Below are 113,254 nucleotides of genomic sequence, written 5' to 3'. Positions count from 1 at the left end.
TTTTAAAAGGGAAGAGTTCTGTAATGCTATCAATCACATTTCTCCCGTGGGAGACAGGACTGCAGCCAATATATTTATGGCATGTATATTACCCAGTTGTTTTTGCTTAGTTTTACAATAATTAATTCTAAATCTGCAAGGATTCTTGTGAATACAGTCTACCTTTCTTAACACTAAATACTTCTACTGTATGTGTAGTGATTATGCATTGAAACACCTGATTGAAGACACCTAATGCTTTTTCTCCTGTGAAAAAAACCTATTATAACCTATAATTTCTAATATGACTCAACCCTGGGGTGAGAAGACTTGATTTTCAAATTGTTTTTTTAAATGCTCAGTTCTCTGTTTTCATTATTTAGGTATAAATTGATTAAAGGTTCTTATACTGTATATAATCTTGAATCAGTGCATAATTTACACAGTGCACAAGTTTCTGTTTTCAAATTTCTTTAAGAATATAAATTTGTCAGAGCTCTTTGGTGGAAAACAGGGACAAATTCAGGGTTTTATTTTATCTGCTCAATAGCTACAGTATATGGCGTCTGTAACTGCATTCCAAAACAACAGGACCAATTTAAAACTGGATATTTACTGTTACCCTCCCTCTAATAATTATTTTTGAACTAGGAATTACTGTATAACAAAATGAAGACCCAATTCAGGTTCAAGGGGAAAAGTGTGAAAGAACAATACAAGGAATACAGTAAGAGTCCAATGTCTTCCTTTTACACAACAGTGCAACTCAAATGTGTAAATAAGAGCTGTTTGGGGCTATAGGACATGCAATATAGTGATAAAAAACATAAAATGGCCATTTTGCTAAAATAACGTCTACATAATACATGAGTTAAGGGAACTCATGGGGATGGGGAAACAGGTTATTATTAAGGCTGGTACATAACCAGATTGTGATGCCAAGGCATAACTGAATTCTTTAAACAACAAATGGTAAAGGTTCAATCTGCTAAGGAATTAACACTGCCTTTTAAATACTGTACATGCAAAGGTGGATATAAACACAACATTAACTGCTGTGCTCATTGTTAAATCCCCAGGAAGGGGTGTCTGTAGCAGCAGATAGTAGTTATCAAAGGGTCAAAAGCAAAAAGATCTTCCTGCAGTTTGTAAACAGTATAGAATTCCCTTTTGAGTGATAAAGTTCCATCATAGGCAACCCAGAGACTGAAAGAAATCTGGCATGCTTGTTTATCCTAATGTTACTCAGCACATTTGTCTTTAAAGATAAGAAGGACAGGGTTAAGTTGAGCTCAGTCCTTGCTGGCCAGCAAAAGAAACGTTCTGTTGAGCGTCAAATATGTTTTATTTGACTCAGACAAGTGCCAGTGTGCCAGTGGAGATGCTGGATGATGTACACTGATTATCAATATTTACTCTAGGTAGAATTAAGGCAGGTTTTAGGCACATTCCTCTGATCAGACGATATAAGCAGCAAAGGAGAGGGCTACACTAATAGCATTGCAGTTAACATACCAAATACAGTACAAAGAAGTACTGGATGTTTTTTAAATGAATTGGGGAACAATGGTGGATCTGGTCCAGAATGGTCCAGAAAGATTAACACACACATTTGCCACACCTGTGTTTTGAGAAAGATTGGACTTGAAGAAGAAAAAGATTCTGAAGGTGAAAAAACAGCATCTTGAATGACACACAGCACAATTATTATTTTTTTAACAAATTCTGTTCAGAATTTTCCTTTGGAGACTGCGCAATCTGTTCTAATAAAAATGTCCCGAATAAAGGAGAGCATTCCACCTATTGATGAATGTTAGGAACAAATTGTTATACAGTTCCAGTGGATCTTGAATATTGATCTCAACAACTTCTTTTACCCTTTGTGTAGAAGTGCCTACTGTCATAATATCGTTATATTAGGTGATGCTCATATTCCTTTATGATTTTTTTATGGATTTATGACTAATTGTTGCTGACTTGTTATTGTTTTGGAGGATTTTGAACACATCAGTCAGCTCCTCCTGAAGCCTTTCTTTCCTGTAATGTTTAGTTCATATCCCTCAACACTGGAACTAGGTCATTTTCACTGTTACCAAGGCCTGTTTCCCTGGAGCCAGTTGTTCAGACTTAATGCATTTTTTACATATGTTACCGCTTGCTGTGAAAGCTACTTCAGTGCTGCTGCTTGTGTGTCTTGGGAGTTCTAATGGAACTCCCAATCTCATTTTACGAAGTCTTACTTCAAGTTTACTCTAATGGTGCTTTCCATCCAGAGCAAAACCACTGCCATATAATTCAGCCTGGTGTGGTTTTATTGTTACTTTTAATTCTGGACTTACCAAAAAGTTCTCTGAGAATCCTTGCTTATTTTCAGGGTTTACCACTCAATGCAGTAGTCTAGTGGTATCTCAGGAAACATCTTTAAATGTTTTGGTATTTCTTCTAAGTCTATTCACTATGAACACCTATTAATGTAATCAATTCCACATGCCTCTCCAAATTCAACAGTCAAAGGTCTTTAGATATTTGGATGAGTTGATCAGTAATAAGTATACATATGCTGTATTCATAATACAGTACAATAATTTTCCTTTCACTGTTTGAATTAATAGTTTTCATCCTAATAGCTGGAAGATACATCATATGGACCTAACACTGCTCAATATCCAGCAATGCACAATTCACTACCTAGGCTTACTTGCAGAGACCTGTGTAATAGAAAAGCCACTGAACTTTCTGAACTGGTTGGTTTAACTACACACCAAAGTTTAAATTTAATCCTTTTGAAATATTATTAAAAATAACCCTTTGGTTTTTATTTAAAAACATTTTTAAAGAAAATATTTAACTTTTGGACTGGACAGAACTCCACTCCGTTAGCGAAATTGAGTGAAACTATTGTCAAGCTGATATTGAAGGCAAAGCTGCACAGAAAGAGTTGTTGGATCAATTGGATCAAAATCACAAAGCCAGAACTGGGATCTTCCAATAAAAAATTGGCTGAGAATATTGAAGCAATAAGACAAACAAATACAGATAACAGCAAGTGAGTGCCCTCTTTAGCTATTTGTCTTGACTTCTTGTCACAGTTTTCTGAGAAACTGTCCTTGGAAGGTGAGACTTGCTGATGTTTTGTCATGGTGTATTTTGAGTCACCTGTGACCCTTCATCTGGGTCAAGGCAAAGAAACCAAGGACCTGAGAATTGGTGAGGTATAGTGTTTAGCACATGGTACTGTATGCTTCATTTCCTTGACTTTCTTTGCTGTTTAGATGTCCACGTCATTAAATCAATACCTTCCCTCCAATACTGTGCAGATATATGATTTATGCCACATATTGATGCAATATTGTAAAGCTCTGTTAAAATATACTCTTGGTACAAAAGTGTATAAACATTATTTAGAAAAAAAAATCAAAAAGATGTACGTATTATTTGAATCCCTGAAAAAGTCTGTATAGCAAAATCAAGTGTGCACTGAATGGCACCCACACAGAATGTGAACACTGTAGTTTGTTTTTATTTTTAAATATTCAAAAATGACAGTACTTCTGTAGAATCTTTTAAAGCCTGTCGAATACCGCAGCAGGGTTTTGCTCATGTGTGTAATATCTGGAAATTAAAGTCAGGTTACCTTCAGTTCTGTCTTTGAATAATTTAAACTATTATTTGCCCATTTTGATGGGGAGCACATCATTTGAAAGAACAATTAAATATATCCAATTTTCCAAATATTTGTGAGAAATCAGAGGTTATAAAAATTTCGCTTTGGATGAATTCATGTAGATTAGTCTCTTTTCTCATCTGCTAGTGGACTTTTACTAAAATTAGGGTGTTCACAGTGTGTCTTTTCAAGGGACTAATGAGTCGTGCTTAAGGAGGAGCTAGACCTGAAACTGAAGCTATAACTGAAAATGTGGAACAATGTGGAAATAAGAGTTGCATCAAAGGTCTAGTAAACAAGCCACATACCATATGAGTGAATTCTGGTGTATTCAAGTGTATATTAGCTACTAGAAACCAAACAACGACTGAGTGGGCTCCTCTAATTTGCAGCCTATTTTATTTTTATCCAAGGGGTTCAGTCCAGAATGCTGTAAATGGTAACGCAGAATGCTGAGCCAGCACTGTCACTTTGTATTTTCACAAAGGCATGTAAACACAGAAAAAGTACCTTTGTAAACCTAAATGGTAAGTTCTATAATAGTATTACTATTTTCAAAGTATACCTTAGCAATGGAAACCTGTTCTGCATGCTCCAAGCACTTCTAAATTATGAAATATTTTATAAAGATTTAAGAATTTAGTTAAGGTGTTAAGTCTAAGAGCGTAAACCAGTGCAGGGCTGAATTTTAAGATCAACCCCAAATTCAGTAGTTCTTTCTGTGTGGTATGGTACAGTCAGTTAGTTTGGTATAACTTAGCTAATTGAGGGAACAGCAGGCTAACCATATGGATGATCCTGACAGAATCCCCCTCACTCCCCTCTCTTTGTGAGGAATAAGATGGGGATCTGCTGGATGAGGGTGAAGATGAAGTGGCAGGAATGGTGGAGTGAGAATGGCTCAAGGGGAACATTCATGAGATGATAAAGTATCTCATGTACTGTATACAGTATATACAGGTAAGAGAGTGGAAGCTATACAGATTAGGATCTGACCTAATCTCCTGAATTACTGTTAGAAACTCTGTATTCTGTGTGTGACTCTATACATGCTTTAAAGTGTCTTCTACCACTTTGAGATAAGAACATAAAACAAATTCTTCTTAAATAATTTCTAGAAGAGCAATTTTAACTACTGCTTTAAAAGAGCTCTCTCTGCTACAAACACTGTCATGTGGGCCACATTTCTCTCTGTACTTCATACATTAGATTTCACTTGCTTTTCATAAAATTCAGACTATTGACAGAAATTGCCTAATTGCTTTTTGGCCTTGCCATTTTCATCAACAGTTGTTCTGAAATATTAAAGGTGTCCTCATTCATTGCATGACCATGAATGAAAGACAAATTAAATTTAAAAGTGATGTTGGAGAGAAAGCACGGTAACAAATATTTGAGTTTTTAGAATAAGATACAGTGATCATAAGATGGTAGAATAAATGACAACTTTGGTGACTACACTTATCTGAGTAAAACTGCAGTTTTATTGCATTATGAATAAAATGCAAGTGTCAGAGTAGCTTCTACATGGTGCCACAAATTATTTTAAATTCTATACCATTGCCATTGCATTTAGTCTGCAGGTTCAATACCTTTACAAAATGGCATTTCACATGGAACACTCAAGCAAATTCACAAATGCCGTCTCCACACCAACATTGCCTCCCATATTGTCCAGGAGCTTCCAGAAGAACAAACATTTTTTTAAATGAACAAGTAATAGGTTTATTCCATGCTGAAAAAAAGAAGAAAGAGAACACAACGTTTCGGCCGTGGAGCCTTCTTCTCCACGGCCGAAACGTTGTGTTCTCTTTCTTCTTTTTTGCAGCATGGAATAAACCTATTACTTGTTCCTTTGCAGCCTACGCATGCTGACGCAGCTAACCACCTGAACAATTTTTTTTTAAATGTCTGGCACATCTTTGTTTCTGAATCTTTCTGCATTTGAACAAGATCAAATTTTGCCAGGTACTGTGACAGAATTTACATTTGTTTTTTTTCTAGATATTTTGGCATTGTCAAGAGATGCAATGTTAGTACAGAGATATCAGTGAGAAGTGAGACCACAGTAGCATACTTTAATCTAGCTCTGGATTATCTTCACTGCACAGTGATTGTGTTTCAAGACCAGGCAAAATCTCGAAAATTCTGGGGCTGCTTGAAACTGTCTCCTCTGTTTTCACACACGGTGGCTTCTGAAAGGACACTGGTACAGTACTTCCATCACCAAAAAATGAACCAATGAAAATCTCTCAGTGGTTATTACAATACATTTCATTCTTTAGTATCAAGCCAAAAATGGTCCTAGTGCAGACTGTGCAAGAAATGGATAAGACCACAACAAAGGTGGACTTATTGTGTTTACATTTGTAAATGTGTAAAATAGAAGTTGTTACATAAATTGAAACTGAGTGCTAAACTATATTGTCTGCACTTTTCTTATATTCACCAATGTACTTTGAATCCATTTTCTCAATCTTTATTTTTTGATGAAGTACAAATGGTCTTTACTAACATCAAATATAACAGCTACAATTACAATGCTGTTCAAGATAAAATGATTTAAATATTAAATCTCAAAAACCTTTAGCAATTATTTTCTGAAATTCAATTATGAAACTGTATTTCAACACAGTCTATTTTACTTCATTCTCCGAGCAAATCACAATAAACTTTATAAAGTTTACAAATCACAATAAACTTTAAGATCCATTGAATGGATCTTCAATTGGAAAACCACAAACGTGACACACATTCTATCTGCAGTGCCCAGTGACACAGATATGTGTTTAATAATAATTATAATAATTCATTGCATTTTATATAGTGCTTTTCATCCTAAAGGACCCCAAAACAATTCACTTACAGTATATTGCCCAGAGTGGAATTTAGCTAGCACACTGTGGTTACTATATATAGGCTCCTTAATGACCAGGTAGTCAGAACCTTGGTTTAACATCAAACAGAGGACAGCACCTCCTACATCAGTGTCCCTGATCTCTATACTGGAGCATTGTGTTCTTCGAAATTCTGGTCCAGAGTGAAGAGCGCCACCTATAGTTCCAGCAACATTACTTATAGCAACCTGATTTTCTATGAGGGTCTCCCATTGAGTTACTCTCTAGACTTGCTTAGCATATCAGACTATCCTTCAGATCAGATGTTAAACTGGGGTGCTACTGTAACTGCTTTGTCAATAAAAATCCCATGGCACTGTTCATAGCAGTAGGGATGTTAAACCTAGTGTCCTGGCTATGTTCCACCCTGGGTTTGGACAATCTGGCTAATGTAAAGTTTGTCCTAAATTCAGGTGGTGAAGAAATTTGTCACTTCTCTACCTGACCTACAGTGTGGTATGACTGCTGGCACATAATGGTCACTGGGCATCAATGGGGTAGGTGCTGCACTTCATTGGTGGATGAAGTGAATGCTTCCTTATATGATAATATGGGATGTGCAATGTACATATACATTTAATACATGCATATAGATTCAATTAAACAATTAAATAATTATTATAGAAATGGAATTACCAGTTTATATGCCTTTTTAGGTATGGAGGAATGAAAAGCAGACTTTGTTACACCACAAAGGTCCATTGCACGGAGGTCCATTTGACCCACATGTGCAGTAGTTTGTTCAATGTAGATTTAGATACCCTAGAGAGTAGGGCATTACAGTAATCAATACAAGAGAAAACAAAAGTGTTAACCAGCTTTTGAGCTACAGTATGCCTAGAATTTGGCAGTCAGAATCCTGACCAGGTAGATCTACTACAAGTGATCACATCAACCCTATCCTAGAGTCCTTGCACTGACTTCCAATTTCAAAATTCTCATGCTCTCCTACTGTATAAGGCTTTACAGTACATGGCTTGGCATCTCAGTACCCATCTGAGTTACTATCATCTTATTCCCCACCTCGCAACCTTAATTAGTCTAATTCTGGTCTCCTTTTGTCCCCCAAGCTAGTCTCAACTCTATGGGTGACAAGTACGTCTCCTGCTATGTCCTAATGCTCTAGAATTCCATCCCTAAGGATATCAGAGGATATCAGATCTCTTTCCTGAGGTCTTTCAACTTAGACTCAAAACTTTCTCTTTAAAAGTGCATTTATTTAACTGGACCTTGGTCTGCTCTTTTGCTTTCCTGCTGTATTCCAAACCCCAATCTGCTATCTCCTCTGAGAAGCCACTTTAAAGGAGCTGTATGAAATAGAAAAGAATAATAATAATATTATCATCATCATCATCAACTTTCATTTCACTGCATGCGATCTGGGTTGGCAGTAGTTTTCAGACCCAATGTTTAATGACCTAATCTTCTTGTGTATAGAATTGCACAGCTCCTTTCTGTTACGCCACGCCCCTGGAGGAATTGGCATTCCACCTCACATTCCAGCACTGTTCCCAATTAGCCTTTTCCCCAGCCTATTTAATGCTGCCTCACACTGTTCCCGGTGCTCAGTATTAGGGTTTTCCTGGCTAGAGCTGCTCCCAGTCTCATTGTTGTTTACTACTTGGTTTTTGGCTTCCTGATCCTGGTTTGTTCCCCGTCTACGTCTCCTGCCTTTGGTTTTGGTACTTTTCCTCTCGTTCTGGTTTTGACTGTTGGCTTCCTCATGGTTTACGGCTCCGCCTCTGGTTATTTGTACTTTTGCACCAGCTACTTTACCTACGGCTTTCGGACCTCAGATTGTTCTTTCGACTACGCCTTTTTGGAGTTTGCCTGAGTTTTCTGCATAGGGTCCTCACTACTAATTTGTAACACTTTCTGTTTTTCATCATATAGTGCACATGAAACACATTGCACACTTTATACAAAGTTTAAGGTTAAAAACTCTGAAAGAAATAATTAAAATAGCTTGATTCATCTTTTTTTCCTATATATTTTTTTATTTATTGTGACTTTTCATGATCGGTTCATTTGTGTTTTGAGTTAACACATCAATACTTCACCCAGTCTTAGTAGTGTTCTTGTTAATGTTAAGACAAAAATCACAATCAGTTGGTTGGTATGTATTTTTTTTTCTTTCTTGTTGTGAAGTATACTTTAACTACTACACTTCATTATAGGTAGAACACAGTTTATTTTCAAGAAATTGCTGTTATAGATGAACAGGAAATAAATGTTGTTACTGTTTCTCAAAATATTTGTGGGGCCCATCATTTTTCTTGAGGTGATTTTGCTGTGCTATTTTAAGAAAACTGGTTTCTTAGTTGTTGGCCTGGCTAGGTTAGTAATACACTCCATTCACAGAAGTGCCAAGCCGTTTAATATCCAACTTGACAGTTAGAGGCAAGAGGAAAAGTCCCAAGCCACATTTTTAACATTAAAAAAAATTATCTTCTACATTATATAGGATGTACAGTATGCATATTGGAACAGCTTGTCATTTATCATAAGGTGGTGCCTTTTCTTTTTCCAGGACAATTTTTGCTATAGATTGTGCCTTTCTTTCTGGGACTGATGTTTCCCTGTCACGTTGAAACAAAATCTCACTACAGTATATTATTACAACAAACTGTTTGGTTTTCCTAATTCACATACTGTACAAACCCATGTACAAACAGAAAATTCTTCACAAAGATTTTGCGTGGACTGTTTGCAAAGCACAATGCTTTAATACATTATAAATGCTTTTAGAAAATATACAGTATAATGAATACAGACAGTGGACAAAATGAATTGCCAGCAAATGTTGAATATCATCAATACAGATTAGTCTTCTAAGGACTTTATTCAGTAACTGACCTACTTTTTTAGGTTTTGCATTCAAAATGATTTCTGGAAATTCTCTTGTCAGGCACTGCTCAAGAACTCATTCTCAGTTTCCTTCTTATTACATGAATAAAGTGTGAATTTGAAGGCATAAACATCAAACTATAATAGAAACTATCAGAAATGTTCACTCAAGGCCACTCAAGAGTTTTGTTGTTGTTTAATATTTAATTTACTGTTCAGAGCCATTAAGAAAAGTAATGGCCAAGATGCCACATTTGCAGTCTCAGGAATGCACCATATTTGATCATTTCTGGTCAATATCTTACTACAGACTACTGAGGTACCTGTGATGCTGCTGAAGAATAACAGGTATGAAAAAAATCAAACCTGCTTTCAGCTACTTAACTAACCTTGAGTAGCTTGGTTTTGTGAGACAGCAAAACGACAGTCTGTTATTTCAAATAAAAGAACAGTACACACAAATAGCTGCAGTCTGAACCATGCAGAAAAACATGTCTTATTCTTTCTTACCTACTTTCTCACCTGCTGATAAGCTTGTTGTTTGTCAGCTAGCACTATGCCAAGTCAGGAAACAGCTTTTGACTGAAATAAAGTGAATGGAACATTCCTAATTATATTTTTCTACTAACATGAACTTACCTTACAAATCTTTACAGTGATGTTTGATCTTAATTTAGGCCTATGAAGAAGAGATGACATCTCCATTTCATAATAAGAATCTACTTATTTTTTAAATCTACTGTATTTTTTAAAATAGGAAAGTGGAACTGAAATCTCATATATATTTCCTAGAACTGTAGTTATGGAAAATAGTCCTAAAAGTGCATATGCTGAATTTTATACGTTAGGAGTTTATTATTACTAAAAAGAGATTGGGGGGGGGGGTCTGTGAGTTACCTAATAAAAGTGCCCTATGTTTTTAAGGCCAATTTTTGATATGCTGACAGATTGTATTGCATATGCAGTGTACATTGTATGTATTGTACGTTATAATCAAACTTCCTTATAGACTAAAGGGAAATTTAATATTAGAGAAAGGCACTTTGATCTTTTTGAACACACAATTGTCTGCATTCATTTGAGCCATTATGGGTCTGTGCAAACATCAAAAACCTCCAGGCAATGTATTACAATATGACAAGCAGGTTAAGCCAAATGTTGACTAAAGCACTCCATAATCCTTTCAGTACACTTAATTCACTGGTGTTGTTATTCCTAGTGACTGGTACTTTGTAAAGAAAGTACAGTTTTTGCATGAAAGGAGACAACTAAAATATAATGAAATCATTAACGGAGATGAAAGTAAGTAGATTGGCTAATCTGATTAATCAACTCATTAGTACATTAATGGTACAAAGAAATTCAACAAGACTCTTCTTGAACTCTCCAATCATTCATAGTGACAATTAAAAAACCTGACACTTTTTTGATTGTTATTGACCAGTGCATAGCCTTCAGTAAAAGCAAATAGAAGGCATGTGTACATTTTTTTGGAATCCTTTTCCTTTAAATCTTTTGCAGATGGTTAATGAAGATACAAAAAATAAGGGTCATACAGTATGCCTGCCCTATGGAATACGCTCAAATATAATTGCAGTGTACTGTACATGTCAAACATGCCGATGAGAAAGACTTAAAATATGCAAATATTTCAGTGTCCAGAATTGCATTTTTTTTTTTATAAATCACAATTGCACATGTACTGCTACTCAGAAACATCACTAAACTTCATATGAATGAATGCCCACATAAAACTGCTGGAATGGCACAGAGACAATGGCATGAAATGAGTGGAATGAGATTAAATGTCCTTTTGACATCTGTGAGCACTTTGACAGTAGTTTTCCACCCAGATACGCCCACATTTGTAAATCTTTCAAATCATAGAATAAATTATTCTGCGAACATGTCTCAGTGGATTTTATGAGAAGCACAGTAATGTAAGCCTCATGAAAACATGTCTATTAATGCTTAAATGACATTTTCAAAGTCAGTATAAAATCCATTTTAACTTACAAAAATGAAAATAAATAGAACAAAATCAGTAACAGAGCCACACCGGTATTATATGTGTATAGAACTGTTTAGTTTGCAAAAAAAGAGAAAATTGTCATGTTGTGGAAGTTTGTGTGTTTTCGTTATTTGTATGAGAGAGAGGTTAAAGAGAAAAAAGTTTTGGTTTACTGGTTTACTTTACTTTAAGTGGCACAAGACTGTAAAAAGCTTATAATGCTAATTATAAGAATGCATTTTATTCTGGAAATTCCATATAAAAGACTTTTCATCCATGGATTTGGGATTTTTAGGAGATTGTTCAGAAGTCTTCAGGAAAAAATGGAGAAACCTTGAATCTACTGTAACTTAGGGAATTTGTTGCAAAAGGTCATTGATGATCTGGTAACCTGTAGTCTCTTTCATTAATATAATTAATAATAGTATTGTTTTATACTGTATATAGATAGGTCTCTTTTTTTCTTTAAAATTGTTCCTTTTGCCGGAACCTGATGAAAATCAGCCATTTTCCAGGAAATGGGTATTAATATGTCTGAGTGATTTATAATGTCCTAATTATTTCACAGAGACGGTTTGATGAAATGAATATACAATACAGAAAAATAAAAATATTGTATATTGTGGCGCCCTCGCCTGGCGTTGTGGCCAAAGAGCACCCGGCTCAAGCGCACGGCGAAGAGCAGGACAGGAATAGAAGCCAGGACGGGGACTAGGGGAGTCACTGGCCAGTGCCGCTGACCATCCAGAATGGCTGTACACTGTGTTAAATAGTTATCCCCAGTTTTGCACCCCTTTAATACCTGTACTCACTTACCACCCTATACCCACGTACCTGTACCCGAAATGACCCTAATGTGTTGTACCCTGCTTTGTCTTGTCTTACTTCTTTTGTGGCTGTTGCTGTGATGGACTTACGTCCAACTAATAAAGCACCTAGTTCTTGTCTCCATCCTCACCGAACCCATCATGCTACAATATGAAATGAGTTTATGATGACTGTTAAATTACAACGTTTCAACAAGAAATAATTAATTGTTAATTTTTTCAGTTCTCATATCAATACCCAATGGTTGCATGGTTGCCATAGTAGCCAAAAAAAACTGAAAAATTTTACAAAATCTACAAGTATTTTCACTTTTATATATTAAACAGCAGGGGCCCTAAAAAAATACAATAGATTTGCCTCTTAAGACATATTTGATTGTAATCAGGTACACAGTAGAAACATAGGATTGCAAATTAGACAAATTATACATATGTACATTCATGCTTTATGGTCTTTGAGCTTTTTAGTGAACAGGGTGGGTTGTCTTTACATATTGAACATCTTTATATATATTTCCTGCTTGGAACCAGCTCCTCCAGGAGGCTATTTTATTCTTAGTGCACAGGGCAGTGAACAATCTTCTGGTAGTGTACTAATCATTTCAGTTCAGTGAGAGCAGGTGACTGCAGGCCTCCCTACCCTGCCCAGGTCCAGACAGCAGTTACTCTGTGTACACGTATCCAACACTGGGTCTTCCATACTAGCATTTTTTCCTTTCCTGTTTTAGGTCCTGGGCCACAACATACAAATATTTGCACCTTCATTAAGTTCACAGTTGTATTCCTACAAAAAAAAAATCACAGTGAATCAGCATTATGCCAAATACATCTGTCACTCTATTCATTTAAAAGCCCAATTTGAACATTTATTTTTGTATTATTTGCTCTGTTTCTTTCTATCTTCTATCTTTTCTTACTTTTATTTTTTTCAAAAACGTGCAGCAAGCATTTCATGAGTTTGGCCCCCTGTTGAGTTTTTAATGATTCACTTGCTGTTTTCTGTAAACAAGTCTCCAGCAGACTCTTCTCAACAGTGACTGAGAAGATTTAGAACACTTCAACAGAACGATAACTATTCTGCAGAGAGGATGTAACATGAACTAAACATAATCTCTCCTTTAATATTGCCAACTTTTACTATCAAAATATTTATTTTACTGACTGAAATTTATTTGTTCTAGCTTTTTGAATCCTAGCTGTACTGTTTACAGAAGGTTAAGACTTTAAAAATAATTAGTAAATAAATGAAAGGGAGCATTTTTCATCATGTTAAAATATAAGTCAGAACTCCGAGCTCCTGCTTCCTCTTGTAGTCAAATCTACTACAGCATTGTGTTCTTCTGAACTGCTCCCTGAAGGGTTGAATACTGTATACTGTATATTACTGTATATATTGCTGAGAAAATGTTTGAGAACCCCCAGGTTGGTCTGTATTATTGTGTGCTTTTTAACATAACTAGATCTTCACTGAAGGTTTAATAAAAGATTGAAATAACCTGAGTACATATATAAAACAAAGACATATATTTAGATTTATTTAAAGTGTTTTCAGACTAAGAAAAGGATCCAGATGTATTGTATATTGTATATCCTCGTGTGAATAAGTATGTAAATTATAACATTCAGTTACTGGTTGCACCTAATTCAGAAGCAATGCCTGTAACCGTACTTAAGGTGCAGACTTTGACTGGACCAATCCAGAATGCAAAATTTCTTCTTATTCTTCTTGTAAATCATTGTCTTGGTGATAGACAGCATTAGGAAATATCTAGTTGAATTTATTGTTGCTCAAGGAAGTACCACCAATTATAACTGAATGTAAGTGCTCACACACTCTTTCACTGTTGGATCATTGTGTTGAATAATCCAAATATGTTTTTGTTTTGTGTTTAATCAGTTTGCCTTTTTAAAACTTGCATGAATATCCTCAAATCTAATATATACAAGAATATGAACCAACCTAAGTAGTTCACAGACTTTTCTCACCACTGTAGGAGATGCACAGTGGGGACTCTTATTTACAAGAAACTGCTCAATCCCATTTGTGAGTTTGTGGCACACTGCAGGCATCAAGCTGTGAAGGATAAATAAATCAGTAGGGTCATGGGTTGGCACAGTTAGACACATGATACAAACTTATAAGGTCTTATTAAAATGGAAGAATATTGATGACAAGTATTTCAGTATTCAAATTTCATTCCTGCTATGACCTTGAAAACTGATGTCGAAGACAAATGCTGCCACACAGATTCTCTTTTCATTGGTCTTATCTTTGAATGGTTTACTAATTACACGAGTGGCAACCCGCCTGATCTCCTCTGCCAATATGTTCTACCATGTTGTTTTTAATTTCACAGACAAAACACAAAAGAATGATACAGTTATATTCCTTGATAACAAATACAACAACAGCCACGAATATCAAGGCTAGGTTTCTGCACTTCAGTTTACAGTTCAGCTTACTTCAGCTTAAAGTTGACACTGTATGTTATGTTTTTTTTTTGGCCAAACCAAATGCTATGTAAAATAATCAATATTTTAACCTGTTCCAAAATTATGTGGTAAACCTATTAATCCAAACCCTCTCACTGCTCTGTTTGGTATTGTTCTGTAAGGAAATATAAAAAAATAATCTCTATTGGCTTTCTGTTTGACCATCACAGTTTTTTTTTCATGATCTAAAACCGTAGAATTTTGTGCACAAAGGATGGGGGGGATTATATATCAGTTATCAAAAAGCTGCTCATTCCTGTTGAGAATTATGGCAAAAATAACTTATTTTAGAATTAGTTGGTCTTCACCATAGTCATACAATGGTCTCCAGACACATGCACACAGGGACAAGTCCTATACAGGCACACACACATGTCCTACAATGGAAGATACAGACTCTATTTTTTTTTAAAAAACAATTTTTCTCTCATACAGTATACTGTATGTGCAGTATACAAATCTATACTGTACATACAAACACAAAGCAAGTGGCCTAAAACCAGATCTATGTCTACTGCTGAAAATAATATTTGAGATTTTTTATGAATATCCGTTAAAAGAAATAGCTAATTACTGTTCAAAATCTGACAATTAACAAAACAAATACTTTATTATATTGTTTCTTCATATAAGAAGTTAGTTTAAACTAAAATTTTCTTTGTCTAGGTGATATTTTAACATAACTATTTCTAAATACAGTGCATCCACATTGATTCCGAGGAGTGTTAGGGTGTTTTTTAGAAGATCAGCACTACTGTACGAAGCCTTCCTCATGACTACAAATGAAAGGATGAAGGTTTGGTTTAAATCAACAAATGTGCATGTGTGGTCTAAAGTGACACATAGCTGAGACAAAAAATGAATGGTGTGCACACAGCAAATAGTGTTTCCAGCTGCAAAGCAGATATTGGCAACATCAGAACTTAATCTCAAAACATCCAAAGTATATTGAGAATGTACAGTATTACTCTACTGACATTGACAATTTCCTCTCTGTGTCAATAGTGTTTTACTAAAATTGTAATGAATACTACATTACATAAGCAAAATACTTTCAAACATTCCCATAGGAAACGGATAACGTTACTAAATGTATCTTAAAGTTCCAATAAAAGTGCCAATAATAGGCTGATACAGAATTAATTTTGTTCACGTTTTTAATCTCTGATAATTCCCTTTGCTACATGTTTCTCTACCTACTGTATACTGCACCTTGACATTTATATAAAACCTTTCATCAAATCAATAGCAAAATGTGCTCTAGAACAGGGGTCTGCAATTCCATCCTGAGGAGCCACAATATTTTTTGGTTTGACATTCTGTCCGCTTTAAAAAACTGGATCAAATAGTGTCTTAATTAGGGGGAGTTAACATGCATTCCAGATCTCTGCTCATTGAACATTGAAGGCTGCCTCTAAAACCGTGGATCTCCAGAACCAGGGCTTCAGACACTTGCTCTAGAGTGAAATTGCCATTAATATTTTCTCTGTTTTTTTAACACCACTAGAGGTTCCCCTTTCCCTTTCTTGTAGGTTTGCTTCTCAAATGGCCAGTGGAATATACAGGGAGTTTGCTTTACAGGGTTGTGCCGAAGTTTAGAGGAAATTAATCCCAACTGTTTACGCCAATTACCAAATCCAGTTCAACCCAGGCATGTTTGCCTTGATATAAGAGCTGATTTGGAACTCTGCCATTTCCTGGAATAGATTTAAAGCTGTTGAAAAAGGAGATAAAGAGGAAGAAAGAAAAAAACTTTCCAGTACTAGACATAAACATCTTAAATGTAACATTCACGAATGCCTTCTACACCTTCTACACCAAGACAGGATAAGAAGGGAGTCCTAGAACCCCTTGGAAACAGCAGTGCAAAGTGAATTATCTTTTCTCAAGCAAGTAACTTCAACTTGTTTTTCACACAACACAAAAACAAAAAGTTTATGGGAAAGCAAAATATGAGGCTTTAGTTCAGTAGCAATCACAGTCATACACAATTAAAACCACATTTTTACTTAAAATGACTCACACGTTGTTTTAATTAATGTTGTTTGGATACAGTGCATAATCCTTGGCTAGATATCTAATTTAATAACCAGTTAAGGCCATCAAGACTGGATGTTTTAAACACTATGTAATCAATGCTTTAGTCTTACGGTTCTGGAATGCCTTGGCTATTTTGACCATCCACCACATTTCCTGAATGTAGCTTTGAAAACAAACAAGTAAATACCAAATGCAAAGCCTTCGTTTAACATGAAATGGAGCTTTACTCTGTGCATTAAACAAATCAAAGCAAAGAACTACGCATGTCTTTGTGTGGAAATTCTGTAAACAGAATATGGGTATCAAAATAGGAAAAAACAATAATGACCTTAAACTGAACATTATTTATGTTAATGTGCTCCATCTGGGGCCTTGGCAACAAGATTGATGAAACTGTCATGGTGCAGGCAGTGGTTTAAAAAATACTAATCTGGATTTAATTATAAATTGTGTCTCAAAATGCGAAAGCTTGATTAGGTCTTAAACTCTTTGTTTGCAGAGTTTGGATTTTACTGTGTCGGTAACACATTTGAAGAAAAATGGTAGCTGATAAATGAGCCAAGGCTTAACAATGTGCCTGAAACTGCTTTCCATTACACCATAAGAAAAATGTAACTCTTGTTGAAATTAATGGATTAAATACAGTCCTGTCCTCCTTTTAAAAACAGAATTTCATCTGGAGTTTTAGACATACTGTTTTTCTGTACTACACACATAATCTGGCTTACAATACATTTAGTTAATAAAAACAGAAAGAATGCCTCCAAATGTATTTTTTACAAAGTAAAGTATGTTCTACAGAGCATGTGGTGGAGTTCCAAAAATACAGTATCTAACTACATAATGCTACAATTGTTTAAGCAATATGTTTAAGTATATATTTTTTTCTTTTCACTTTTAAAATCCTGGCAAGTTTTGAAAGATATAAAGTGTAATTACATTGAAATAATGGCTTCTGTCCTGGGCAGCATGCTTGTGTACTTGAGGAAGAAGTATCTTACTTCACTTCCTGTCACTTGACAATCACCTTTCTATACACCTTGATGTGATAGAAGCTCTTGTTAATTGTAACTTCTCTGGCTGCAAATTACATCAGGCAAACAGCAACCTGCTGAACATGAGCCAATTACCTGACTTCTTGAAGGAGCACTGCTCTTCTGTAGTACACAGTTACAGTTACAGTCTTGCCCTTTTAAAGGGTCCAAGGTTATTATCTCCATGAAAAGAGGTAGAAAGAGTGGCAGCAAGAGTCTTCTTGAAGAAATCTTTGAGTGGCTGCTGCTCAGACAGCTTGAGCCCTGAATGCTATGATCCTCTTTCCAGGCCACCCACCTTCAGGAACCTTTCACTTGCTCCATCTCCCATTGACCATGCTGAAAAATAACTATGCTACCCCTTTGGTAGCCTTCCTTGCAACTTTACTGGATAAAGTCAGAGACAGTGGATGATAGTCCTTCTTGTCACTCTAAATGGGCCAGTTTTGCAGGTCTACCTTCGTAGATCCAGCTTCAAGTGTACATGTTGTCACTGGCATTAGGAAGATAAAGACCAAAAAATCCCACCATGTGGCAATTATGGATTTGACACATGAAATGAAATCATTTTTGGCTCTTGATCTACTGTGAAGCTTCATTCTTACAAGAATATTATTCATATTTATGGTGTGTAAAAAGCACATTTAACTGTAAAAAAAGTACATTGTTAGCTACCATTGTCATATTATTAGTACACCTTGTCACCAGGGAGACACAACAATTTCTCTCCTGAGGAGATTTATGATCCTGAATGCTAAAAGTGGGGATCTTGTGGATTGCCTGTTTTACAAGGGTATAGCATGCCATGCTATTCTGCTCTTCATCCACAACAATACTATAAAGCTATTCTATTCTTGCAGAGCCCTTCCAGTGGGTTAAACAAATATAACAATAAACATTCTGTTGTTTTGTTCCAGTTCTTTAAATAATATTCATGTATGTTTTTGTCCATTATATTGACACGTTTGTAAGCGTAGAGCTAATAAAGTGCAATGGTGTCACTTTCAAGATGTTAGATATCCATTAATCTTGCCCTAGCCCAATAAGACAACCAGGGAGTACTGGGAATCTGGGACACTACACCCCCAGCCATTCACTTACTTTGCCCATAAGTCCATATGACTTTGGCCAATGGGGATTCATCTAATGGAGGGCACTCGGTGCCCTAGTGTCACAGCCAGGGGAGAGACCAGACAGCACATTTGAGTAGGGGCCCATTCAGCTGTCAGCTGCCACAGGCTATAGCCCACCTAAAGAATAAAACTCTTTGTAAGTCTTTAAGGAGAGTGCGCCTAGGAAATCAAATCTTTCCTTTGACAAAGAGGGAAGAAAAGCCTCCTCTTTCAGAAGGAACAACAGAGAATGCTTGCATCTGCCAGGAGCATAACTTAATGTGAGAGCAGTACCATAGCAAGGCAGGTGACTTGTAAAGTAGCAAGCAAAGTAGTACCAAAGTAGCAAGGTAGGCTGGGCAAAAGCAGGTAGAGGCTTCTGTGACCAATCCAAACAGTGTAGACACCTTGGAAGTTCTCAGAATGTGCCATGGAAGATGTCACAATGCCTCACCATTCAAATGAAAAGCTTGTCACATATAAACATTGTGTTGAAAAGTAGAAAAAAGAATATAAAAAGCATTGTTCTCTAGCACATTAACAACAACCTCTCGACCTAGGCTCAGAGTGGAGGGTCCTGATAGGCACTAATGTGCACAGATTTACAGATCAGTGTTGTATGGTTGATATTTTATTGTTGACTTAAACATTCACTAGTCTTTTTCATAAGTAAGCCCAGAGTTTTCCATTGTGTATTTATAGTTTATACATGTACAACCCACATGCTAAATCCTGCACTTGTCTACATTAAGCTTAATCTCCCAGGATTTTTTAACCATTACTGTTGCTTCTTCAAAGAACTCTAACAAGTTGGTCATCATTTTGACTCATCTGTAGGATCTTATTTTTATATAGGTGATCAACTAGGTTAGTTCTAATAATTGTTTCCATAATCGTACATGTAATAGAAGTCAGATTCATTAGTCTGTAATTACTTTCTTCAATTATGTTACAGTCTTCTGGTTGGGCACTACATAAGTGTGCCAAAACCATCTGGCAGTAAATTCAGGGAAGAGAACAAAAAGAATGTTTACTCGTTCAGCTGTATCCAGTAACAGTAGAGAAAAAAATAGACAGAAATGACAGACAGACATGGACAATAAATTTAGACAATAGATGTTATAATACAGCAAAGACAGGACATTGTGCAAACAGTGCAGTACATTAAATTGCAGGTGCTAATTTGAGCTGTTTATGATGGGGGAAGAAATTGTTTTTGAATCTATTAGTCAGTGTTCTGATACTACGATACCTCCTACCAGAACCCAGGGGAGAAAACAGATCGTGGCCAGGGTGAATTGGGTCCCGAAGTAGCTTGAGCCTGGTTGTGGCAGTGGTTGAGATGTATCCGGTCAATGAAGGGTAGCTCGGTCCCTATGATTTTCTGCATGGACCTTACAACCTTCTGTATGGCTTTTCTGTCCTGTACTGTGGCTCCCCATTCCACACTGTAATACCACTGGTCAGAACACTCTCAATGGTATTACTGTAAAAATTGCTCTGTGTTGTCTTGCTCATCTCCCTCTTCCTTAACTGTCTCAGGACGTGAAGGTGCTGGTGGGCTTTAGTGAGGATGGCAGCAATGTTCTCTGACAAGCTCAGCCACTCAGTGATCTGGAGGCCGAGGAACCTGAACGTGCTGACAGTTTCGACTGGAGCCCAGTGAATGATGATGGGTGTATGACGTCCACCGTGCCTCCTGAAGTCCACAATAATCTCTTTTGGTTTGCTGATGTTAAGTGTGAGGTTGTTGTTGTGACACCACTCCAACAGCTCTGCTACCTTGCTCCTGTAGGTGGTTTCGTCATTGTTGCTGATAAGACCGATTACTGTGCTGTCATCAGCTAACTTGATGAGGTTGCTGTTAAACCTAGCCACACAGTCATGAGTAAATAGAGAATACAGCCGTGGGCTCAGGCAGCAGCCCTGGGGGGCCCCTGTGTTGAGGATCAGAGGGGATGAGGTCTTGTTTCCAATCCTCACCACTTGGAGTCTGCCTGTCAGGAAGTCCAGGACCCAGTTGCAGATGGATTTGCTGAGGCCCAGAACCCTGAGTTTGACCACCAGCCTGCCTGGCACAATTATGTTGAAGCCTGAGCTGAAGTCAATAAATAACACCCTGGCATAGGTGTTCTCTTGTCCAGGTGCTCAAGAGTAGTGTGAAGGGCCAGTGAGACAGCATCGTCCACTGACCTATTATTCCTATAAGCAAACTGCAGGGGGTCCAGGGAGTCCGGGACAATACTGTTGATGTGTCCCATTACCATTTCTCCATGTACTTGATGACTACTGAGGTGAGTGCCACCGGGCTGCAGTCATTCAGACATGACACCTTGGTTGCTTTAGGCAGTGGCACAATAGTAGTCCTCCTGAAGCACAGTGGGACAGTAGACAGGGATAGTGACATGTTAAATATTACAGTGAAGACAGGGGCCAGCTGTGCTCCATATGCCTTTCAAACACGGGAGGGGATGCCATCAGGGCTGGCTGCCTTGCGTGGCTTCACTTTTCGGAAAGCTCTCTGTACTTCCTGTTCAGACAGCTGCAGCACAAATTCCATAGTCTCACTGGGCATTTTGTGTGAAGGGTCCGTGTTATGAGCGTCAAACCTCACATAGAAGTTCTTTAGTTGGTCAGGCAGTGAATCATCAGCTGTTGTTATAACACTTATTTGTCCTTTGTAATTAGTGATATAGTCCTAAGAACATTAACTGAAGTGATATGGTATAAGAAAAAATCTTTACAAAAGAACAAACTGCATTTTCTCCTGGAAATTTCTTGTTAGCAGTTTTAAGAATATTGGTCTATTATCACACAAGATATGTAACAGCACACAGGCAAAGTTACATTCAATATCAAAGAGTAAGATTAATTGCTACACAATGGGCCTCTTAAATTGCCTAATGTCTATTTTGAAAAGAGAAGAAAGAAAACACAACGTTTCGGCTGTGAAGCCACGTCACGGTGACACCTGAAGAAGGTTCCACGGCCGAAACATTGTGTTTTTTTTCTTCTCTTTTCAGCATGGAATAAATCTATTACTTGCTCCTTTGCAGCCTATGCATCCTAACGCAGCCACCCACCTGAACTATAATGTCTATTTTTATCTGTTCTTGCAATTCATTGTTCTCCTTTTCTGTAACTTGATCCTGTTGGTTTTTTAAAATCATTTTACAATGAGGTCAGTGATGGAGGTGTTCTAGCCTTTAGCTCAATCAAGGGAGTGCAGTAAATTTCTTTTGTGATGTGATGGTACTGTAGGTGCTGTTGTTTTGATGGATTTTTGAAAATTATTTTCTTTTACCACCTGGGACTTTCTCTCAGTCTGTTTTTTTGTGTTCTTTCTGTGCTGACCACAATGGACACTTCCCTAAATGTTGGCTTTGCCAACTCTGCAATTCCTTGGAACATTTTGAATTCCTTTAGTTACTTCTCCAGTGCATTAACTTTTTCAAGTAGGATCTGGATTTTTTTTGCAGCTGCTACAGATGAAGTCTGGCTGTTGGAGTACCTCCAGGATACTCCACATCATATACAGTATATTAAAAAGATCACTGGTTGTAGGACCACTTTCTTTTTAAAGTATTAAAAGTAATGTACATGTATTTGTATACTTGAAAATAGTTTGTTTTTTTTAAACAGTAAAAACCTGTGCTCCTTCTGCTACACTTTGACCTACAAATTAGTTCTAAAGGATGTCAATCTTTCTGGTGTGCAAACATACTTTCCCAACAGCATTAAAGCACTTCAGTTGTATTTAATTCTGTTCTAATTCCAATTTTTTTTTATTTGCAAACATATCAAATTATTGGCTGTTATTTGGCAAATTGTTTCTTACTCCAGTAGATAAATGTATTCACCTGACTTGAGTGATATACTCTATAAATTATTATCTTTAGATCTGTAGTGATCTCATTAATTTCTCTAAGTTATTTACAGTACATACAGTACAGTATAATGCTAAGTAATACAACAGTGCTGTACCTCTTGTTGAAATAAAGCATCACTCCTACATTATATTACATTTGGCTACAGTGCAGAGCAAGTGTTTTTGAATCCTTTCGTTTAATTCAAACTGATCTTTTCTTAAATAATAAAATTGGTTTATATTGAATAAATTCAACATTTCTGAGACAGATTGTTTTTGAAGTGGGAAAAAGTGAATAATTAAGAATCTGTATATATGAATTAATGCATAAAAACACCAACTTTAGGTAAGTCAGTTCCTTTTCAGGCCATAAAGGCTCATGGGGGGAACCCCAAGGGCCACCATTTTTCTTGACCATCTGACACTGGACATGGAGGTGATGTGGTCAGCTCTGGTTGGCTTATTACCACCAGAAGGATTAACCCCTGGTACTCATTTGGAAAGCAAGCTGAGTGGACCTTTGAACTGCCTGCAAGGAATTAGAGCGAACTACATCACTTGCTCCTACCTGGGACTGAACCTGGGACTTTCTGCTGAGGAGCTCAATGCCCTTGCCATTTGAGCTACCACAGCTCCAAAAAAAACCCAACCAAAACAGCTAGTTTAATTAATGGGTTAATTAGAATCAGGAGGTTAAATCATCCTGTAACAAGAAAAGATGGACGAGTTTGGGTAGCCTGGTACTAGAGTATATAAATGTAAAAAACTTTGGTGAACTTGGTGTTCAGTAAACAGGCTAGTGGAAATGTGTCATGTCAAAAAGGAATTTCAGAGTATATCAAAAAAGGATTAGCTCATGCTCATTGGTCTAGAGAGGGCTTCAAGACCTTTTCTAAACATATGGTGCTCCATTCATCCACTAGCAGAGAGGTGGAAAATATTCAAGACCAAGGTAATGCAACTATGACCAGTCAAGATTTCTCCAGAAGCAACATGGAAAATAAATTAGGAAATCACATGGAAGCCCAGAATAATGTCTAAGGATCTCAAGGTCTCTGTCTTCTGCAGCTCACTGTATATCAGTTAATGTCTGGCTTTCATGAGAGGACAGCCAGGAAGAAACCATTGCTCTCTATAAAGAACATTGTTGCCTGTCTCAAGATTGCCAAAGAACACCTGGACACAAGACTGGAAAGACAAGTCAAAAGTTGAACCTTTTGGTCAGAATGATAAAACGTTTGGAGATGAAAATTAAAAATTTCCTTTGTACAGAAGAACCACATCCTGACCATCAAGCATGGTCATGATGGTATTATGAATTGAAGCTGTTTGCAGCCTTAGTACCTAGATGGCTTGCCGTTACTAATGTAACCATGAATTCAGCATACTAGAGTAAAATACCAGATCATTCTTAGCCTTAGTTAGCTGAAGCTGACCCAAAAGTGAGTCATGCAGTAAAAAAATTTAAACATACAATACAATGTTAGATGTCGGACCCTTTTTTTTTGTTATCGTCTGTTGGCAAAAAGCTTGTGGTTTTTGCACTGGTCACGGAATTCTGCTGTACTTTTTTGGGGAATTACAACTGTATATGAATGTTCTTTATACTACTAAGTGTTTACAGTCAATCTTATAGATTTATTTGCACATATCATTTCATAAAGTGTGTCATCATTTTGTTTTTGAACCTTGTGTTATTTTTATCTCTTTAGAAGAGAAGAAGAGTTGAGGAGCAACCATTGCAAAATATGTACCAAATTCCTGAAAGCAGATGTGTGACACTTAAAAGGGAACTGCAACGCTATTTTTACATTTTGTGGTTATAATGACTAAATAATGACTGGATTTCAAAGCACAATGAAGTATACCAAGTATTGTATATGGTAAGGTGTACAGTACATGTTACACATACAATCTCAAGTTACACACATGATCTCATGTTAGCACAATTATAATAAAATATCTACATTATGATTATCTGACTTTCAGTTTTAAGCAGTAGAATCTGTTCCAGGGCACACTTGTTCTTATTTGTGATGATGTACAGTATAAGCGGAAAGTAAATTTGTGCACATTTTGCAGCATTGCACTTTGTCAGGAACACTAAACCCACAGCTTGTAGGTACTGTTAGTACACAGTGTAACAGATTTTTCATACAGTGAAATTATCCTTGCCGTCTCGTAATTAAGAGCTAGTTTGCTATCTTGAAATTACAAGATTTCTTTTTCTTTGGTGGCAGCAATGCACTTTCATAGTTTTCTCAACCTCACCCAACAGGAGTAAGAGACATGACTGTATTTTGAGATTCCTGATTTTGGGGGAAGGTTTCACTTATTTTTGTGTATTTAGGGCAAGTTAGCAGAAAGTTAATCTCAACAAAGTGCCTTGCTTTTTACTGAAACCCATCCTCCATCTCCTATGATATCTCTTAGGTGCAGAAGAGAAATTTAGATTCTCAGCTGAGATCGTATAGTATTAAACAATCTGACATTGGCTGACTTTCCTATTTTCTTTAGTCTTTATTTTAGAGAAACTCTGTGGCCATTCTTAACTTTTTGAAATCCCCAAGATTAAAATCACAGCTGTCATATCCACAGTTCATGTGTATTTTACTACCCACCCACTTTCTTATAAGGTGGGATTTAAACATTTGTTTTCTGTGAACAATGGCCAAGTAACATTTTACTGGAAAAGAAAAGTCAAAGAGCCTTTTAGGTCATGAATAAAAAATTTCATGATTAATATTGTTACAGGCTGAGGTAGATGACTAGGGAGATCTGTACACAAGGGGTAATACCTAACTGCGTCAACATTTCCACTTCCTACAGCTTCCCTCTGCTTTACCTTTGTTAAGTAAATTCTGGTTAAATAAAATGGTTTCAACAAACCAGAAAGACATCATATAAGATCAGATCAAGACAGGTAAGAGGGAGGAGAAAAAGAAGACCACAGTAAAGAAAAGACGACAAAGACGAGTAAAGAAAGACCACGAGAGAGAGAGGAGACAGGAGGGGAACTTGAAACTTGTACTATGGGAGAGTTTCTTGTTCTATATCTTTAGTATTTGAACCTTGCTAAAGAAAGCTTGCTATTTTGTGTTTTTAGGTAACTTGGATTTCCTGAGTGGAGAATACCTTGGTTTAAAACGTCCTTTCCTCCCCGGTAGGTGCATTTTTATACTAGGAGATAGGCTCCCCATTTATTTTGTTCCAGGTTTTCAAAGAGAGATTTAACTGCAGGCTGTATTGGCCTCTGTAGGTATTATTTAAGAGTCGAATGCTTGGTAGCAGTCTTGTTTTTTGGGTGGTCTAGACGTAGGTCTCTGAAACACCTAGTCTATACATCCTGTTTAAATAGAGAAATGTGTGTGTTGTATGTTTATGTTGTGTGCAGTGTGGTGTGTGTCACTGTCATTGTAATTAAAATATTTGTTTTACTGAGTATGCCTGAATAATTACTCTTTTCACCACAGCAGACCCAGAGAACACAGAATTCACATCACTAACCATACCAACTGCTCGGATATATTCTTGGAGAAATCCTTACAAGTTGGGGGTTATGATTATTTATTTTACTTATTGACTAATCCCCTTGATCAATTCCTGCTTATTCTCCATTTATGTAATCTCCCAGGCCAGTCCCTCTCCCCTTCATCTCAGTGGTGCTTGATACAGAGAGGCCATTCCATTTGGTTCACAATTAAGGTGTTTTTCTAGCTGACACATCAACCACCCTAACAAATGGTCATCTCTGGAGCCTCAAAGTCTGGGAGATTCTGGGAGAGTCTTATTCAAAGTTGTTTACAACAGAGTGCAGAGTGGTCAAAGTGCATTGTTACTCATCCTCAGCCAATCAGGAACTGGTAGAGTAGGTTAACCCCACGTGGGTCTCTGATGCCCATGAAACTTTCAACCAATGAATGACCGGTAGGTCCTCCAGGTAAAACAGGCAGCGCAGAGCCTCTCAGAGCGCCTCCTGGACATTCTCAGACTCAGAGCACCTCCTGAACATCCTCAGACTCAGCCCAGACCACCACGTAAAGGCCAGTGTGTCCGAGTGCCAGGACTTTCCTTTGTTCTAAGAGTCGAGAACGAAGGTTGCCAGCGCGTAACCAAAGGATCCACCCGAGGTTAGCATCAGCAGCAAGCCTCGTGAACAGGTCTGAACTGTGGACAACTGAATCAGTATTCAGAACTAGCGCTTCATCAGGAACGAACTGGTCTTCTTTCTGACCTGCTGGGACCCGCAGTCACTTTTCTCCTGTGCACAAACTCTTGCTAGTTTCCGCCAACACTAATTAGCCGGTCTTCAGAGAGCATCAGCAGTGCATCTCCACAGGAATCTCTCTCACCACGTCGCATGCCGCAACAGCACTGCCTGGCACAGAGCCAGAGAGCGCCAATTGGACAGCAACAAGCCTGTCACTGCTTCTTTGTGTCTGCAGGAGATCTGGATCCACACAGATTGGATGAGTATTCAACATTCTGCATTACCGCTCGAGAATTCAATTGTTACCTCAACCTGAGTTGATATAAGTTTAATTCCTATGAGTGATGTACTTGCTTTTGAGTATCTAGAGTAGAAATTGTAACCAAGTTCATTTACGAAACGGTCTAAATGAATGATATACTGAATGTATGTCCCTCTTGGTATTGGTAACTCTTCGTGATTGAACATATACTGTACCTGTTGTATTCTGCTAACCCTCACGATAAGATCTGTTATGTTTATATGCATATTTTATGTATTAATAAATGTATTTTCGTGTATTAGTACCCGTGTGTGTGCGTTGTTTGAGTTATCCCGCAAGGTTGATTCTAATAGCCATCAGAAGAATCGTTTTGTGACTTACTGCGACAATTAATAATTGTCCCAGTAAATGCACAAACCCCTACATTTACTGGTGCCTCGTGAGAGGATGCCTACAGATTGATATCAATTTAATTCATATAAGTAATGTATTTACCTATGAGTATCTAATGTAGAATCTGTATTAATGAGACTGATTAACGAGATAGTATAACCGAATGGTATACTAAACGCAAGTCCTCACACCTGAAGAAGGCTCCACAGCTGAAACGTTGTGTTTTCTTTCTTCTCTTTTCAGCGTGGAATAAACCTATTACTTGTCCTTTACTAAATGCAAATTCCTTGTCTTGTATCTCTTTGTTATTGTGATGTATTTCGTATCTTGGTAACCCTCACAATACGTTCTGCTGTCTGTATCCAGGCAGACTGTCATATGTTTTTATATGCACAATGTTATGTATTAATACATGTATTTTGCGTATTTGAACCCGTGTGGGTATTGCTGATTACTGTGACGATTGAATCCTAATAGCCAAAGAACCACCGTGTGAATTACTGTTACAATTTGTAAATTGTCCCAGTAAATTCACAAAACTCTTACAACAGTAAAAGGTAAATCTTCTTTAAAAAGAACACCTGTCATTATCACTGTTTATCCAAAATAATCAAAAGGTTTGGTTGGAACTTTGGAGAAATATACAATTCTGTAATAAATATCACCCTGCTTGAGGTTATAACATCCACATAACTACTGCTCTACAGTCACAAAAGTAGGTATTTAAAACTCAAAAATGAAATCAAGAACAGAAAATATATCAAGTCCTGGTCAACCAATAGAAATAATAAATTAATTGGTCTCTAATTTCCTAAGTGGTGAGTCATGGAGGGAAATGTAGCTGCCGATATTACCCTTTCTTTGATCCACTTCCTAACTGGAGCCAGTTTAACTCCTGGAAGTCATGGTCAGCCGACTCTATGTGATCCATGGGCCCCTCTAGGTGCTTAGGGTTTAATTTGAAGGAAAAAGGGCAAAGAAAAGGAAAGAATCCAGTTTGTGATAACATGAACTTGACCATGCCATTTCCAGCCTCCTTTACTGGGAAAGCTCTGATCTTGTCAGGGTGTTTAATGGTCCCAAAGGGGCCACTGTCATGCAGTTTCTACGGTACCTATGGTTGTTTAAATTAAAATCTATATAGCTATGGCCTGTCTTAATGCCTGTGCCTTGACACAGTGAGTTTGGTTTGCTTGAAGCAAGCTTAAAGTTTAATTGTAAAGAATATGATCTGCATTTATAAACTTTGTTGTTGCTGCCTCTTTTTATATTAGAAAGAAACAGCTCAGTTATAAAATAGCACAGTTTACAGAAAGATCATTCAAGAGGTTGTACAATATTTTCTTTTTCAGTTATATAATATTACAAGTCTGTTTCTCCCTTTTCAAAATCAGAATACATTTAATGCAGAATAAACATTTTGCAAATGCAACCCTTTATCCTTTACCCTTTGTAATTTCACAATATTTGTTACATTCCTTTAACTAAATCAATTTCAATTAACTACCATGCACCAGTGGAAAGATTTTTTTTAAAGTTGGGGATGTCTGTTCAACCTTATAGTGGATTTACACATAATGGAACCAAGCGAGCAGTACTAAAGCAAAATATATTCCTCTAGAAATATGATGCTGCTCTGAGAGATATTTATCATCTTTAAAGGATTATTTTCAAAACAATATAAACAAGAAATAAAAAAATGGAGGCCTCCACAAAAGTTGGAAGCGGCGCCCACACAGGCAGCAGCCCAGCAAGCCCTCTCAAATAGATCTTTTTATTGTTGTTTTTTTTATTGTTACTGTTCTTAGTTCTCAGTTTCTCTCTCCCCAGTGTACATAACTTACGACCAACAAACACTTTTAGACATCAGACATCATACCCAGTTGCGTCCTCAGAGCCTGCGCTAATCAACTGGCAGGTGTATTCACAGACATTTTCAACATGTCCCTGGCCCAAGCTGTAATCCCCACCTGCTTCAAGACAACCACCATCATCCCAATACTAAAGAAAACCACAGTGACATGCCTTAATGACTACCACCTGGTGGCACTAACCCCTGTTATTATGAAGTGCTTCGAGACGCTGGTCATGGGGCACATTAAGGACACCATTCCAGAAAACACTGGACCCATACCAATACACCTACCGGCCCAACAGATCCACAGATGACACAATCTCTATTGCCACACACAATGCCCTTTCCCATCTGGGAACACAGACGCAAGACTACCACTCATTGACTTCAGCTCAGCTTTTACCATCATTCCAGCGAAACTAGTCAAAAACTCATTGCACTAGGTCTTGACATCACCCTCTGCAGCTGGATTCTGGACCTCCTGACAGGCAGACCCCAGACTGTCAGGCTTGTAAACCACACCTCCAGCGCACTAACTGAACACTGGGTCCCCCAGGTTTGTGTGCTTAGTCCAGTGCTCTACTCCCTCTACACCCATGACTGTAAGGCCAAATATAACACCAACTCTGTCATCAAGTTTGCAGATGACACCACAGTTGCAGATCTGATCACAAACAATGATGAGAGGCCCTACAGGACAAAGGTCAATCTCCTTACAATGTGGTGTGAGGACAACGACCTCACCCTCAACGTCAGCAAAACCAAGGAGCTGATTTTTGATTTCAGAAAACTGCAAAATGGTCATGCTCCTATCCACATCAATGGGAATGGGAAGTGGAAAGGGTCAGTAACTTGAAATTCCTTGGCGTCCATATCACTGAGGACCTCACATGGTTTTTCAACACTGCTTGTCTGATTAAGAAAGCACAACAGCGCCTGTACGTCCTAAGATGGTTGAAGAAGGCTAAGATATCTCCCCAGATCCTCAGTAACCTTTACAGATGCACTTCAGAAAGCATACTGACAGGTAAGTATTTATGACCGCAAAGCCCTACAGCGGGTGATGGAAACTGCCCATTCCATCACTGGGGTTGCTCTCCCTTCCATCCAGGACATTTATGACAGACGGTGCTTGAGGAAAGATCTAAGCATCATCAAAGACCCCACACACCCCAGCTACAGATGTTTGACCCTCTACCATATGGAAAACAGTACTGAGCATTCAGGCCAAGACTACCAGACTCGGAGACAGTTTTTACTCCCGCACTATCAAACTATTAAACTCCCAGCCTCTCTCACCTACAATCTGAACCCTTACGGTGCCTTCTCTCTTTATCAAAACTCAAAAGCACACTGAAATCTACCTTTACCTCACATGTCAAGACTTTTACTCTCCATAATTTTGTATTCTTTTTCTTCATTCTGTTGACATATGATTTTGCACAACTGTTGTTGTTTTGCACATTGCCTGTTGTCTCTGTCTTCTTTTCTTGCACAATTGTATTATTGTTTGTACTACTTACTATGTGAGAGCTAGCTAAATAGCATTTTGTTATACCATATACCTGTGTATGAAAATAATGACAATAAACTTAATAAAAAATTAAAGTAAAAGAAAAATAAAAGTATGAATATTACATAATGATACGTTAACATCAATTCTACTTATATTTTTGACTCCAAATCTGGGGTTTTTCAATTGTACTATACCATAATCTATCCCAAGAAGGTTATTTGTATTGAATGTTACATTTTCCACTTTTCCATACATCATTGGTAGAATGATATACTGTAGGGCAAAATGGCAACCTTTCATTGTCGAACCATTTTTTTTGGTTTCTATTAAACTAGGTGGCTCAGTGTCTGAAGTAAAGGGCTTCTTTAATCCCTGTCTCTACAAGTGTAATTACAGTACTTAACCTCTTTGTGCCTAAGTCATAGGGGGTTAAATATAAGACTGAGATCGTATTTTTCATAGACTAAGCATCACTAATGTTATTAAGCATCACTAAATTAGATTAATATAGAAACTAAATTAGGATTTTAATAAGGATGTCAATATAGATATTTATTTTAAAAAAGGTAATCTGTTTATACAGTATCTGCACATTGTATACTGTTCAATACAGAAAAAAAATGTTTTAAGAATACAGTGGGTATAGAAAGTCACCACCCCATTTCAAAATGTTCACCTTTTGTTGCCCTAAATTACAAAAAGAAATAAAATAAGACTTTTTACAGTTTTATTTACAAATTAAATAAATTACATTTACATTTAATTTGTAAAATTAAATGTACAAGCTTGCAACATCAAAGTGAAAAAAGAAAACAAAATTTCTGAAAAAAAAGTAGAATAACTAGGTTGGATAAGAGAACACCCCCCTTAGTGAATACTTGGTGGAAGCACTTTTTTGCTTAAATTACAGCCTTGAGACTGTTTGGATACAGCTCTACCAACTTTGCACACCTAGAGGGAGGTATTTTTCCTCCTTACAGAATTGTTCAAGCTCAGTCAAACGGCGTGGTGACCATTGATGGACTGCCCTCTTCAAGTCATTCCAAAGATGTTCGATGGGATTTAGGTCAGGGCTCTGACTAGGCCACTCAAGGACATTCACCTTCCTGTCCTTCTGCCACTGTACAGTTGCTTTGGTGGTATGCTTTGGGTCATTGTGCATCTTCCCATTTTCTATATTACAGTAATATGAACCTAATATAGGTTCATATTACAGTGAACCATCTTCCCATTGGTTATACCTGTGCAATTTTACAATTTTACAATTGTCACTTATCCAAATAACGTATTTTACTGTTGTGATATTAATTTATTTTCAGAATGTTTTAGAATTTTATTTTCACTTGGCTATTGTGGGTTACTGTGTGTAAATAAAAATGGAACACGCCTAATTTAATGTGTTTTTATTTTCAGAGTGTCATACAACAAAAGGTACACATTTTCAAAGGGGGTGGTGACTTTCTATACCCACTGTATAAAACTTCAAGAAGTTATATTTGATAATGGCATATTAAAATAGTGTTAATTTTAGAAATGACTAAGCATACGTGGAATATAAATATAAAAATGTAAAGCCATTTATAGCAAAGATTTGGAATTGTGGATATGCAACTGGAAAGTTATGGCATCAAATCCCAAGTGGGGCCCCGCTGTTATACCCTTGAGCAATGTCACTCAGATTTCTTCAGTAAAATATTCAGAGGTATAAATACTATATAACATACATAAGTTACTTTGGATAAAGGCATTGTCCAAATTGAAGAATAACAATGAATTAAACTTTACGGCTTGGCCGTTTTTGTTTGTGTCACAAAGCATCTTTCAGGACCCTATGCAGACAGCACAATCCGGAAGGGAGTGAGAAAACAGGGGAAAAAAAGACTAGGATAGGGGCTGGAAGAATAACAGGGGGCGTGTCCAAGGTGCGCTGGTGTTCGGGGGGGGGGGTTTCCAGGGCAAACAAGTCCAAGGGAGTCCATTAAAGTATTCTGGGAAAGCCAATGTCCAAAGCCGGGTGATCCATCCTGACACAGACAAACGAAGTCAAAAGCCAGAGCAGGATCCAGCGAAGATTCGGGGGAAATAAAAGGGGGTAACGGGACCAGGCGCTCCAGGTCCCAGACCCAGATGGTCAGGACGCCATTGTGAAGCCAATCCTATGGAGTCACTCCTGGACTCGCGGGTAGGCAGGCTTCTGGGCGTCCATCTTCCAAAGCTGAGCCCAGATTAGCAGGAACGTCTGTCTTTTATAGGACGGGGGCAGGAACCGGAGGCTGGTGCAGGAGATAAAGAATAAACAAGGAAGGGCTGGAACGTCCTTAAGAGGAGGGGTTTACGATCGTGACAGTTTGTACTGATACTTTTATAAATACACAACTTAAAACTAATCCTTGAGTAGTAATACAATAATAACAATGCTAGTAATTGTTCATTTGGATTTTTCCTTTTGTTGTAAAGTGTAGCAAAGCAAAATATAAACTTAGACCAATTACTACATGGCTTTTGGATATATTCCTTTGTAAAACATACACGCTACTATATAACATTATATATACAGTACATACAATGTTTTATATACAGTATAATGTTAATACTGTACATTCTTTATATAATTTATACCTTCCAAGGTGAATAAAATCATGTTTCACTACAGGAAAATACTTAATACTAAAATACCTTTTATAAAGTATAGTGGTGATACACATCCATTGTAGGACAAATAGGGATTTGCATCATCTTCTTCACTGCCAAAATCTAGTCAATATTCTCACAAACAGAAAACAAGCAGTAGGAAAAGTATAACTCATCAATTACAATCACCTACACAAACAGCCAATGACTGTGCAAAAATACCATTCAAAACAGTAATTCTAAACTATATTATAAATGATATGTTAAAGAGCAGGATTGTTGTACGGGCAGCCAATCACTGGCTATGTTTATAACCAAATGTGTGACATAAATTACAGTACAACGTACTGTATAATAGCTTCCAAATCTGTAATTTTAATGAAGTATTCATAATATCATTGCAAGCTGTTAAAATAATTGCAAAAATAATTTATCAGCTGTTTTTGTGCACAAATAAATCCCAGTGTGCAAAGAGCGAACAGAACTGGAGCACACACCCTAGGCCAGAGGCCAACAAGCAAACAATTCAACACTACATAAAAAGTAAAACCTCCTTTTGAGGATCTTATTAATTGTCTGTTTTCGCTTTGATCAGATATCCTATTGTGTCCTGGCAGGTGTCTTAATGTCCACGCTTTTCCACCTGCCAGATTGATCACACCATGGAGAACTAATTGGCTCCTGAGAGGTTTTTACCTAGTTTTTCACTTTTAGAAAATGCTGGCCAAAAATTCATAGGAGGAAGCCTAGGGAACAAAGTTTCAGGATGTATTTCATGAAAACATTTGCAAACTTAGGGTTTTTTTTATAAGTCTTGTTTTATCTCCGAGGAGTTTGGCATTTTAATTCAGTTTAAGCCTGGGGACAAATCTGTTTTAAAGCACAGTCCAATACGACAATAAAAACAAGGAAGACTAATACTACCAACAGAGAAGACAATAGTGTAAAATAGTGTGACAGGAGATAAGAGAGTTGCTTTACATTGTCTGAGAGAGATATTGCAGATATTGGGATGAAAGATTTCCTGAGTCTGTTACTTTTATACTTTGGGACACAGAGTTGTCTCCCAGATGGGAGTAGTGTAAATTAACAATGGAGGGAGTTAATTTTCCTATACTCCACTGTACACTCCACTCCACATGTATCCCGGCATCTTTTTAACCTGAGAGCAGGCTGTCCTGCAGACTAGGATGTAATGCATGCATGGATCTCTGTGTTCCAAAGAGTAGAAAAGAGTAGAAAATACAGTGAACCAACTGCTCTTCTAAAGTCTAGACGGAACCTCAACTTCACGTGCTTTAAGCATTATTATCATTATTTCAACAGCGAATAAGAACAATCTCCTTCCCGATTTCTGGAACAAATGTAACACATGTGGCTAGACCACAGACTTGTACTACCATTCGTGGCTCAATTCCAATCAAAATAATTCCAACAAGCATCATACACAACTAAGGACTGAGCTGTTGATGTGGAGATCTAAAATAAAAGGGTCAGTGTACAGTCAGTTACTCATATTCATAAAACATTCACAACTTCTTTTAAACAACACACAGAAGCTTTAAAATGTTACAAAAACTCTAAAACAACTTCAAGAATGCCTTTTAAAAAATTATAAATTAGTATCAAGTTGACTATTTTCAGGGCTAGATTTTCCATGGTGGAAAACAATGGTCCAAGTGCCCATCTAATTAATATAATTTACTGTGAAAATGGCAGCCTGCCTAGAGTTTAAACATAATGAAATAAAAAGAGTCTAAAGATAGCTTTTCTTCTTTTATTCTGAGATTTTTTTCTTGTTATTAAAATGTTTCTTGATTATACCTGTACCTGCTTATCGTTTCATTGAACTTCTGTCCGTTCATCTGCTTTATCCAAAACAGGATTGCAGGAGAACTGGAGCCTATCCCAGCAAGCTAAAGGCACAAGACAGGGCACACCCTGGAGGAGACACAAGACTATCACAGGCAGGGCAGGCCCTTGGGTTAGGAAAGCTCAGCAACTGCCTAGGGCCCCGAGGCCACCAGGGGCCCCCCTCAATGTACAACAAAACATATGTTTTTAATTGACACATTCAAATATGAGTCAGAAATTCCTTCCAGTAGCTCTTTCAGTTGCTGCTGTGCTAATCTAGGCTGTTAAAGTTTGTTATAAATTATGATACTATTAGTTGTGAATGTCTTGGTTTATTTCACTGTCGATATATAGTAGTAAATGACTCTCATGATCCCTGTAAGATTACAATATCAGTGTGGTTTCAAGAGCTGCTACACCAATGTTGTTCGTTTAATTTCAGAAAGTAGAAAATTATATAATGGAACACGTAATCAGTTTATTCCATGCTGAAAAGAGAAGAAAGAGCCTTCTGCAAGTGTGAGGCTTTGCAGGTGTGAGGTGGGTCACACCTGAAGAAGGCTCCACGGCCGAAACGTTGTGTTTTCTTTCTTCTCTTTTCAGCATGAAATAAACCTATTACTTGTTCCTTTGCAGCCTACGCATGCTGACGCAGCTACCCACCAGGAAAATTCTATAATGATCATTTAAAAAATATATATCTAATATTTAATGAAACAATGCAAGTGACCTTTTACTTGTTTGCAAATTATGTTGAAAAACAAAATCATGTAGTTGCAACTGGTAAATGTGCATTGTCCTCCAAAAGGAGCCGAGAAAAGGAAGCACAGAAAAAAAGAGCAGGATTAACGGTCTCGAAACAGAGGTACACCAAATCAAGTCACTGTAATAATGCATTTGTATTTCATTTGATTTTGAGTCTGTCAGATCCGTGTACTAAGCGAATGGTAGACAAGCCACATTTTCTATCTAGACACGTAAACTACTTAAAGTGTTTTACTAGAAGTTAACAGATTCACCTTTCACGATGTTACTTTCCATTTAAAAAACATGATATATTTTCAAAATGTGTGCTCCTTGTTCTTGTTTATAGTGTAAGTTATTTATTGTGTTTTCTTCAAAACTGGTTAAGAAAAGTTTTCTGCTTACAGTATGCAATTAGTTTAATTTTTGTAAATAGTAAAATAAGTTTGGGGTGGGAGCTGGAGGGGCCCCTTTCAAAGATCTTGCCTAAGGTCCCCAAAAAACTAGGGTCAGCCCTTGTCTCTGGAGACACCCAGACAAAGACACACACATTCACATCAGGGTCAGTTTTCCCAAAAGCCAGCTAACCTGCCAGTACTGTATGTCTTTGGAACAGTGGGAGGAAAACGAAGAACCCGAGGAAACCCACACAAATAGGGAGAGAACACACAAACTCCAGACAGATAGAACCAAAACATTGAACCCAGGACTCCAGTGCTGTGAGACAGCAATTCTAACCACTGTCACTGTGCTGCCCTTCTTTGAACTTAAAAATGCAAAAGCCAACATCTAATTATAACATCTGTTCAAAAAGGTCAGAATGACTATAGAAAGGGCCTTGTATAGTAACTTGAATTACCCCTGAAGTACAATACATCTGCACCAAAGTTACAAAGACTGATTGCAGATTGTGGAGGTGCAGAGTGTGCAAAGGAATAAGTAAAGGTTAATGCCACACTGAAAAGAAGAGGCAACATTTCTGACGAAGACTCAAAGGCGGAAATGAGGTTTCTTCATTTATCTATTAACTTTAACTGACAGCAGAATGCCTAGCTTTGCTTTAAGCTTTTTGGCTATGCAATCTGTCCCTGGTTAATTGTAGCATGACTTAATAATGTACATGATACCATCTAGCATGTTTATTAAAATACAGCTGTAACTGCACTAATGTATTATCCAGTACCATAACAGGAAGTCAGCATGAGTCACTGGCTGAGAGGAGCTAGCTGTCGGTAGTTATGCTCCCTCACACCTGAGAGCTGACCGCCTCCTTATTAAATGTGTTGGGTCTCTCCGGTAGGTGTACTGTAGGTAGTTGAGAGGACAAATATTTTCATGCTGGCTCTGACAACCCACTGTGCCTCCTGGTATGCTGTGTTTGCATACCCAACAAAAACACATGTGCGCTGAGTGTTTTCCAAGCCAGCCAGAGGTCCAAACCGCGGAATTGGAGAGCTAACAGCAGTGGACTGGCTGTACGAGTAAACAGACAATGAGTGAAAAGAGCCCGCTGAAACAGCCCAGGGAGTTCTTAAGCGGCTAAATAATTCAATCTTTGTTGTTGAGGTTTACACCGTTAAGGCTTTTTTTGCGAGCAGAATAGTAAAATGATTTTGTAGTTTTGCAGAGCTGTAAAAGAATGGTGAAAAAATATTGAATTACTGTTCTTTTAATTACGATCCAATCCCAGGTATTTCTCATTCAATTCCATTAAAGACTAAAGACATTGCAGGGTGTCAAATGAATTTTCGTTAGAAGGTTTTAAAAGGCTATCAGGTGAAATGTAATGCATCTCTTCCCTATGAATAGTTTTGTGATAAAAGAGATTTTTTTCCCTTTCACATGGATTTGGTTTGAGTAATAAAGATGAAGACATTTTGCAGCACAGAAGAAGAAATTTGCTAGATCGGGATTTGAGCATTAGATGTCCTATTGATTAGAACATCTCAGGTTTTTATTAAGACCCAGACATTGTGAGAGTGATGTAAGTGGTACTGTATGTATGAGAAATTGAACAAGACATGTATTAATTATACATCAAGACAGCCTACTCCATATTATTATATACATATGCAGGCCCACTGATCTATCAAAACAGTTATTCAAGATATGATTCACTAGCATGTCAGTAATTGTGTGTAATTGGACATACGTTTTACCTGAAAAATGACTTTGGTCTGGAGAAACTGTTGACTTGCAGCATTGGTGATGTGAACATGTCAAAACCTGTTTCAAAGCTTAGCCTTTTTTATTAATGGGGAGACAACTGTGTTGTGCCTCTCTATCAAAATTATAGGGTTTTCATTTTTTTCTTATTTTGTTTCTAAAATCAGAGAATAGATTTTTTTAACAAGAGACTTTTATCATAGTTATATCTTAACTGCTCATGATTACGAAAAAATTTTAGCAAACAAGAACACTGTTGTCAGGAAAGTTATTTAACAGTGGAGACATTACAAAATATCCATTGGGATTAGAAAGGCAATAGCTCACCAGGAAATGCAATCATGTTTGCAAAAACATTCAATTTCCTTTTGAGTCACTGCAAACCTTAAACTGACCCTGCATATGTACTCTTATCTAATTGAAATAGCTGATTGTATTTGATAGCAGCAAATTGGACACACTTATTTGTCCCTCCCGTATTTATGCATTTTGAAATACATGAAAATATTACATTAGACACTCAAACATTGCTCACACTGCTACATGTTCCCTGTAAATTCCATCGTTATAAACTCTATTCAGTTTTGCTTCTAAATGTATTACAATCTTTGAGGTACAGATCAATAGATTAAAAATTTGCTAATGAAATTTTACAAAATACAAAATCTTGGACTGCAGTGTTATTAAAATATGTTTATTGAAGAATGCTGAAATCACAATCATTGCATCTAATATTAACAGAATTGAAATTAAATAGAGAAAAACTAGTGATGTTCTTCCAAATATTTGAATGTATTTCTTTAGAAATACAGTAACCATATTCCACTGTTTTTCCAGATGTTCATTGGAATCCATTTTTGGTCTTGTACAATAATGGATTCCAATGAATTGTCAGTACAGCTGACAATTGTGCAATTTCATGCAATATCTCACGAGAGGCATATTTCTCAATACATGACAAATACTATTTTTTCTGAAAATTTTTGAAAGTTTTTACTGTGTACATATATAAAAGTCTGCATTGACCAAGTTCTACATAGGTATGAACCTGTACTGGTAAATCCCGTTTACCGATTCTAATGTGTTTTTGCTGAATCTGAGAACGTTGGCTTCATCAGCAGTGTTGTTGGCAGTGTGTCCATCTAGAGTCAGATGCTTGTATTTCATAACCACCTGAAATAGACTATACTCTGCAAATCTCTGGTATTATAGTAGATCAACATGTCTTCAAATAATACAAGAAACGAAGAGATACAGAGAATATTGTTTTAAGATTCACATGGAAGATCAACAAGACAAGGCACTTAAAATATCTGTGAACATGTTCTATTCATGTTGTAGGGATGTTGTACTGTATATACAATAGATTAAAATAACTCAAAGTACCGTGTGCTAATTATTAAGCTTTACACATAAAATACATGGAAGACTACTTACTACTTACTAACTACTTACTGCTTTTGGTAAGATTATTCAACTAATTTTTCACCAAAAGCAAAGGCCAGTATTATTTCTGGAAATTCTTCTAGTGAAGCTTCTAAATATCCTTGTGTCTTTTTGAGGGGCTGTAACATCAGCACATTCTGCACTATAATCACAGCCATGCTTTTGTTATCTTAATTTTCCATGTCTATGAAATAATAGTACAGTATGTCATATTTGCTCTCATATGGGCCTCCAGGCTCCTAGCTCTTTAGCTGGTCTCAGGGAAGACTGCATACTTTTATGTTTGTTGCTCTTCTCAGGATTTCACCCACCCAGATCTTTCTTTAACATGATTGTATATCTTCACTAATCCTCATTCACTAATTAGACACTGGAGCATTCACATGACTCACTCCGTGTCACCCAATCATTACTAACTATGTCACTTAGTCAGGGACGGCTCTGTCTTTATTAATCAATGCTTGGGTTCCTGCCACAGCAGCAGCCAGTTTGTTGTTCACTTGCATCACACACACTGGCCCCTCTCATCAAATCTGGATCATCCGGAAAACCCTGTGCCTTAGCTGTGTAGTCAAAATAGCAAAACCTACTGTACCATACAGCCCACCTGTCTAGTGCTTGTGATGTCACTCAGTATATAGTGGAGGGGAGTCCCCATTACCTGTAAAGTGCTTTGAGTGTGGTGTCCAAAAAAGCACTGTATAAGTGTATTATTTACAGATCTATTGTTCACTACATGCCATTTACGGTGTTATTTGCAAATCGCTCACATTCTGTTTTATAAGTACATGTGGCTTTGGACTCAGAGTAACTGAACTTTTTGTGCTACTGAAGTTTTAGAGTTTATGGTTTTCTATACTCAAAGATTTGGAGACAGCCTTACTTTGTAACAGAGCTCTTTCCCAGAATCCCTTTCTTTACTGGGCACAGCTCACAGTTCAAGAGGCACTGATGTCATTCATTTCCATAAACACAGCCGCTTAGTTCCCCATCTGAATTTAATTCCACCATCCACTGAAACACAGCCAATCCATTTCCTAGATTTACAGTGAGATGAGGTTGTTAAAGATGTATTATTTCCAGATGTTCTTTTGTTAAATCTAAAATAAAATAAAAAAAAAACGTCTAAGTGAGATCACTGGAAAAATGCAGCAAGCTTAACCAAAGCTGCTCTTCATTCAGTAGAACTTTGATAGAAATTAATCTGTGCTGGCTTTCTGGGAAAAATCTGCCAATTTCCCTCACATTTCCAGTGTAGCCCACATCGGCTCCTCTCTTTTGGCTATGAAATGTTAGTATTGTGAATAGTACAAATAATCATTTAAGATGGAATTTAATCTTTGACACATTTGTCTGCTTTCATCATTTGCACAGAGTTCTTATTCTGTTTATCACTTTCAGAATTCAGAAAGTTCACCACTAGTTTTGACCCTGTCCTGCTTATAGAGTTTATAAAGACAAATTAAAAGGCACTTGCTATTATTATTACTATTTTAAAACTTTCTTTACAAATGTGCTCTTATTCAAGATCTTCTTCTTATTTCAGTGTGACGTCTTATAGCCACTGAACTGCATGATACAGTACCTGGATTAATATAATATTTCTGTTAATAAAGAAAAAAGCAGCACAAACATCAAAGGAGCAAGAGATCTAAAAACACCTTTGTTACTGTTGTAAAAAAATAATGCTATTCCAACTATCAAGCACTGTTGATCATAATATTCTGTAATTTATATTGTAGCTGAAAACCACACCTTAGTGGCTCATCCACATTAAAGGTGCTCTCCATAGCTGAGCTCTATGATCAAGAGTTTAAACTTGGGTCACCAACTGACTGTGGCGTGGACTCTCCAAGCAGTGGTGGACAATTCGTTGAGAGCTGTTTAGGTAGGCTGGGGATTAGCCTCTCTTAAGCCTTTGTCACACTGCACTACTCTACACGACTTCTAGTCGGAGAGCATGTCAAATTTAATAACTGCAGTTGTTGAATCTCGTTGCCTTTTCTGTCCTAGAGGGTGTCAAATTATACGGCTAGAAATCGCAGGGGGTGACTAATTACACGATTCACTTAGGACTTTTCAATCACGGTTCCAAATCTAGTATTGCGCCGCGAAAATACTGTGAGGTCGCCTCATTTTGGCAGCCAATCAACGTGGAGCACAAGAGGAGCACCGCACAAAATAAACAAACAACAAACGCAAAACGACAAACATGAAACATCAAACACACATCTGTGGTCGCTCCAAAGTTCGACGGGCCTCTCCTCAATTTGCACAGTCCAAAACACTCCCTTTCCTTCTTTCCTTGCAGCCACATTGTACTTCCAGTTGAGCGCTCATTGGCCGTTGACTGTTGCAGACACAAGAGCCCACCCTAACAACTTGTGACACGCTATGAGAAAATCAAACCAGTTAAATTTTTTCGTAGTGAGTCGCAGAGAGTCTTAGGGGCTGTTAAGAGCACTATGACTGAGTTGCTGGGGGTGTCACACTACACAACTGCCAGAAACGGGTGCTGTGATTTTCTTACAGTTATGTAAATGAAGGCTACGACTGAAAATGCTAGGAAAAGTCGTGTAGTGTGCTGCCGGCTTTAACAGCACATTAAAACCTGTCTCCTGTGCAATTGCAGTCAGGAATGTGCCTCACCTCCAATTACCACATGAACATGTAATGTGCTAGCAGACAAATGGCTTAAATGTGGGCGGTGTGGAAGAGTCTGCCTACACCTCTTCATTCTCCTGTGTGTGGTAGTGGGGTTTGAAACTGTGTGAGCTGATATGCATACAAAGCACATCTTGCTATTCTAAGTGAAGCATTATTTCAAAATAAATTATTTTTTTAAATAAATGGTACTTTAAAACAAAACACAACTTATTTCCAAGGTTAGTTAAAACACTAGAAAACTAGTCATTTTTGCTGATCTTTTTTGCTGAGCTGGTTAGCAAGACTCTGTTCTACACGGTTGATACCCTGCAACCTTTAAGAAATGTCTGGTGGTCTCATGTTGTTTGTAACTATTGTTATTTTCTCAATATAGACAGCCTTCTGTTAAAAAAAAAACCTTTTGCTGACTTTTGATCTTGATTTTGTTCTTAAAAATCTTCATTTTTTCATAACAAATTTGATTTTGGACCAGTTAATTCAGTTATATTTAGTTTCATTCCAATATCAAGGGATTATGGTGATGTATTTCACATAGATAAAAATTAAAATGCTGTTGACATTGCAATCCTCATCTCAGCTCTGTACTGTCAGTGAGTCAGTGGATTGTCTAGATGGCACTGTTTCTCTTTCAGAAAACGGAGCACTGAGATGCAAGCACTCTTTTTCTGGCAAAGCTGGGGGTCACGCTGTTACTCTGGCATTTATTGCTGAAATTTTGCAGATGTTCACAAGCCTCCCCCATAGACGGCAGACACATATGGAAAAACAGGAGGTTATCATCAGCCATTTTATAAGACCTTCTAATCCTTTCTCTTTGTTGCTGCATCTTCTGTGCTTCAGACATTCCTTTGATTTCCTCTTACTTTGAAGATGTTGAACTGAGCAGTAATGTTGTGTTTTTGTAAAAAAAAAACTAATAAAAATAAAGACTGTATTTTTTCTTTGAAAAGACTGCATTGTGACAACATTTACACAGCTCTCTCTTGAAATGAATTTTCTTTATCAAAAGAGTCTGCTATAGTCTTTTAGTGCAACAAATGTTTTGGGCTGTGGCTTTTAAATTATTGTTCTGGAACTGAATCCTTTGTGTAACTGATGGCAGTACAATTTTATTTTTTATTTAACCTGTTTATGCAATTTACTGTAGATGTTAAGAAGAAACCCAGTGTTATATACTCACTGTTAGTTTGCAAGACTGTTGATTAAATTTAGAATATTTTTCCAGTTCTTTTCCATTTCCAAAAATAAAATGACAGTGAGTCACGGTGTACCCTGGGATTTCACAACATCTCTGAAAAGCCCCATATTTTACTTTGTGGATTTGCAAAAAAAGTGAAAGCTGTGTATCATTTACCCTGTATAGCCATTGGTGTTTGTGAATTTGCACTACATTTTGATTTTTTAAGAGGCATGATCAAATTGTTCTTTTTCTTTTGAAAAAACATTTACCAAAAGAAGTAAAAGAGGGTCCTTTTTGTCCTATTGTAGTTCAGGTGGGTTCAGCATGCTTAGGCTGCAAAGGAACAAGTAATAGATTTATTCCATGCTGAAAAGAGAAGAAAGAAAACACAATGTTTCGCTGCTTACACCCGAAGAAGGCTCGGCAGCCGAAACGTTGTGTTTTCTTTCTTCTCTTTTCAGCATGGAATAAACCGATTACTTGTTCCCTTCCACGTTCTATTGCGATTGAAACTGGTAAAAAGCTACTTTTACCATATGAAATATTTAACTGAAAGCCCAAGGGGTGGCTAGATGCTGTGCCACTAATTCACATTTCTAAATTCAAACATTTGCTTCACGGTTTAAAGAGATAAGCCGAACTTGGATAAGCAACAAACAAATTTACTCCTAACAACCTAAGATCATGGCAGATAGAAAAGAGGCTGTTATTAACACCAAATTAATTTAAATATATTAAGGTTTTAAATAACTAATTGCAAACCTTTTAACACTACCTGAAATTAACCTCAACTCTATCATAAGTGGTATTGATAATACACCTGAAAAAACAGTTTTAATTCTTAAAACAAATAATTCTTAATTTTGGGGGGACTATTCAGAACAGTGTAATGAGTAAGGATCTATATTACTTATACAAACATTTCATACACATTCTTAGAACTGCACAGGCAGAAGAGTGTTGGCTTTCCTGATGCTCATGACATTCACTTGTTCACTTGTTTCATGTGACACATCAACATGTTGTTAATATCAGAGATTTTTATATACAATGAGCTTATTACAATGAAATGCCTCTGGCAAGCTGTGATGGTGGCTTCATTGCTTATTGAGCTGTTTCAATTAGACGCTCAGAGGTACAGCATGCAAGATCAAGCATGACCAAACAACATATTCTACTCATGCACAGAAGAACAATTCAGTAATAAAATCTAGAATTTCACTAAAAGTACTTAATTGATTTAATAAATAGCCAGCAGTAACATTTCTGGTGTGTAATTATATGTATGGTTTGTAAATGCAATAGATTAGTAGCATTCAAGTAAAAAAGTGTTTTATACCTATTTTTTAAAGGGTTTTGATACAGTTTTGCAGAATTTCAGTAGCTAATATGGGTGGCCACAGTGAAAGAGACACCAAAAATGTTTCCTAATGTGACACGTGGTCAAATTATACGGGGATATTAGGAGTATGATTCCCTCTTGGAAACATTATTCTCACATAATTGCATTACAGGGACTGAAAACACTTGGTCTATAGTCTCATGTCTTACTTACTATCACTCATTATGTATACACTATTCTATGAACAACCTGTCTTTTGTTACTGCTTGTGTAACTAATTTGAGAAGTGTGGATGAGTATTACATAAAGGCAATATGTAGTAAGTGTAACATCAAATTCAGAAAACAAGAGATGTGCCTTCAGACCAAAGTAACGTATTCATTTTGCTATAATGGAGGTGGACCCTTGGATGATATTAGCAGCTTCAAAGGAGATATACAGCAATTGATTGTTTTGCAGTGGCACAAATTAAAAAAAATCCCTTGTAAAGAGATAATGAAGGCTGTCTCAGTAATGGCAACTGGACTAATGTCTGAACAATGGTATAGAGCTGCAGTGGTCATTCACCCAGATTGACCTTTGCTGTTGGAAATGGTACCATGATGGTAACATCCTCTGACCAGTAGCTCATACAAGAGGCAACATTGTGTATTCCAAAAGACAACAGACACCATTCTTAATCAAGGAAATATTTATAATCTTTTAAATGATATCTTTGTACTCCCTTTTCTTGCAAGTAATTCTGACACATATACATATAATCAAGAATAGGTCAATATGTTTATTTTAGGTTGATATGTTGATATGTAGATATGACTGGGAAAACCTACTACAAAATAGATTTTTCCCACTGTATTTCACGGAGATAAGGTTAGGGTCAACCATAAACTACTGCAATAAAAATGTATGTTTCCATGTTTTACTTTTTTTTACTGAGATAGAAAAGAAAAGGGCATATGAGGACAACACATTTCCTGATCAGGTATACAGTAGGTAAAATCATCCATGGAATATATGCACACTAAATCTCGCTCTCATTAAATTATTTTACAAAAAATAGTATAATGTTTCTTGGAACACATGGAAAACCATTCAGCCCAAAGACTAGCAGAAACATGGATATTCAGCAAATTTGTTTTGCTTCGCTACATTCAAGTTTTAACTTTGGTTTTCAGATCATTTAAAACTTGTTATATCAACCTTATTAAGTTTATACATTCAAATTGTGGAAAAATATGGTCAAATAAACAATATGGGTAATTTGTCCACATCTTTACTGCAGGAAAAAATGGGTAGAAAGTGTCAGACTTTGACATGTCATATGTTTGTACTCTTCATTGTTATTATATCAAAGAAGACAAAATTAGTTTCCTAAAATCAATATAAGAGGTGGGTAACTGGGCAATAATGCAAGAATAATACATTCTTACTTGCAATGTTTTTGTGTTCTGTTGAGATGTGTTCTATCCAAATGGACAACAGCACTTATCCACACTGAACCAGACTGACCAATTAATTCCTCAGAAGATTACTGGATCTCCACTTTCAATATAGCAGGGATGATCTTAGACTGTGTTTATTGACCAGTGATGACAACAATACAGTTGATTCCCTTTTAACTTTAAGGTTATTAATATTCTGATCTCTTTATGCATAACAATATTGGAAACAGGATTTTTTTTTTACTTTTGTGTTGTTAACATTACCATATAAAATCATGATTACTAGAGGAAATCATTAATGAACAGTAATTGCAAACTAAGAACATCAGAAATACATATTTTTGGTGATGTGAATGTTGATGTTAAAGGAAATAGTCTGTCACAAATTATTAAACATCATTCTTTTTTCTGCCTTCTGTGCTTCAGAACTAGAATCTGTGTGATTTCAGATTGTAGATTAAATCATATTCTATCTTCTGAATTTGTGTTGGCAGTTCCCATAGTTAAAGTATATGAGTTGCAAAACTGGTCTGATTTGTGTAGTGTGTTCAGTCACTCACATTAGTTTCAGACTGTTATTGCTTGTCTTTTTTTTAGTTATTGTAATAAATACTGGTGCTGCAACATGTTGAACAGTGTGTGGTTAATTGTAAAGGAATAATTACATGAATACATTTTAATTCATTTTTACATTAAGTGTACAAGTAATACATATGCTCATTAAGCATTCCATCTTAAATTCTGGTGGCATTATATCATAATACATAAAAAGAATGTTATATCGAGAGTGTAATCAATACTATTCTTATATTAAAACAATGTTAGCCTTCTGGTGAATTTGTGAGTTATTTTGAGTACCAATTTGTTCTGTTTAGTTCATTTTAACTATCTGTAAAATACACTATTTTGTAAAAAAAAAAGGATACGCTTTTATGTATGAGAAAGCTCATCCTGAATCCAACACTTGGAGAAGTTGACTTGTTCCTCCGCCCTCTGTAGTTTGAGAAGTTCACGATCAGACCTCCTCTCCTAAGTAGCGTCTTCTGTCTCCCTCTCCCTCTCCCTACTGCAAACGGAGAGGCTGAAACCGATGCTTATCCTTTTTTAGTTTTAAGTTTTTTTTTCAAAAAAATATTTAACCGTCTTGTAGGTTAATTCACCACCTACTTGCATGAGGACCACTGAAAAAAGATGACTTACTCGACATTTTTTCTAACTTTTTTGGGCTTTTGGGCAGGGTCGCTAACTCAAGAGGTCCTTCCCAAAACGTTTTATGGAGGTAAGAAAATCATTCTTACATTGTCACTGACTTTGTTCTGACGCCAAATTGATTTGAATTCAATTTGAAACCAAATTAAATTGATTAAGATATGGATTAGTTCAAGTTGTTTTTCTATGAATATGTGTTGTACTCTTTTGTTAAGTCTGTATTTTATTTAACCCTGGATTGTTGCTTGCCACAATTTTTAGCAATAACTATTTTAACAAAAAGGTAAAAAAGGTTAAACAAAGTCTGTGGAATCGTTAATAAAAGCAACGTTCGATAGACATGATAATTAAAACAATAACGTGTTTAATTTTTAACGATGAAGTTATTAAGTATTTGCAAAACTGCAAATAATATCTCAGTATAGGGAACAGGGGAAAACTTGATTAAATTAAAAATTAAATCAAATTAAAAAAAAATAAAAACTAAGAACGAAAACAATTATAAAAATATAAACAAGTATAATTTGCAGTGTGAAAAAAATATGTTTTAAAGGTTTGAAATTAGTATCTTGTTTTTCCTTATGGAAGTGATCGTTTTGCAAACCATACACAACTAAACAATCGGGTAATCGATAAGCTGTTTTTTAACTCTACTCAAAATAAAAGAATCATAGGACAGAAAAGGAAATGGTGGATCTGAGTGCAGATACAGTAATTGACAATTTAAAGTGGTAGTCGAGTATAAGGAAACGCCGAGTGCTCACTATGCGTAGATTTGTATTTAGAAACTTATTATAATTCCTAAAAAAACCTCAAAGATATGAGGTGTGGAAAAAAGGAGTACTAAATACCAAACTATTCCTGACGAAAGAATTAAGGAAACTTATAATGTTGAGGCCCACCTAATAATAATAATTGCCTCATTTATACGGCACCTTTAAAAATAGAGCACTTCACATGAAAAGTAAAATAAAAACACAGTTAACACAAACTACAACAGTAACATACATACAGTAGGAAATAACAAAATTGGCATATTGAAACACAAGGGATTAGAAATGTAGCAGAAGATGCAAGGAGCATCAGTTACATAAAAGCCTTTCCAAAGAAGGTTTTGAGTCTGGATTTAACTGTGCTCTGGGTAAGTGACTCTGTGAACTACAGAGATCTGGGGTATAATAAGAAGTCATCCATAGAATGTAAACAATGTTGGGGGACAAACCACAGACCAGAGTCTAATGAATGAAGATTGCGAGAAGAGGAGTTGGAAGATAAGAAGTCAGATACTGTAGGCATTGAGTTGCCATATAAAGTCTTATATTGTAGGTGAGCATGAGTCAACATGAAACCTGATAGGAAGCCAGTGCAGTGACACCAGGATAGGAGTAATGTGATCACTTTCACTCTACCTGGTCAGGATTCTGGCTGCCAAATTCTGTACATTTACATTTAGTGTAGATTTAAATACAGTACCCCAACAAGTAGAGCATTGCAGTAATATATTCTGAAAAACACAAATTGTGTTGACCAGCTTTTCTGCTACAGTCAGAGACTATACAGGACATGGTCTCGCAATATTTCTGAAATGGAAGAATACTGTTTTTACAATATTTTGCACACGTGGGTGAGAGGTCAAGCAAGGATCAAACATCACCACTGAATTCATTAGTTAAGATTGAAACTCATGTACAGTGCCATTCAGTGATAGGCTTAGTGCATAGGTGCCGAGAAGCATCAGAAGACTGTCAGTCTTGACCCAGTATAAAGGAAATTTTGAGTCATCCAGGATTTTATGTAAGAGATACAATTAGAGAGTAATAAACAAATACCTCAGTGTATTGTTGATTATGGACCTAGATTTGAGTACTATATCATCGATGTAGAAGTGATAATTCAAGACCATGTGATTTTAATTGCTAAATTGGGAACTTGTAAATGTTGAATAGTTAGGGGCCCAGTATCGAGCCCTGACACCAGACTTACTGTAGGAAACTCAGCATCACAACTGAAACTCCCAAAAGAAACAAAGTGGCAGCAATCAGTGAGGTGAGACTCGAACTATTTAAGAAAATGTCAGAGACTCCAAACAAGACGAGATGAGAAAGCAGGATGTCATGGTTAACAGTGTCAAAAGCAGCACTGATGTCAAGAAGAGTAAGGACAGAAAGAGAACCGGAATCACTTGCCATAAGATGGTTGTTCATAACTTCAACAAGGGTAGTTTCAGTGCCTTGAAATCATCTGTACCCAGATTGGAGGGGTTTGAAGAGGTTTTTTGCAATGAGATTGATGAATTCCTACAGCACATTATAAAATTTATGGAAGATAAGGTAGGTTTCATATAGGCTGATTTTCTTTTTAGATTGTCCAAAGCCATATTTGAAACCAATATTTGGCCATATTTGTAATGAGACAAGACATAAGTCAACCTGAGTTGCAGGACAAGCCTGATAATGACAAGATTCCCAATCAGGTTTTTCTGGAAATTTGTTTAAAGTCTTCTCTCAGGGGAGTTACTTCTAGGGAATTTACTTACAGGGTGTCGAAGCACCACGTTTCTTGGTGTACACATTACAGATGACCTCACTTGGTCCCTCAATCCCACCTGCCTAACCAAGAAAGCACAGCAGCTTCTCCATTTCCTGCGGCGACTGAGGAGGGCAAACCTTCCCCCGCCCATTGTTACCACTTTCTACAGAAGCACCATTGAGAGCCCCTTGACCAGCTGTATCACTATTTGGTTTGGAAATTGTAACTCTTCAGACCGCAAGACCCTGCAACGAATTGTGGAAACAGCTGAAAAGATCATTGGAGCCTCCCTCCCTTCCATTTAGATAGATAAGACTTTATTGATCCCTGAAGGGAAATTGAAATGTTACAGCAGCCCAGCCCAAGACGAGCACAAACAGACATCAGAATAGACTAAAAATTAAAATAAGTACAGCAATACAAAATAAAATAAACAGAGTTAGGTGTGTGCAAAATATGCTAATAGTCACTGTAAAACAATAAAATATGTGCTAAATGCGCATAGGTATATACAGATTGAAAGTACCACGCTATAAATAGTATATTAATGCAGTATCCAAAAAGTACATTAGTGCAACATGCTGTCCATACATGAGCAGATGAAGGGCTAACAGTCCTAGCCAAGGGCAGTGTTATACACCCTGACAGCCGCCGGGAGGAAGGACCTGTGGAAACGTTTGCTTGCACACCATAGCTAGAGCAGTCTGTTACTAAAAGTGCTCCTCTGTCTTATAACAGTCCCATGTAGTGGATGAGAGGCGTTGTTCATGATGGCTGTGAGCTTGGTCAGCAATCTTCTCTCTGCCACCACCTCCAGGGGGTCAAGGCTCAGCCCCAAAACAGAGCCAGCCTTCTTGATGAGTTTATTGAGTCTATTTACATCTCTTGCCATGATGCTGCTGCCCCAGCACACACCAGCGTAGAAGATGGCCGCTGCCACCACTGATTGGCAGTGACTATCTGATTTCTGTAACCTATCACAAACACTGATTACACAAGGCCTCCAGTATAGTAGATGACCCCTCCCACTCCTCCCATAAACTCTTTGCCCTCCTACCATCTGGGAAAAGATATCGGAGTGTACTGGCCAGCTCCACCAGACTCTGTAACAGCTTCTTCCCGCAGGCAGTCAGGCTTCTCAACATCCTGGAATCTACTTGCACCCACCCCAATTCCAGAAACAGGGTTTAAATCCCCCAGTGTGTTGTGTATATTGTATTATGTATTTGCCTTAGTAATTTGCACTATCTGCACTTTGCACTACTGTATCCTGTCTACAAAGTCTATGTCAGTGTCCCATCTGTATTTGCACCACGGACCAGGAGGAACGATATTTCTTTACACTGTATACTTATATATGGCTAGAAAGACAAATAAACGTGAACTTGAACTTGTCAGAATACTTCCATGTATTCACTGCCATGAGTGTACCAGTTCATGTTCATTGGGATTGGTATTGCTAGCCAGTCTGTCTGTCGTGTATTTTTGCATCTACAGAAAAGTTGTTGGATCTCTTAGGACCACCATTTAAACAAAGATCCAACCAGCAGTGACTGCAGATTTCAAAATGTAGAAAAAAGTTTTCCTTGTTTCTGTCAAGTCATGAAGATCCTTTTTAATACCATTAATCTATCACTGCCACAACTGGATCTTCAAGAGACAAGGGCTCATTTTGTAGATCATTTTATGACTCATCAGAGAAGGCAAAAAGGCTCCAGTGCTCTATATTCAGAGTTGTTTGTGCAGTGTGCCAGTCTTATTCTTTCTTTTGATTCTGTGGCTAGAAAGCAATGGAGATGTTGTTTTACATTGTACTGATCCCATGTCGGTGTATTCAGTTACTGATTGTTTCATTGAAACAGAGCATCAGGTTAGTATTCAAATGCTTTAAGGCATTTCAACAGAACACATCAAGAAATCTTCTGCATGGTCATTAGAAGCACCATTACTCTTGATGATGTCAAAGATCATATCAGTTCTTTGGATTTAGTGGTCTCTAAAACTGTACAGTTCACCGAAGTGAATGTGCTTGTTCACTTTTGGTTTCTTGAAATGACTCACTGTTTCCTCATTCTGCCATTCTCTTGAATTCTGTACTTTGCAGAAATTAGGCTAATTCTGCACAGATGCTATCTTTAAATTTTTGAGTTATTGGTTTCTATGCCAGCCTAACCTTTAAGCTATTTTGGTGTGTATATAAACAGTCTGAACACTAGATTGTCCATGTCCCACAAAGGAAATCAGGAGGTACAGTATTTTGCAAACATTAGTCTCTATTCATTATAATGTCTATACATAACTTCTAATTTTTAAAGACAAATAAAGCCTGAGCAGTGAATTGATCTTTTTTGGAACCATAAGCAAATTGTTTTATACAAGGTACATAAGATTTTTAAAAAGGGAGTTAATAAAAAATAGCTGAGGTCATAAGGCTCTGGTTTCTGGCACTGAATGTTCATTGTGCCATTTCTAAACCTCCAATATAGTGTCCAGTCAAAGATAGATAAATAGATAAAATCTGATGACTACAACATAAATTATAACTCCTTGATCCCGACCTGAAGTGGATTTCCATTGTCTAAAGAGACTGGGCCTAATGACCTACAGACAAGCTCAGATACAGTGGAACAATATTATGATGCTTTGTCAGAAGCAGCTAACCCTGCCCATCAGAGAAATCTAGAGAAATGTAATATAGGAATTCAATTAAAATACATCGAAATACACTGGAGTTTAATATCAGAATAAAATAAAATAAAATATTTTTAAAATGTATTTAATCTGCTTTTAAATGTATTTCCACCAAATGCCCTTCACATGTGGGAAAGACGTCTGTTTGTTAACAGTCGCCTTGTATGTCCTTACACTTCTGCCCCTACTATACACAATTCATGCTGCATCTGTAATAATAATGTTGACTGGTCCTTTGTCATTTTTGATACACCACTTGGACCTTGGTTCTAAAAGAAAAGATTTCATTTCACCTTTAGAGCATCAGTGTTTACATATCTGTCTTCAGAGACATACTGTAGTAGTGTACGATAGTATTATACCACATTGCTGCTGTTGTAAAGCCATTATCCTCATTTCTCAGAGCTTGGAGTGGGTCGAGGATAAATCAAAAGCGATGATATTGTAGCGGCCGTGTCTACAAGCCTGGACATTTTGGGCACTGAGTCTCTGGAGTGGATCCTGCTCTATGGCTTGTGGTCCCGCACAAGATGACAAAAGGGGTGAAGGGGTGCTTCTTTCAAGAAATAAAGGCATTGACTTTCATGGCAGGAGTTTTCACATCTGGCTCATTTACAGTATAAAGCCATCCCTCACATGCTCCTTGTTAAAAACTAAACTAAAGAGCTGAAGGGATATTTTAACAACAATTTTTCTGTTGCCAACCTAATCTAATGAGTTTTATGACAGCAGAGAAATTTAGACTTGCAAGTTGTCAAACATTTTGTATTACCCTATGTCTATATAAAGGTGCTATTGATTCTTTACTAAACCAATTAATCACTCCACACAGAATGCAAAGGATGCAAAGGTGGACCCAAATGCAGATGAGAATACTGGGAAGGAGTCAGGTGGCAAGACTTACAAAACATGGCAGTAGTCATAAGACAAGATGAAATAGGTAGAACATTACAATTCTAATACAACAAACAGGGAGGGTACTGAACTATAATGCGGTTATTCACATAAGATAAGACAAACCTTATGCTTGCAGGTATTGCTAGGCTTGGCTGGCTAAAACGTCGGCTTCAAGACCAGTCTTGAAGACTCAGTCTTGACTGACTGAGAACCCATTGAAACTGCTTGTTTCATTGTGGTATGATTCGGAAAGAGAATTCTTGAATAATAGATAATAACTGACTTCGTTTCTAGCTTTCACAATGAGGTAGTTATAAGCTGCTGAATAACATCAAAGAATAAAAAAACAAATTAAAAATAATACTAAAAATAACTACTCTTTTTGAAGAGTAGTAGTGACTGTGGTGTAGTGACTGCTCTTCCCTTTTCCAGAAATTATAGCACATTTCTCTACCTCTGTCATATGGAAAACATAACAGACTATGTAGGCTTTTACAGCACAAAATAATGAACATTTACATTTAGAAAACATTAACAAAATAAAACATTTTTACTGCAATATCACACGTTACACCTGTTATATCCCTGTTATAATTGCTGTAGACGTTTAAATGTTAAATTAAATCTATGATATACAGTATACCTGTTAAGATTGGTGGAGTGACCAAATTTCATGGGAGGTAGTGCATTTGTCATTCAATCAATCAAAGTGTGTGTTGTACAGCTCAACAATATTACCTTTTCATAATTCATTATTATTATGATAAAGGTCACTTTTCATATCTTGTGCATTCCTCAGCATTATTTAATACTGCTGGAAGTTTAGAATGGGTGTGAAAATGTGGTAGATGTCTAATTAAATTATTTTTTTAGTTCATCTTGAGGCCCATATCTTCATAATCATGTTGCACAATTAGTTTTTCTGATGTTCAGTTTTTCTGCTGGGGTGAACACCCTGTGTATGAATATATGATAAAAAATAGATCATGCTGAGAGTTAATTTATCAGAAACATTTCATACTGTATATGTACATTAGTGCATGTCTGCAGAGTAAACCACATTGAAGTGCTTTATTTTGCATTCTAGAAATCTAACAATTTTGTTTTCTCACTCAGACTGTCCTGTGGATCTTTACTTTGTACTGGATACATCTGAAAGTGTGGCCTTGAGGATCAAACCTCCAGAATACTATATCGACCAGATTACAAATTTCACTGTGTCTTTCATCGACCAGCTACAACAAAGGTATCTATTGAATAGTGTTTTTTATCTCGGAGTATTTATGTATGTAAAACAACATCTAAAACAAAACAGAATGCTGCTAAATATGAAACTGAAGCAATTGTGTGATTGCTAAGACCAATTTCAATGATTATAAAAAGAGGGCATGTTATACCTTCATCCATAACAGCTCATGTACTTGGATAGGCTGTTGTTCATTTTCCCAGGCTGCCTGTTCTGTGGCACACTGCCCCACATAAGCTCCGGCTCTGAGTGAAGCTAGATGATCAATTATTATTAAGGCTCATTAAGGTATCAATAGGGGAATGGAGATTGTTTGGGTCTTTGCAAGTACTCATTTTTAGTTTTGCATATTTTAAATTGGGTATATTGCATTTCATTTAAATTATTAGTAAAATAAAATATATGTATTTTTAATAATTATTGGGATTTTGTACGGCTTCCTTGAACTGATTTGTGTTTATATACCTTCTTCCAAAAACTTTCTCATCATCAGATTTATGAATTCCCATCAAAAATTTATATAGCTATTCAGGGGAAGATATATACTGTATGTTATGAAAGAGGCACACTAAATACTGTCACTTCAGGAATTTTGGGTTTGTTGGTATCATGTTTATCTGCCAAGGTCATAAAGCTCTTTTAAACACATTTTAAATGTATAACTTGCAGGTATTCCTCTTGCTAAATAAGGGGTTTATCAGATGAAATAGAATGTCAGGATGTTTGTGAATAATATTTTTAATCTACATTCAGTCACATGCTTATCATGTAGGGTGGCAAAGTTTTCCAGCCATTTCCTAATGGTCATATCATATTACCTTTGATTTTAATGCAATAGACATCTGTGCCTTTAGAATTATAGCTACTCTAAAAGGGCTGTGGCATACTAGATTGTATGAGAACTGCCCAGCTGTAGGGACTTTTGAAAAAATGTTCTACTGTATGCCTGTTAATGCTGATGTTGTGTTGCTGCCAGTTTCTACCGCTGTGATCGGAATCTGGTGTGGAATGCTGGAGCCTTACACTACAGCGATGTAATAGAAGTCATTCAAGGACTCAGCTCAATGCCGAGTGAAAAGGAGCAGCTGAAGAAAAATGTGAAGAACATCAAATACATCGGGAAGGGCACCCACACTGACTGCGCCATCAAGAGTGGTATTGAAGAGCTGCTTATTGGGTAAGTGGCTGACAAATGACTGTTATTCTATAACCAATTCCAGTTCCAACAAGTCTTTGTGTGGTGTTTGTTCAATGTGGCTTCAGAAACCCCAGCAATTAGAGTGTTACATTAGTCAATTCAGGAGAAGACAAATGTGTTGATCAGCTTTTTAGCAGCAGTTAGCGGTAACATAGGACATAGTCTGATGATATTTCTGAGGTGAAAGAAAGATGTTTTGACAATATGTTGCACATATGATTCATGCGTCAAACCTGAATCAAATATCACCCCCAGGTTTTTGAATTTTCACTGAAGCTCAAGTACAGTAGCATCCTCAGATATGGTTACAGCATTGGCTTTTCAAAGTTGATGGGGGGTTCTAATAAGCATGACTTCAGTCTTGTCGCAGTTTAGATTAAGGAAAGTTTGAGTCATCCATGTTTTATGTCAGAGATTCAATTAGAGAGAATAGAGCAGCCACATCAGTGTCAGGTTTGGTATGGATATAGATTTGAGTATCATCAGAAGAGAAATGATAATTTAGGCTATGCGGCCTTAAAAGTTGATCAAGGGGAAACATGTAAATGCTGAAAAGTAGGGTGCCCAGTACTGAACCCTGAGGAACACCAGTCTTAACAAGTCCAATTTCAGAGCTGAATCCGCCAAGAAAGACAAAGTGACAGCGATCAGTGAGGTAAGACTTGAACCATTTAAGAGCAGTCAGAGATTCCAAACACCGTCTCAAGATGAGTAAGTGATATATCATGGTTAACAGTGTCGAAAGCAGCACTGAGATCCAGAAGAATGAGGAACCAGAATTAAAAGCTATTAGAAAATTGTTAGTGACTTTGACCAGGGCAGTTTCTGTGCTGTGAAGTTGTCAGAAATCAGATTGGTGGGGTTTGAAAAGGTTATTTGCAAGGTGTTTATTTAACTGATGTGCAGTAACGCATTCTAGAATTTTTGCAAGAAAGGGTTAGGTTGATGAGGCGAAAATTGATAAGATTTTCTAGAGCTATGTTTGGCTTTTTCACACAGGGTTCATGGTAGCAGTTTTGAGGACCATTGGTACAACACAAGTGTTCAAGGATTCATTTATTATATTGAGTACAAGGGGGCAGAGAGTAGTAAAACAGGATTGAAATAAAGTGGTGGGGATGGGATCTAATAGGCAGGTGGTGGATTACATATGCAAAACCAATTTACTAATGGAGACAGAGTCAAGAAGATAGAAGTTGGAGAGAAGGAAACCAGTAAAGTTAGGCAAGCAGGGAGGATGTGACATGCATTGTGGAGAGAATGTAATGCCAGATGTTGTCGATCTCAGAGCTAAAGAAATCTAAAAATGTGTTGCAAAGTTGCAAGTAATGTAACTTAACAACAACGTTGCAAGTAATGTAATGTAATGTGGAAGGGCAGTTTGGAGGTGTTATAAACAGGTAATTCTAGATTGAAGAGAATAGTTAAGTGGTAAGAGACCTTGTTTGTGGGAAGAAAAATGAGAAACAATTGAGTCATTCTCAATAATTAAATCAGTTATTAATTATTAACACCTTTGTTGTGTGTTGGGCTAAGAACAAACTGGGTTAGATGAAAGCATTCCAACAGAGCTAAGAAATCCATAACTAAACTGGAAGACCGTGAGTCAATACTGTATGAATATTAAAGTCACCAGGAATAAGGATCCTCTTAAACCTAAGTATATTGGCAAACTCACCTAAAAAGGCTTCATTAGGTTTCGGGGGTCCATAGAGCATGGCGATGATAGTAGAGCGGGGAACGGAGACGGAGATTTCAAGAGAAGAGAGCAGAGGTACAGAGGTACAGTAACAGGACTTAAGCTGTACAGGAGATTGTAAATAACAATAATGCCCCCACCTCTACCCATGAAACCATGGAGGTCAAACAAGCCGTACCCTGGAGGGACTTGTTGGTTGAACAGGAGACCATTATTTTGAGAGGCAGGGATAGTCACTCCACAGGTGGACGAAGGAATGAAACAGCATACCGTGCTGCAGTGAATGTAATGTGTTGGTCGCAGGATCCCAATATTATGGCAGTAATCATATCTGGTTCTTTCGAGGAAATAATTAAGTTTCAGTTATCTTAGCTGCTGTGAGGAGTACCTTAGAAACATTTTGGTGGTGTTTTTTTTTGTCGCATAATGACGATGTTACAAAAACTTGGAAGGAAATGCTGAATCAGGGCAGTAGCAGGTGGTTAAAAAGTCCTCAGTTGGAAAAAAATAATAAAAAGTAGATAATAATAAAAGAATGAAAACTTGGGTGGATATATAAAAGTTTAAACCCAGTTGTTGCCCATGCTGCCTTTATTGAATTTGCCAGGGTACTTGCAGATCCATCATATTTTTAAGGGTTCTCCCAAGTGTTTACAAATACAGAGCACTTCAAAAAGGGAAATCAAGGGAATTTGTCTGAGACAGAACACTTGACCCCCCCCCCCGGAATAAATAATGAAAAGTGCTATACTTTTTTGACATTGGTGTCACCAGTATAGAGAAAATGTCTGTGATCCCAAAGATGCATAATGAATTGTGTAAGTGGTAACTCCATCTTTAGCCTGTATATGACCAAACTGACTTGGAAGCCAACTGCACAACATATAGGACAGATAATTAGACTGACTATGAATTGTGAAGAAGATTATTTCTAAATTATGCAATTGGTTATTATGGTCTTGTGAACTTTCAATGTCATCATTTGAAAAAACAAAAGGAAGGAAAGTACTTATTATATTAGATATATTATATCTTGTAGCTCAGAATAAAAAGAAAACCCAAAGAGATTAAAACTGATGTGTGATTGTACTTCATGATGGACTTTCCATATTTTAAAAACATGCAGTAGAGTCCACATGTATCCACTATGTAGCACAACAACAAGCACAGAATGTATGAGACACACAGATGTGCATACAAGCCTTGTCTGATATGTGAGGGCAAGCAACATCATACAGGGCCTGAAACAGACACAGATGCAGAGGCTAGATTGTTCGTGAACTTCATCAAGTTTTCTAAGGTTGATTTTATCGCTTGTGTTTAAATGGTGTATAAATTGAATATTGACAACATCAGTCCCCCTATACAAAAACACTTCTTTTGAAAGTGTTTTTATGATTTTTTAAACCATGGCTAGTATTGTGTCAGTCAGCACTTTATGGAAAGTACTGTCATTAACCTGAAGTTCCATATTAAAAGCTTTAAAGAAGGATCTCATACTGTATATTAAGCTGGTGTAAATTATTTAAACACATTGTCATGAGAAATAATATGTAAATAATTTGTAAGCTGTTCTATTACTTCCATCATGTGTAGTCCACCATTTTGGATTTGCTGCATTTTCACTATCCTATAGTACTTATCATTTCAGCTTTAATTCCATTCAATTAAACTGGATTTTTGGCAGAACCTTAAATAAATAAGAAGATTTCAACCAGTATTCTGTGAAACAACTTTCTAAGCTCACTCCTATGGAAATAATAATATTTGAGGGAGTTTATTTTAAATTTGACAGTAGACATTTGATGCAGCTGAACATTGTTAAATAGTTAGAACTGTACAGGTAACAGACATGTGTTGCCTACCAACTCATGGGAAGATTGAGAGTTGTCAATACAGTAATCCTTATTGTATGATCCTGTATGAAAAACTACTATACATAACAACTATACTTACTATATGTAAGGGTTCATTTAAGCGAGATGTGGTAATTCCTATGATTAAACAAGTGGATTTTGAGTCTTACGAGCTGGGCTCTCTCAAAGCATTTCCAAGATTCTTCTTTTCTCACATTTTCTCGAATGAGGAATTTACATTTTAATTTTTATTGTAATTTAACTTTGTTCTGACAAAGACTCATGTGTGTCAAGTGCATATATTACAGTATAGAACCTCATGTTTATACATTTGCTAATAACTGTAATGAAGTAAATACTGTATTGGATCATAAATGAGAAAGGGTGTTATTGTTTATGCATCTACTGTACTAGAGCTGGGCGATAATTTGATAATGATAATTATCGCGATATAATTTTCCTTGATATAATTTTAACAAAAGTGCGATAAATGTTCGATATATATGTTTATGCTTTCCGCATGATATGCGCATGCGCACAAAATACTGCGCGAGTATTTGTGCAGATTTAACTAACTAACAGATTTGTTTAATGTTTCTGCTGTTTGGCAAGTGTTTGTTGTGTTCTTAAAATAAAAAGTTGTTTAATTTACCAGTTAACTGTCTGGTTTCTTCAACTTTCACTCAGGAGAAAAAATCTGCCTTTAAACTTGAAAGAAATAATGATTTGACATTTATTGTGATAATTATCGATATCGACTGATATGAAAATTTTTATCGTGATAATGTTTTTGGCCATATCGCCCAGCCCTATACTGTACTAATGACTTTAAGCATGTTACTCAAATAATTAACCAGGAATGATATTGTTTTCATACTTAGATATCGTTCTGTATTAAAGTGAAGTTTGACTGTTTGAAGGAATATTTGTGAGTTCTGGATCCAGTCGAAGATTATAACACAGAAATATGGGAATTTAATGTCTGTTATCCAAGTTTTCACCTTATGAGCAGTTGTTGAGGAACAAATTAAGCTCGTATAAGAAGGGAATACTGTGCTTATTCTTTGCATCTCTGGGTTTCTACCACATTAAATCAGAGCCTAAAAGAAGTGTATTTGTGTGCCATGGGGCAGGGGGTCTCATCATCGAGAGAACAAGTACATGATTGTGGTGACTGATGGACATCCCCTTGAAGGCTACAAAGAGCCCTGTGGTGGCTTGGAAGAGGCTGCCAATGAAGCAAAACACCTCGGAATAAAAGTGTTTGCTGTGGCCATCTCACCTGATCACCTGGTATGTATTTCATATTGTATATTTGAGTGAAGTGGTGTGGAAAAAGTATAGAAGTACGAAAACATATCTGGTACAATCTATAACCATTATAATATTCCTTGAGACTGACAAAACTTGAGTAACCAAACAATTAACCAAAAGATAAAAAAATTAAATAACACTAATCAGTGAAGTTCAGTATACAGACTTCTTGCCATCTATTATTGTGTCAGTCTTCTACAACATACATATGAATAATTTGTAGAGGATGTTCTAAAGATTCTATTTTTAACCTGTCTTTGCTGAAGATATTGAATTTTTGTCTGTTGAAGTTGAAGTCTTATTTTTTTAGGTTCTAATGTATGCTTAAATTATTCATATATTGTTTAGAGTCATAGCTGAAATGTCAATATGGAAGCTCCTTGATTTCAGATTAAAATGTTTTTATTAACTATACAGGTATTATTCTTAAATACGTTTTTTTTCTTTCTGTAATGTTACTGGGTACAGCTGAACGAGTAAGCATTCCAATACACTTGTTGTATATGGCAAATAAAGAAATCTTTAATCTTTAATCTTCATAATGTTACTGAAAAAAAAACTTAGAACTTAAAAATACAATAAAAAATATTTTAATTTATCAAGAGCTTAAATAGGATGATAAAGTGACCTATTTACTACTATACAGACAGTTTAATTCTACCCATAAGTTATATAGCTTCACATTCAACACTCTTTATTTTTGTGCAGGAAACAAGGCTCAACATTATCGCAACTGACTACCACTACAGACGGAACTTCACTGCAGCAGGCCCCATAAGTTCCCCTTTACAGGATCAAAAAGATACAATTAAAACCATTATTGACACCATGGCAAGTATTGTTTTGTCCTTATCCCAAGCAACAGTATAGTTTTTCTGTTTAAAAAAAACATGATTCTCAGGTGTAGGCTCTGTACCACAAAGCAGAAAGCCAGAGGTTTTAAGGATTTACCTCAAATAGAAGTTGTTTCTGGCAATGTCTGAACACTTGTTTTTCACTGGGTATTTAACAATATCCTTTTTTTTTGCTCACTGAACATACAGCTCTTTGTGCTTAAATGTTACCTGGTTGTATGTTCATTCATGCTACATTATGAAAAAATGGTAGAATATTCTCATTGTATGTGCTTAGCAGATGGTCTTAAGAAGAGCACTATATAACAAGTACTGTAAATCATTTAATTTGCCACATTTCCCAACTACTGTATGAATCAGACGTTTTTTAATTTAAACCCTACTTTCTCATTTAAAGGATTCTTTTTGACACGCTGAATGAAAGCGTCATGTCAGTACTCCCTGGTTTCAAAGAGAAACAGATGAATGCAAGGATCCAAGGATCATATACAAGGCATGTGTAAGCATTAAATTGCTAATTATAATTTTGTCATGCTAATTTTTTTCTTTCTCTTGTTATTTTAGGTCAAGGAGTCAGAACAAGTGGTATGTCTTAACTTTCCTTTTTAACAATGTCCCTTACAATATTTGCTTTATTCATTGTTTTCCTAATGTGTTGTGTTTGCTTATCTCTTTGCAGTGCTGTTCCTTTGAGTGTCAGGTACGTTCTCTTACTTGGAAAAATTACTGGTCTTTTCTCTTAAGCTAGAAACTATATGAACTTTGTTTCCCTGCCCAAATATCACTGAGCAAATAGAAGTCAATCTTTAAATAATTTAGCATATGGGTGTCGGACTCAGGATAACACTGAGTTACTGCTGCAGTGTCATAGTGTATTTTGATTTTGTACTTGTGCCAGAAAAATACCTTGACCCATTGTAGCCCTGTCGGGTCTGTCATTCTGCTGGCAGTGACTAAATCACACCCTGTGTATAACAGTGCTCAGTGCACTGTGTTCTCCATCCACTTCTAGAGTAGATGGACATATCTTGGGATGGGCGAGTATGGAAAACTGCTCCACTAAGTACTGTCTTAAATGTAAGCAAAATCAAAGTATGCATATATAATGCATTAAATATTAATTTAATTTTGCAATTAAATTAACATGTTTTGTACTTTATCAATGTAATGAATCTTCTTATTAAATAGTCTTGCTTACCTTAAATGTGTATGTTTTTATTTTATGAGCATGTTATAAAAGTGACATCTTCAAGACAATGTTGGACTCTCCTGAGGACCTGGTCATTTTATGTACTGGAGCTCACTGTCAAGGGAGTGGCTCTATACAGTATATCCTTGCTAGATATATCCAGATATACTGTACATATCTGAGCTTGTCAGTGAGTAAGATCAATTCCCAGCAAGGTTTAGATACAGCATGCCTGTCATGTGTTGAATAGTCTAGTTGAGTAAGCAGGTAATAACACTTTATTGTATTTTGTTCTTAGCCACAAAGAGGCACTCCTGGAAATAAAGGGGACGAAGGATTTCAGGTGAGTGCTTAAACTACAAGAATATTTTTAGCAGAATGAGTGTTCTGCAATACCTTAAAAATCTTTCCATGTTCCCTGAATGCCCAAACCTATTAAAATATAACAAAAATGTTGTGTTTTATGGCAACCAACAATGTCCATATTGCTGAATTCTCTTTGATTCCTTGTTAAATTTGGAAAGTCATATTAGCTGTTGCTGAATTACTTCTTTATTGTCCTATGTTAATGGCCAGGAACGTTTGTGCTATGTAGACTTATCTCCTTGATTCAACAGATTTGGCCGATTTTATGGAATATCAATTATGCATAATCAATTTGCAATGATAGCATTTATGACTGATATTTCTATCCAAGGCATCTCGTAGTAAAAGATAATATTATAATATATCTAATTTAACATGATTTAATTATAAATTGATTGAAGAAATCTATAGTGCGTATAATCAGAACATCAGAAACCTAATGCTTAATGTCAGAGGCGACCAAGCCTGGAATGCAACATGATGAAGCACATTATACAGTTATACAGTTATGTAGTAAAGAAAATAAGTGCTCAGCCAAAGCTGATAAAAACAAGTTTACAGGTCATAGGGAAGATTTAACTTGTAGAAATGCAGTAGAAATGCATTTTATGTGAGTTGAGATAAACAGCAGATATACTGATGTGTCCTTCTTCACCAGGGTGAGTCAGGAAGGTCTGGACTACCTGGAGAGAAGGGAGACGTAGGCGAAGCGGTAAGTGACACTCCCGCCCTTTCTCTGTCTTTTCTGCTGTAAAGCACTGAGTGCCTGGGATGGCAGTATTCCCTTTGGAGAAAAGCAAGTGTTCCTGAGGAAATACAGTAGTGCCAGTAGTGCATTATACCCCAAAAGTGTGCCCTTCTGTTGGGGTGGGACAATTCCTCTGTCCACTTCTAGTGTAGATGGACATATTGTTGGAAAGAGTGTATGGAACACTGCTGCACTATATAACTGTTTTAAATGTTAGCTAAATAAAAGTATGCATGTACTGTATAATAATCTATTAAATATTAAATTAACACCTGAATGATGCAATCAAATTAAGTTTGTGTGCATTTTATACTCTACAAATGTAATGAAGAAATAAATAGAATAAATATAATCAAATAAATATACATGCTTATCTTAAATATTTATGTACCAAATGCCATAATGAAGCCCTCTTTTATACATTAATGTTATTGGTAGGCTTATGTTTAAATACTTATTTTGATGTGCTGAACAATCCAAAATGCAGGAGGTTTTCCAATTTTGAGTTATCTGCACTTTTTTAACTAATACCATAGACATGACCTACAATTGTGCAAACCACTCAACCAATTAGCAGGTAGTAAAGCCGTATTAAACAAAACAATAAGCATTTTATTTTAGAAGCTTGAAAGAATAAAGGACTGACCTTCATCCATGACTTTCATGGACATTATCATTTTTATTTGATTAATTAACCTTATGTGTGACATCAGGTCCATCTGTTGGTCACTGAGGAAGTATAAGCTGCAGAAGAGTGTAACAGATCTTATTGTATATAATGAGCGTATTACACATATACTGTCATAACTTACGCTGCTTTCTCAAGAGTATTGAAACTCCTCAAATTAGACCACAGGTCTTTAGACATACCACTAGCAGGGTTGCAGCACATTTGGATTTTGTAGATCAGGTGTTTATAGTAAAGCAGCATTTTGAACCTTTTTAATGACTGTGTAAGCTAAAAGAAGATATAACCTTCCTTGTCATTGCTGAATGAGCTAGTCCTAGGAAGGAAGTGGGCTTTCTAATTAAACAGTCTAGGGCCTGAATTCACGATTACATCAATTAACCAGCCAATTGCAAATTAACGATTTTCTGCTTGACAGGAGCTTGTCCTACAATGATAGTTTTTAATGTACATTAGATCGTTAAGTGGATTTTTGGATTTATTCCTAGATCAGGGCTATGATTCTTTTCTTTCTTGAATATAAGAAATGAATTGTGATCAGTTACATTTTTGCTATCACTTTGTCTCTCTATTTATTTACAGAAACAAACTAGGACAACCTAAGCCTTTATTTGCAGTAATCCATAGCTGTTCATTAAACTGGACCGGAGTAAAAATAATGTCACGTTTTATAAGAGCAGTAATACATTAATTAAATGTTGTTAATTGAATCTTAACAGGGAAGACCTGGTGATCCTGGACCAATTGGTTATCAAGGCATGAAGGTATGTTTTAATTCATTTTTCTATGATATATAGTAAAAGTAAAACTTTGTTTCCAATGCACAACAAAGACAAACAATAAGAAAAACAACAGAGCTTAGCATCCAAAAAGAGACACAACTGGACATACTGTACTATAAGGTGGTATTATGTAAAATAATAAATACTTTGAAAAATATTTTAAAATATCATCGAGAATATATTGTAAACAGAGAGACACAAAGTCATACTGTAACAACAATATGTTAATTTGGATATATTAAGAACTTCTGATTATTTCTTTTACAGGGAGACAGAGGTTCCCGTGGTGACAAGGTAAGTACTGTGCAAATATGTAAATGTCTGTGTTTCACAGTTTAAGGAAAACATTTAGATTACTTGGTTAGGCATAGAATAATAATACTATATGGTGCAAAAAATCACTGAAAACGTGATAATTATTTCTTCTGCCATTTCAGAAGTCTCAAAGCACATCTTTTACATCTTTCTATTTTGATACAAATAGCAAATGAGAACTTGGCATTAGAAAAAAGGTCCTTGTGGCACAGTGGTACTGAACTGTCTTCACTGTTTTTGCTTTTCTTCTCCAGGGAGAAAGGGGTCCCAAGGGCTACAAAGTAAGTAATGTGCATCTTTAGTCCTACTTACACATGTTGTTATGTCTTTTTTTTTCATTTACCTATTAAATGTCAATCAACACCCTCTCTTGTTTTGATTATTTAGGGTGACAAGGGGAGACATGGAATTGATGGAGTTGATGGCGGAAAGGTCAGTAATCTTATGAGTTTGTTTGCCCTGGCATCAGCTGACATGGTAAAAACGAATATACAGGAATGGCTTCTTAGCACAGAACTCTACTATCAATAGTTAATAATGTCTCTTTTAATTTCTTGCTGCTCAGTTTGTACTGCATATACAGTATGAGATGAAAAACAGCTTTTTGCAATGAAATGAGAAAGCAAACACAAACGCCTTAGTACAAGTTTTCACCCAATATTTTTTTAGAATAATTTTTATATTAAAATCTCAGAACATTACAGATGATCCCTGTTAGAAGTCTCCCTCTTGTACAGAGTTTCACACAAATCTTTCCCATGTTTAAGTCACCAGTTGTCCCAGGATATTTCCACTTTGGATTCCCATTTGCAATAGTTATAACTATTTAATAGTTATAATACAGTTAACAACAGTTAAAATCCTGAAATAGAGAGTAGGGCTAAGCATACTTTAAATCATGCAGAAGTAAAAATATCTCAGCACAGGAGTCGGAAATTGGAAAAAATGAACAACTGCCATCATTATGAATTGAAAGTTTTCAAAATCAAAACTCTGATCAGCTTAGCCCTCTTTTAGGAAAAAGCCAAAAGCTTGTACAATGACCTACAAAAGGAGCTGGGGAAATAAGACACTGCAATGAAAACGGCTTATGTAAGAAATTGTGTTAATGTTGTAAAGCTCTAAAGAGTTGATGTCAGCTGACGTTTTCTGAAGCCTTAACAAGTTATTGAGCATTAAAAGTGTCTATGTTTTTTACAACAAAAACTATGTAATAGTTATATTAATTATAGTGTTATAACACTTTCTTGTGTGTGTCATTGCTCATAAATATATAAATATAGCTTATATTATATAAAGGAAAATGATTTAAGGACATGGTAAATATGTGTACCTGTTCTTATGGAGAAATAATCTTAATGTCCCTAACCTCCGGTATTTACATGTATTCTTATGGGGGAGAATTCCCCATTGTACATTGTTTCACTTAAAGTCACTACTTTTCTAGTAACATATACCCTAACATATAACTATTGTCACGGGTTTCGTTGTTATTTATTGGCTTTTTGTTTTCATAATCATATACAAGAAAATGTTGCCTTTATGTTAGAGGACAACATATCCCATACCTCAATTTCCAAATATACTTTGTTTCTCAAAAAAGAGCCATAAGATGAAAATGTGTAAATAAAAACCTCAATTTACGTGTTAAACCTTCCGATTTTATCCAAAGGTCTTATTTCATGCCATTACAGAGCATTGAAAATCAAAGTAAGAACACTATTGTTTGTTTATGATAAATACCCTAGTCATCATTGTACTGTATTTAACAAGATATACGACAAGATAAAATGTGTGAGCATTCTATGGCAATTCCATTTGTAGAACACGTGTGAAAAAACTGGTTTAAAAATGCAAGCTGTGTTATAGCAAAAAATCATAAACCAGGTATGCAGAAATCGAGGGAAGGCTGTTTTATATTCCTAAAGAACTGATGAATGGTCGCAAAAGAGAGAAGTCCATAGGATGCAAATAGCTAATGGATAAGCATACAGTATCATCCATCTATTTTTAGAATCCTAGGAATCTACTTCAGCAGCATACAGTAGTCCTTCTGTAAGAAAGGTTCACTAAAAATGTTTATGTGAAGAAAATATATGGTATTTTTTGTTGGATTCCAGTTGGTTTCACTCAGAGATAAAGAAAGACAAATAACTGATATTGATTTATATTCAGCATGTGAGTTGTATCCATAGAATAAATATTTTAATACACATATCCATGGTGAATAAATATTTTTCTTTTCAGGGTGAGGCTGGATACCCCGGACTTCCTGGATGCAAAGGATCTCCAGGACCTGATGTACGTCAGTGTGTTTAAATACATACAAACATAAGAATGGTGACAGGAGGGCCACGTTGCCCATTTGGTAGTTAGCACCTAATTAATCTGAAGATCTCATCCAACCGTTTCTTCAAAGAAGCCAGGGTATTGACAGCATTGCTCAGTAACTTGTTCTACATTCTTTTGTGTCACACAGTACCACCTTTTCTCAGTTTTAAATGCACTTTGGTTTCCCATTTTGTCCCCTAGTTCATGCTTCACTCCTGATTCTAAAGAAATCCATATGGTTAACCTCATACTCTTCTCTGTTTGAGACATTCCTTCCAGTCTTGGAATGCATCTTGGACTGATTCCAGAGCAACAATATATTTCTGTAACATAGTTCACAATACACACAATTTTGCAATGCAATTTTGACATGATTTAACATAAACATATTGATTAACTGAAATGCTATGCTTTTAAATATACAATATATCCTAACTTTGTATTTGTACACAGTATTATGTTTCTCCGCATTGTATAGAACACGCAAATAATAAGTAGCCTCTTCAAGTTCAGTCTTGAATTTGATCTTTTTTTAAATTAGATACCTTTTTGAATTTTATCTGCTGCTTCTGCAACATTGGAGCCGTGGTAGCTCAGATGGCAAGGGCGTCTAGCTCCTGATTAGAAGGTCCCAGGTTTAATCCCAGGACGGGGCAAGCAATGTAGCTTGCTCTGATTCCTTCCAGATGGCTCCCAGGTCCACTCAGCCTGCTTTCCAAATAAGTACTGGGGATAAATCCTTCTGGGGGTAATAGGCCAGCTGGAGCATGATGCTAACCACATCACCTTCACCTCCACCTCCAGTGTCGGAAGGTCGAGAAAAATGGTGGCCTTTGCCCCCCACTCCCCCCATTGGCCTTTTGTGGCCTAAAAAGACCTACCTTCTGCAACATTTCAACAAATATAGGTACTGTTCTCGAACTTAACTACAGTACTTTACTATCTATGCCAAGATCATTAATATAAATTAGCAAGAACAGTGGTCCTAGAATTATTTTAGATGATCACCCCCTTTAGTTCTAAATATTGTGTTCCCAACATTTTGGGTAATAGAAATCTGGCTTATTGGTCTATTTTTACTTAGAACTGAACTATGTTCTTTGTCTGTTTCCTTGGTGGCAAAAAGGTGTTTGTTCTGGTTTCAGTTCTGTTTCCACTGTGCACAATAATTTCAAGATGCATTTGTGTGATACACTGAGGTTTGAATCCAGCTCACTGAGAAATGCTTTTGAACAATGTTGTAATCATTAACTGCTCTTTTTCCATATTAGCAGATTCTAGCTCTCACATTAGAAAATCTCTACTGCTAAAATCATAGCGTATCATGTCTGGCCTGGCTGATCTTTTTTCTTGGAAGCTTTATTCTCAGTCAGGCAAAGTCTATTTACGTGTGAGGATATGCATCCTAAATAGTAAATAATTGTTTTGCCACACACAGTTGTTGGAAATGTTATACTTTTACAAACAAGAAAACATGAGTTTGAAAAATTAGTGGAGTGCAAATGAAAACAAAGCAGAGAGTAACAAAGTTGACTTACTGCTTATATATACTGTTATGCCACAGGGAACACGGACTACAGATGGGCACTGTTGAAGGCAGTGTCCGGCGTATAGGCAGCCAGAGGCAATCAATCAATAAAACAGTGTTTGTAATTAAAGTTACCCATACCTGTACTTAAACATATGAGATATTTATATATTTGTACTAAAAGTAACTTAATTACTCAAAATTAATGTAAATAATAAAAAGCTAAAAAGATAAACTATCTTTCCACTTTGGGGAAAAAAAAGACAAAAAACAACATCTCAAAAACAAAGGAGTTCTTTCTCTGTTCAGGAGTGGCTGCTTTAAGTCAAGATATAAAGAAACAAGTCCAATAAATAGAGGATATCGGGATAGGCTCCAGCTCCACGGCAACCCTGAGCTAGATAAAACAGTTGGAAAATCGATGGATAAAAGGAAGAATAACAAAATATGTTTATAAATAGTTTTGGAGGCAGAGAAAGCTTCTTCTATACAAAACATTGTTTAATTTAATTTACTTTTTCAGTCCAGTACTAATGTTATGCTATTATAAAGAGAAACCATTTGAGGTTGTTTTGGGTGGACAAACATACAGTTAATATTGCTAGCATATGCTAGCATAAGTCCCTTCAAGGGACTAGTATCACAGATGAAATAGAGTCATTTGAAAACATTTTTCTTTTCCCAACTGCAGGGTGAGGTGGGAGATCCAGGACCTAAGGGAGATCCCGGGCCCTATGGCAGAAAAGGAGAAAAGGTGAGGATGATTCTGATTATGATCTCACCTTCATGTATTCTCCTTTTTAGTAATATGTTCTGTGCATGATAATCCCACTGAAAGAGATATCAGTATTGTGTTTCAATTTCAAAAGGATTTTTTGCTTTTAAGTTATCAAGTTAGGGTATATGATGATGCTCAGGAAAAGAGATTTAAAAACAAATATTACAATAAAGGAGACATTGACCAAATGCAAATCAAAACCCTCTATGTGAAACTTCTATTCTTTCTGTTAATGGAAGTATGCACTGTGACAGATGCAAAACATTTTGTGAGGGAACTTTAACTGAAAGAGAAAGACATAGTATGTTTCTCTTTAGTTTAGGTTTTTGGTTTACCTCTTGCTGCTCAATATCACTGCAGACAATGTTTATGTTAATGTTTGTTCCTTGTCCTGGTGACCGTACACCTATTCTTTCCCCTGCAGCTGTTTTATCCCTTGAGTCTTTAGTTTTTCTCCCTAGACAGATTCTTTCCTTGGGAAGCAACATGATTTATCTTGTGATATAATCAAAATCCAATGAGGAATATAACTTCGGTAATGGTTGTGCTGTCAATGTACAGTACAATTTTATTCTGAAAATGCACATACTGCTCCTTGATTTATACTAAAGACAGGAAAATTATTAAATTTAATCATTTGGAAGCGTCTCTTCATGGAATTTATACGTGTTATTGTATTGGTAATGTTGTGGCCATATTAATCTATTTTTCCTGGTTGGTTAGAAAAGAAAAAAAGCATACTACTTGCATGCACATGGCTGTATCCTATTATTTGCCTGAAGCCTTTGAAATGTCCTGCTGCATCTATACTGTATATAAAAATGGTATAGATTGCTTCAAAGCCAACAATGGTAGAGTTATTAATGCAAATAGTTTTGCAAAATATGCAAAAAGGATATGTACCTTAATGTGTACAGTTAATATTCAAGATAGGAAAAAATATGATTTACTAACATTTTTCCATGGGCTACAGTTTTCATTTATTTTCTAAACCTTTCCCCTGTCCATTTGCATCTATGGGCAGAATTTGGTTGAATTAGGTGTTTGTAGAAACAGTAGCTGTAAGTAATATCATGCTATTAGATGTGACTTTTCTAGTGACGTCACTTCCTGCATTCCACTGCAGTCCACTGGAGTGAGTGGCCAGACTGTTGTAATGGGGAGTCTGCCTGCTGCTTGTGTGGGCTGTAAACTCCAAAATACCTAACAAACTGAGGACACTGCACAGTCATGTTCACAGAGTTCAGTTTGATTCACATGCAGTTTGACATATAAAATAAATAAAATAAAAGAAGATGAGCTACTTTTTAGAGTTTAGATTGCATGACAGATCACTAGGAACTGACCGGGTTGTCAAACAGGATATAAATACTGTACTCACCAAACCAAATGTATCCTCCTATATAGGGTGAGCCTGGGAGAAACGGAACTAGGGGAAGACCTGGAAACAACGGTGCACCTGGAGTCAAGGTAAAAGGAAAGATGGCTACTAGTTTTGGAGTTTGCTACACCAAACATTTATTAAAGTATGAAGAATAAAATGGAATGAAGAAGAAATGTAGGATATTGTTTTCCAGTTCAACAGTAGTTTAAATGTGAAATACAACTGTGTTCATTATTATAAAACATAGTGTATAGAAGTGTAATATTCTGTTAAGACCCAGTAACACTACAAAAGCCTTGTACAGGCAAACAACCACTAAACTGTACATTACAGATATTTATAATACGTAGATTTTCTAGAATAAACTTCTACTCATAGAAGACATTGATTCTGTACTGTACTGCAATAGGTAAAAAATGTTAGCTTGACAGTTAAAGAACATTTAATGGGTTGGCAGGTTTAAATGGGTTGAAAATTTACTGTACTGTGTGCCCTACCACACAACACAGCTTACACTACCATACAACACTGAATTCTTCAAAAACAATTCAAGAGGAGAAGCAGGGGTTAGTAAAGTAGAGAAAAGAGCACCCGGACCGCACGGGGGAACCCAGTTGGCCGACTGGGTTGGCTGACTCGGCAGCCTCCGGGGCATGAAAACATGAACATGCCTGACTTGCGGAGAGTCGGTAGAGAAACGCTGCCTCACTACTGGGAGCTAGACCCTCAGGGGTAGGGAAGGAAGAGGAAGACTCCCCTGACTCGCTGAGTCGCTTTGAGAGGTGCTGCCTCACGACCAGGCGCTGCCCTCAGGGGATAGGAAGGAAGAGATAGCCCCTTGACTCGCTGAGAGTCGCATGAGCGGTGCTGCCTCAGAACTAGGAACGAATCCCTCAAGGGGGAAGAAAAAAAACCCCTGACTGGAGGAATCACTTTAAGAGGCGCTGCTCGAGGGGTTGAGAATGAAGAAAAAGCTGCTCAAGAAGAAAGTGAAAGAAGTCCCCTGACTTCTGGAGAGTCGCTTTGAGGCACTGCCTCGCTACTAGGATGAGCCCTTGGGGGACCGAGGGAACAATAATTAGTTAGTTAGAGTTCCCGAGAATAATGTGGCTGGGGGTCCCCTCTGGCTGACACTTGAGAACCCCAGAAAAGGTCAAGGTGGCGCTGTCATCCTGAGGCTGGGGAAGTGGCTTCACTTACCCCACAAAGATGGACCCCGGACCAACACTTTCCCTCCTAACACCCGTGAGGACTGACAAAGTGTGTGCCAATGCATAATTAAAACAAACAAGAGAAAAGAACAAGAAAGGAAGGTGAAGAGGCTATGTGTGAGCCTGACCGCACAGTGGAGAGGAAAAAAACCCTTTGTGTCAATTTAGGGGAAAACCTCTGGTGGCCCCGGCGGAACAGACACCCCCACTCCGGGCATACTAGCAATAGATAATGAGTAGCTGAAATGCCTTAGAGAGTGGTGTTGATGTAAAGGTGGACTGCAGAGTAGGACGACTGGCCCGTTGTTTAAATAAGTTGAATATCCGGGATAGCTTGGGCAGTGGAGATGGCAGCTCCAATTCTGAAGAAACGAGGAGTGTAAACTGAGAGTTGAGACCAGTGTTGGAGATTGAAAATCACAGCTGAGAAGAAAACATGTATCTGGGTACTGAAGTATCCACAACAAAGTGGATCAGGTTTGAAGAGCATAGAAAAAGTGAGAGGCTGTCAGGTCACTCAATTCTGGAAAACAGAATACAGACAAACTGGTAAATTGCAGCTCTTAGAATCTGTGGCAGTCAAACACATTGCATCCATAAAAGCATCCTTGAAGGGGTAAAATGGCCTTGTCTTGGCTAATAAGCGGAGAATGTTGGAGGAGATAGGCTTCCTGGAAGGAACACTTAGAGGTGCTGTCTCTGGATTCCAAGAAGTGCAAGATGGAGTGCTGGAATAGAAAGCAGTGAGGACATTAGAGAGACTGAAATGTGAGAGAGAACTTAATCCCAGAGGTAACATCCTGTTGCACTTGGAAAACAGCGAGAAGAGTGAGATTAAAATGGAAATAAAGGCAGCCGGTGGAATGGGGGAAAGGTAGAGCATGCAGTCCTGGCAGAAGAGTAGGCTGTGTGGGCAGATAGGGCTAAAGCATGTAGTAACATCCATTGAAGCTGGGTGGAGATTTGATTCTAGACGACAAAAGAAAACGGAACTCGGAACTTGAAGAGGAAAAAAGCTGAGATGGGTATGAGGATGAGGGATTTGGGTAACTGCGAACAGTAAATAGCATTGGTTGTAGCATTGGAAAGGCCAGGGAGGTGATCTTCGCTAGAGCTGAAGGAAATCCAGGTGAGACAGCGAAGGAAACTTGAAATTAGGGGAAGAGGATCTTCCTTTATCGGTAATGGAAGTAGTGGATTTGATATCAGAAATAAGATTGATCACTGGTCCTGAGGTATCACAGACATGGATGGCAGCAACAATAGGGTAGAACTCTAGAAGGGCTGGCGATTATACAAGGAGAGAGAGAAAACCACTGAACATTGAATATTACTGAAAGACTGACAAAAGCATTAGAGAAAAGGGGGAGGTCATGCAGAGTAGAACACCAATTCTTGTAGAAGAGATAAGCAGTTCTGAAGACGGAGTAGAGATCCACAGTCTCATATCCATCCAAGTGTCAGCTGATGTAGTAACGTGGACATTGAGAGACAACAGTTGTAGAAAGAGAGAAGATGGGAGAAAGATTTGGCTTGAGGTATAATGCGGATATCATAATTTTAATGTGCCGAATAGGATAGCAAATCATATTAGTGATAATTTCAAAATTCTATGAAAATAGAGGGAGGAAGGTGAGCTGCGAATTTAACCATATCTAAATGATAGGGCTTTTCTGCTGGAAAGCTTACATAAAACCAATACCAAAAGGGGTGGTCCAGAATGACGAAGAGGAGACTCTAGGAAGGAGCCACCGAGAAAACCTTTCGGAGATCAGCTTGAATAAAGGTGGCAATCATCTCAAGCTCAGGAGTATAGGAAGGAAGATTGGGATAAGAATAAGATGGAATTGAAAATGGGCCAGTAGAAACATTTTGAAGAACATCTAGAAGGTAGTTAACAAGAAGGGAGCGAAGATCCTGAAGAGCGCGTTTCAGGATGGGAATACAAATGGGTGTATTAACTTAGAAGAAAGAAGAGAATCATTTTGGAGCAACAGGACGGATCACTCTAGAGAGGGCAAGACCACTAGGTTATGAATATTTAAAAGGGGGCGTGCCTTAGAACAGGAAGAGTGGATAAATTACAAAAGAATGCAAATTAATCCCTCATTCATTTATTTCCTTTTTTTAAATTATATACTGGTAGCATGCCCAAAGGTGTTGGGTAGCCAGTTGGACCCCTAGAGGTTATTGTTCTCCTTACTAAGGAGTTTTTGGTTCTTCTCTTCCGTTATCTTCTGGTCTTCTGTTCTGTATTCACAAAATGTATGGTTACTTGCATTGTTAAGCGCCTTGGGGGTAACCTTGTTGTGAAAGGCGCTATATAAAAAATAAATTGATTGATTGAAATCGGTTCAAACTGAAAATTCAATTCGGCAAAATAAAAAAGCACTTTAACAAACAAAGATAAGCAGTAGAAGTCCACTAGGGGCACCAGAGAGGGTGGGAAGAACAGATGGCATCCCTGAAAATTGGAGAAATTCAAAATTAAATTGCCAAGAGTGAAACTTAAGAAGACGTGGATTCCACGATTTAGAGCAACTGGAGATCTCTAGATTCCACTACTAAGTAATTGCGATCAGAGATGAGAAAAACGTAATTGACATCTTCACCTTCAAGGATTTGGCGGCAAAAATGAGGGTGGCCTGAGAGCAGCTTAGAGTCTGAGGCTTTAGCTGTACTGAGGGTGGGGGTTAAAAAAAGAGACTGGAGATGGGTGGGGCTGAAAGAGGCAGAGCTGAATGAATGGAATTTTCAAGCCTGGACAGACGGGAGTTAATATCGGCTACAGAGCGAGAAAGTGGTTTGAGAGTTTGAGAAAGCTGCTGGGAAATCTGCAGAGAAAGAGAAACTGCTAGAGAGCTGGGTAGCTGTGGAGGAGGAGGAACTGGAGAGTTGAGAGAAGGTGGAGCAGCAGGTACTGCTGTAGAAAGAGAAGGATGGAGGACTGGGTGAGCTGGGAATCGCATAAAAGTAGAAAAAAGGGGCTAAACGGTGCGAGTGAGGAGGAATAGGAATACATCCGTCAAACAGTGATCTGAGGAGCCTTGGAAGAGGCCAGTCCTTGTAAAAGAGACGCGTTGGCGAATCCAAGGTGGTGCGGTGGTGTTTTGAACTACGTAATGCGGGAGGCTGGATAGGAGAGGCAGAAGCACCAGTGACGGGAGAGGAGGATTGGGTTGAAAATTAGAAGGTCGAGATGGCAAAACAGCGGAAAACAAACTGTGTGGAGAATCTTCAAGGTGGTGGAGGACAGAAAGGCAGTCTGGAGATAATGGAGAATTAGGCCTTCGAGCCATTATAGGTCTAGCGTTCAGAATTCAAGTAAGTTGAATTAAACTCTAGATGTGTGTGTTAGCAGAGTTAGGGTTTAAATAGGAAAGAGATAATTGAATGATAGAGGAAGGGGTGGAGCACCCCCCGCTTCTCCCCTAGAACCCCACCTATCAGTTTCCATCATATATTGGAAAGAGAATTGTCAAGTTTAAATTTGAATGCTTTAGAAAGCACACTTAATATATTAAATGTCTTCCTTCCTTGCTTCCTTGTTTAAACCTGATCCCCGGTATTTTGTTTTATTTAGGGTTTGCCAGGACCAAAAGGAAGTAATGGCGAGAAAGGAGAAAGAGGGGATGATGTAAGTTTTCTTTGTGGATGTGATCCATACCATAATTAGGTGCTCACACCTGAAGATGGCTCCACGGCCGAAACGTTGTGTTTTCTTTCTTCTCTTTTCAGCATGGAGAAACCTATTACTTTTTCCCTTGCAGCCTACACGTGCTGACACAGCTACCCACCTGAACTACTACATACCATAATTATTGTGAATAATTGTCGATTGTCAGAGTATGATATAGCAACTCTGCTTGTGTATATGTTTTTGTATGTTTTTAGATTCTTTGATAAGAACAGAAAAACAAATACAAAAGAGAGGTCATTCAGTCTCACCTTGTTACTTGTTACTTACTGTAGTAGTTAAAAGTAGCTTTTTGAAATAAGCCAGGGTATAAGCATTAACAACATGACTGAGTAGCTTCTTTCATATTCCCATAACTCATTGGATACAAAATCTGCGGATTTAGAATACTTGTAATATGTCCCTTGATAGCCAGATGTTAACAAAGAGAGAAAGTTTAAATGTATAATGAAAACATATACATCTTATCTCATATCTGAAGAATTCTAATTAATCTAACACGTGTTTCATGTATTTAGGGTGAACCTGGCCCAGATGGAGATGTTGGAGAAAAGGTAGAGTTCAATTTAAAAAATAGATAGTAAATAGTATCCCTCCTTAAGTCTATAAAGTCTCTCCTACATTTGGTTCATTCTCTTCCAATCAGAATGTAAAAGTATATTATTAATTCATTAGCATTTGTGAAACAAATGAAGTGTTTTAGATATTTGAAGTTACAAAGCATATTTAAAACTACAAAGCAGCATTTTCCTGTGAATCCAAAAAAAGCAGAATGGATCCTCTCAGTATAAGTGATGTTATTTTCCCCTAATTTGGCCTTATGCTCTTACATGTGAAATGTTTCAAGTGATGTACAGAGACCTCACTTGCTAGAATCATTGTTTCCATATTCACAGGGATTTAAGTAATGTGATGGTGTGATACTAAAACTCATTGTGAAATCTCATTTTGTCAGCACAGAGCTTTTGGGTTGTATGCTAAAATTTGGCTTTACTGAGAGAGAAACAACACTATGTGTCAGGCAACATACCAAAAGCCAGCTGTCATAACATGAATAACTTACTAGGGAGTAAGATTGATAGGAAAGATAAGGCTGTTTTTTTGTCTTGTAATCTGAGTCATGATTAATTCTCAGGGTGGCCGTGGGGAGAATGGACCACAGGGGCGTCCAGGAGTCAGGGGACCCAGAGGAGAGCCTGTGAGTTTGTCTTTTTCCTTTTCCATTATTTCAAGGAAAAATGAAACCCTCCTCAAAAATGAAATTATACTGTGCTCTCATAATGTTATTGCAGAAAATGGCAAATGGCCTAATTGAACTCATTACCCTATTTCAGCTCTGCAACACAGTTGTCAAATGGGATCTGCACTAGCAATGTGTGATTAAGTACTTTGTATGTACTTAGATTTTTAAATTCTTTATTGTTTTTTTATTTAAAAGCTTAAAATATAGAAGAATTCGCTATGAGTGTATGTGCATATTTTATGTGAAAAGGCACTATTTTTTCACAAATACTGACCCCAGAGGAACTTCACTTGTGTGGAAAGCTTGTGTAATGCCATCACTCACAAACCTAGGGTAGACCACCAATCTAATTTCATGAGTGCCCACCTTTTTTGGAGGGGGATACACTAACAATTACCATATCGTTATAAGTTGGTGGCACCTTCATCATATACAATCTGAGAACACCCCCCAAAACACTTGGTCTTTATAAAAGTGAGTGTGCAGTATATAATGTAGATAGAGCAACAACCTTTAAAATGGAAAGCACTGCCCAGACTCCCCAAATCTCCACATTTCCAAATGTATTCAATATATATGTCATACATGCCCATCAGTAATGAAAAACTATTTTTATATTTTGGGTGGATACCTATATTGTTTGCATTAGGTGAGTGTGTTTGAGCAATCAAAGAGATAGATGGTTTAGGAAAGGGTTATTGTTCCAAAATGCTAGTCATTGAAATCTCTACAATGAACTTCTTTTACTTCCTTGTATTACCTAGGGTGACAAAGGAAACCCAGGAGAACCAGGGCGTGAGGGACCAGTGGGAGTAAACGGAGACCCGGTAAGAGACTGCTATTACAAAACTAATTGACTATTGTAGGTACAACCCTTCTTCTTTAAACACTGCGCTTTAGCCTGTTAGAGTATAGTCCAATTATTCATTGAATAAGTGAGTGAAACAGGCTTCTGTGTGTCTGTGAGGAAGTTCTACCAAACCTGTTCAACAGTTCACAGCTAGGGTATTATTAATTAATTCTGTTGGATTTTGTTGTGTGGTGGTTTTTGAAATGGGAGATTTATTTGACAATACTTGCTTCATTCATTGCTTCTAAATGACTAACTTTACCGGAATTGTCAGGAATACCAGCATGTGTTTTGAGTAATCATTTATGTTTTGAAGTGAGCAATTACCAACAAAGTAGATTTTAATAAAATATGCTTGCATTCAAACTTATGCCCTTTCATGCGTTCAACTGAAAACAGTTAAAATGCTGCTGTCATTTACAGATGTAATAGTTTGTAACATAACATCACAACTTTATCACACACTGCAGATGTTTATGCTCAGAGTTTTTGGCACTCTTTTTAGTTGCCACTGAGAGGTTACTGAAAGATATTCAAGCATATCACATAATAAAACTGGAGGAAATGTAATGTTTTAAAGGCACAGGCTGTTAATAACAGCATATAATGCGCAGGTGAGATTTATCTTGTGGTATGGAGAATAATTTGTGTTACAAATATAAATACATTTTAAAAAATCTATATAAAAATAAAACAAATGATGTTAATAGGAAACAAATAGATCTTTTGGATCTCTCTATTTACTGTTCGTTAGCTTGCCAATAACAGACCTCTGTTTTTAGTTTTGTGTTTTTTAGAAAGTTACTGAGTATAGGTAAAGTGCCTTAAACTGGAGAATACTTCTAAATCATATCAATCATAGTCTTTTTACTACAGAGGAATGTGTATCACTTTGATCATAGCTGACTCTTTCTTTTGCATTACACTGTAGCTGATGTTTCATTTATTATGTACAGTATGTGTGATAGTTTATACATTTTAATAAAATGGTTTAACATGATTCAAAAGCTGAAGTGAAAGCTATCAATAGAGCAAAAAGGCTATTTAAAAGAAAATAAATTTGAAATGAAAATGTATTATTTTTCACTACACCAATGGAGAGGAATATAATACATATTCTGTCATCTGAGGAAAATAACAGGAAAACAGGAACCAGATTATGTGATAAGAAACTCACATATGGTTGTTATTCATATGATTCTGTTAACTCTCCTGTTAACCGTGATATAGAGATATAAGGAGATATAGGGACTTTGTGCTATAGCATTTAAATCTTGCTAGCAATTGTGTGATTAAATAAATGTTAACAGTCATTAATTAAAATTCACAACAGTTTCTCAAACAATGGGTTGTAAAGTCTGTGTGGAATAGTACTCACTGTAATTGGGTACACTTGGCCTAGTAGACAACTAGGTTCAACTTTATATGTGAAAACACTAATACAAAAGTCTCAATACAAAAGTACCAAATGTTTAGTAATGCTTTTACTGTAGGTATAAATTCCAACATTGATATCCGGACAGGAAGAAAAGAGAGAAAGGAACTGTAGCGATAACCCCCAAGCGTTATGACCTTTAAACAGAATTTTATCATCAGGTGTTATTCTTAAAAACATACAGTTCTCCCACTATGGTATTTTCTGGGTTTATTTTGTCTATGTAAGTTGAGAACTGTATTACTCCATTCTTACACACTCCCTCTAAAAAACACAACTCATTTTTTAACTTTAATTAAATTAACAGTGGACCTATACAGGTGATAAAATTCATTACTTAAAGTAAACATCTTAAGTTAGATGTTTATTTAGACAAGGTGAGTTTAAAAATAATCTTAGCACTAGTGTGTGTATATAATGTATCCATACATTGTTAGAACACCATTATTTCCTGTGAGACCAGTCACCTACCCCAAAAACAGACGGTGCAAGGTAGGACACTGATGTGTGTTTTAAATGTTAATTAATCTCCTTTACTACTGGATATATAAAATATAAACCAGTGCTAAATAGTCCACAGAAAGAACAGACAAAGGTAGACAGTGAAAACTAGAAAAACAGTTTGAATTGAGTATGGATTGAAAGAAAGTTTGTTTTTATTGATTAAGATTAGTTTGGCATTATAAAAACTGCTAAAAATTACACACAGGGCACGTTATGCATGGCATTTAGATATATGTGGGGGTCTCTGTGGTACTTTTTATTGGAGACTGTAGGCCTTGACAACTATAAGCATTCATTGACCATTCAGAGATCATTAATTCAGGTGAGCTACTGTATACAGTATACAGTAGCATTCAACCAACAGCTTCAACTGTCTGCTCCATCTTAGGATCCATAGCAACAATTAATGTTATGCAACTGAGGCAAAATAAATGTTTTGCATTTAAAAACAAACAGATAATAAAGGATAAAAATGTGCTCATAGTACTATTAGTAAAATACCTGTTTTATAAAGGAATATTTCCTTTCTGCTATAGGGTGAATCTGGTCGCCTAGGACCAAAAGGGTACAAGGGAGATGAGGGACCTGCAGGACCTGAGGTAAGTTATTAAAAAAAAACATTGCACAGCCCTCCTACATCCTCTTTAAATCGTGTGAACTGATTGGAATGAAAACACATCATATGTCATGGAAACAGGAACCAGAGACTTTTCTTCAAAGGCCTTCATTTCTACAACAAGGCCGTAGAACCTCTTTCACACACCATTTTGTCTTACTGTTCTGCTTGAATTTGGACAAATAAGTCCTTATTTTATTCAGCCCTATCCACTGGCTTGACTTCTTTGATGAAAATGTTGCCATTATAATGTCATTCCATATTTTGGATTTATAATACACTGTTGTTATTAATAATAATAATTAATAGAAATATTGTCTGCATTTGCCCAAATATTAAAATATTTAATATTTAATATTAAAATTTAATATTTAAAAATAAATCAAATCACATTCAAATAATACAAATTCTCATACTGATGTCAAGATATTTCCAAGAACAGCAGGGCTAAGTCAACTTGTTAAAGGTGTCTAAAAATGTTTTGCTTTTCAGTTCCAAGATTTTCCAAATTGTGATTTTTCTAGAAGTGAAACAGACTTCCAAATCACTTTATTTTTTTAGCTTAAGACGTATCTTAACCATTTTATTTCAGGGCTTGAAAGGAACAAGAGGTCCCAAAGGCACCCCTGGAGATCCTGGACTGATGGGACAAAGAGTAAGTATCAGATTAGGCCTCACACCAAAAGCCTGCCAGCTATGAACGGAAAAGAAAAAGAAAATCGAAAACTGAATTTTAAATTTAAAAATTAAATTTAAAATTGTAAAATAAAAATCAAAAGAATGACAGCTTGAAAAATTCACTTGTCCAAATTATTTAGTCTGCATGTTTTACAGACTTGATTAGTAATTATTTACAAAATTATAAGGTTGAGGAAGTCCAACACAGACAAAAATGTAGTTTGCAGAAACTACGTTTTACCTCTTTGAAGTACACAGGCCCATTTTTGAAAAGGTGTGTTTGACTGAAAAATTAAAGGCACTATAGTGCGGTATGGTGATGTAGTGGATAGCATTGCTCCCTTGTTCCAGACCTAGTGTGCTATCCACGTGGAGTTTGTATGGTCTTCCTTTGTTTGCTGTGTTTTCCTCTGGGTGCTCCAGTTTCCTTTCACAGTCCAAAAACATACTGGTAGGTTGATGGGCTTCTGGGAAAATTGACCTGGTGTGAATGTGTGTGTGTTTGTGTCTTTGTCTGTGTGTACCCTGCAATGGACTAGTGTCCGGTCCTGACTGTACCCTGCCTTGTGCCCGTTGCTTGCTGGGATAGGCTGTGGCTTCACACGACGCTGTATTGGATGAAGCAGTTAGGAAATGAATGGATGGATAAAGGCAATATGAAGTTTTAATTGTTGATACATTTGATGAACTGCTATGCCTTGCAAAGTATTCTGAACCATCTTATGGTGTCCTGTTTACAAAATTACAAAACGGTGCATATACTGTACACTTTTTAAATATAACCTTTTATTCAAAACCTAAATGCGCAAAGTAAATAAATCAAAGGTAAGTTACAATAAATGTCAGCCAAAATTAAAAGAAAAATCTGTAATGTTGTGAATCAGACCAGTTACAGTAATTCAGTATTCGAAGAAGCTCTGTAGCAAGTCTTTTTGGGTAAGTCTATACCAACTTTGTATACTGCATTTTTGCCCATTCTTCTTGGCTGGTTTTTTCAAGTTGCTTGGACAGCAGTTTTCAAGGTTTTCCACAGATCTTTCCACAGTCTCAGTCATGAGAAACAAAACTATAACTTAATGCTGCTGCCTCCATATTTGACAGTAGTTCTGGTGTTGACTGAAGGATACAGTATGCTGTTTTTTCTTCAGATGCAACGCTTTGCATACAAACCTCTTTTGTGAAGTGGCTGTGATAGAGTTCGCCCATTGACTTTTTCTCCTACTGTCTGTCAGCTGCTGAACTCTGTAGCTTTTTCAAATTCACCGTTGGTCTCACCATGGCATCCATAAACAATTTCCTCCTAGATTGCTCAATAGGCAGTCTAGATGTTCTCCACTTCTTAATGATCAAAATCACCACCTCAAAGACACACAAAGAGTCTTTGAATTTTTTATACCTTTCTTTTAGTCTGTGCCTTTCTACAGCTTCAATCCTGAATGTTTTTTGAAAGATCCTTGGTTTTCATGATTAAATCTCTGCTTAATATTTTCTACCCAATTGAGGTGTCATACAAAGACAGGTCTGTGCAGTACGTATATTCTGAAATCAAGTGAACCATTATTACTGAGAGGTACAGAGAGAGGCCACTTAACTACAGTAATTATTTGGTTTGTTAAGGTAATTTTATTAAAATAAATTAAATAAATAAATTAAAATCATTTAATTTAGGATCTCCACAGCAAAGATTTCTAATACTTATACAGTCTTGCATGACTTTTGCATTTTATCTTTCTATTTCGCTTAGAATGTGTGAAGTAGGTACTGTATATAACAAATATTAAGTAGGTTGCTGCGTCAGCATGTATAGGATGCAAAGGAACAAGTAATGGTTTATTCCATTTTGTTTCAAAGCTTGTGGAGCCTTTTTCAGGTTAAGAAGGTTCCACAGCCAAAACGTTGTGTTTCTTTTCTCCTCTTTTCAGCATGGAATAAACGTTTACTTGTTCCTTAACAAATATTAATAGCTACTTCTGGAGTGTCATGACTGTGAGTTTTAAAGTAATAAGATGTGAAAACCATGTAAGGGTCTGAATACTTTTTATGAACACAAGGCACTCTGTGTTGTTTATTGAGAAAACATCCATCCACTCATTTTCTAACCGTTTCATCCAATTCAAGGTTGCAGGAGCCTATCCAGTTAGGCAACAGCCACAAGGCATGATTCAATCTGGACAGAACACTGGACCATTGCAGGGCATACACAGGTCCGAAACTGAACCCAGGGCCCTAGAGGTGCAAAGCAGCAGTCATAACGACTTTGCCACCATGCCACCCTATTGAGAAAACATGTTTTTTTTATTCATGAACAACAACATTCACTCTTGAAGTATTTTTTTCACACAATTAACACGCTCTATGAAATAAAATAGTCTGGTTGTTTTTGAATGTGACTGAAATCAAATACTGCTTATCACTGGTTTATCTTAACAGGGTAGTCCACTCAGTGAATATGATTTAATTTTTAAGTTCAATGGGAAGAGAAACATGATACTTTCTTAACTTAAATAAGTTTAGATAAAACTAAATTTATCTGAGTTTTCTCATCTTAAGAGGCAAGAGCTGTGGAATATTAGGGTGGTTCTTCATCCTACCTCCTGGGTTTTAATGTATTTTTGTTTATTTTTCATGGAATTGTGTTCATAAAAATGTGTCCAACTGCAATTTTGACAGCAAAATGAATTTGGACTATAACAGCTCTTGTGGGAGTAAAGAATATGTGAGCATTATCTTGATTCTTGAAAATCTTTATACATTTTCATTAATGTTAGGGAGAAGATGGTTCCCCAGGCACTGGGACAGAAGGATTCCCTGGCTTCCAGGTAAAATTTTGTTTGCCTTGGGTTAAACGTGTTGCTTGATGATAGATTCTTGTTTGCTTGAGTCTTCTAGCTTCTTGCGTCATCTTAGTAGATGACGTTCACCTCTGAGTGTTAGATTTAGCATTTGACAAATTTGAAATTTTATGAAAGCCTGAGTATTTCCTATAAAAATCCTTAGAGAATAATAATTTAAATGAGCATTTTTTTCTCCTCAGGGTTATCCAGGACGTAGAGGAGATAAAGGATCAGAAGTAAGTCTTCAATTATGTTTTTCAAATACCATGATTCTAGTAGAAGAATGAATTTGTAAAGCCCTATCCATATTTACAATGCTGTGCAAAAGTCTTAGACATCTTCTGACTATTAGGTGTTAGAATGCTACTTTGCTACTTTTGTGCTATGAAACACTTCTGTTTTTAAGGAGTATATGAAATTTACTAAAATGTCTCCGTTAGCCTTAATTAAACTGAAACATAACTATCCTTAGTAAACAGTGCATGAACAGCCAATATGACATATTAACTTTCATTATTTGAGCTATTCCATCACATTTAACACATTCTACAAATCTACCAGTCAAGATTTTACTGTTATCTTAAAATAAATTGATTGAAATTTCAGAATAAATTGCTATACAATTTTGTTTCTTTGAAAAAAATTCTCATTTGCAGTGAGATTTATACAATTGTTGAATAGAAGACAACATAGTTAAAGAATGAGAAAATAAAAAGTAGCATATTACAATACAGTATAATGCTGACAATGCAAATTGTTTTAAAGTCTTGTTACAGCATTGTATGTTCAGATATAATAGTAGTATAAAGAAATCATAGACTCACAGATACAGTATAATTCTTCCAAAGTGAACCTTTTCATTTTTAGTTTGACTTGTCCTTGATCCTGACAAATATCCTCAACTAAACTAAAATTTTAAGGTGCTTTTGATAACATAATACAATTTTTTATGTCGTTTTATCTTTAATTGCAGATAAGGCCTTTAAAAAAGTAAATTGGACATTCGTATTTGACACATAGAAAAAAATGGTTTGAGGAAATCAATAATAACATTGGATAAAAATATTATACAGTTTACCTAAGGCTACAATATCTACCAATGGCATAATATCACAAAGCTTCACGCTATACAGAGAGATCAGACAAGCCTAATTTCTCCATCATTATTTGCATTATTTATTGAACCCTTGGCCACTGCAATAAACCAAAATGAAAATAATAATTGCTTACACTTATACAGCGGTTTTCTTGACACTCCACTCAAAGCGCTCTACAGGTAATGGGGACTCCCCTCCACCACCACCAATGTGTAGCAACACAGAGAGTCAGAACCTCAGTTTTACGCCTCATTCAAAAGGATGGCACCTTTTTACAGTAGTGTTCCTGTATCCTGTGTCACTATACTGGAGCATTAGAACCCACCCAGACTGCAGGGGGAGCACCCCCTACTGGCACCATTAACACCTCTTCCAGCAGCAACCTTAGTTTTTACCATGAGATCTCCCATCCAGGTACTGACCAGGCTCACACCTGCTTAGCTTCAGTGGGTTGCTGGTTAGTTGCAGGGTGATATGGTTGTTGGCAGATATAATTGCTGCAGGCACAATATTACCAGTATTAAAATAAATTATACAAAACATAAAATCAGCCTTAATGTACATGATGTATTACTGTACTTTCAAAACCCAACTAAAGCAGTGCCAGGTATCACTAAACTTATCAGTCGTTACTCAAGTATATCTAATTATTCTATCAATTGGAATAAACCTGTAATGTTACTCCTGTGTGGGAATGACTGAAATGCTACAGCTCAAAATCCCATGCTTTCAATTAAAGCAACATCACATAACTAGGCAAAAATATCTCCACCAACTTAGCTGTATTGTTTAAATTCAATTTCATCTCACTCTTGAAAACAATCAAAATGATTTAAACTGCTGGATGAATTTACCTCTTTCAATCACTGGAATTATTACCACAGTCAGGATGGCAATACTACCCAAAATTAATTACCTGTTCATAAGGATTACAATACAACTCACAGCCAATTGGTTTAACACACTCAGCTCTATCATAACAAAGTTTTATTGGAAAAGAATAAAGCTATCAACCCCACACAAACTAAGCTTATGGACGCCTTAAGGCCCTTGATTTCCTTCATTGCTGTCTGGCAACCCATATCCAACCAATTGGTTGCATTCCTACCAGGACAATAAAATATGGACAAAAAATAGACCAAGCTGAATGCAGGGAAGTATCCATCAGAGATTTACCATTTTAAGTAAAAATTGTTAACCACCACAACTGTTCAAAACTGGTACAACTCTTGACAGCCAGCTAGAGAATTAATATAAAAAGATCACAGATTTCATCATATCCCCTTATGAAAATTCACCAATATGTCTTCAGTCCATTGAAACAAAGGGGCATTATGCATTTGCAGCATTGTTCAGAAAATCACATTCTTTATTTTTCAAAAGTTGGTCCAGAGATACGGTACTGAGGGAAAACAATATCTAGAATTTTTTCAACTGAAAAATATGATCAAAGCAGAAATTGATATAGATAGCAACACACTCCAATCTCCTCCACTTATCGAAAAAAATTGTAATGAATTTAGAAACAATACTATCTAAACTGTATAAACTCCTCTCTAACATTAATTCAACTGTCTTTTTGAAAACATTCCTCTCTGCAATAAATCTGCAAAATACTTTTAATATAATTACCAATACTAATACACACAATGTACGGTAATTACTATCAGTAATGTTATTACATCCATCCCATCTGGCTTTGCCCAGAAGTTCAGCAGTTATCTTTTGAAATATAGCATCCCTCTATTCCCTTCTCTATCTTTGCTGGGCGATTTTTCGGCATTCTACTACCCAGACAAAAATGCTGCACCTATACTCTGCCCTAATCGTTGCTAAGAAAACAATATTTCTGTACTGGAAAAACAGAGACCAACTATCCATTTTGCAATGGTTAAATATATTAATAGAACATACTGTTTGTGATATATGTGCATGGAAAGAAACACACCCTACATAAAAATCAAACTGGAAAATTTGATTCTCTAAATCTGCTGGTGAACTAATGACTTCCATACCATAAGCATACACACTGAAACCACATACACATTATATACACATAAACACCATGATGTAAATCTTTATCCTGTTTATTCATTTCCATGTGGCCCTTGCTGTATACCTATCTCTTTGTCTCTCTAGCACCCCTAATTAATAAGTCATCTATTTCTCAATATCCTCTTTGTTACCTCCAGTTTGTCTGTAGGAAAGAGAAGAAAAGGAGCTATTTTATTCCAAAAGCCATCGGTGAGACATTATATACATTCTGTGAGAAAAGTTACAATGAATTAGCTAATTAGCTCATCTGCTGAATTGTTAGAAGGAAAAAATCAGCAATGTGAAAGTAAAGCCTCTTATTATATTTAATGGAAAACTAAATAAAGGGTAATATTTTTATACCCATTTTTGTATTTTCCCAGACCACACATCAGTCTAGACTACAGTCTAACTTTTTTTAGTTTTTACTCTCATTTAAGCATGAATGACTGGGAGAGTACTGACCTTAGATATGAAAAAAGAATAATGTAGAGAGAAGACCTATCCTCTAGTGGTTACTGTTTATCCAATTAAATCAGCCACTGGGTAGGAAGGCAGAAAAGTGCCCCAACAGCTTTCGTTGAAAACTTGTTAAGATAATCCTTTCCAAACTTAGCAGTCATCTTCCCTGAGAGAGTAAAACAAAATGGCTGTCTGAATTACAGTACTTTTTCTTAGAAAATCACAACATATTTATTTTGAAATACTTGATGGAATTACAAATTACAGGTCTCATTAATGGGGCAAGCTCTGAGAGATAAAAGTCAGTTGCAGATGTGGCTAGGAATCATCGCTTGGGCACTTACATTAAAAATTAAAGATATGTTATTTCTCTTTTAATCAGGGTGGATCCCTGACCCATTTCTTGATTGAATGTTTTGAAAAATAGTTTCAGTCTTATCTACACATCACAGAAATCATCAGACTTTTCCTTAAACCAGAAGGATCTACTGACCTATTTTTAAATATCTAACCACTGCTATTGAAAAACAGTTTAGGCAATCAAACTGGCCAACATGATCAAGATTACTATCTGACCTACTTTTTTTCACTTGAAAAAACAAGTAGGCATCATACCAGGGACAACAGAATTAAAAATATGAGAAAAGATTAAAGATCTTGTATCTTGAGATCTTGAGCTACTTTTTCTTCTCAGTTTTCAAACTGCTCCTCTTAAACTACAGACTTCACTACATAATTAACTCCAGGCTTCACAGGAAACTTCTGGGACATTATCCAAATGTGCAGAACTCAAGTCCTGGGGGCAATAGTCCAGCAGGTCTTTTATAGCTTCAACACCTAAATAAGTAGGAAAAGGTGGTACATTGAAAGTTAAACCAATAATTAAGTCAATTAGATAGAAAATGTAAGTTTATTTCACACCTATTATTCTTGTTTTTAGCCAAGCACACTGTTAGAGAGATTAGGTAGAAATACAACTACAGACACTACAGACATCATGGATAGGAATTTTGTACTGCGGTCCAAACTACACCAAGAAGGCCAACTACATTTTCTACTCAAATTTAAGTTTAAAAAATCTCTTGCTGAATAGAAGAAGATAGCCATCCTACCTGATCTTTTCCATTCTTGAATAAGTCAACCTGCATGCCTCTCTAAAACTCTAATGGTTTGAAAGAAATATAATTACATGTACATCTAGTTCCAGTTTTTAGTATATGAACAATTATTCATGTTAGGCTGCTTGATAAAACCTTCATTGCCTATTTATTATGAGGATATTTAAGCATTCCAAAGCCAAGAGGATTGTTCAGCTATTTCTAGAACTCAATAGGTCATCCGGAAATTGTTAAACCACAACTACTGTAAGTTCAAAGTATCAGATCAGACATCATTATTTGTTTATTTTTTCTCAGGGTCCAAAGGGCTACCCTGGACCAAAAGGAGATGAAGGAGAGCCAGGAGACCCCGGTGAAGATGTGAGTCATGAATTAAATTGTTCTTTAGTTTATTTTGCTTTAAATGACTCATGGTTGGGTTCTAAATACACTTATTCATAAAATCAAATTTTCCCACAAAGTTTAAATATTAGAAGTAAGCAAAATCTATTTTTGTTCACTGTTTTATGCACTGTATAAGGTAAGTGTCCATTAGTAATGCCATACTCTTAGCTCATGGAGTTGTGTATGTTGTGTTGCCATGGGAATAAGAGAAACTGGGTCACTGAAAGGAAGAGGAGGGCCTTGTCTCTTACACAAGGAATTTTGAGAATTTCCTTTTTCCTCCTTTTTACACAGCCTGCTCAAAGTTTGATTAGATAGGGTAGTTCAGACATCTTTCTATGCTACTATTTTCAGCTAATATTGTTTGTCACTGTTTGTACTATATCTTATGCAATAATATCCTAATTTAGAGTAATGATTTTGTACATTTCTGGTGAAAGAGTTTTTTTTTATCCTTAGTTAAAAATATCGACTTAAACGCTATAAAAACAAACAGAAAAAAGATCTCAATAATAAAAAGCTTTTCTGAGGCACTTTGATCTGAATCTGAAAAAAAGGCCGAAATTTAATTTTTATAAAATACTAAAAATGAATGCCAGACTTGGATTGCAACACAGCTTAGTATTTACTGTTCGTAATGCTTTGTGTTCAAGTTAACAGTTATTAGTATAATGAAGATATAAATTGTGAACTACTTTTTTGATTGATTTCATGATAGAAAATGTAAGTTTATTTTACACATATGATTGTAGTTTTAACCAAGGACACTCTCATTGTCTTTATTGTATTGTTTTGAAACAGTTTTACTGAATAATGTTACAGTACATACAACTAATTTCAGCAAAATGAAACTTTATATAAGCAATTGAAACTAGGGCACCATGAGGTATTATTTTTAAATAGGTTGTGTACTGGATTTAAAACCTTATAACTTATTCTCAATAAACATTGATTTACTCCATTGAAGTGTGATCAGCTTTACTTAATTGCTCGTTCAGTTTTCAAATAATAATGTTTAAACCAAGATTATAATTTATTACACTTTTGCTGTGAAATGCATTCAGCATTCAGCAGGCAGATGAAAAGTTCACTCTTGCTATTTTTTTATAATTCCAAAAGGCTTGTTTTGCGCCAATAGGCCCTGAAGCCTTTAATTGTTACCATATGTTTAATACCCATCAGTTTCTGATTTAAACAATGCTGCAGGGTTTTAAATGAAGAATATCCTGTGAAACAAATACAGTACCATATGTGAAAGAAAATCCCAGGTTTTACATTTGCTTTTAGAGTTTTCCTGTCTTTCCCCATTTTATATTCATGTTAGTGAAACGCACAATATGGAGTTATAGTCTTAAATAGAAGCAACCACAAGATGAAAATAAGATGCACGCAACATTCTAATCAATGTTGCACAATGCGATTTGTGCCTTATTCATTTGATTCCAAGTCATTCCCTGCAGCCTTGATATCTCATATGGCTTTGGAAAGCATTACAAATGTATTAGTGAGTGAAGGAGGTGTGTATAGTAATATAGCTATATTAGTAAATAAAAACAAATCAATCACATTGTAGGTTTAGATTTTGAAAGTTCAACTTATCCCTTTTTTACCACCAAAACCTTTGATAATTAATGCTATCTAAGAGTTTACTCATTAGAGCTTGTGGCCGGTAAGTTTATGGGCCTGAATCATGGGTAGAGCACTGCTATTGTACCCTTGAGGAAGATTTCACTCAAAATGTTCCTGTAAAACAACCTGATGTATAAATGGGTACAGTCAAGACCATCATTATAAATCAGAATTTAAATTTTTTCTTTGTCTGTTAGTCTGCTTAAATAGTTTAACTAAAAAAGTAATTTTTTATATTACATTTTCAAACAGAAGGAATGATGGATACAAAATTAGAATCTTTTGTCAACATGATGTTATTTCTCATTTAGATTCCTCCTAGATTCCTCAGTTTAATGCCTTGGCTGAGGAGAGGTCTAGATGGCATCAACTACTTATTCCCTGTGGCCTAGCATCAGTGTACAGATGAGCACTCTCAGAGTATGATATGAGACAGAAAGTAAAGAGCAACCTAAATGTAATTAGAAAACTTATGGATTGTTTTTGAAGAGTGGAAGTGAAGGGGAAGTGGCAGTGAAGATTTTAGTGAAGTTTAGAAATTGAGCAGTGCAGACATAATCGAGTTGAATACTGAAGTGCCTGATGATTAATAAAAGTTGAGAGTGAAGAGTTGATGAAACGATGTAGTGACTTATGTGAGTAGAGCCAAGTAAAGAACAGTGTAGAAGGAGAAGTATTGTGCTGTCTTCCCAAAGAGGGGAATATTGTAGAAGTCAAGATAGGCCACTTAAAACATAAAAAAACAATGTGACACCCCGGTAGTTTCAGGATTGTGATGACGTGTGGGATATCAGGACAAGGATGATTTTTTATGACATTCGAGGGAGCTGCTTTAGCATGCATAGGTGGCAAAGTTCCTACTGAAAGGTAAAGAAAAGAAACACTACCTTTCAGCTGTGGAGCCTTCTTCAGGTGTGATCACTTACATGATTTTTGATTATTTATAATTCTAATTTATACTACCAGCACTCTAACAGTCTAACAGACATGAAATAGTTGCTGACAGTTAAATTATATACTTTACAGTACAACCAACTTCCTGCTAGACTTCTCTCTGCAGTCATTGTTGTTGAATCTTACTGATAAATGGCGATATTCATTATTTAAATATGATTGTTATGTACCTGTCGTTTTGTGTCTGCTGCACACCTGTTACCAGTTTTTAAAGACAGAACATTTTTTAATACACAAAACATTCCCTTAGTTTCAATTCTGATGTGTGTACAAAGACGTGTAATGGTACATGATTTCATTAAATAATATGTTACTGTATTTTTGTTGCCTCTCAATATATTTTGGCCAATATGTACTGCATGTTCCATTATATACATAAACAGTGTGTATAGTTATAAAGTTTCAAGGACAACTAGTATCATCATGTCACACATCATGTCAGTTGTACTTGTGTATGAAAATTTGGTCCTGGGAGATCTGGCTCAGTCAGAATTTTACCTGTGTTCAGGAATTTAGTTCTGATTGGTGGACCATTTAGCAAACCAGAAAACAAGTTTACAATTTTAGAAAACTAAAGATTTTTTGGATAAAGAAATAAAATAGGATTTGATTAGCTTTGCAAACTTTCCTATTATTTGAATCACAGTATAGATCTGTGTGAGAAACATCTAGCTTAAGTAGTCTAATTATAAAAAACATGAACACTTTCTTTTATCCTATTCCTTTGGGGCAGTTTCTAGATGTTAGCTAACATACTGAAGAAATGCTTCATATGGTTTATATCCAGACACTGCTTTGATCTTTGTTTGGCAATGGCCGCAGTCATTTAACAGATGTTATGAAAGATTGTACACCCCCAGATTTTCAGTCTGAAGTCAACCATGGAGTCTCAAAAAGAGGCAAGATTGGAGCTTAAAGAGATACTTTAGATAAAAAAGGCATAGCACAGTTTCACACATTGGCTTGTAAATATCATAACTATAATATAAAGCTAAAGTATAATTTGCTTCTCTGATTTAAGACCTCAGTAGAAACAGAGAACTTGAAAAATGCACCAAGTAGAGAGAAAATCAGCAGCTGCTTAGCATGAGATAGAACACGCTGAATTTTAACAAGAAATTAGAAATATGGAAATTGTGTGCTATTAATTTTTTGTGCCTTCAAAGTTTGCATATACAGTGCCTTTCACAAAAAATTTGAGACCCTTGGTTTATAAAGGTTTTCACAATTTATTCCTATAAAGCTTGTAGTCATGACACTCTGAAGTAGCTATTCATATTTGTTCTATAAACAACCATGCAAAACAAGTAACAAAAAGATGTCAATAGATAATTAATGTGAAAGAAAATTGAAAAGTCACAATTGCTATCTATGTGCAATTATATTAGTTCTCATGATTTCAGAATAAAAACACTTGTATCTGTGACAGTCCAGGCTTTCAAAGCAAGTCAACGATAAAGTTATTGAAAAACATAGGTCAGAATAAGAAGAAACAGATACCTGCTTGTATCAAGATGGCTGCTAAACTGCTTATTTCTGTCAGTATATGATCTGTAACCCTCCATTCTATTTTGATTACACTTCATTAGAAACATGGATTTTTACTGCCAGTTTTTGAAATGAGGGGTCACACACACTCTCAGCAGCGGTATATTACTGTTCCACTCACATGTACTGTATGCCAAGGGTGGCCAGTAACTTGAAAATAAATTAAAATGGTTGTTCATTAGTGCTTGCCAGGGTTTAAGCAAAGTTATGGAACAGTGGAGCCTTTTCAGAGAAACGGTTCCCAAAGTACTAATGTCTTGCCTTTGGGAATGAATGGTACAATAAATTTCAAAACCTAAAACCTAACAATCAAAACAAATAGATGCCTAAATGTTAAAGCCTTCATCTTCTCCCTATTTTGTAGATGGTACATCAAGACAAAGTCAACAAGGTGTCCTTTTCAGCTTAGTCGGTGTCTTATTCATTTTTCTAGGAGAAAAAAAAATCAGAGGCTGCTGCAATGAAGGGTAAAAGTTTTGGCTGCCTTTCGCCTTACTAAATATCTTCAAAACCATAAAAATCTTATTTTATAAACATAATAATTTTTTACCCTTGAATAGAATCATTTTATTACAAAATGAATGCATTTTCCTTAACCCCAATTCAATTGTTTAGTCAAACTCTGACACTGATGAAACTGCTTATCTATGTGCAGAAATCCCCCCAAAAGAATCCCCAAAACACAGACACAGATTGCTAACATTTAGCTAAATGTTAGAGCCAGACCAAACGGTTTGGCTGCAGTTTTGCTGGAACCATGCAGAACTTGCGTGTACCTAAAGAAAATGTTAGGTCAGCTAGCAGTAGTTGCAGGACCAGCTACTCTAGCTTGGATTGGAATTCTGTGGTGGGCAGCAAAAGGCTCTGGGCGAACAAAAGAGCAGGCTGGTACTATAACGCTGATGAGAGCTTTTGCTTGCAAAATACAGCTTCATGAAGAGCAGAAAGCCTATACATGACCAATTGGACACCAGTTGAAAGGAAAGATAAACTGTGATGGCAGCCCTTCACTGCAGCTGCCTAGGCACAGATGAGGACAACATGGGGGTCAAGAAGGAAGCCTCCATAAAAAACATATGTAAGCTAGGGGTTTAGGTGAGGTGGGTTCGACTTTTGACCCAGAAACGGGCAAACAAGGGGAGGGAGGAGAACGAAGCTGGTTAGATCTTTACACAAGATACAAGAAGTAACTGTAATCTACAGTATTTTGAGTTTGTGATATTCTGATTTATAAGGTCATTTGCATAAATACCTGTTAAACAGCCATTCTTGCTCTATGAACTGATGTACACTGCTGTTACACAATATTCTAGCATATATGTAATTGTGCAGAAACAAACAGTTAAGGTTACATAAATTCATGAATGTAATAGATATTATTTAAATAACATTTGTTATTTAATTTAAATATAAAATTTAGTATTTAAAAAAATCACAAATAGTGGTCATTGAAACATCAGTGGTTTGAAAGAAAAATTCTGATATGTCCCCAGTACAAATGGAGATGCAGTATTTTGAAATGACTGTATACTGGGCAGCTGTTAGTCAATTGTGGAGCATCTGTGGTGCATGCATTTGGTTTTTGGTAGAAGCCTTGGGCTTAAGAGATAGTGAATTAAAGTAAACACTGTCTGCTGAAACTGTATTATTCAAATAAAAAGTCTCAGCAAACTGCAAAGGGTTTTGGCGATCTCTAAGCTTTTTTTGCACTTTGCAAAGTTCTCCTGAAAAAATGTGTCCTTGTCACTAGCTGCTATGAAAAATCAAATGAAATGTTCTGCAATCGATTAGTGACTGCCCATCTCATTGAAGCATTTTGCACTGTTGTATAAAACTATTGTACTTCACCATTTTTATTGGGGCTGCACTGTATCTGATATTACACTCAGAAAAATCAGAAGAACATTTTTTAATTCAAATTCATTAGATATCTACAATGCATTACATAGGATGAACTTGGTTTAAACAGCCAGCAGAATGTCCTGATTAAGGACACAGCACATGCACTCATACCAAGGAGCAAATAGGTTGGAGGGAGAACAGGCAGAAAATATAAACTCTGCAGAGACAGTCACATGTGAGCTAATTCTTGAAGCAGTTTTAACTAGTTTAAGGTTTTCCCCACATTGAATTAACCTGATCCACTCCACTTTCACAAAGGCAAACCCTGTTTTAAATTATCCATTTAAAGCTATTCCTGCTTAAACAATGTGAATAACTGTGCATTCGCATTGTACTTTAGAACACAAGCTTTGAATCCTTCATCCACACCAGCAAAACCAGCAAAGGAAAATGCATCTTAATCCAGTGATGATGAAATACGGCTCATTATGGAAAACCTGCCCACACTCAAGATCCAGTGTTTTTCTCATATCTGTGCTCGGGTTTGTAGTGCTAAGTAGAGTAACTGGATTTCAGGCAACTGTATTCCCAGTATCCAATTTTCCCATTAGATATAAATTACTTGACAAAAAAGAAAGTACAAACTCTTTTCATGTTTATTTTGGTTTCCTTCTATCATTTAGATGTTATAATTAGCATTAAGACAAAATCTAAATTATTTTAATATGTCTGTAAACCTAAAAAAACATCGCATTCACAACAGACTATACAATAAAGTAATTTTTTATACATTTGGGTAACTGAGTAATCTTGCTTTGTGAAATAGCCCCAGAGTGTTATACTTTATGTATTATATACTAAAGACACTAGACATGCTCCTTTATACTGATTAATTTGCACAAAGGGGAGTATGAACATATTTTTTGAAAATGCAACTTTACATGGAGCAATATTATTGCATACTATATATTTCAACATATATTAGTATATACTGTATATAGAATATTAGGGCAATATTATTTATGCAATAATTATTGCATTTAAATCTATTTTTTTTCTCTATGGTGCTAATAGGCTTCCATTGAGTCCCGCAGATCCAACCCTTATTTTGAGTACTACCTCTGAGATGAGAAGGCAAAAAACAAAAGACAAATATTTACAATAGTTTTGGATTTTGTGAATGACATTTACATGTATTAATTACATTTCTAAAATAATTAAATAATAGTTTTTTTAAGGGTTTATTTAAAACGGAAAAGTACCAAGGAAAGCATGTACTGTACTGTTATTCTTAATGTGGCACCAAATGAGCCAAATAATTGCATACCAAAAGCCACATTTTTCGAAGTCCCACACAGGTTGAAAAATTCTGTGAATATGAAAGATACCCATACTGTACATTAACTACAGTATTATCACTGTTTATGTACAGTGTTTTCATATACATGCAATTTTTTACACCATTGTTTTGCAAGCCATCATTAAAATAAAATTAACTGTTTCAGTGGTTCTTACCTCATAGTTCTGTTTAACACCAAATTGCAATATTAGCAATTTCAGATGTTTAGTATAGTTACTCCATGAAATTCCTTGTTTTCTGAGAATTTCTATAAAACCAGGCAAGTTAAGAAATTGATCAGTAATGTAGTCTCTGTTCATGGCATGTAATGCCTTTTTAGAAAAAAATACTGTACAGTATTGTACAGTACACAAACATACTCTACTATACTCTTCATTTTAAAACAGTAGCAAGTCTATGCATTTTTTATGTTTATATGACATATAAAATATGTTTTCCAGACTTATGAGTATTAGACTAAACAAAGTTGCTATTTCAGTAACAGCTAATGCAACACCAGTGCAACCCATTGATCTGTTTTGATCAGTGAAAGGCTGATTGCAGCACATTGGGCAAAACAGTGGTTTCTCACAGTTCACTTAACATGAGATTTCATACACATTCTAGGTGGCTGCATCGGTCTTTTTTTTCCTCTATAGAGTTAAGCAAGCCTATTAAACACTATCTTATAATTGGGAATCTAACATTAATAGTTCTTCATTTATTTTGGAAGGCCCACACATAAAGTGATACATTACACATTAGGCTGACTGATTGTTGTGCTGACTGAATTATGCAAAAACATTTAAATTGTATCCTACCATTATTTGGTATTTAATATTGGGAACTCGATCTATAAGTACAGTGGTCTAAAAGCTGATATAATCTTTTTCATTTTATCTTTCAGAATAATATCCCTGGACCTCCAGGTGCAAATGGACCAAAGGGCCACAGAGGACCCGAGGGGAATCCTGTAAGTAATCTGAGTATATCTGATATTCAGAGTTTCAATTGTCCTTTTCACATGAACTGCTATTGGCAGCACACACAAGAGATAACTTATAAAGAAACCAAGAAATGGAAGCAGGGATTCTGGAAATAAATGCACAATTGCCTCAATTTTTACACATCTAGAGACTTGAGATTAAATAGCTTTCCTAGAGGTTTCAGTCTTTCTGATGTCCTTTACATTGGCTCAATAAATACCCACTAAAAGAGTTCCTATTAATGCTATGTCTGGAGAATGATGTTACTCTTGCAGCTTCAAGTATCATGACACAATCTTCATGTCCTCAAGGGCATAGTCCTACACAAATGCCTAGTAACATCTTGAAAGTGAGTGTGGTAAATATATAGGTTTTAAACTATTATGCTGAACAATGAAAAGAAAAATTATAATTTACATTTTTAGAAAAAGTGATGTATAAGACAGTATTTTAATAAACCCTTCTTCTTGCTCTTTAAGAGTAAACTTGATGTGTTAAGCATTTTGACCACTCTGAATATTATAATAAGAATTGATTGAATTTTAAAAGATGAAATTGTGTAAATCCTATCGTCATGTCTTCCCAAATTCTATTTTAAAATAAAAATTATATGCAGACATCCCTCGTTTTATGCCCATAATTCATATCAAGAAACGTCTTTGTGATCTGAAAATTCCTAAACTGAAAATGAAACTACCATTACTTTACCTGTAAAAGCCTCTGACTGTATCCCAAGCTCCCCACAAAATGTTGCACAATAATTAGATACTTTATTGATCCTGTAAGGGAAATTGCAGTGCAACAGCAGCTTAACACATACAACATACCAACAATGTAACGAATGATACAATAATAATAATACAATACATACAATACAATCAGTACAGTGAGGAGTGAACTAAGAAGAGTTACTCACAGTCCAGAACACACAAAGAACAAACCAGAACAGTACACAAAAGTTGTATTGCACAATATAAATATAAATGTATTGCACAAGTCCCTGGCATATATTGCACAAAAACAGTTGTAAAGGGAAAAAGAAAAAGAACAGATGTAGCAGTTTACTGTTCAGTCCAGAAACAGGTCACTGTTAATGTTGCCTCTGCCCAGACGCAAAGTGGATGTGTTGTACAGTCTTATGGCAGAAGGCAAGAATGACCTCCTGTAGCGCCCCCTGTCGCACCGTGGATGGATCAGCCTATTCCTGAACGTGCTCTTCATTTCTACAAGCATGTCATAGAGGGGATGGGAGACGTTGTCCATGATGGCCTCTAGTTTGGACACCATTCTCCTCTCAACCACTACCTCCAGGGGGTCCAGACCAGACCCAATGACAGAGCTTGCTCTTCTGATGAGCTTGTTCAGCCTGTTAGAATCCACTGCTCTAATCCCAGATCCCCATCATACCACCGCGTAGAAAATGGTGCTCGCCACAACAGACTGATAGAACATATGTAGCATTTTACTACATACATTGAAGGACCCGAGACTCCTCAAGAAGTAAAGTCGGCTCTGACCCTTCTTGAAGATGGCCTCGATGTTCTTAGACCATTCCAGTCTATCGTCGATGTGCACTCCCAGGTACTTGTATGAGTCCACTATCTCCACGCCACTCCCATGGATGTAGACAGGAGTAGGTTTGACCCTTTTCCTCCTGAAATCTATCACCAGTTCCTTCGTCTTTGCTACATTCAATTGCAGGTGGTTCTCCCCACACCACTCCACAAAGCTGCTGACCAGTCCTCTGTACTCTTCCTCCCGCCCACCCTTGATACATCCCACAACTGCAGAGTCATCTGAGAACTTCTGCAGGTGGCACGACATTGAGTTGTATTTAAAGTCTGAAGTATAGAGGGTGAAGTGAAACGGAGAAAGAACTATTCCCTGAGGAGCCCCTGTGTTACTTACTACCTGTTCAGACACAAAGTTTTGAAGTCTCACAGACTGTGGTCTGCCTGTCAGATAGTCAGTGATCCATGAGATCGTGAAAGCACTGACTTGCATCTCCTCCAGTTTCTTCCTTAGAAGTAAAGGCTGGATAGTATTGAAGGCACTGGAGAAGTCGAAAAACATAATCCTTACAGTGTTGCCAGCCTTGTCCAGGTGTGAGTAGGCCCTTTGCAGCATGTAGATGATTGCATCCTCCACACTAACACTTGGCTGGTAGGCGAACTGTAGGGTGTCCATTGATGAACTGACCAGGGGTCTCAGGTGGGACAAGACCAACCTCTCCAGTGTCTTCATGACGTGAGAAGTCAGCGCAACTGGTCTGTGGTCATTGAGGACAGAGGGGCGCCCTTTCTTTGGTACCGGGATCAGGCATGATGTCTTCCAGAGCATAGGGACTCTCTCCAAGCGCAACTCAGGTTGAACAGTCGCTGGAGCACTCTGCTCAGCCGATCAGCACAAGCCCTCAGAACATCTGGTCCTGTGGCCTTACCCTGGTGCAGCCTCTTCAGCTCCCTCTTCACCTGGTCAGCCGTGACGGTCAGCCTGGCCTGGGGGATGGTGCTCATAGCGCTGTCAGTGCTGCAGGTGTTAATGGCAAAGGTGTTGGAGAGTGGCAGCGGTGGGGGATGGGGGGGTGAGTAGCTGTTGGGGGTTGTAGCTGTAGGCAGCCATGATTGTGAGGGGATGGAGGAGGTGTTGGGCTGTTGCAGCTGTGAAGGCTTAGGGAGCGTGTGGCTATGGGGGGATGGGTGCTGAGCCACAGAGTGCCCTGAATCAAACCTGTTAAAGAACTGCTTCAACTCGTTGGCCATCTCCAGGTTCCCCTCCGTTGCACCCCCAGCCTGTTTGAAGCCAGTGATCTCTCTCATGCTGCTCCATACGTCCCTCACCCTATTCCTTTGCAGCTTGTCCTCTACCTTCCTCCTGTAGGCGTCTTTGCTCTCTCTTAACTTCTGCTTTAGTTCCCTCTGTACACGCTTGACCCCTTCCTTGTCCCCCCTCCTAAAGGCTCTCTTCTTGTCGTTCAGAAGAGCCTTCAGGTCACTGGTGATCGCCTTCAAGTCGCTGGTGGTTATTGGGAAAGCAGTGTACGTCTTTGGTGGGGATGGTGTTGTCAACATAGAAGTTAATGTAGTCAGTGACACAGTCCACCATGCTGTCTATGTCGTCCCCATGTGGTTCGCACAGCACATCCCAGTCGATAGCCTCCAAAGCACCACGTAGATCCTCCATAGCCTCCTGAGACCATCTCCTCACAGTCCTCATTGTCGCAGGTTGGCGCTGGTCAATACGCTTGTATAGTGGTGTAAGCAGGACAAGGTTGTGATCTGATCTGCCAAAAGGGGGGATGGGCTGTGGAATTATATGCATCCTTAGCATTGGCATATAATAAGTCCAGTGTTTTGTTTTCTCTGGTCGGACACTTAACAAACTGGTGGAAAGTAGGCAAAGTGGTGGAAATAGAGACGTGATTAAAGTCCCCTGAAATAGCTATAAAAGCACTAGGGTGCTTTGTTTGTAGCCTGGCTGTGACTCTGTGTATTACGTCACATGCTGCCTCTGCGTTTGCCGTGGGCGGAATGTAAACAACAACAAAGATGGTGCATGTAAACTCCCGCGGCAGATAGTATGGACGCAGTCCAATGGCAACCAGTTCAGTGTCCGGGTTACAGAAGCGCTCCTTAACATGAATATGTCCAGGATTACACCATCTGTTATTGACAAGCACCGCGAGCCCCCCACCTTTCTTCTTACTGCTCTCGGTGTTTCCGTCCGCCCACACCGTCTGAAAGCCGGCGATGGTAACATTCGAGTCCGGAATAAGTTCCTGCAGCCACGTCTCGGAGAAACACATGATACTGCATTCTCTATAGTCCCTCTGACTCCTCACCAATGCTCCCAGCTCGTCCATCTTGTTCGCTAAGGACCTCACATTTCCCATAATGATCGAAGGAAGATAGGGTTTTCGGGTCGCACCAGCCCTACAGCCTTGGCTTTTCCTCCTCAGCTCCTCCGGAACTGATGGCTTCTCTCCAGTGAGTAGAGCAGGACGCGCTTTATCAACATAAACTTTTAATGTGTTAGAGCATGTTAAAATAAAGAGGACCATACAGTCAACCAAATTAATTTCATTCTAAGTAAGCTACACTTCACCTGATTTGTCTTTGCCGTTGTGTCATTTGTGTTTCTATTCTTTTTGAAATATTGAAAACTACTTTAATGTATTCTAGTCTCTATAGCAACATTCTCACTTGGCCTCTGTAATTATAATATCCATTTTTGTCATTTCTCAACACTTCATTATACTCTTTTAACTGGATCATTTTCAAAAGTGTTCTCATTCCATTCTACTTCTTTTGATTTTGGTCTCAAACATTCATATTCTATTTCCTGAAATTGAAAACTTTTGTTTTGGATTCTACCAAAAGGTTAAAATACACATACTGTACAAGTACAGTATACACCAGTTCCCTAATGGTGTGCTCAGCTCTGTCTTGGTTTATGTTGATTTTGTTCCATGCTAAAGTAATTTAAATGTTTTTTAGGGACCACCTGGCCCTCCTGGCCCTCCAGGTGCTGATGTAAGTATACCGCTTGTATAACTAATAATTTTCACTTAAAGTGCAAATCATACGCTTTTAGAAAATAAAAGATTGATAGATCTGCACAACATTACAGAAATTAGAACAAAAAGAGTGGAAACAAGAAACAATAACATGCACTGCAGTAATAGGGAGATTTTTGACAGTTTTACAAAATCAGGCTTCATTGATGGCATTAGCCAGCAGCCATATCACCCTGCAACTCACACCTGGCAACCCACTGAAGCTAAGCAGGTGTGAGCCTGGTCAGTACCTGGATGGGAGACCTCCTGGGAAAAACTAAGGTTGCTGCTGGAAGAGGTGTTAGTGAGGCCAGCAGGGGGTGCTCACCCTGCGGTCCAGGTGGGTCCTAATGCCCCAGTATAGTGAAGGGGACACTATACTGTAAATAAGCGCCGTCCTTTGGATGAGACGTAAAACCGAGGTCCTGACTCTCTGTGGTCATTAAAAATCCCAGGGTGTTTCTCGAAAAGAGTAGGGGTGTAACCCCAGCGTCCTGGCCAAATTTCCCTTGCCTCCTAATAATCCCCCTCTATGAATTGGCTACATTACTTTATTCTCCTCCCCCCCCCCCCCGACGGCAGGCGGAGCGACGCGCCGGTTGGAGTATTTCTCGGTCGCAGTTAATGGCAACGTCAGCTCAAAGATTTGGTTCAAACCACCAAATGGAGACTGGTGTGCCGACAAGCGGACCCTGCTGATGCGGGATTAACGCTAGGAAAGAGAGGCTTCATTAATGGCATTCACTGTATGCATTAATGTAAAATTAATTAGAATATAGAATACTCCCCCAAGTCTAACTAGTGAAGTCATTCAACACAGCTCCATCTTATGCTGCCGTGCGGCAGGCAGGTAGGATCTCAAAATGGTGGATGAAGTGAGTACCGGGATTTTTAAGTTACAGAAGATACAACACACAATGAGAAAGAAAAGGCATTAATTTTGATTCAGCGAAATGTGTAAGATTACTTTTTTTTTCCTAAACATATCTGAGTAAAATATACTTAGATGACCAGAGTTCATATATTTACTTTTATGAACATTGCCAAAAGTGAAAAGGACCTCAGTTTTTCCAAAGTACAGTATAGGACCACCTACATTGAAGTGTCTCCGAATACCATACTGAAGCATTAATTCAGAATTCCTGGTGCAGAATCTTCCAACTGCTGCTTAATGTTCCAGCAAGTCTTAACTTACCTCCTGAGGTCTTCACGGGAATATATACTGTACCTACTGAATCCAGGTTATGAATTCACAAAATAAAGATCAACTTCGATATTCTTCCATCATATCCTTTTGGATAACATATAAATCCAGTCTAAATATGTGGTAATGCCAATAAATGTTTAATGTGAGTTAAAATAATTACAGAATAGCAAATGTTCTTAATAAATAATTGGCATTTGTTCATTTAATGTTTTTCTTACTTAATAACTTTCTTTTATAGGAATGTGAAGTTTTGGATATCATCATGAAGATGTGCTGTGAGTCTTTATTTGTTTACCTCCTTATTTTGGGTTCTAATTTTACCCACTGTTTTCTTGCAAAAAAAAACTACTCACCTTATACTGTATGTGAGAGTGCCATTTTGTTTTCTTTTAATATAGAATGTATGAGTATTTCTCTTAATTCTCTTGAAATGACTGAAGGCATTTAAAGCTGGACTGAACTAGTACAGACACACAATAAAAATTATGTCACTATTTTTAAGAATCACATGCTAATGAGAAAGCAGTCAGAAGTGTCCATCCATTTATTTTCTAACCACTCCACCCACTTCAGGGCCGTGGGAGAGCCTAGAATCAATCCCAGAAAGCAAAGGGCACAAGGGAGGACACTCGGAAACATAAAACACCATAATATAAAAATCCTTTAGTTTAGTTATTAACAGTTTAATCTGGTACAAAATCTGAAAAAAAACATGGCCCTGTTTTACTTCAGCTTGCATTTGATTTGCATTCCTTAATGCAGAAACTTAGAAATGTGTTCTTAATCTAAGTTTTCCTAAGGTGAGTGATAGACATCATAGCAGGTATCACTCATAGATTATGAAAAATGTATTAAAATTACAGAAACCCAAACCATCAAAAAATATAGATATATCTAACACAGCAGTACATGAGATGTGATTGCTAAAAATCAGTCACCAAATTAACCAAATTAGAATTATAAATTGTATTCTATTGCACAGCACATCACATACATCATTATATAAGCATTTACTTAAATAAGTTAATTATATTAAACTTTCATTAGAATGTGTTTTCACAATATTGTATTTGTAATTTACAATCTTCTTATTAATCATTTTCAGATATAATACAGCATAAATATGATATTATATACTGTAATTATAGGTATTAAATTCTCTGTAATACCTCAAATAAATTTTTTACATTTGTGTTACACAAATTTACAACATTTTCACTGTATCTTGTTTCCTTTTTCACAGCGTGTTGTGGTGAGTAACATTTTTTCATTTAAGTCTTACAATTAGCACACTGAATTTCTTTAAAAAATTACATGTTTCAATTACATGTTACAAGAGCAATATTTATTAATGTGTTCTGTAGTATATGAAGGAGGTGACAATAATATCCAGGTTACATAGGTATTGAAAGAGTTTGGTAAGATTGGTTAAGATGGGGAACCATATTCCCCAGAAAGCAGTGGGGAATGTGGTTTTGAAAAGAAATTACATCTTGTCTGTGCCTACCATACAGTATTTATTTCACTTTGCAATCACAATAAATCAACAAGTAGTGATCAAAACTGCAGTTTCCAAACTGGGTTAGTGTGACTATTTTCAGTGTTTGTATTTATATGCATTCTTAACTCATGCTTTGTATTGTAAATCTTTTAAAAAATTGCCAGTCATTTTACATCTTTTAAAAGGAATCAGTTACATTTATTGTTTCAGATATATTTGATTGGTTAAATGTACTGAAGTCATAAACAAATTGAGGAGAAAAAAGTTGAAAGAAATACCATTTGTGATTTTTGTTAATATGTGAAAGTGTAATATGAAACCTATGCACTGTCAAAGAAAACTGAGATGGAGAACAATGGTCAACATATACAGTATAAAAACAAATTCAGATGTTAACCACAAATTACCACATGCCTCAGAAACTCTTTTTATTTCTCCTTCCTAGAATGCAAATGTGGACCCATTGACCTTGTCTTTGTGGTAGACAGCTCAGAGAGCATTGGCCATCAGAACTTTGAGCTTTCTAAAGAGTTCATTGTCAAGGTCATTGACAGACTAAGCAAGGATGAGCGAGTCAAGGTGAAATGTTTAATTTTTATCAATCTGTGTTGCTTGTCTTAATTTAAGTGTTTAATACATGGGTGAGTATATACAGTCTTATTTTAATTTGTTGAATAACCTTCAGTAAAAACTATTTGTATAAAGCACTGTTTAGTCCAGATGCATATGTTTATTCATGTTAAGGAGGAATTTTCTCACCTGGTTAGAATCCACTTAACCTTGGATTTATGGTAACCTCTGACTAGGCTAATTGTTTGTGGAAGTACATGCAGATGTTTTGAGCTAGAATCTCGGCCAGATAGGCTATCTTGTTTATACAATATGTAGGAGTGACTTTCGGAAACAAGGAACAAACACTACTGGGACAATATAATGCCCCATCACATAAACCTCTTTCCTAACTTGATTTATAATAATCTTCCAGTTTGATGGGCAGGAGTCCCGTGTTGGCGTTGTTCAATACAGCCATGAATATACGCAGGAACTTGTAACATTGGGAGATGCTAACATTACATCCATCAGAGAACTAAAAGCGTAAGTAAATATATTGTGGTGTTTTGTATTGTGTGAGAAATTGGATATCCAGTATGATTTACAGTACAAGTGAAATGATGCAATATTAATGGCTTTTTTAAAAAATAAACATGAAACACTCCTAATTCCCCCTTCCCAGAGTGCAAATTTTGAACGAAATTTTGAAACAACTGTCTCATTATTTGTGTTGGAGAGGGAGGGTTCAGTACTGTCATTTCGTATTTAATACGATTGTGTTCCTCTACAATAAAATGTTTTGTGTGGTGTAACACAAATAACTACTATCTGTGTAGGTGTCATTAGTTGCATTAACATGCATAAAGGTAGCTAAGTGTATACAATATTCATGTAATGACCAAGCATTTTTATCCATTGTAAAACGCACACTGTAGGAGACAAAGGAAAAGCAGAGTAGCATGCTAAAGCATACACAATAAAAGGTTTTATAGGAGGATAAACTACTGTGTACACATTAGTCCAAGTCTGTCTCCTTTTTTAAATTAAAAAAACGTCTGATTAACTTATGATTGATGCACTCTTAAAATCTATTTAATCTTGAGGCACTGTTTAATTCAACTTTGAATATACAGTATACTAATTGTTATAATTTTGTTGAGTGGGTATGAGATGTACTGTATATGCACATATTGTAGATAGCATAATATTTAATATAATATAATAATATAATATAATAATAAGTTATGTTTACAAGGGATTTGTACACATGTAAAAGTCAATTTCTTGTTTCTGTGGCCAAGTATGCAAACTGTTGTGCTTTATACTGTAGGCTTGATTGTAGTGTTCTCACTGTCTCATTCCACAGTAGTTGTGAAATGTGATTGTTTCCTACTAGTTGAGACATTTGATGGATAAAGTCTCAGTATGAGAGCTACAAAGGAAAAAGCAGTGGTTAATTCCACAAGATAAAACTCAAAAAGAAAAATAAGGTAGTGATTTTGTGTTCTCTCCTGAAGAAGGCTCAGCTGCAATGTGGTGTTCTTTCATAGTTTGTTCCAAATTATTCTTTGTAATAATTACAGCCAAGACAATTTTAGTCAATGTTGCCATCAAGGTGACATTTGTTTAAGTAATGCAAACAAGAAGTACAGCAGGTAGTGTTCTAGCGTTACCAAAACACTTTGTGTCACAACTGGCTTCTCATCAGCTGAAATGGTGACAAACCCTGGCACTAAATATTTAACACTAAAAAACATGGCTGTGTTTTCAGAGCTGTGAAGAATATGAAGTGGATAGCTGGCGGCACCTACACTGGATCAGCACTTCAGTTCTCACTGGACAACCTCATTGTTCAGCTACAGAAGGATAACCGGGTGGTCCTGGTGTTGACTGATGGACGCTCTGACACTAGCCGAGACCCCACAAAGCTCTCAGTGTTGTGTGACCATAATGTCCAGGTACAAAAAAAGACTGTAATCCAAGCACCTTATTATTTAGTAGGAGGTTTATTCCTAAACATGTGTTCAATCACAGTTAGTTCATCACAATATACAGTAACAAAAGGAAACAAGTCTTAATGTTAGAAAATCAAATAGAAATCTTTTTCCTACCTATTGGGACTCCAGCTATAATCTGTCATAATATTTAATATAATATACTATAATATTATAGTATATATTATATACTATAATATAGGCGATATATTACATCTTCATTTTACCATTTCATTTAAAAAATGAAAAAGTGCGAAATTAGGCAAGGGTTAGTGCTTTAATGTACATCAAATGTTGTATTTATAACAGAATTTATATTTTATCCTTAAACTACTATATCACTCCTTAATTTAGAAAGGTGGTTAAAACTGTTGGTAAGATTTTACATGTATAAGCCATAGAGACCTCTAACATGGAAATTGTTGTGAAAATGTCCTGCGACATTTTGTTAGATCTCCACACAGCAAAAGGAATGCTACAGGGTACAGGGCATCATATCTACAGCTGATAGCATTTGTTTTACACAATCAATAAAGTGTAAAGGGAAATTAGGGTTAAACTGTTGCTAATATGCAACATATGTCCCTTTATCCTGTTTCATACAGTAGCTATTGGTTTCAAAGATTTCATCCTCTTAGTTCTTGAAGGAAGTATTGGCTTCAACAACATGGTAGGGTTTATGGTTCAATACCTATGAGTAAAGAAGTGTCTCCTTTCTTTTAGTTTAAAATGTACTTCCATGTAGTTTCCATTTGTGTCTTCTGGTTCATGTTTCAATGTAGCACCTGGGTTGACATTGTCAGTGAATTTGAGGATTTGGAATACTTGCAGCAGATCCCTCCAGAGTCTCTTCTGTTAAAAAATGTTCAGTTCAGCCTGTTGGTGTAGGATATTACCTAAGCCCAGGAATGTATCAAGTTAACGCTTGGGACAGATTCTAACACAACAACACCTTTTCTCTAATGTGGTGAAAAAAAATTACACAGTATTCTAAATGAGGTCTAGTACATTACCAATTTTATTATAAATCATTTGATTTAAGTCCTTTCATCTGTACATTGTAACATTTTACTTTTTACTGCTTCCCTATAGGAAAATGTATACAAAATGTAAACAATGTGTACATATAAACATTGAGGGCTTTTTCATAGCTCAGTGCTCTTCTAGTTATAGCTCTTTTCAGAGCTCTTTCAGCTCAGCGTTTATCTCTTAATATTTAGTGATTGTTTTTACTACCAGCATGCAAAGATCTGCACCTATACAGGATCTACATTAAATTCCCTTTTGCCTTATTTAATTGCCCAGTGTTAAATTATACCTAAATGTTTTTGAATTATTAATTTAAAGGTGGTGGGTGTCGGCGTAGGGGATGTTTTCCGGAAAACACCCAACATAGAACAACTTGGCCAAATGACATGTGCTAGTGCGGCAAAACCTGGTATCACTCTGCAAAGAGACAACTACGCTGAGCTTCTGGATGAGTCCTTCCTACTGAACCTAACTTCACACATCTGTCAAGGTAAATCATCTGTGCATTTTCACTTCAAAATATTTTAGTATCAAAACTTTCTTATCCCAACTGCAGAACATATTGCCAGATTAACTAGAATAATGCGCAGGTGTGTTCAAGATTTGTCTTCCCTTTCACGTTTGCAAATGAAATATGCAATTCCACTTGTTCCCACTGGTTCGTGTTTCACTGTTCATTCAGACCAAACACTGGTTTGACTTTGTCAATGCCGTTCTCTCATATTTTAATCTTACCTTAGCATTTCCAAAGACTTATTTATTTCATTTAAGAAAATAATTTAAATGAAAATAAAGGATCATAACACTTCAAGCTGGGAAAACAAATATCAAACATTATTTGATGGCTTTAGTGTTCAGTAACCAGAATGGATGATTTTCAAAAAAAATATTTCGATAAGGTAAGTGGCTTTGGCCTTTTCCTCTATGCTGTGTAGATATCATTTTGCAAAGTGCATTCTGACAAGACAGTATATGTGTATTATTTCAATTTAGGAGCTTTGTGTGCACTGGAAATACTCTAGAGTTCCCAGATGTCTTACACTAAGCCTGAAAGGTTGTAGTGGGTATTGGGATTGATAAATCTGAGTAAATGAACCTAAAAAACATGAATAATTTAAGGACAGTTTAAACCTTGCAAATAAATTGTGACGTACCGATACATTACTTAAATTATCACTAGCAAAACCATGAATAGGCCACCCTGGTTGTAATGATTTCTGTTCTTCATTGTTCTTTTTTTTACAGAGAAGAAATGCCCAGATTACACCTGTCCAAGTAAGAATATTTCCTGCATATACAGTACCTTCTTCAATCTCATGAATATATCTTAAAATTTTCAGTTTCAGGAAAACACAAAAATAAAGTTCTGAAATCTCCAGAAATGAGATAATCAATTCATATTTGAGAGAGACAATATTGGAATTCAAGTTCCCTAGTGACAAAAAATAAAATATGGCAACATTTTATAGAAATTAACAAATACAACTGTGAATTTTTTAATATATTTTTTAGGGTATCCACTAATGGTTGTTTGAGAATAAATCACTAGTTTTGTTTGCATACATTGTTAACAAAAGTGCACCAATCAATTTGAACCAGCTTATTGGCTTGTTTTATAGAAACTTTCATTCATAAAGCATTGTTACCTTCCCTATTCATCAAAGATATTGTGATGCCACAGTCAAATTCTCCCCCTTCCTTTTCATTGCAGTTGCTTTTGACAGTGATGCAGACATCACTATCATGATGGACAGTTCTACCAGCGTTGGAAGCCGCAATTTTCAGATCAAAAAGAAGTTTGTGAAGCGTCTGGCAGAGCGTTTCCTCAATGCTAAGAAGCAGTCAAACGCTGAGGTGCGTGTTTCTATAGGCCAGTACAGTGGCAGGGATCAGCAGAAAATTGAAGTCCCCTTTTCGGAGAACTTCACCGAAATAGCAGCCAGGATTGATGAAATCCCGTTCCTCAACGAAGCCACAGATGTCTCGGAGGCCCTCAGCTTCTTGATATCAAAGTATTCAGGGAGCAGGTTTGGGGTCAAAAAGAAGATCCTTATTTTCTCCGACGGGCGATCCCAAGGCATCACAGAAAGCATTATAGAGAAGCGAGTGCGAGAAGCTGATGCAATAGGGATCACATTGTATGTTTTAGCAGTTGGCAACCAAGTGAATGAGGCAAACCTGCGCCACTTAGTCAGCCGGGGGAGACCCTACGATGTTGCCTATGCCCAGCGTCACCTCTTCAGGGCTCCTGACTATCCTTCTCTGTTGAGAGGGGTGTTTTATCAAACTGTGTCAAGAAAAATTTCATTGAATTGAGAGGGTTGAAGGCTGGGTAGGCTGGGGGGGAAGTTGACCACGAGCTTTTCTGTGCAAATTATAATTAGATCCTTTAGGGGACTTTTTTTGTATTTTTCTTTTATTTTAATACAGATCACAGTTTGTGCAAACATTAAAAAGGTATGATTCATGGGATTTTTTTATGTCTGTAAGAAAAACAAAATATGGAAATCATTCTAAGTAACCAGTTATTTTTAAGCAGATCAAAGCATCCTTCAAGGGTAGCTTGCTAATGGTTCACATAAACTTATATACATTTTATCTGAAGGAGCTGAGAAAAGGGAGTGACAGAATTTAAAGATTTATGTGAGTATTTTGGCAATATGATAGTAGGAAACTTCTCCTTGAAAGGGAGACTTAACACGTCTGAAACCAGTTTATATAGTATTTGACTAGAAGAGAAGTCATAAGGAGTCTGATGATTTTTAATTGTTTTAAACCTGCATTGCTGATCAAAAAGAAATTATTTTCTGTTCAATGCAGAGCTCCATGTGCAGTATGTTAATGAAGGCAGAAATTCAAATGTAGGTTGAAAAAACAAAAGGAAAATAATGAGACTTTTTATGCTGTATTTAATTGTTTCAACATTTATTTGTGTTTTTTTTTACTACAAGGATATTTTTCTTCTACTCCAAAAGTTACCTGATTTGTAGTATAATTGTATTCAATAGCTATTTGTTGAAATTACACTACATAAAAATGTTGTGTTCCTACATACAGTACATACTATACAGTAAATTGCTTCCAATACATTCTGTGCTGATGGTGAGTAAACAGTGCTGTGACCAGAACTTATGAAATCATTTACAATTATATAGAATCAATAGGGTTAATTGTGCCTGGTAGCTTTTCGCTCCCACTCATCTTTTCCATTTCTGCTACACACTATATGCCTGTATTTACATTTTAGAGACAAAAACATTCTGCATTTTGTTACTAGAATATTTGGTGCTACTTCAGGCTTCCCTGTTTTTTAAACTTTTATAATAAAAATGGATTTGAATGGTGCTTTAAAACAAATACTATATTAACAAAGATGAAGTTTTGAAGTTTAAACACATTTTAAACATTTTAAGACATCAGAAACAGTGAAAACTTTACAGCTCATTTGTCACTGTAAAGATCTTTCTATGTAAATCCTTTGTTCCTGCAATTAAATAAACAATTAAAGTTCCTTCACCAAATATATATTGTGCAGTGTATTGTAATGTTCTCAGTCACAGATGTTGATTCTAAAGTTCTAAGTAATGTGTTCTAAGGTTCTAAGGGAAAGTTTAACAAGTTTTATTTACAAGGTTTTTGTACACAGTGCTATGCACACCCCCTAGCATTTTCTAGCTTTTAAAAATTTAATATTTGAAATCTCATAAAAATTACTTCTAGAGTCTGAATCTTAAAAGTATATGTTTTTTTCCATCTTTTATTTTAACTAGAGTTAAAACACAAAGTCACAAATCTGACAAGAGTCGTTAAGGTTGTCAATTGGTAAATACAAACCTTAATATTCAAAAGACAGCACATGCTTTTACTTGGAAG

At 36.6% G+C, this 113,254-nt stretch overlaps 1 protein-coding gene across 1 annotated transcript; it reads left to right on the top strand.

Annotated features, from left to right (window-relative positions):
* Nucleotides 1-47,467: 47,467 nt before the first annotated feature.
* col6a1 (collagen, type VI, alpha 1) lies at nt 47,468-112,898 on the top strand. Its single transcript, XM_088930037.1, has 34 exons — nt 47,468-47,759; nt 54,923-55,052; nt 56,029-56,229; nt 60,939-61,098; nt 61,828-61,983; nt 62,653-62,673; nt 63,461-63,505; nt 64,187-64,240; nt 65,684-65,728; nt 66,014-66,040; nt 66,316-66,342; nt 66,449-66,493; nt 68,309-68,362; nt 70,612-70,674; nt 72,106-72,168; nt 76,877-76,930; nt 77,509-77,544; nt 78,126-78,188; nt 78,998-79,060; nt 81,559-81,621; nt 82,231-82,293; nt 85,085-85,135; nt 85,351-85,386; nt 90,159-90,221; nt 98,465-98,530; nt 103,040-103,075; nt 104,544-104,580; nt 105,549-105,557; nt 106,252-106,385; nt 106,792-106,901; nt 108,130-108,316; nt 109,700-109,871; nt 110,627-110,656; nt 111,093-112,898. The coding sequence occupies exons 1-34, from the start codon at nt 47,672-47,674 to the stop codon at nt 111,695-111,697; spliced, it is 3,057 nt and encodes a 1,018-aa protein (XP_088786163.1). The 5' UTR covers nt 47,468-47,671; the 3' UTR covers nt 111,698-112,898.
* Nucleotides 112,899-113,254: the final 356 nt, after the last annotated feature.

The sequence above is a fragment of the Atractosteus spatula genome, chromosome 13, assembly GCF_055471065.1.
Source record: "Atractosteus spatula isolate fAtrSpa1 chromosome 13, fAtrSpa1.hap1, whole genome shotgun sequence".
In the NCBI taxonomy this organism is placed as follows: Eukaryota; Metazoa; Chordata; class Actinopteri; order Semionotiformes; family Lepisosteidae; genus Atractosteus; species Atractosteus spatula.
The sequence above is the reverse complement of the archived record's forward strand: the minus strand, read 5'-3'. Positions and strand labels throughout refer to the sequence as shown.

Coding starts and splice junctions, on each gene's coding strand:
- col6a1 (XM_088930037.1), top strand. CDS start 47,672: ATGACTTACTCGACATTTTTTCTAACTTTTTTGGGCTTTTGGGCAGGG. Junction 55,053..56,028: donor ATCGACCAGCTACAACAAAG/GTATCTATTGAA, acceptor TGTTGCTGCCAG/TTTCTACCGCTGTGATCGGA. Junction 76,931..77,508: donor AAGGAGAAAGAGGGGATGAT/GTAAGTTTTCTT, acceptor TCATGTATTTAG/GGTGAACCTGGCCCAGATGG.